The 116,793-nt window shown below is 42.6% G+C and overlaps 8 protein-coding genes across 13 annotated transcripts in view; 3 read left to right on the top strand and 5 right to left on the bottom strand.

Moving 5' to 3' along the window:
* Window positions 1-5,429: 5,429 nt before the first annotated feature.
* LOC306780415 (uncharacterized protein) lies at window positions 5,430-12,580 on the bottom strand. Its single transcript, XM_079272787.1, has 7 exons — window positions 12,509-12,580; window positions 10,524-10,877; window positions 9,987-10,097; window positions 9,741-9,839; window positions 8,199-8,236; window positions 7,947-8,108; window positions 5,430-7,261 (listed from the first exon to the last, which is right to left on the bottom strand). The coding sequence occupies exons 1-7, from the start codon at window positions 12,546-12,548 to the stop codon at window positions 7,097-7,099; spliced, it is 969 nt and encodes a 322-aa protein (XP_079128913.1). The 5' UTR covers window positions 12,549-12,580; the 3' UTR covers window positions 5,430-7,096.
* A 763-nt stretch (window positions 12,581-13,343) lies between these two features.
* hsd17b10 (hydroxysteroid (17-beta) dehydrogenase 10) lies at window positions 13,344-18,050 on the bottom strand. The gene is made up of 6 exons (XM_079272783.1): window positions 17,982-18,050; window positions 16,235-16,399; window positions 15,006-15,170; window positions 14,302-14,430; window positions 14,089-14,197; window positions 13,344-13,792 (listed from the first exon to the last, which is right to left on the bottom strand). Exons 1-6 carry the CDS (start codon window positions 18,003-18,005, stop codon window positions 13,602-13,604), a joined length of 783 nt encoding a protein of 260 aa, XP_079128909.1. The 5' UTR covers window positions 18,006-18,050; the 3' UTR covers window positions 13,344-13,601.
* A 4,338-nt stretch (window positions 18,051-22,388) lies between these two features.
* Window positions 22,389-43,234, bottom strand: fam120c (family with sequence similarity 120 member C). Of its 2 annotated transcripts, none has more exons than XM_079273606.1 (17): window positions 41,695-43,234; window positions 39,762-40,008; window positions 39,504-39,586; window positions 39,013-39,141; window positions 37,136-37,238; window positions 36,947-37,011; window positions 36,324-36,598; window positions 34,807-34,969; window positions 34,627-34,710; window positions 34,322-34,493; window positions 33,269-33,518; window positions 32,092-32,206; window positions 31,486-31,695; window positions 29,960-30,194; window positions 29,560-29,695; window positions 28,792-28,855; window positions 22,389-28,222 (listed from the first exon to the last, which is right to left on the bottom strand). In XM_079273606.1, exons 1-17 carry the CDS (start codon window positions 42,211-42,213, stop codon window positions 27,950-27,952), a joined length of 3,123 nt encoding a protein of 1,040 aa, XP_079129732.1. In that variant the 5' UTR covers window positions 42,214-43,234; the 3' UTR covers window positions 22,389-27,949. The 2 variants fall into 2 exon arrangements, with proteins under 2 accessions (XP_079129732.1, XP_079129733.1); XM_079273607.1 differs by having other exon boundaries at window positions 36,324-36,517.
* A 3,084-nt stretch (window positions 43,235-46,318) lies between these two features.
* Window positions 46,319-48,907, top strand: LOC306780600 (isocitrate dehydrogenase [NAD] subunit gamma, mitochondrial-like). The gene is made up of 8 exons (XM_079273031.1): window positions 46,319-46,400; window positions 46,653-46,713; window positions 46,856-46,988; window positions 47,079-47,212; window positions 47,316-47,418; window positions 47,658-47,804; window positions 48,360-48,515; window positions 48,614-48,907. The coding sequence occupies exons 1-8, from the start codon at window positions 46,334-46,336 to the stop codon at window positions 48,713-48,715; spliced, it is 903 nt and encodes a 300-aa protein (XP_079129157.1). The 5' UTR covers window positions 46,319-46,333; the 3' UTR covers window positions 48,716-48,907.
* A 1,762-nt stretch (window positions 48,908-50,669) lies between these two features.
* Window positions 50,670-55,957, top strand: LOC306780705 (vasopressin V2 receptor-like; the record flags this gene model as incomplete). Its single annotated transcript, XM_079273139.1, has 7 exons — window positions 50,670-50,811; window positions 52,678-52,955; window positions 53,408-53,653; window positions 54,209-54,355; window positions 54,455-54,740; window positions 54,856-55,074; window positions 55,773-55,957. The coding sequence occupies 7 exons, from the start codon at window positions 50,670-50,672 to the stop codon at window positions 55,955-55,957; spliced, it is 1,503 nt and encodes a 500-aa protein (XP_079129265.1).
* Window positions 55,958-56,616: 659 nt separating this feature from the next.
* Window positions 56,617-74,106, bottom strand: LOC306781401 (monocarboxylate transporter 1-like). Of its 3 annotated transcripts, none has more exons than XM_079274244.1 (6): window positions 73,911-74,106; window positions 69,151-69,250; window positions 67,392-67,694; window positions 61,969-62,112; window positions 59,183-60,001; window positions 56,617-58,937 (listed from the first exon to the last, which is right to left on the bottom strand). In XM_079274244.1, the coding sequence occupies exons 3-6, from the start codon at window positions 67,606-67,608 to the stop codon at window positions 58,648-58,650; spliced, it is 1,470 nt and encodes a 489-aa protein (XP_079130370.1). In that variant the 5' UTR covers window positions 67,609-67,694; window positions 69,151-69,250; window positions 73,911-74,106; the 3' UTR covers window positions 56,617-58,647. The 3 variants fall into 3 exon arrangements, with proteins under 3 accessions (XP_079130370.1, XP_079130371.1, XP_079130369.1); XM_079274245.1 differs by lacking the exon at window positions 73,911-74,106 and adding an exon at window positions 69,410-69,500; XM_079274243.1 differs by lacking the exon at window positions 69,151-69,250 and having other exon boundaries at window positions 73,911-74,105.
* A 12,991-nt stretch (window positions 74,107-87,097) lies between these two features.
* On the top strand, window positions 87,098-105,527 carry lima1a (LIM domain and actin binding 1a). 2 transcript variants are annotated; one of them, XM_079273954.1, is made up of 11 exons: window positions 87,098-87,235; window positions 88,892-89,068; window positions 89,995-90,040; window positions 93,504-93,962; window positions 99,500-99,566; window positions 101,510-101,604; window positions 101,954-102,019; window positions 102,177-102,228; window positions 102,611-102,675; window positions 102,767-102,900; window positions 103,746-105,527. In XM_079273954.1, exons 2-11 carry the CDS (start codon window positions 88,944-88,946, stop codon window positions 104,812-104,814), a joined length of 2,178 nt encoding a protein of 725 aa, XP_079130080.1. In that variant the 5' UTR covers window positions 87,098-87,235; window positions 88,892-88,943; the 3' UTR covers window positions 104,815-105,527. The 2 variants fall into 2 exon arrangements, with proteins under 2 accessions (XP_079130080.1, XP_079130079.1); XM_079273953.1 differs by having other exon boundaries at window positions 93,501-93,962.
* Window positions 105,528-107,376: 1,849 nt separating this feature from the next.
* LOC306781333 (SPRY domain-containing protein 3-like) overlaps window positions 107,377-116,793 on the bottom strand; it is a 40,818-nt gene continuing 31,401 nt past the window's right edge. The window contains exons 9-11 of one of the 2 annotated variants that reach the window (XM_079274143.1): window positions 112,655-112,774; window positions 112,119-112,282; window positions 107,377-110,432 (exon numbers count right to left, since the gene is read on the bottom strand). In XM_079274143.1, the coding sequence (XP_079130269.1) occupies window positions 110,298-110,432; window positions 112,119-112,282; window positions 112,655-112,774 (419 nt within the window). In that variant the 3' untranslated portion in view covers window positions 107,377-110,297. Of the gene's footprint in view, window positions 110,433-112,118; window positions 112,283-112,654; window positions 112,775-113,676; window positions 114,001-116,793 lie in introns of those variants that run through there. The other variant, XM_079274144.1, reaches the window with a different exon arrangement.

Genomic DNA, 116,793 nt, shown 5'->3' with positions numbered 1-116,793 from the left:
CTTACAAACTGAGCAGCTGAAAGGTTTCTCTCCTGTGTGTGTTCTCATGTGTCTCTTTAAATTTGAACCCTGGTTAAAAGAGTTCTTACAAACTGAGCAGCTGAAAGGTTTCTCTCCTGTGTGTGTTCTCATGTGGCTCTTTAAATGTGAACTCCGGCTAAAAGAGTGCTCACAAACTGAGCAGCTGAAAGGTTTCTCTCCTGTGTGTGTCATCATGTGTCTCTTCAGAGTTCCCTTTGTTCTAAATGTTTTCTCACACTCAGAGCATCTAAATAATTTCTCACCAGCGCTACGTCTTGAATCACTGACAAGGACTTCATCAGGTTTCACATAGTTTAAACCTGACTGAGGTTCTCCGGTCTCCTTCCAATCATCACTGTCATCAGTGTCAGAAGAGTCTCCAGTCTTCTCATCAGTATCTGGTTCTAGATATCTATCTGGATCCAAGTTCCTGTCTGGTGCTGGTCCTCCACAGTCCTCTCCATCAGCATCTGTTTCCATCTGTTCAGTTTGCCTTTGATGAAGCTGTGAGGACTGAGCTTCCTCCTCATCATCTTCAGTCTTCACAGGAGTGAATGAGAACTTGACATCAGCCTCCTCCAGACCTTGAAGCTGCTCTCCCTCCTGACTGGTCCATAGGTCCTCCTGTTCCTCTTTAATGTGTGGGGGCTCTGGGTCCTCCTGGTCCAGACTGGAGCTCCACTCCTGCTGCTCAGGAGGAACCTCTTCTTTAACCACCAACAGCTGCTGGACGTCTGCAGGAAAACAGTAAACACACACAGAGACGTTACAAAGAAATATTAGTACTGAGCAAATAATCTCCTGAACATACACTTTTTTTTCCTGCCATCATTCCCTCTTACACTCCCTGTGCACAGTTACCAAACAGACATGCCGACACAAAATGTAAAGACACAACGCACCAGCAGCGATGAGGTCATCAATAGTTTACATGGCAAAAAAGTGTGGCACGACCCAACATTGTTAAGAAGTATTCAAAGAACCTGCATCGTCCATAAAGTCCGGCTGAGATGTGATCATGTGGGCAGTTATAGTCGACTAATGTACGTAAACCTGCCACCGTAGAAACAGTGAATAGAACCTTCAGAAGCAGCCACGACGTAACCGTGGATGTGACCATGAACATATTAATCAAGCTGCAACAAGCTACAAAATCCACGTGGTGTTATCAAAGAGACCAACGTGTGAATATCTTCTGTCATAAAGAAGCTGAGAGAATAAACAGTGAACCAACCTGCTCTGTGTAACCGGAGCTGAGGGATGAAAATAGCGCGCGGTTGCCTATGTTGTCGCTCGTTCTCCTCTTTTGATCGACAAAGTTCCTCCTCGTACTCCGCTATGGTTCTTTCAAACAGACCAAAGATCTCCTCGGCAGCCGCAGTTAGTCGCTGGTTGACTAAAGATCTCAGCATTTCGACTTTAGACATGTTCCTGGGTGGACAGAACCAGATATACTCATTTGTAGGCAGGCAACAAAAATATTCAGGTTGAAATAAAAACCTTCTTCTTCAGTGAACTTGTATCAAACTAGTCATTGCCAGAAGCATTTGTAGTGCAAAAAAATGCAGTGTTATATTTCAAAAAGACACTAAAACTATGCATGTAGTGTTCAAGAACAAATGTCACTTCTGCTGAAAATGTTGTAAAAATAGCTAAAGAACCAGCCATCAATAACATTTAACATGAACCACGAGCAGCGCAGACAAGAGAAACAATTAAAAATGTATCAAATCTAGTTAAAACTAGAAAATTTCGCAAGACATTTTGACAGTGTGGCTGCTACTGCCCAAAGACGTCAAAATATATATATATACACGCCAATATTACCGCTTCTCTCTTTTCTGCATTTAAGAACTTTACAAACACACACGCACACACTCTCAATCAATATTAGCAAGATCTTAAACGCTGCCTGTCTCGCAGAGTAAAATAAAATCACATGAAACAAAATTATCTGTCAGCCATTTTATCTTGTCAAAGAAAGAGCTAATGTTATATCAAAATGCTAGGAGCAATATTCTAAGTTTTACACACACACACACACACACAGCTAATAAGCTAATAGCTATCACAGGATTCCAACTTCACACACATTTCTCACAGAAATGATGATAAAGAAACATCAACCGTGAATACTGACTGAACTCTTATTTTGTCAAAGATATAGCTTAAAACATTCTCATCTGAACCGGTGGCTTCAGAGGGATAGCATGTAGTATTAATAGCATAAGATAATACGTTGGCATGCTAGCAGCGATTAGCATTCAAACAGCAGTACATGTAATTAGCTCTCCAGCCTGACACTGGCTCATTCCTTAACTACGTTGCTATAAACATTCCCATAATCCATATATATATATCTAACGTTATATATATATAGATATAGATATAGTTATATATAACTAACTTCAGCTCTCATAGAACCGGACTGTCTTTTAGCATTAGTCAGCAGAATTATTTCAACGAGCTAACGTTAACAATAGAAGCGCGAAAAAACGTATTACAGACTACAATGAAATATCTGCATTTTACAGTTACTAAGGCTTCTCAAGTGAATACAGATGTTATATCAAACATGTTTCTGTTTAAAGTCAGTTTACCTGTATATATAGGACATTCATCAGGTCAGTTGAGAAGCCGCTTTCTCTTTTGACTACACTTAAGCCGTTAGTACTGACGGCTTTCTTCTGCTCTACTTACGTTCGCTACTGATGCTCAGTATACTGCCTAGAGCGCCCTCTGCTGGCGATGTTGGACATAGCAGAAATAAAATAACCACATCCCAGTAAAAGACCAAATGACAGCATGATACAGATACTTTCCGTAATATGTGAGTTTCCCTGTTTGTTTAACTTTATTGAACATTTTTATTATGTTGCTTGCAGTTTGAAGAAAGCTGAGTAGATGAAAGAAGTTATGAGAGTGGATGATAAGGTTGAAATAAGTGTCTATTGTGCTCAGGAAGCCTACTGGACTACACATCTGGCTTGTGTCTTGTGACTGCAGTAGTCTCGGGTATTTATCGGATCCAGCTCCGATCGGCAGTGATGGAAACACCCCACCACGGCACGTTGTAATGACTATTATGACCAATTATTTGTCATCTCAGCCACAAAATCCATCCGTCGTCGTCCAAACTGCACTCCAACATCGTTCCAAATCAGTCGGCACCGAGTTTGAAGAAAGACTGAAGACGTAACAGATATGAAAAACAAGTAAAACCTGTAACATTTTCTACCGTTTACTGATTGTGAAGTCGAAGATAACACACCACAAAAAAACACAGAAAGACATATTCGTCTACTGGCAGTCGGAAAGGGGATTATCACCTCTTTTTAACGTGTTCAACGTGCAAATTTCATGGAAAAATTGTATGCAAATGCAGATGCAAATGCCTGGAAGTGAAGGGGGGGCTTTATGTTTTGTAAATGAACAAGAGGGATTAAATGGCCCCTAATCCATGTGTTGATGAGCACTGTACCCTATTGATCATCAGTCTGGACAGTCACAACAACAGCACGTGACCCTCAATCGGACATGATAGCTGTGCAAGAATTAACCCCAAAACACTGGGACAAACGCCGCACTGCCATGTAGAATTAGGATGAGGTGTGTGTGTGTGTGTGTGTGTGTGTGTGTGTGTGTGTGTGTGTGTGTTCAGGGAGGCTAAACTAAACTACGGTACATTAGCGGGGGGACAACGGCGGCACACAATCTACAAACTCTCCCCACAGCGTTTAGCTGTTCCCTACTGATTCAGACAGAGTTAAAGCAATCGCCACATAATCCCCCATTTCTCCAGACCATCATGCTTGCTTGTAAACAGCCCGAACGGATTCAATTGTCCGAACCTAACCCCGCGCATGACGGGATGCTTCGTAATTAACGAACAATGCATATAGTCCAAATCAATGTAATTAACACAATGATAAGAACAAACTCACAAGAACCAGTCATATATATATACATATATATATTTTGAGGTTCTGATGGTTAACACGGCCTCTCTTCAGTCTTCACTGACAAACCAGGAAGTGCTCACTTCTCTAAATGATAGAGCCCCTCCTCCAAACACATCCTCTACTTTACTCTACATGCATTTTTCCACTGTATTATATTTTTTACACGAATTAAGATTTTTTTGTCTGTATATTCACATAATCCTCAGAGCCTTAAAGTTCTGAAAGATGCTATTTTTCTATCATGCGCATACTAGTTATTATAAAATAATAACCAACATTATATGTAATGTTTTTCTTTGTTGTTTTGACATCAGCAGGGTTTTGTGTTCCGTACACTAGCAAAGCAAAACCAAGCTCCAAGCTAAAATATGTATTACTATCGAGCGTTTCTGAGCATTAGAAATAAACTAACTTTTTAATTCTTGTATTTTCTTAAATGCAATCCAGGAACGTTTGTAGTAAGATACAAAAGTCTTTGTCCATAAGACAGCACTGACAAGCTTATCAACATACAGTCTATATTTATTAATATATTGGCCACAATCTTTTAGAAATACACATAGAATTGATAGGATTGAATTAAAAACTGTTTGTTTATATTATGTGTTAATGTTTAAAAGAAATATCAGCAGATATACAGTAATCTGAATTTTTATAATCCAAAACATTGCCATCAGTCGCCTGTTTGTCACATGAGCATAATTTCAGTAGCCTATGTATGCTGCTTAACGATCTATTTCTTAGTATTGAACCACATATCTGTACTTCTCTCTTGTGGCTTTAAATATATTTCACAAACTTGCCTTGTTCCTATTTCTTAAGAAGGCACCACCTTACTCTGAAACATAAGATGATGTGAAGTTTGTTTAAGACCATATTTTTGAGGACATGTCCACAATCTGTATTTCCTCTGCTGTACAATCAAGTTGTTGGACTTGATTTTAGACTAAACACATCGAGGTATTTGAAACATCAGCAGCTGTCAGTGAACAGTTAATTATCTCAGTGGAAACTCACCTTCTTCAACTCTGATCTCAATATCGCAGTATGATGGTCGGCTAAAACAAAAAAAAGTTCGTTTTTTATTTTGAGGCGATAACTTATACTTGTAAGTAACTCATACCAACTATCAACATTATTCTGTGGTCATGTTTAGATTAGATTAGATGAGACAACTTTATTAATCCCCAGTGGGAAACTCATAACGTTTTCTAATCTAATCTAATCTGACCACAGAAATCAACCATCTGTTGTTGGACTGAAATGAGATGTGACAAAACAGAGCGCATTCATGAGGAACTGTTTACTATCTGATGCAAAGTTTATCTGACATACTGTAAATAAAGAAAAAAGAAATGTTCGAGGATCTGATGGTTTAACGCTGCCTCTCTTTCTTCTTCACAGGCAAACCACCAACTACTCGCTTCTTTACATGAAGGAGCCCCTCGTCCAAACACATCACAGTTCCAATGCCTTTATCTGCAAGTTAATGTATAATTATTTTACATTAAAAGTACACTTGGTTGCAACTTAAAATGGCATCAATGTCATATTTTATTGAAAAAATGGATTACAGTATCTGCGCTGCTCGGAAATCATATAACAATTTTTGTATATTATTCAGTTTTATGTGTCTATTTTTTGTCAAAACATGTACAAATCTGCCAGCTACAAATACTTATCAATAGGTTGAAAAAAAATAAACAGGGTTTGTGCTCCAGTACAATAATAACTAATGACAATGGATTCCAGAACATTCTGTCAACACAATACATTTGTTTTAATTTTGTAAAGAAAACTGATTTCTTTGTGTAATATGATGAATGACAAGAGGGTGAGAGAAATCATGCTGTAAGAAATGGTACAGTATAATCCATGAAGAAATTTCTTCCCATATCTATAACGTTAAGGCCTTAGCGAGGATTCTGCCCAAAAAAGTAAGAACACGTATGTTATTATTAACAGTGAGATGACAAAATCAAAAGCCACTTCTTAAATATCAAAATACGGTAGATATTTTCACAGGACATTGTTCTCATGTCAAATAGATCCCCTAAACAAAAGCAATTATACTTTAAAAAATACAGAACAATACAGTGTCTAACTGCAATATCAATATAAATATATAGATATGTGAACAGCTGGTGAACAAGTGGTGAACAGCTGTTTGTGTGGCGTCTCTTCCATCTCTTCCTGTTTCCTTCAACTACATTCCCCTGGGTCCTAAGTCCCTCCTTGTACTGCTTCTTGTCACCCTCTATGTACCAACGTACATTTATAACAAATACCACACATATTACGGTAATCAGCGTTATTATGTGTCTGACCAATAAAAGCAAAAAAAGCAAAAAATAAAAGATGAATTTAAATTATTTGTTTTGAGTTTTTAAAGTTGTTTTGTTTGGAATATGTATAATAAGCATATCATTTAGTTATCGCTACTGAGAATATAACAAACACTAAAAAACATGACGTAGATAGGTTTGCAGTTTTCAAGAAGTATATTTCAAATTGCATCTATTACACACATGAAAATAAAGTTGTGAACACCGGCTGAATATCTATTATCAGAATCATTATAACTGTATTTTAACTGCTACTGTGTGAAGGGAATACTGCTGTTAAAAAGCACCTTATTTGTTTAAAGTGTTTGCAAACCAAATGTTATTGCACTTTTGTTCATATAGCAGTACTTTTAAAATAAAAGTGCGCAATACACTACTTTTGAATTCATCATTGAATTTTGCATAACAATGAGATTAATCGCGATTAAAAATTGTAATCGTTGCCCAGCGCCAATATATGTACATATATTTTGATATATAACAATATATATACATATATTTTGAGAGATATATACATTTCAGCTTAGAGAAACATCTCATCTTCTCAAACCTAAATATATTAACTTTTTTCCCCAGCAGTGATTGCTGTTAGGTGTCACATGTTCAATCACACTGTAAAACTAACAGTTAACAAATATAACAGTTTAAAAATAACGTCAGTTGTCTGACATGATAGAAACAGATTGTGGTGTGAACGTTACTCATTCAAACCCCTTTGTGTTCCTCTGTTGGCCACTGATGGAGAATGTGGCGTTGACAGCGTCTGTGCTACGGCTGATGTGAAGTAACAATGGAGTACAGGGGAGGTGAAGTGTCTTCTACCCGAGGCACGGAGTAGATAACGTTATCTGTATTACCACAGGGGGCGCTGTGGAGCGAGGCAGCTGCAAAATCTACGTCAGAGTAGATTAGTTTACTCGAAGCATCTTCAATCTGCAAGAAAACAAAGATAGGTCAAAGTTCATCACTTAGGCTCTTAGCGTGTGTGCTTCCTCGTATCATGTAAACCGTTTACAGGGTTTTATCTCCAAATGTATTGAACTCAATGTCTGCATTTCAGTGCAGCTTTCACTCTGAGGACTTGTACCTTGAATCAACGGAAGCTTGTGGCTCGAGGTATGAACAGAAACTGGCCTAGTTCTTGTTTCTAATGGGTTTATTTTCTCTCTTGATGAAAAAAATAGACAGATGGAGTTTCTTTTTCAACTTTCTTGACTGAACTTAATATTTTTACCAAAGTTAAGTTCCCTGGAATTCTTTTAAATTTGAAACAAACTGATGTAAAGTTCATTCAAAACCCCTCTTATGAGGACTTGTTCACAATCTTCTGTCTAATCTGCCGCTGCAAAAATATTTCCTTTGCCGTACATTGAAATAACATTTTCATTTGTCTCAGACCACGTCTCAAAACCTGGATCAAAACAAAAAAGGCAAATGTACTGTACTAAAAAGCTAAAAAAGAAAAAGAAAAAAAGAAGAAGAAGCCGTCTTTGGATGTGGGACAGAGAAATCGCTTTTGTAAAATGTGTGAAAATCGTAACCATGACCAGTATTTTAGTGGATGTAGCCTGCATGTGTTAAGCCTAAAACCTCAAATCCTCCCACAGTTGCAACTTACAGTCTTCTGAGAAGCGGCTGCTGTGGCCAAGCTGTATTCGTTTGAGGTTTCGACATCATTTGCTTTGGTGTACGTTACGTAAGCGTAAAGTGTAGATACTTCTACAGGAGGAGATGTGCTCCGTCTGTCCTCCTCTCTGACCTCCTCGTACACACGGTTGGACTGAAGGAGGAGAAGAGGGGTTCGTATTAATATTAGCAGGTTTCACAAACATGAAGGATGCTGTGATGTCCCAGATTTACTCAAACTCACCTCTGTGTCATTAGCGTACTCAGTTTCCACAGGAGGTTCTGAAAGGCATGCAGTTCAGTAGATCAGGTCAAAGAGACAACTTTTTAAAAAACATTTTACGTCTTCTTTTCAAAAAAGGATCCTAGAAAGGTTTTGGGCAGACGTCCACTCCTCTTGAAGAGAGTCGCCTTTGTGCTCTATTTGTTTGGCAGGATTATCGTTATTTCCTTTCAGGGCTACTGTAGAAACGTGGTGCAATATGGTGAATTCCGTGAAAAGGAAACACTTCCTATGAAACTATAAACGGCTCACTTTAAGGCAGGGGTCACTAATAGGTTGGCCACGGAGACGACGTTGGATCCGGACTCTGGACCTATAACCGATTGATAATTGATAATTATTTTTATTTTGACGGAGCGCTTCAATATTTACTCGCGCAGCTTTTCTAGCCTTTATGGTACTCGTCCAGCGGTCCGGGAAACACTCCGACCAATGCGTTGTAAATATCCTCATGTGATGCTGCTCAGCCAATCAAATGTGTGTATTCTGACAAACTTTCCGACTCAAGTGAGATTCACATACACGGGAGAGACGGGCGAGAGACAGAGTCGATTTTTATTTGCAGTGATACTGTTAGTGAGATATAAGAAGTTCTTTCATTTTGCGTTGGGTTGTTTAAAATCTTTGTTCCATTTATCGTACAACTTTTACAGTAAGTGCTGTTCCTTCAGCATGTTGTATATTCTGCCAATGAAATGTTTCTTTGTTCCTTCTTTGAAGATAACATCCTCCAAAGGTCCTGGCAACAAATCATCGTGTAAATAAACGTTTTAGTTATCCAGTCTTTTAGCTGTAATGATCTAAAAAAAATAAAGCATATTTGTCAATATGAATTTATTCTGAAGTTCTGGAAATGATTGAACACTATTGTGCATAATTATATCTGATAAGTGTTAAACTCCCCTTGTAGTCTAAGTGCTCCAGTTGTGCTCCACATTTTGGATCTTTATTGATGGATCTTTGTGTTCCTCGGGATACTAAATTGCACTCCTAGTATTTTATTCAATTTTGTTCCATGATTTTAATGTGCTTTAGTTCATAAAGAAGTAATATTTTAGATTGGGTTTTATAAACAGAGATTTCAAAAGGTTTTGAGGCTTTAATTGTTTGCATCCATAATCTATCCAGGGTTCTTCAGCTGTGTAAATATGATATATAATATAATAATATGCTATATATAAGACATCTGAGAGGCATAATACATTTGGAAGTTAAGACCTCTTTCTGTTCTTGGATTTTGAAAAAGAGTTCTTCTCACCCAATTAGACCGGACTAAAGGGTGAGTAGGAATAAATACAAATAATGTTTTGGGGGAATTACAGCTATAGTTTTGAAAATAAAGTTCATGGGCAAGTTTGACCATTTGAGCTACTTTGCAGCTCAAAGTGTGTGTGTGTGTGTGTGTGTGTGTGTGTGTGTGTGTGTGTGTGTGTGTGTGTGTGTGTGTGTGTTGTGTGTGTGTGTGTGTGTGTGTGTGTGTGTGTGTGTTTCCTGTTGCCTCACCTTTGGGTTTACTGGCCCTCTTCCTGCAGAATATCACCACAGCTGCTAATAACATGACAATTATGACGGCCAGAGTCAGACCCACATACAGCAGCACGCCTGTGGTAGTTTGAGCAGAGAAACAAGTTTGTTTTACACTTTATTATGCAATATATCTGGGAGCCTGCATAACTGGCAAGCTAATAACAACATCAACTAAATATTTTAGTCATTAAATTAATACTTTATAACAAACAATGTTCCAACCTGCAGCTGGTGTCTGTTCCCTTTGAGACGGCTCGGTACCTTCAGGGGAGGCTGATGAAGGTGTGTAGCTTCCTGTACTGGAGCTCAACTGTGTTGTAGTCTGTGTGGAGGCTGATGGGACCGATGCTGGAAGAGGTTGGAGAGTCACGTTTGGTTTTGAAGAGATTGGAGCTCAGAAACACAAAAAACAATGAACACACAATTACACAATCAGATACTAGTACAAAGAAATCTGTGGTAATATTTCACTTCAATAACACTAATTCTCTGCGAATGTATCAATGAATTTCTAATCATACAGAGAAATGCAGAAGGTACTCAATGTGTTTGATCACTATTCAGATCAGCTGTAGTGTGGGACAGTCTGAATTCATCAGATATTTTACAGTTGAACTGCTGGTTTTAAAGGAGCATTCATCAGTTTTTACAATGATGAAAATATGCAGCTCTAAATATAATCGTTAGACTAAACACATCGAGGTATTTGAAACATCAGCAGCTGTCAGTGAACAGTTAATCCTCTCAGAAGAAACTCACCTTCTTCAACTCTGATCTCAATATCCTGGTATGATGATGTGAATTGGAAAGATCTTTGCAAACCACATCTGTACTCTCCTGCATCAGACTTAGTCAGCTTTGTGATGCTCACATACAGAATTGTATGAAATGCTGGAAAAAATCCTTCTCTATATGCAATGCTGTATCTGCCACTCTCAGCTGTGACATCCTCTGTTTCAATGAGAATGTCTCCTTCTTTACATGGTGGTTTACAGAAGATCTTCTTTTTTCCAGAGAAATTGAATTTGCATGCAACTGTGACGTTTCCTCCTTCAGTTCCTGGTCGGCGGATGATGTCTGCATTGATGAGGCCAGTGTTTCTGCCCCGCAGTGCTGTTGAAAGGATGATCAATCAACAGTTATTATCTGGACTTCCCTTCCTCTACTGAGATAAACTACCCAGTTAAACTAGTCTGTGACTGAGGGGTAATAATTTAATACAACAACAATTTTATTTGGATTCCTTCAACCAACATTTTAAGCATCAGAATTGTCTAACATTCTTACAACGGCGTATTAAGGTCACTGTAGGAAAGAAAGAAAATGTTGGGTAATATTCAGAGAAAAAACTCAGAGAACAAAGGCATACATTCAGGAGGAAAAACATATTTTCTGAGATTAAAGTGGCAGATTTAGGAGAAAAACAAACACAAATATAGAAGAAAAAAACTTGAATAGTCTTTGAGATAAAAAGAAATGAAATTCTGAAAAATGTTTTTTTCAGAAAAAATCGTTTATGTCTAAACGTGGACCACTCAATGAAATTCATCACTTCATTGCCCAGTTTAGAATTGAAAGAATAAAATAAAAGAACATGCTACCAGTGACAAAAGCTGATATGATAAATATTGAGTTCATTGTTTGAGTTGTGGAGAAGAGCTAAGACCATATAAGTATATACGTATTACTCCTCAGAGATGTAATATTTATTCATGTTGATTATTTTAGTTTTTCTGAGAATTGGTTCGAGACAGTTTGCTATAATTACTTTTAATTTTATTTCATTGTTTTTCTGAGAGAGATGGAGTCTCTGCTGAGTTCATTAAGCGGCTGAGCTGAACACACACACACACACACACACACAGTGCGTCTGTTGCTTCCCGTTGGTACATTGACTGTTTGGTGCGAATCAACACAAACAGTCAAACTGATACAGATGATAAAAGTAATAAATGAGCTTTGTCTTCTCTCTGAACACATGTTTACTGTACGGTATTTGTTAGATGCACAAACATTATTGAATGAGAGGTTTATTAATGAAAACAAAGACTTTATGCCGAAAGATTTAATTGATCCCAACTTATCCAATGGATGCAGCTTGTTTTCCAGAATTGATTTTCTACTGAACTATCTGCAGCTGTATTTCAGATTTACTTAAGAGTTTGACCATTTCTTTCTTGATTTGAAGTTTATTTTGTTAAAGTCACCAGTACTTTTGTACTTTTAATGATGGCATGTCAAAGTGACTAGGTAGCTGGTGACTAGTGGAAAGTAACTAAGTACATTTACCAAAGTACTGTACTTACGTGCAATTTTAAGGTATTAATTCCCATTTTCAAAGTACTGTGAGTGCAGTTTTGAGGTACTTCATTTCTATTTTCTGCTACTTTATGCTTCTATGCCACAACAATGATTTCATACCTTTCATTACTCTGCAGACTTAGATTAAGTACTTCAGTAAAGGTTTGAGTGCATGGCTCTTATTTGTAACAGAATATGTCTCGTGTTATTTATAGTATTTCAAGATCTTAGTACTTCTCACACCACTGAGTGAGTCATACAAACCGATCATCCTGTTTAACCACAGAAAGCAACGATGTGTGTTGAACAGATATGAGATGTGATGAAACACACTTCACTCATGAGAAACTGTTTCCCATCCACTGCAAAGCTTAACTGACCGACTGAAAGAAATAACATCGTAAAATAAGAGAATGAAAGAAACAGAAAGTCAGCGTACTCACTGAAAAAGAAGCAGCAGATCAAAGTCTGACGAACGTCCATGTTTGAGGTTCTGATGGTTAACACGGCCTCTCTTCAGTCTTCACTGACAAACTGGGAAGTGCTCACTTCTCTAAATGATAGAGCCCCTCCTCCAAACACATCACATTCTCTACTTCCTTTCTTTTGCATTTTTTCCACTAGAGTCAATTACCTGTAAGTTTATGATTGTACATTAGAACTGTTTGTTTGTAACTTGATGCAGTGATGTCATGTTTTTGTCTAAAACTCTAAAAAAAACAATAGGCGGATGCAAAAAGAATCCCTCTCAATCACTTATGAACCACGAGCATTGTGTGGCGAGAGACCCTGCCCTCTTCCTGTGTTTTCTGCTTTCTTATTAGTCTTGCCGCGTTCGGGACTCTTCTGAGCACTAGAGCCCCATGTGGGGGTGTAACCCCCCCCCCCGCCGCCAATACCCAGGCTGTGCAGCCCGTACTCATTTCCAGGTCAAACACCACCACTTTGTCACGTAAATGGCGTGTTTGTATTTTCAGGACAGAATAAGGCAGACTGCTGCAGTAGAATAAAGCATCACAAGAGCGTGCACCATTCAAGGTTCTTTCAGTCTGTAGAACTCATCTGGTGATAATTGGTACGGGATAATCCCTGAAGCTATTTCTTCCCACATTTTCCCACAAGAGAAAATTCAGAAAAATGTTTTCGCATGAGGTCAAAGTTCCTAATTTCTTCGAAAGATCAAACTTCTGGTTCAAGAAGATTTGAAAGATGCTGTAGTGAAATAAAATTCTACTTTTAAGACAAAAAAAAAAAACTTCTTGGAAAAGATAATCAAACTCATCTGGAGGTTTATTATAATCTGGATTAGTTTACAAAACAACCAAAGTTGAGTGCACAAACTACTGCAATGCTCTGAATGATGGACAGATATTTTACACACTTTCTCTCACACTGTATGCAGCTTTCTACAACATTATTGCATCAGGCAGCCACACACACGAACACTCTGACATAAAAATGTTCTCTTCATTCGACGAAGGTGACGATCAACACCTTTTTGTTAACGTGGACACACACACACACACACCATCCGTCTCAGGGCTGCATGCGAATGGCTCCGTCCAGTCTGATGACCTCTCCATTGATCATGGGGTTCTCAGCCAGTGATGTCACCAGGTGGGCAAACTCAGCGGGGTCTCCCAGGCGAGAGGGGAAGGGCACCTGGCGGGCGAGGAAGGAGCGCACCTTCTCTGGGAGACCAGCCAGGAGGGGAGTGGAGAACAGACCTGGAGGATGAAAGAGACAGAACATTGAGATGTATACACCAAGGAAATATCCTGATGTGGTGTTCAGGTCTTAAGTTAACTCAGATCATGCACTCGAGTAAAAGTACCAACACAACAATGTTAAATACTCCATTAAGAGTAAAAGCTGGAAGAGCCGCCTGCGGGTTCCCGGACACTTGCAACATAGAGAGTTGTGTATAAGACAAGGACGGTGTGTCTGCGTTGCTCCACCACTGTAGAGGATGAGATCTCAACGGGACAAGATGTCTGTGTGCCGTTACACTCCTAACACTGACCCGGTGCTATGGTGATGACTCGGATGCCCATGGGTGCCAGATCTCGTGCAATGGGGAGGGTCATTCCAACGATACCGCCTTTAGAGGCGGAATACGCCGCTTGGCCGACCTGGAGAGGAAATGGAGAGCACGAAACAAATGATTGAGAAATGGAGTGACCACTCAGTTGTTTCTTCAATGCTTTTTTTTTTTTTTTTGTTCATTTCAAATGACCTGTCCATCGAAGGCGGCCACGCTGGCTGTGTTAATGATGCAGCCTCTGTGTCCATCTGCATCAGGCTCGTTCTTCCCCATCGCACCCACAGCAAGACGAATCACATTAAAGGTTCCTGCAATGTTCACCTGCAGAAAACACACAGATGCTATTGTGGTCATTTTAACTCCTTTATATACTGCTGGGTAGTTCAATCTGCAGTAATGCATCAAGTTCAATAAGATCATCACGTGTTTGTGGAGTCGCTGTCCCGTGAGAACCACGCATCTCTAAAAAGTCAACTTTTCATGAGCTCAGAATAACGTTTTCAGCTTTGTGACTGTGTTTTTTTCCGACTGATCCAGGAGGATTTTTAAATGGTTTATTTGGTTAAATAGTCTCTAAGAAGTAAGAGAATTTTCTCAACACATAGTGGAACATTTAATCCTTCAGTTTATCACAAACTATCAACACGTCTGGAGATACATATTACATCGATTAAAAACATAATCTGAGAAGTGATTAAAGCTGTCAAACAAATCGAATGCAGTAAAAACATGTTAAAATGTATAAAGTTGTATAAAAAGCTAATTCTCAAGTAAAGCACAAGTACTTTCAATTTGTTCAGAAGTGCAGAGCTTTAGGTAACGTAGTTACATTCCTCCACTGGAGCTGTCACACAGCTGCGACTGGTATTCATTTTTCTACTGATCTACATCCTTACATTGATTACACGCTGGAAGTCCTCCAGGCTGTGAGGCAGGTCCTTCTTAAAGTTATACGTTTTAACGGCGACAGCGATGCCGGCACAATTAACTGCCAGGTCCAGCTTCCCAAACTTCTCTCTGGCCAGGTTCACCGCCGACTGCACGTCTGCTTCTGATGTCACCTGAGGAATGAGAAGGCTGAGAGATAAATATCACCGAGCAGACACGTGTCAATGCACCAAATATAGAGACCGGTTCTTTGGCTCAATTTGCATCCGGCAAGTAGAGGAAAGTCTGGCATAAATAATGTGGAGGGTCAACATGTATCACATGCACTACTCATTATGTTGGATGATGTGTGAGTGCCATCTGCTGAGCTCAGAGCATCATTGTAGAGCTCAAATTACAGCTGCAGCCTCGATCTGTATTTTGTTTCTCTGACAGTTCCCATAAGAGCAATTCGTACATTTTCACAAGCTTACAGATTTTACATCTTCCCATGAAAGTTATTATCCTTAAAGTTTTTATGGTTTTTCAGCTGACAGAAATCAGGTCGCAGTGGCTCATGATACGATGGAAAAAGGCAGCGTATTGACCGACTTCTGTATAAAAAACAACGTGAGAAAGAATTAAGAGACTTTTTGTGTGAAATTTGTAATCACGTGCCACAAAAGCTTAACTGTCAGATGTCTGCTCGATATGTTTTAATAGTCTTTCATGCTTTCAGGTTGTAAGTCCTCTTGACAAATCGATGTTATTCTGTATGAAGGGTTTGTTTTGTACATGGAGAACAAAAACAGTACAATGGTTCAACCAGACAATTGAAAGGGCAGAAAGAGACGAAGGTACCTCTGAGCAACAGTTCAATGGGAATAGAATTAATCACCAGTTATTAATTAAAGAAACTGGAAGCTTAGCATCAAAATGTCTGCAGATTCAAAAGAGGAACAGCTTCCTGTTTCAATGTGAAAAGAACAGTAATAGTCTGCAGCAAGCTGGAATAAACATGTTGCTTTAGCAAAGCTCTTCTTCAAACTTCACAAGAGAAATAAAAGGTTAGTGTAGGGTTTTTATATAGATGTATAAAATATAAAATTACATTTGGTGTTTGAATTATACTGTTTTTATCTGTTAAGATTTGTGTTTTTTTAAGGAAAGAAGCACAGAATCAATAGAACAGCTTATTAATAACTTTAACTGTAATGTACAGGTTTATTGATTTTGCACGAGTGTGTTTTTGACCCACGTCTGCAGGAGCGAAGGCACAGCGGTCCCCCAGACTGGCTGCCAGAGCCGGTCCATCAGAGGAGGGCAGGTCCAGGATCACAGCAGACGCTCCGTTCTGGATCAGACGCTCCACAGTGGCCCGGCCCAAACCGGACGCACCGCCCGTCACAAGGCCAACCATACCCTACACAACACACACACACACACACACACACAGGTTAGGGTAGTACAGGATATAAAAAACACAGGAAAAACACAACAGAGTAATAAATATCAGTGTATAAGTAGTAATACTGACACCAGTTACAAAGAGACATTTTCACGAAAACCCCTAAAACCTAAATTATAATATGCTGGGTTTTTCTGCCCGCTAGAGAAAACACAGCTGAACGCGCTCACTTTTAGTGTTTTGGACAATGTGTGTTCATCTTAAATGTGTAGAGTTTCAGACCTCTGGTAGCTCTATGGAGCTAGTCAGCGTGTACACACTGATACTGATACTGGGATTAAAGTACTTCTTAAAAATATTTAACTGAAGAGAAAATGTACTTGACACGTCTGTTATACCTCAAGAATACACTATGCATTTTGGTGAGTAGCACTGAATGTAAACAAAACTTGTGCGTGTCGTTGGTCACTTTCCTGTGAGAATCTCTCAAAAGTCAACTTTTCATGAACTCAGAATAAACAGCCCTGTTTTCAGATTCGTGACGATGCATTCTCCAGCTGACTCAAGAGGCGTTTAAAGAGTTTATTTAGCCTAAGAAGTAGGAGAATGTACTCAACACATAAATTACTTCCTTCAGTTTATCACAGACATTCAACAACCACACATGTAGAGAAACATGGTTTTCAATGCACAGGGGATGAAAGATATAATCTGAAAAGTAAACAAACACTGTAACTAGTGCAGTAAAATGTACAATATTTCCCTCCAAGATGTAGTGGAGTATGAGTGTAAAGTAGCTTTAAGAAGAAATACTCAAGTCAAGTACAAGTACCTCGAATTTGTACATACGTAGAGCACTTGAGTAGATGTACTTGGCCAGACAGTACTAATGTCAGGGACCAACGACGTTATGTTTGTGGACTAAACCTTCAAACTCTTGTCTCTCAAAGTCTCCAATGTCAGTGTAACCGAGAAGACAAAGGTTGCCAAACACGCTGCTGAGTGGACTCATTAATTCCCTTCTGTTGTGTTACACAATGAAACTTCGTAGTTACGAGGAAAACAAATGAACAAGGAGAAGACAAAACACACATGAAGCCCAACACAGGCGTCTAATGCTGCGTTCACACCGGTCGCGTTGATTTTTTGACGCACGGCAAAAAAGCGTCCAACGCGCCGCGCCATCGCAAAATCGCGGCGCGCCAGTCTCATCGCGTCTGTGCATAGACTTTGTATGTAATCTCGACGCGCGTCAAAAAATCAACGCGACCGGTGTGAACACGGCATAACAAGTGTAACGCGTCCTTTTTAATGTTAATTTAATTTAATTTAATTTAATGTTGCAAGAGTATCATATTCCGAACAACACAAGACGAGTTTTTTTAAGCGAAAACTTTATGGAACATTTTAATTATGTTGATTATTCTTGGTTTTGTTGATGGCATCGTTTATGGTCGGAACTACGACGGTATCTGATCGTCTTCGAACCTCCGACTTTCGTTCTTGATTAATGAAAACATTCTTGGCAAATGCTTTCGCATGTATTATAAATCATGTAAGTGTGGCAGTGTGGAGATTTTTATTTTTCTTTCCTCACCTTGACACACCGAATGTTCGCCATGTTGGTTTATGAATGGATCACCTTCTTCTTCTTTAGTGTTTAATCGGGGTCGTTAAACCAGTTTAGAGCTGCATTACCGCCACCAGCTGGACTGGAGTGTGTAACAAGAGATTATTCAGGAAGAAACATTATTTTAGGTTATTTAAATAATGTCACTTTATAATCAAGCCTGATACTATTTTCTTAATATAAGATGTATTCACTGGGATGTAGTTCTGCCCCAGCACACCCTGCACGTGTAGTAGGAGCTACCACTTGATATGTTGAAGCACGGATTAATTTAATTTAATTAAAAACATTTTTTTTAAATAAATTAAATAACAATAAAAAACTGAATAAAAATGAGATAAAACAAAAATAATTAATTATAACAGAGATAAAAAAAAGAACAAAACAAAATTGTATACGATTAAATAAAACTATGGAATCAATAGAAGACGAATAACCGTAACAACGGACCTGTTGTCCTGCTGTCCTTGTACTTATAAGGACAGTATAATACTGTAGTACAGCAAGTGTGAGAGTTATGTCATTCATTTCACGACTTTAGCTTTTAAGCCCCGCCTACGTCTGTTTTGACCAATGGGTGAGCGTATGAGGGAACGCCTGCTCTGGGATATGAAGGATGATGTCCAATCACAGACACTCTGCTGCTCAACAAGGTCAACTCAGGCGACTCTTCAGGAAGTTTAATATGTCAAGTTCACCAGGTTTTGTCTTGGTTACTGACTTATCTGCGGTGGAAGAAGTACTGAGATCTTAAAATACAACGGTGAAGAAATACTCTCCTATACAAGTAGAAGTCATGCATTCAAATTGTATTAAAAGTACAAACATTTTAGCAGAGAAATATAAAGTAAAAGTACTTATAATGGAGAACAGCCCATTTCAGAATTATACATATTATATAACTGAATTATATTTGTTGCACTGTCACCTTAATGTTGATGCTGGGAAATGTGGAGCTAATTTGAATTGCTTTATATAACCTACTGCTGGGTAGCTTGTGAATGTCCCCCCAGTGATCAATAACGTTTTATCTTAATCTATATTACATCATGATTTATCTGTTAATTAAAATGTGTTATTAATCAGAGTCTGCAAGGTCATTAAATATAAAATATAAAGGTACAATGCTTCCCTCTAAAATGTAGGAGACATATAAAGTATCAGAAAATGGAAATACTTCAGTGAAGTACATGTATCTCAGAATTGTACAGTATTGTACTTGAGTACAGTACTGTTTTATTATTCTACCTACCTTCCCAGGGAATACAGGTGGAAAATAAGAAATGTTCTAAAACCTGGTACATTACGTTATCTATCTCCTTATTTCAGTATACACATGTATATATTATATATTGTCCAACCTGTTTCATCATTCAGGTAATACTCCTTCAATTGAGTCACTCAGGCTTAAAATAAATGTCCCAGAATGACATTTAGTAAAGCACAAACACATTTAGAGGTACAACTGTTATCTCCTTTATTTTAAAGTGAATACAAAATTACAGCATTTAAAATACCTCAAACTTTCTACAATTAATTTAAGAATCTATGACAATGACAATGAAATAGATCAGAATTTCAGGCACATCTTCACATACTCAGCAGGTGAATGGCGAAGGAAAATATATAATTTATATTCCTGATGAAGCGATGAGTCTTTTAGTCCAACCAACAGTCAAAACCCACAGATACTTAGTTTAAAGCTGCAATGATTAATCAAATGAGAGGAATGTTTCACCTATTTAGACAATCTTTTGATGATTTCAGTCATTTTCAAACAAAGACACTTCTTGGGTTTCAAAATTTCCAATGTCAGGATTTTCTGCTTTTTTATATCACTGTAAACTGAATACTTTGGGGTTTTAAATTGTTGGTGAGACAAAACAAGGAGGTGTCATGCTGGGCTCTGGTTATACGCATTTTATAGACTGAACTAATCAAGAAAATAATCTGCAGATTAATCTGACACACACGCAGCAGCTGGAACACAAGTGAATTATGCTGCCACGCTGTGGAAGGCAGTAAGTTGTATGGTTGTATCTCCAAATTAGGGGTTGCAAATATCCCAACACCCCACAACAACACAACTTACTACCTCACCACAGCACAGCTACAGACACGTCTGCGTTTGGACGTCGTAAAACCGGCTCAGGGAGGTTATTAAATAGCAATAATGTCAAGAATTTTACAAATATCTTAATATCTAATACCTCAGGATTCTCCTTCTACGGCTGAGAAATGTAAGTAATAGAAATACTGAATTCATGATACAGGCGTTGTCTTCTGATCAAACAAGGACAGCAGACTATAACGAGCTAAATTAATCCTATGTTCATGATGTAATTTAGGAGCACTGTTGGTCACCAATGGCAACAGAGGCTTAAGTCACCGTGGCAACTGAACAAGGATATGCTGGAGATCTCCATCGTGAGGGTTTTAGGATGCCGTGAGAAAGACAGTAGGCTGTATAGTTATCTCCCAGATCTGGTGTGATCCTAAAACTATACAAACTACTACCTCATCCCACAGCTCCCCTTTCATCCGTTGAGTCCAAATCATTGAAGGTCTTTCATTTGAGTCCCCTTCCATCTGTTTAAACATGTCGGACAAGGACACGACTGAAGGAATAGGATGTGAGAGGACAGGAGAGGTGACCAATCCTCAAATGATGTAGCCTACTTCTCAAAAGGCTTCCTGTCCTTGAAGAGTGTCTCCAGGGCCAGACGACTGCCTAGGGAACAAGAAAAGTACATGTTATAAAGGGGGCCAGGACGTGACGAACTGGCCTCACACCAACGAATATTAAAACAGCAATCCTTGAGCGACCGCTAACATATTTTCTTAGCTTGTATCCTACATCAGGTGAGGCTAACAGGCTAACCCGGACACCAACTCAGCCATTTAAGCTAGTTACCATTAGCTGCTCAGCAAATAAGCGCTTGTTGACATTACGATGATATCTGCTAGATTAGTAAGAACTAAAACGTGTCACGAGGTATTTCATTTTGGCTTTTAACTGCAGCACCAGCCTTTGAAGTGAGCTAGCTAGCCCAATTGTGTTCGCAAGCTAGCTGACAGCGAGCTGGAATTGGCGGTTCTCGACCTCTCAGTCCTGCTGTCACATCCGTCTGTTGCGCGCGGCTCCCAAGTGGTTCATCTGTACCAGTAATGGTTGGTGATGTTCCGCTTGATGCAGCGGATACTCGTACACTAAGTGTCGACCTTTCCTAGCAGAAGTATCGCAGCGAGATGTTTCGATGCCTCGCTTCACCACGCCAAAAAAATAAATCACGTGACCAACCCCAAACGAGGCCTCGCTACGTCACGCTCGTGTCAGTGGCGAACCTAGACTCTAAGGGGGCCGTGTGGAACTAACTAGCAACCTGAATGTATGGAGGACTAAAGCTGCTATGTTAAGAAGTGGGTGTTAGCGATGAGTAGGAAGCTGGATGGTGACCTTTAAAGAATACAAATAGTAACATAAGTAACGTTACACAGCAATAGCATTTTTTTCATCATGGACGCTGATTTAATTGAGCCATACAAATATACTACCAACAGTTCGGCCAAACGTCAGTGATTCCGGCCAACATTTTCTCACAGAGTACTTTACCCTAACTCTTGCTAGTCGTCTGTTTGGGAGCAGGTCACCCATGGGTTCACCTCAAGCCTTCATGTGAGCCCAGGAGATTCTGTGTATCACCCACCAGCCATCTTTCCCAGTGGAGCGAGATCTTTCAGTGGTTCCTGCTGGCATGCCTAAATATCGCGAGATTTATGGGCTATAAAGGCGCAGGGGAGCGCACAGAACGAGACTTCAAGTGCCAACTGCCCCAAAGACCCACAATGAGCCACACAGACCATATCTCAAGTATATTTGGTGATATTTTTAATGCAGGACTTAATTAGGTAATAGCTGAAACATGAAAAGTTTACTTTTTATACGTGGTTCTCAGGATAGCGACGCTGTAAACATGATTGTCACAGAATATGCATTGATGTAAATTAAAATACCCCCTAGCATGCACGAGTTAAAATTACAACAGTAAAATTCAACAAATATGCAACATTATTAATCTTGAAACATAAGAGCACAGGGAACACTTCACTGCACAACCAATACTTGCTATAATTTAAGTACATTTTGCTGAGAATATACTTACATACTTTTACTTGTATTTTCAGTTATGTAAAGGATATGAATTATCTGCCTCCACTGGTATTAAAATCACAATTTGGTGTTCAGCTCATTTCAAATAATCTTTGTCTTATATAGTCTTTGCTTTTATAATCTTAGTGATCATACTGGTGACTAATCATTCTAAATCAAAGCCAAAGTAAGTTTAAAAAAATCAAGACACCGGACACAAGAAATACTTTTTTTACTAAAAGAATAAATTTTATTTCAGCACTGTAAGTCATTTCCCAACCAGTACAAACATGACTGTCATCTTTGTCTCTTTCTGAACCATTCCTCCCCTCCCTCTGTGAGATCAGACCACCAACAGCCAGACAAATTTAAAAAAAAAGCTTTCATTTTTTGCTTCTCTTGTCTTTCCACAAACTGTCCGGTGCTTCCATAATGCTAACAATGATGACAAATTATACCAACTATAATTATAAAAGCAATAATGATGATACTATTTCTACAACAATAGTATTGTGGATCAATTTGAACCCTTTTTGCTGCACAGGTAGTTTTGGGTGGCCCTGGGTACTGAAGTACATGCATCGGTACACTCGTGGCTGAGGGCACAGTTGACCAACATGACAACAGCCCATACTGATCAACTTGAGCCCCTTACTGGGACTCAGCCATTGGAGGGTTGGGAGGGGGTGGGATTATACTGGAGTTTGGGGGGCTGTTGAGGTTGGCGGGTGGCAGTGTAGAGAGAGACTTGACAGATCAGGGACTTTTACTCAAACTGAACAAAATGCTGTGAGAATCCTGCAAATATATCAGAACAGATACAACACAACGGCTGACTCCTTTCCACATTCTGTATGACAGACAATAATACTGTTTGACTTCCACAATACAACATAGTACATTTCTATTCTGGGACTTTTGGTTCTCTTTAACATTGTCGAGCTCTTCAGAGGCGCTCCCATTTGATAGGAAGCGAGGCAGGATGCTTCTATCATAACTCGTATCATTTCATCATCAGTCAGAGAAGGTGGATTTTCCTCAAGACACATCAGCTGAGATTCAGACAAGAAACTGGAAATACATTTTTTTTATGGATCATAAAAGAAAGCTCAAAGCGATGGATTGTAATCTGTTGAGTGTTTTAAGGCTGCAACGATTATTTTCCCAATTAACAAACTCAGTATAGTCTAGAAAATGTCACAATTTCCATAAGCCATGTTTTTGATTTTCTCAGTTTGTTTTTGGTCAATCGACTAATTGGTTAATTGATGAATCGTTTCAGATCTTAAAGAAAAGCTGGAAGTTAAGTTAAGTTGTAATCTATTCGTAGACTAGTTGCTTCATCCTCATACAGGTGAATTATTTCTTGCTTGCACTATGACATCTATCAGGACACCAAGTCATCTCAGATTTGTGTTTTGAGGAGAATTCATCCACTTTCAGCAGCCTCCGTGCCCACGTATGAAGAAGCTTAGTACAGCAATGAGTTGCTCTGTCGATCCGAGTCTGGGGCATTAGAAGGCAAGTTTGAGAGAGCACAACAATTACATGTTAAAAAAAAAAAAACGCAAAAGAGGGCGCCAAAACCCCAGCGTGACAGAAAGCATATTTGTCGAGTGTTGTTCCTTCCTGTGTATTAGTGTCGATCTGAGCGTGTGCAGTAGTTCACGCAGCCTGAATTCAGTCAATGGAAGAAGATGCGACCGAGTGTGAGCAGGAGCCGGGGAATTTACCAACAATGCCTCAACACTTGGTCACATGTCCAAATCTGCCGACTCGCTCACTCACAGTCAACACATACACACTTCCTTCTTTCCCTGTCTGTCTGTCTCCCCACTTAAAAAAACAGCTACCTCAATGTCAGATAAATCATACGTGCTGCAATGTCATTTGATATATATAATCATACTCATCAGAAAACTTGTTACTCTGGGGGCAAACCGGCGATGTCGGAGTGGGGGAGGGGGCTTTATCGGGGGATGCTAGGTGTACTTTGGTTCTCAGGTGTTTACAAGAGATATTTTGCTGCTTTGTGCAAGGGTGCAGAGTTCAGCTGAGATTGATTAGTCGACCATGAAATTGTTATCAGGGATATTATGAAAATCATAACATAGTGCAGACGACAATTTTCATTTCGAAAAAATGGGCAATATTTACTTACGTACGTAATAAATGGTGGTCTAAAGATGCCATATAAAATACAGGTAAGGAAAATCGCAATCATTACAGTTCAAATCTCTAGGTTGGCTAAGCGTATTTCAGTACTAACTGAAGCAATGGTAGAAGGATTAGATTAGAAGATGTAATAACATTAAAAATAGTAAGAAAAACACATTTGCACAATTGAATAAAACCGTTTTGATTTTTTTTTCAGATTTTTTTTTTCCACTCTGGCTAGATACATACAGAAACTGATTATCAACGTTAATATAACCTTTACTGTTAGTTGGGTTGATTAAGGGGCGGGGCAGCCCAAAGAGAAAAACGGCCAATAGAAACCTTCCTAAAAGGGCTAAAAGGAGAGGCAGAGAGGGAGGTGATAAGAGTGAAAGAGAAGAACTGAAATACAGGAAGTGACGGGGGGGTTAACCTGTGTGTCAAATATACGTGTATGTGACTGCTTTTAATGGAAATCAGTGGGTGTGGTGAGTGTGTGTGTGTAAGTGGATGCATGTACTCGATGAGGAAGATTAGGGAGCTGAGAGAAGTGAATGAACATTTGGGGGGGAGGAAGGGCAGAGAAAAAGTGTCATAGCAGGGGGGTAGGATAACAAGCATAAAATCACTGATTAAATATCTATCAAACTAAAACAGACAAGGACAAGAGAGGGACACTACATCATGTATTGTGTTGACTTTTTTCCCCCATACTGTAACTCAGGGTTTAACATCTATGTATCCGTGTGTGTTAATGTCTTGTGTGAGTGCTGTGTGTAGATGGTTGTTGCTGTGCCTACCTGGCAACATGTATTTTAAATCCATGCAAACTTGAAAATGTGGGATTTGTCGTCTTTGGGGGATCAGTAGAATGTGTTACCAAAAACGATCTCCGATGAACTGACGATCACTCCACTGGGAACTGAAACTGCACAAAATCACTTCAGCACAAAAGCAGAGAGAATGCTGGTGGTAACAAATGCAACTGAATACCTGTTTGTCGTGTGTGTGTGTGTGTGTGTGTGTTTTTGTAAAAGTTATCTGGCGAGCGAATCGAGAGAGGGTATCGTATACCAGATCACACTCTGGCTCGCCACAGAAAAGACATCTTCTAACAATGTACTGTTGCAATACACATATTTGTACTAATGTCAAAAGTTGAAAGCAGTTAAGTATATGACTCCTAGTAATTCTAGACTTAGTATTTCGGCCAGTGGAGCTATATTCTCGAGCCTAGTCTTCGTGTCTGTGTATTACGGTCCTGTGTTAAGCCCGGCGCTGTTACCTACTCTTAACCTACAAACACCTACAGCACTTGTGTGCTTAATCCCTACCAAGAACGGCTATAAAGTCAGTCCAGACCTCTGGTTTCATTTGGTGTAAGAGACAGCGGCGCGGCCCTGTGATGATGAGCGTAGGCCTACGCTCAAGGCTGGGTCAACGGTCATGGTTGAGTTCAGAATTGAGGGGATGTCTGACGCGACTACACCAACACTTACATATATATATTTATATAGTCAGGGTTTCTTCCTTCAAAACAGCATTTCATAAGAGCTTTTCTTTTTGCCATGTCAATTTTTGTTGCACACGATCGAGCACAAGTCATCAACATAGTAAGAAAATAAGGTGCTTCTTTGTTGACTTGCCTTTGTTTCTGTTTAACACGGTGAGCTCATTTCTCTCTCAGGAAGTTTAGAGATTACAATGTTCGTGGCCAGCATCTCTCGGGCAGTATCTGTCGGTCGACTGCTTTTACATCTGCAGTCGTGCTACCGGCTATTGGTAAGTTGTATTTCCGTAGTCAGATGAAACCTACTATTGGGGGACATGTCTCATTCTCTGCAAACATAAGTGCTCTAATAAAACAATTCATTATCTTAGAAGTCTCAGATTGTGTGCGGCACACTTAAGTCCGCCGTGAGGCCTCCCTCTCTCCCGTCATGTGACATGTGATCCGACCTGTAAAGCCTCCGCCCTCGTTCGGCGGAGGTACTTCAGGGCAGGGAAGTGCTTCCTGCTGGTCTAAAGTGACACACCAGAGCTCTGCGGGGCAACAGCTCGTGGTGTTGGGCTATCAACATGACAACCGTTACTCAACCACCACCAGAGGGTGGGGTGGGGGGGGGATCTTTGAGGCGTAGTCGCCAAACCCCCTTTTATATCACCGGCTGCCTCAATGGGCTAGCCTTTTTTTAAATACACTTTGGAAATAACTTTAGAAATCTGAAAAGATTTCCAGGAATCCTTGATGTGGAGAATCAGGGGTCCTTTCATCTCCATTGCAAAAGGTCATGAATGAACGCGTGAGGTCAGTCTGAGGGAACTCTGACTGGCAGTAGTTACCCAAACCCTCACGCATTAATTTCCATCTTTTTCTGGGCAGTATCACTATTTTCTTTTTTTGGCCTTAACTCCAGAAGGTGATTCAGGAGTTTTTTCGTTTTCATTTCTTTATCGCCTGGTAGAAGACGGTCCAGTGTGGTTTAACATTTTTTAAAACAAAGTGCTTCTTTGTCTGAAACCACTCCGTTCACATTCTGACGTCTCTCAAATAGATCTCTACCTTTTAAATGTAGTTCTACATGTCATAATGATTTACTTAGACTGTCAATTCATCTGTATATAGGGGCCTGTTCAAATTCATTATATGTAAATACAACATTAAGTGCTTCTGTTGGGGTCATACAATCAAAGCGTTGGAAGAAAGGAACAAAGGGGGGGGGGGGGGGGTGGGTGGGAAGAAAATATAAGAATGCACTTTCTTTTGGAGGAGCGGGGTTATATCTTACATACTTTCGGGCTTAAGGTGCATAAAGTCATGGGGTCTCTGAGTGCTAAGCACTAGGCTATGCTACAGGGGTTAAAATAAGATAGCACGCTAATACCATGTGCAGAAGTGCTCCTGTGATAAATAACCAATCAATCAATACAGGGGTATGTTGCTCGTAAATACACCAACATTGTGTGATTAGCAGTGCTGCTAGAGTATGGGGGGGGGGGGGGGGGGTAACTGCACAGAAGAATGGTACTCACTTTGTTAAAATCTTACTCACATTGTCCAGAGTCAAACTCTGAACACCTCTCTGTATCCATGTAAGAGAAACTCACACGAGACGGCAACAAACCGCATCAACACAGATCTACCAACCGTGGCAACCAGGCCGACAATGGAAAAGACATCTGTCATCGTAGACGCACGCTTAACATCTGTGTGCAGAGATTCAAACAATGGGACCATTAAAAACACAAAATAAGACATTTTACCTTTACAGATACCCATACTTAAGATGGGAAGGGGGGGCTCGTGGCGGGTTGTAATGGGGGGGGGGGGGGGGGAGTTCAAGTTTATCTTACTCTGAGTGCAGGAGGGAAGCTTTTAGGATATTTCGAGGGGTGGGGCGCTTACAGTCATGGAGAAAACCTCTCTTCATAAAACAATGTAAAACCACATGAGAAAACTAAGAAGGAAGTAACGGCTAACTGCTTCATCACAGGGAGCAGGAGGCGGAGCTTCACCTCCTGCTCCCTGTGATCACGTGCACAGCTAGCAGGCAGGGCTACAGAAACAGGGAAAGGCAGTCAAACACAGAGGACTCTCTCAGAGCAGTGCATCCCGTGAAGGATCCCATTACTCCTCCTTTTGTAGCGCTCCGTCTGACGGGCAGTCGTCAAGGCAACAGGGGGCCTCCACCTCCACCCCGTCTGATTGGTTGTCTCTGCTGGCTAAGGCACACGGGATTGGCTGGACCAGGGGGGCCAGATCATCCAAGGGCTGGCCGATGGCGGAGGCCGCTGAGCTGCCGTTCAGCTGCTGGGTCGCAAACTCTGGCGTGGAGGCCGCCTCCTCCTCCTCCTCCTCTGAGGGCTTTGGGGGACTGCTGGATGGGGGGGGTGGCGACGTCTGGTGGACGACAGTCGGACAGAATTTTAACAGAACAGCAGGAGGCAAGAATTTACAATACCAGTTCATGCATATCCTCAACAACCTTTCCTTATTTCCATCTGTGTAACATGATAAGTCTTGAATTATGGGAAGTACACGTTAAGATACATGTGTCGGGGTCTGCTGCTCCTCCCTCTGAGTTTGAATTGAGGCCAATGTGAAAATGAAGCACATGGACGGGCATGACCTCGACCCCTTGTGCATCTGTATCTGTTTTACCCTTTCCCTGGAAATCTGTGTGGACTGACTCTTACCCCCTCATCACTATTGACACATGGACATGTTCACAAACAGATACAAGTTGATGTATTAGTTGAGCGCCCCTTGATGCTTTGCCATCTTATAACCAATGTATGCGAGACGATAAACCCTTAGACCTAAGTAATAAAACAAGACACAAAAGAATAACACCCGAAGGGAAGATGGCAAGTGTGAACGTGATAGACAAAGAGGGAATTTATAGCTGTGACCACTATTCATGTTGAAAAATTTACAAGATTTAAGAGCTTTGTATAAAGGTCTGCTACCTGTGTTCTGTTGGTAGGTGGCTTTTTCACCGCCCTTACTTTAGCTGGAATCTCTTTACCCCTCCTGTGATGAAGAAACAGAAAGATATCAGTAGTCTGCTCCAGGGCTCCATCCCACCGGCGGTTCAGACTTCACACAGAATTGGTAGCAAAGTAAATCCATGCGGTCAGTTCACTTCTATTCAACTCTGGAGAACTTTGTAAAAAGCACATTCACGCTCTGAAAGAAACTGCGTCCAGTAATTGTAAACGCAGCAAAACTGTAGTTAATAAGCTTCACAGAGGAGTAAATGTGAGTAAATGTGGACAGTGTCTCTGGACTGCAGCTCTGCTCGGCTTACATTTTCGTGAATGTAATTAATGTTGCATGTACTTTATATAGATGTATTATTTCAATCATCCGCAACCCATCCGCTGTTAATCATAATGATAATTTGTATGACACTAAACGCCCGATGCTGCAGATATAACTGCAATCCGTGCATCTAATGTGCACTCACTATCTCTGGTTTTATCTTAAAAAGGGGACGGCGTTTGGCAACATTATGGAGTTAATAACTTGATTATTAGCTTTGCAAGTATTTTGGCTGACCAACACAAACTTCTACCAACTCTGAACGGTCAAAGGAAATAACTTGGTCCTGAGACCAAGACCAGAGCCTTACAGTTATGGATAACAATGGCTTTCCAGGGTACCAACTTAGCACCACGTTCAAGCATTTATGCTCAAACATTTATGCTCAAGCATTAACACACATTCTTACTCACCCTCTCCCTGCTCCCACTGACACCACCTGCATGTTGAACCCTCCTCTTCCACGGATTGGTTTGTTCCCAGCCCACTGGCCAACCACCATGCCAGCTATCTCCAGTTTCCCTCCCTGAGGGGGGATGGACTGAAGGCCTGAACAAAAAAAACAAAAAAAACAAGTGACGATACTGAGCCTTCCTTTATGCATTGCAATGTACAACAATAGAGTACATCAACAGCATACGTTTTGTTGAGCGTTCATACTGATTAATTTGAGTAAACTTGCTTTTCCAGTGTGAACACAATACATACTCAAAAGCTGTTCGAACGTGTGTAGTATGAAATTTGGGCAAAGTAAGAATGTCTACATTGATTAATAGTATGCTTAGAGTGTAGAGAAACAAACCATCTCTGTACCTGGGAAGGCTCTGGGTCTGTGCTGGGCCGGGTGATGTGGATGATGCAGGTGATGATGATGAGGCATGCCCATGGGGCGAGGTGGGTAGAGGGGAGGCATGGGGTAGAAAGGGGGCACCATAGTAGGGGGAAGGAAGGCAGGAGGTGGGAGAGGAGGGGGAGGAGGAGGGCGGGACAGGTTGATGCCCTCGAGGATTGCCTGACGCATCTTCTCCACCTTGGACACCAGCTCTTCCTGCAGAGCAGAGAGACAACTGTGACCGAGCCTTTGAGCTACAGAGTGATTCGTGTGAATCCATCTCACAGCCTGGGAACATCTGAGCGGGGACACTGAATGGCAGAATTGTCCTGAGCCACATCATGGCCGATCAAACGCCACTCCTTTCTTTACTCGACTCTCCAGCGATTTATCCACACCGGCATATTTGCAGCGCTGTTAACTTTAATTCATTTCACTTCATAGTTTGAATCATTTGGAAAAAGTTAGGCTGTTTTATAAGGCTATAGTTGTTATTTCAGTGTGTGATATTGTGTCTTATCTGAATGCAAGCGTCTGACTATCGGACGCTCTCGCTCCACACTGAATCTGTTAAATGTTCACTTCTATTACGTCATGTAAACAAACCACATATATATCAGCTGTGTGCTCAAGATCAGACTGGAGATATAACCACTTAAAAGATGGGCGATACTTCCTATCTTCCTACGTTTGTACTTTTTAGAAAACACAAGTTTGATATTGTGATATTTACTAGAAATTACATGACACAGCCAATAGCAAGTAGGCTGTTATTAGTGATGGACATTTACCTTAATAAGGCTGATCCAACCAGCTGCCTCCTTATTTAGGTTTTTGTAGTGAAGTGGAGGTTGGGACCCCTCAAGGGGCTTGCCATAAATCTGCATTCATATTGATATTTTGATTGATTATAAGTTTTGCTTCGATGCGAGTTTTGGGATTATTTTACCTCATTGAGTATCAAACATTTATTCAAATCAGACAATATGAGAAGTTTAGAGATCAAAACGGAAAGACTTTTGTCACCTTTAACAAGGGGAAGCAAAGGAACTTTATGGGGTCACATGGCAAAAAAGTTGAGAACCACTGATATTTTCGACTTCACGAATCAGCCGTTCCTCGTTCACTTTCAAAGCGAGAGACAGGAATGAACACAAACTAACAAAAGTTCAGCTCAAAGCGGCATGCAGCCAGTTAAGACATTCCAATACACAGTGCCGTAGTGCCATCAATCACATTTTGTCGCTGACACGTGCTCGCATTGCATTCAGTTAGGACACGGTGTATGATACATAGCTAGACAGGCAAGTATACGTTTTGAATCCAATTGGGAACTGGCAGATACCCAAACTAAAAGGACCCGGATCGGGGCCAAACTGACTTGATTTGGACATTACTGCCCTCAAACAGGGAAGGCACTGAGATATTTTATGAACTAAATTTCATTCACATCTAACTTCGTTATAAAGACACGCATCCATCACACAGGATAACATACTGTACATACCTGACCCTCGCACATGTCTAGCAGGGCGGACCGGTCGCGAGAGGCCCGGGACAGTTTGCTCTGAAACAGTTTGCCATCAAAGAAGCCCCAGGGGCAGCAGTGTTCCCATGGCAGCGGCTGACCGCACACGTCGTTGACGAACAGCGCCGTGTCCACGCCGGCCATGAAAAGAGACGCCAGCTGCACGCCGCGGGAATCCACCTTCTCCACCTAACGGCAAATATACAAATGAAAAATGTGAACATTTTTAAACTGGAGGCAGTTCACAGATACGAGTCGTAGAAAAGATGGAATAAGTGTTCATGTGAATCATGAGGTATTGAACACAGGAGATGTAGCTTGTAACACCAATATCACTTAAATTCATCTTTAGCGGTGCAGGAAGATTCGTATCTTTCAGCAGCTGTGCTGGCACCGGGTTTGAGGATGCATTAGTCTTGTGCAACTAAAGTCTGTGCAACTCAAAGTGCCCGACACAAAAGGGACCCGATCAAGAGCCCCGAAAAATAAGAAAACTAGTAATAAAAATGAATTGTGCAATACTTGTGTGCAGAAACCCAAACACTGATTGTCCCAACAATGAGGAAGTGAGGAGTGGGGTCTCACCTTGAGCTCCTGTAGCTGGTCGGGTTCATAGAGTTGGCTGGAAACAGCCTGAGCCAGAAAGGCATCGAGCTCATGTCTCTGGAGGATCCTTCCTCCAGGCCACTGCATCATATACCTGAAAGAGAAGGAAAGCAACACTAACTTTAGAGCAGGAGCACAGAGCTACAGTGTACCTGTCTACAGTTACATTGATAGGATTAGCACTCTGTATGCAGCAATAACCTTACATGGCTTTCATTTAGAATTGTGCCCAATGACATAACACAACAGTCCATATTCCAATGGTAAGACTGATCAGCGCAATATTAAATATGTCCACATCACTCATGACAAGCAAGCAGAACAGTTTAGATGAAGATCTCTGCAGTGAAGATGCACAATGTACTCTAAGAAGCGTAGTATGTATGAAGTATTGCTGAGTTTGCATCAAAATCACACAGAGGTCGCGTTGAGTTCTGTGACTATGGGTCACAGCGCCGTGCAGCTGCCGCAGACTGAGCGCATGCTGCGGGATTTCCTCCCGGTGAAGCAGTGCTTGCAGGATCGGGTAATCCCACATTCAGAGTCTAGTAAATCTAGTCTCCCGTGTGGCAGCAAACCGCTGCCACAACCAAAACTCAAATTACATTACAAGATAGATATAATCATTTCCAAAATTCAAAACTCTTCTCCTAAAAATATTAAAGTGAAGGGTAATAATAGATTGACGGAATTCTTACAACCCTGTCCGTCAAAATTATGGACAACGAGAACGTTCACCACTGATATCACTCATATTGTCATTTACTGTCAATCCACTAATGGGGAACGTTCACATGTTGCGTCAAAAATGTGTGGAAAACACAAGCCGTGTAGCTTTAAGTTTCTTTTTTACCAAGTGGAAGATCAGAAATTCCCAATATATACAACTTATATACAAATATATATATACAACTTTGAATTAAAAATGGGCCGTTAGTCGATCAAAAATAGGTAGTTCAAATTACTGCAGACAGATTAATTGACTGATAACTTCAGCTGTAGTGCACGGTGAAAAGAACTGAGCACAAATGTTCAAAAAGTATACAAAGCCAGTGTTTTATTCTCACTCAGGTGTTCCTGCAAAGCTCATACCGTATTAAGGACAACACACAGTTTAGGTGACTACAACCAGCAGCGGTGTAGAGCACCATCATACCTGAGCACACAGCACATGAGCAGCAGATGCTGTGGGACCTGTGCTGGGTTGAGGAGGGCTGGGCAGTCGGAGCGTAGGCAGGCCAGGAAAGCCCTGGTTCTCCTGGAGCGATCCTCACTGGCACGACCCAACCACAGCCGCCGCAGGTTGGGGCAGGTCCACTCCCGGAAACACAGGGCCGGGACCAGCTCCGGAGTCAGGGCCGACTTGGCTTTACCGCTGCTCCACTCTTTGACTATTACTGGAGGAACTGTAACGCAGAAGCAAGACAAGTGTGTTAAAAATGTACGGGGTTTACTTTTAAAAAACTGATGCAACCAATGTAATGACACAATCAATTAGATACAGTGATACAGGTGTTTCAGTGCCGGGCTTTGGAGCAGACTGATATGTTAAGAGTTGCGATATTATTATAATCATGTCGCATAGAACTCCTCCAAAGCTGCTAACGGGGAGAGAGCAGGAAAGGGTTCAGTGTGTCTCTCTAATATTGGCGATCGATGTCCTGAAGTCGGGGTTTAATTCCCATGGAAAAGAACTGACCTTTCTTTCAGCAGATATTTTCGACTGCTTTGGTTTTTTGGTCAGACATTGTACGATTCTTGGAAGTGCGCCTTACCACAACGTTACATGTAACAACTGAAGCGAATAATGAGCTGCCTTTTAAAGCTAAACAACCATAAACAATCTGACCTCTTTTTTCCCCCCATTTTATGAAGCCAAAAATTGGAGCCTCAAATGGCCCGTTGAGGCTGGATAATGTCTTCACTAAACTGCATTAAGAATAGTGCTTTCCCTGACTGGCCACAGAAAGTGAAAAAGTATTGTTTAGTGTGGCTTTGTAGCCTAACTTAAGAGAGAACTTACATCCAGCGACCAGCTGCAGACAGATCAACTCTAAGCACATTCATTTTAAATCAATCAGTGATTGAGCCAATGCACTTGGGATACTTTCCACCACTCAATAAATGTGAATATATACAGAAAAAACAACAACCACAATCTGTCCTCCTTGTTGCTCTCCTCTATCTACCGGTACTCTTAAGGACCTACCTTCCAGGGGAGCCCTCTTGCGGAGAGCGAGCCTCTCCAGGCGGCGGTGAGTTTCAGCCAGACTGAAGAGGACGCCGTAGGCATACTGTCTGCCAGCACGGAAGAGCAGAGAGGCAGGAGGCAGCTCAGCGTTACACTCGTCCTCTATGCACACTGGCATCTTCATCTCTCCCTGCCGGGTGCAGCGGGCGAAGGAAGGACATAGAGATTACAGGGTAGCTCTGACTACGTTGGTACATTATCTCCATCTCTATTTGATGATGACTTAGGGGCCTTGTAAAAGATAAGTGAGAAAAGCAGTTTACCTTGGTCAAAATGTGGTAAATCTGGGGGTACATTAGTCCTCTTCGGTGTCTGTGCTCAGCTACTCGAAGAACCTCAGCACTGACCTGATATCAGGGGGGAAAAACAGGAAACATGGTGACTTTTTAACACAAACATTTAGTTTGAAAATGTGTTTTTTTCAATCTCTCATGGACACACACCTGAGGCAGAGGGGGCGTGGTTATGTCCATGTGACTGCGTGTCGCCATAGACAGCAGTGACGGAATGTGTGATCCGCTCCCGTTGCCTTGTGAACCGTCTCCAGGGACTGAGCCCACCCTTCCAGCAGGATCCTCCCACCGAGAGGGCTTGTCCGTCAAATGGCTGACAGAAAGGGTTTATGAGTGTTTCATCAAAGTGGCCTGGCATTCAATCGTGTGTGTGTGTTTATGCAATATCACCATTTCTGCTGAGGAAGCAGTTCCTCAAAAACATTTTGAGCTGATGAAACACATTTGTGTTCATTGCTCACTTTGTTTCAATATTTGCTATTGCAGCAAAAGGAAATTGGCAGCAGCATAAGGCTCTCAGAAATTGAACACTGAAAACTTAAAAATCATGGGACGCCCTGCTCCCCCATTGTCCTCTCAGTAGCTGTAATAAGGGTGCTTTCACAGCTGTAGTTTGGTTAATTTTATTTAATCCAAGGGGGAACATTTTTTATCTTGTTGCATTTCAGTTCTGGTCTGGTTCCTGTTCAAGAGGAGTTAACATTAAGCTATACAGACTGACAGCTAACTCGTTGATTTGACAGTTTTGGCGATCGTCATTCTGCATCATCAGGACCCACGAGAGGAAATCAAATTCCAGCGAGTGGCAGAAGTATATAAAGCACTTTAATGGTTCTGATGTGTATGTTTATGTTCTTTGGAGACACAGGGCGCACGACGAAGGGATGTTTTTTTTAACGTCATTCTTCCCTTCGCATTGAACTCCTATAGACTCATCTGACATTAGAAGAAGCTCAGCAGAAACATATATGGTACCCATTCAGTGTTTCCTGGTTTAAGAAACTGAAGAAATTAGAAGATATATACTTATTATAGTGCTCTCAATTAGGCAACACTAAGGCTGCAACTAAAGATTATTTTCTATATTGATTTATGTGATTATCTTCTCAATAATCCATGAATCGAAAACAAATGGTATGAAAATGGTGAAAAATGTCTGTCCTGAAGTCAAGGGTGACTTGTTTGGTCCAAAACATTCAGTTTACACATATGGAGGACAAAAGAAACCAGAATTACTGAAATAGTTGCAGATCAATTTTCCGATGATTGATTAATCGATGAAATAAATTGTTCACACGAGTCGTAAACAATCCTACGCAGCCACCACTGGAGTCTTATTCTATAGATAGTATAATACTTATAATATGTGTGAAGCCTAATCTGTATCTGCAGCTGTGCAGAAATACAGAGTTTAAAAAAGGCCTTCTGGACGTAAATAAATAACTTGCCTAATGAGCCACAAATCTTTAATTACGAGCCTGTCAGTGAGCACTTTCTCTACTTTTTTCCACATAACATGAAAGCTAAACTCTCCTTGTGATTAGTCAAAACATGTGTTCTGTAAAATGCTTTGCTCCACCTAAAATCCCACAATCCCCCTTTTCACTCGAACACAGTTAGGGAGATAAAACCCAAACAGTGTTAACTTTGCCGTCTCTGTATCTTACTTTGTGTTGCTGTCGTTGGGCTCATCTCCATCCGATGACGATGAGGGAGACGGAGAGGGAACAGACTGAGTGGTGGTGTGATGATTGGGTAATCGATTTCCCCCCTGAGTGGAATCATATGGAGCCGACCAATCGGAGAAGCCCATCTTGCCCGCCATTGAATCGTTGCAGTCTTGGGATGGTGGCGGCGGGTTCTGGAACAGAGGGGCGGAGCAAGGTCCATATGGAGCATTTTGATAGGGTGGCTTTAACCCCGGCATCGGGGGAGGAGGGAACTGTGATTGGACGGAGAGGAACAGAAAAAAGGAAAATGGATTTTAAAAAAAGAGAGAAAAGACAGAGCAAAGGGGGGAAGGGAGGGGGAGATGTCGTTTACTGTCCCATTTTATTTCAGATCTAACCCGAAGTTTCTAATCGAGGCTGGTGGGAGAATTTGGGACGGGAAGGGCTGCACCCTCCGTCTCTCTCAGCCAGTTTTTCCCCCTAAATGAGCACATGCCACAGAGGGATTTCAAAGAGGGAAAAAAGCGTAATCCATTCTGTTACATGTAGATTCATGTAGAGACCAGACAACCAATGACACATCAAAGAGGAACAAAGGATCACCAGGCTGAGGAATCTACCTGATTCTTTCCAGGCTGCATAGGTCCCATGTGGCCAGGTGGTCCCCCAAATCCAAACCCAGGTACTAAGCAGAAAAAAAAACATGGATGCGAATGAATATTTTCTTCTCATAAATACATATTTAGTGAGCCGAAAATGATTACATAACGTTTATTAGTTCTGTTCTCTAGACTTTTTTTACTACTCACAGATGAAAGAGGAAGGCCCCATGTTGGGCGAGCGAGGTTTGGAGGCAGCTGAGAAATACTCCACAGCTTTCTTGAATCGCTCCACTTTGTCCTCCATACGAGACTAGAAAAAGAAAGAAAGCATTATGTTGATTGCTTAGTTGTTGTTAAAGGATAAGGACGGCAATATTTCCTTCTTATAGTCAACAGATCCTATGAACAACAATGGAGCTCTATGGAGCAGAGGAAGAAGATATATCAGGCTTCGGATGCTCAGATAACACTTGTTAGTAGTTCGTAGAGTAACACCAGACTTATCCATTTTTGGTCCAAGTCCAACAAATCGGTCAACAGATGGCTTCTGAGACTGATAATGTTATGGAAGGACATACTGCTGTAACTCAGCGAATCAGCTGTTTACTGAACTCACTGTACATCCTGGCAGTGCACCTCAAATGTGCACACTACACTTTGAATATTTTGCTTAAACATTTAACCACAGAATATCAAGTCGCTGTAGATTTGTAGTTTTGATCACATGGCTGCCTTCTGGGGCCGAAAATAAGAGGATCGGGGAGGATGAAAGTAAATGTGACGACATTTGAAAGAAAAACACCCTTTATATCAGGGGTCCCAAACTCATTTTCACTCCGGGCCACATCAGCATCATGGTCGCCCGCAAAGGGCCGGTTGTAAATGTAACTACTCGTAACATATTGATAACTCTCTGCATTCACAGTTTAAAGTAGTCTTCAATGTGGTCACAATACATTTCCATGTTAAATGTACAGTAAGCCAAAGAGCTGCTTCTATGACTGTGTTTAAGTATCTCATAATTTTGACTGTCAATCTCATAATTTTGAATTTCTATCTCAGAATTATGACTTTCTATCATAGTTATGACTTTCTATCGAATAACTTCGACTTTCTATCTCATAATTTCGACAATAGGGATATTTTTATTATTATTAGTCTAACTTTAAAAAAAGGAAAAAAAAGAAAGAAAATGTAACCTTTTTTTTGCTGGCGGATTCGCGGGCCATTACTTTCATAAATAAAAACATTGTTTTGAATAAATCAGAAATTCATTAACAAAAAATTTAAAAAAACTTTTGCGGTTTTCTTTTTGTTAAAAGGTCCCTTTGAATGATTTAAACTAACAATACATTTAGACTGAACGGTCCATATTCATTTAGGGGCGGCTTTAGTTTTTTTAGTACAACCAGTTTTAAGGTATGTGCAACACGGTAGATTCATTTAGCTGACGTTGGCTAAAAGATAAAGTGGAATTAATATTCTGACGTCGTCTTTAAATTGCTTGTTTTTTCAAACCAGCAGTCCAAAACCCAGAAGGATTTTCAGGTTCCTGTCGTATGTGACAAAGAAAAGCATCAGATATTCACTTTAGAGATGCTGGAACCACTACATTTTTTGATTTGACGATTCAATTCAATTATCTAAATTGTTTATTCATTTTCTGTTGATAGATGAATCAACTAATTGCTACATCAAGTAAAGTTTTAGCCAGATTCAACCGGGATGAGGATTGGATAAACTGCTACTGAACCCTACTTGCTCAATCATAAACATACTGGAGAGCAACAATACAGCTCTGGTGAACTGAAACTACATAATCCTGTGAAGCACATGGATGTATATGAAGTGTAATGAAGTGTAGCACAATGCTATGGTTAACACTGATGTGGGAGGAAGTGCAGATGCTGACTCAGGGTCTTGTGTCAACAGTGATGACCTATTTAACCATCAGCAGCAGTCCGGAATGTACGCTCAGAAATGAAAAGATGTAAATCTATTTCAATCAATTCAAATTAAGACCAATAAAGAGGTTAGCAGAAACTAATCAGTAATTATCACAGACAAAGGGGCACACCGCCTACCTGTGACTGTTTGAAGACATCTCTGGCGATGGCGTCCAGGTTTCCCAGGTCTTTGATGGAGGAGACGTACTCTGAGACGGCCTTGATCACCACCTCGCAGGGCGGCAGCACCAACTGGTGAGCTCGCACCTAAGACAGGAACAGCGCAAAGGTTTTAATCCACATATACCTGGTTGGCATATGATGGTCAAAAAAATATCAATATCTCTTTTATTCTGGTGTGAAATTATTGGGACATTATTTCTCCTGATAAATGAACTACATTTTATTCCAATAACTTAATCATGTATTCAAAATATTTCTATCAATTTCATGATTTGAGGATGCACGTTTCACAATAAAAGCCTTCTATTGATGGAAAAGCATTATGTTCCCAAACCTCATGCCACTATTTTACTAAATATACAGTACTGCATGATTCTTGGAGCCAATATTCGCACAGCTTAAGCTGAGGTTAGCAGAGGTCTTTGGACTTGATAACAATACGATACCTTGAGAGACGCTAGTGGGTGTTCTGGTCCCAGCAGACTCCAGTGGAAGGCAGCCAGGTCCTCATCAGGCAGAATATGATTTCCTGGGAGACAGAAACTCTTTCAAATGTTTGCTGTGTAAATGAACATGGACAACGATGGGCGCCAAAAAAACAGCTTACAAGTAGGTGTGTGTGTTTCAGTGAGAGAAATGTGGGATACGTGTTTGATTTGGTGTATTCGTGTGTGTGTGTGTGTGTGTGTGTGTACGCTCCTTACCCAGCAGAGCAGCGAAGCAGGGCAGGTGCTGTGTCTTCAGCCCGAGCTGCCTGGCGGCCTCAGACAGCAGGTATTGGTGTGTGGTCAGGTTCTTGCCGTTCCAGCTCAGTTTGAGCGCGTGCGATGAGAAGTAGGCGGGTACGTTGCACAGGGCAAACTCAGAATCCTGAGCAATCAGGCCGGCGAATCCAAAGTCCCTGTAGAGAGACAGCACTTCCTGGTGGTGGTCCTCCAAAGTCTGTACAACCTGTGGATGCAGAGGGGACAAACTGAGTATCTGCTGAGTCATAGAAAAACTAACTCTCAACGGAGTTTGAAACAGTTTATACCTTTCCGGGAATCTATCTATGAAGATAGAGGTCACAGACAGTTGAGCTGACACTTTGTATACAATCACAATACTAAACCTCCACAGCCCTCGCAAAAACACATCTGTGGAAAATCTGTGCTGCATCAATCAGTTCCAAATCACTGGTGATGATGCCGATACCTGGACCTCAGGCGACATCATGGCTTAAGAGCACACTCGTGCAGAACCCAATGGGTGGGTGAGGTGCATGGTTACGCCAGACAGAGCAAGCAGGAGAACTTCTGTGTTAATCAGTGTGAAAACAAAATAATTACACTCAAGTTACTCAGTTAAAAATCTATTTCATGAGCTGATAATCAAATCTCTGTCTTCAAAGGAATGCAATATGGGGCAGTGGTGGCACGGTTGATTATGAGGAAACTGTTTCACGACTTGTTCAAATGTATTCATATTTATTGTGTCACTCACCAATAACTAAAACTAACAACCAGTGTTAACAACCAGATGTGCAATAATTCCAAATAGACAGACTAGACATTCATGCAGTACATGTAAAGCTGAGGACAAGAAAGCTGCACAGAGAGGAACAGCAGTGACTAGAGTAAATGTTTAATTCAGGCAGAGGTGAGATACTCAAAAGTTGCAGAAATAGGACCATTTCTCAGGACACAGGCAGGAAAAAAAACAATAAGTACACATGGGAACTGTGAGTAATGATGCTGTAGTCACACAAGGATCATCAGAATGTATTCTACTGTAATGTGGGTGGGATTTTCTACTCCATCTTCTCTTGATACACTAGGGCAGCGTTTCTTAATGCTACCATATAAGCAGATGGGAAGGTAGCTCACAAGCAAGGAGACAGCTAGGTAAAGATAAAGGTAGGGAACCATGAAAGGCAATCAGGGGTTCTGATGAGTTTATGGCAGGACTTGAACATAACTTTATCAGTCACTTTTACTTTTTCAAAAACATGTTAAGATATTATTTTCCCTATATTAGTTGAGTAAGGAGAATATAGCACACCCACCTACTATAATTGTACACCTAAGCAAATACTATTGTGCAAATAGGTTTAATGTGTAAAAAATATTTCCGTAATATTCTCAATCACCATCTATCTGAAATGCACAAAATAAATCATTACAAATGTACTGCTGACAGGCAATGGGGACCTACAGTCTATCACCACTCAGCAGTTCTCCAACAACGTATGAAAGGTTCAATGAGTTCATGTTATGTAACATGGGCTAGCCAGACTAGGTCATGTTGCACCAATGTACATACTGGTTTAGCCAATAGCTGCTGCTTCATATATGCACTGGACACTTTCCTCCACCCAGTAGACCAAGCCATAGACACACGAGAGCAAAGCAGGCCAACTACAGGCACAGCAGTCCGTTTGATTTGCATGTATAATATTAAACACAATTACAGATCGACTCATTTCAGTGGTGAGGGCCAGTAGTTGCACTTGCTCCCCAACTGGAAGGAGTTAAAAAGGGCGCTGGGTGATGTAAGCTGCTAAATGGGCGTGCAACAAGAAAAGGGCAAGTGTTAAATGAACAGAACGCCATACGACCACAATACTCAAAACAGTCATAATTCACACATATTGCTCACCCGCACTCGGAAGCGGAACATCGCGAGGCGGACGCAGTGGCTGAGGCAGGCCGGGGGCAGGAACCATGCCCGGGGAGGCGGGGTGGCCTTGCTGCCGACGTGGTTCACTATCAGCTGCGCCGTCTGTCGCTGGCCCTGAGCTCGCCGCGCCCACTCGGGCCAGCGCTCCTTTCCCAGTGTGCCGTTGAAAACCACGACCAGCTCCAGGCCACCCTGGTACAGGCAGGCCTGCGACAGGGCGGCCAGGTAGCCCAGCATGGCGTTCCACTCGCCCCCGCACACCCAGTCCGTCTGGTAGCCGCCGTAGAGGCGTTGCAGGCCGGAGTCAGCGTCGATTAGGATCCTGGCAGGCGGGGGCGGGGGAGGCATGGGCCCGGGGTGATGTGGGTGGTGGTGGTGTAGATGGTGGTGGTGAGGGGGCTGGCGAGCCGCGGTACGGGCAAGCTTCAGGAGGTCCACTGGGACCGCGGCCCCGGGACACCGCTTCTCTAAATACTCTTGAAAACCCTGCACTCCCATGACTGTGTTGTTGAGCCTGTGTGTCTGGCTGGGAGCGGGCTCTGAATACGTTCTGTACGCCGTGTTTGTAATGTGATGTGGGGCGAGACCGGAGCTAGCTCTGCACTTTAGGCGAGCTAACTGGTCTCCGATGTAGTGACTAACTGTACTTTAGTTAACCCTACAAAACTGTCACCCAGACTAGTGAAATGAGCCACCGTGCACGTGTGTACACGTGTGACAGCAATCGGTATTCTACTTATCCCGTGATATATATAAATGACAGTTTCTCAGTTTTGTGCGTGGGTGCTCCGTTTAGTGTCCATCCCGGTGGATTTTTGGTGAGATGCCAGCAAGGCCAGTGTAGCTACCTACAGCCAGAAAAAGTTGAACACATTTCCTGCTCCCATAATTTGGCTTTAACATAACCAGCTTCAAACAGGTAGTTGGCAGCAAATAACGGAAATGTAGCAAGGTGGTTGGATTTGAATGAAAAATGCCAATAAAATAATTATCCTGCTGATTTGTGCACATGAAACAGATGCAGTACTGCGCATTAGTTAACGTTAGCAATCCACAGGCTGGATGGCCAGTTCGCGGACATGATGTTGAACCGCGCAGCTTGCAAAATTGTTATTTTTTACTGTGACAGCTAAGATATTTGACATTTATTCTGCACTATCTCAGGCAAATTTCCGCACATTTGTACTGGTAGCACGCTGGCTCGCGGGTTTTCCGAATATCAATTAAAACAAACTAACAAGCTACGTCCTCGGCTGACTGGCTAGCTGTACTAACATTTGCTAACTGTGTAGTTAGCCGTTAGCTGCTGGCAGGGTCCCCGGCGTGATTTGACTCGTCAACTCCCGAAGACAAGTCCGGGGCGGACACGACGCGGAATGAGATGGATGTTTGACGAAATAAAAGAAAAGTAACTAAAATAAAATAAAAATAAAAGCCCGATGGTGCCTCCCTCGCTTTCTTCCACACTCACGGCTTCATGTTGCAGAGGGGAACATTACTTCCAAGCGACATCAGCCATCTTGCGACTTCCTCGCGGCCCAGTGGAGTGGGAGGGAAGGCGGAGAGAGTGGAGGGAGGAGGCGCGACCGCAGGGTATGCTGGGAACTATAGTCTAACAAGTGTATCACGTCCAACTAGAACAGATGTGATGGGAAACAGAAAAAACTCCAACTACCAGGATGAGGATACCGATGGTTGAACGAAGATAAAAAGCCGGAGAGTAGAATTTTTCCAAGTGGCCCACAACTGATTCAAGTACTAACGGCGTTATTTTATCCATTACCCATCTGATTCTGATCATATCGCTTCTTGCATATCAACATGTAACGCGATATAATCGTAATATAACGCTATCGAACTGCTGTTACGGTATGCCACCACTGATGCTACTGAATACAGCAGTGGAATATAAGAAATGAAGATCAGCAAATGTAATAATCAAACATTAAAAAGCTATTAGAAGAGACATTACTGAGTGGTGTAACAGGTAGAATGGCGACAGTTCATGTTAAATCTTGTGTGTTTTTGTCGCCTCCCGGTGGTTCAACAGTGCTCTCGTACGGAAAAAGTGCCACGAAAGAAAATGGGGGAACAAAACCTGAAACTAAGTGGGCCATCGTGCCCTCGAGGCTGTCTATTCGATCTACCATGGCGACACGAAGCTAGCTAGAATAACTTCAACTTCTCGAGCATCCTCTCTGAGAAATAGTTTCTTCTCTGTGTGTGTGTGTGTGCGCGTGTGTGTATGTGTGTACGTGTGCGTATGTGTGTGCGAGAGAGAGAGAGAGAGAGAGCGCGAGAGATTAACGGTGAGCGCGCAGCACGCCCCCGTGTCCTTCATCCATCCCCGGGGGAGAGTGAAACATGATGGCCCGGTCAGTGTGCTCCCTTTCCGGAACACTGAAGCTCGTGTTCAGCAACCGGTTAACCAGGGTAGGAGCGGTCTCTGAGTTCACCAGCATGTAGTTAATTAACTGGTTTAACAGACTCTTTTATTGATTTATTTAAAACATTTGTAGTGGTTTAACGCTACTAGTTAGTTTGGTGAGCGACGCTAAACTGATTAACGGTTGGTTGGCTAACTGAACCAGCTCGGTTAATGTCGCTGTCCTTTCAGCACCACTCTGTCAATTTAATATGAACGGAAACTCCCTGCAGACTGAGAGAAAATGTACTTTTTGCAGCATTCCTCTTTTTCTGCCAAGCGAGTTAAAACCGCAAATGCATACTTAATCTGCTCCCTGCAGGGTCATACATTATTCAAACACTATTTCAACAGGTACGCCGTCGACCAGTGGTGGATGAAGTATTCAGGGATTTTACTTAAGTAAAATGAGCAATACCAAAGTGTAAAAAAAGACTGTTACAACTCAAAACCCTGCATTCATAACCTTATGGAGTAAAGGTATTAGCATCATGATCGACCTTGAGTACAAAAAGTAAAAGTAGCCTATTCAATCTGCAGAACGGTCTATTTCAGGATAATTTATACTATATCACTGGATTATAATGAAGGATGGATTCATGTGTTCAGCACTCATTTGTACAGATAGTACAGAAGGAGAAATACTTTACATACTGCTGGATGTCTTAATTTGTGATAATAATACATAATAATTCATCCGTTGATGATACCATGCAATAATAATCTATTCTGAATATGCAAAGTCACTTTTTTTGTCAAATAAATGTAGTGGAGTAAAAAGTACAACAGCGGCTTCCAAAATCCAGTAGAGTAGAAGTATAAAGTAGCATAAAACAGTATTACTCATGTAAAGTACAAGAGCCTCAAAAGTGCAGTATTTGAGTACATGTACTCATGTACATGTACTAACTTCACTGATAGTTACCGGTTAACAACTTCTACCCACTGGAAAGAGCTGAAGACAAAACTGACTCAAATTCTACAACAACACTTTAATATACATAGTAGGTAAAATGTTTAATTTAGCCAATTACAGGAACAGATAAACAGCATATTTACAGGATAGATTTATGCCATTTTTCAGACATACCAGCATTAACAACAACCTAAGTAAATTTGCAATGATTGTTGGAAATAAATTCCTATAATTAGATTCAACTTTATTAGATTACATTTAACTTTATTGTCATTGCACAGAGTACAAGTACATCCAACCAGAAGTGCACAAAGCAGTAAAGCGCAAAGTAATGTACATATGTACGTATGGTGAAAGAATAAAATAAAAATACATATATTTAGAATAAACAGTAAAGGGTAGATATGATAGATAAGACCACAGATCTGTCGTCTTCTCTGCAAATAACCACCTTTTCTCTGTATTCTCAGGTTTATGGTGCAGCTACATGTAATCAGAGACACAAGTCCACTTACACTGTGAGTTGTTCAGGATTCATTCGAAAAGGAGCTCAAGCAACACACACCTTGTTTACCTTATGACCTTCCCAACCTGATAGCCCCACCGCCTCAAGGGATTCAACATGTCTTTACTGCACGTCCACAGGAGTACCAACATTGTTTTGTCCCGTCAATGTGCTTGTAATGCCACCAGGAATCTGCTGGTCAGCATATGTCTTCCCCCTCCTCTTTGTCCTACTAACCTTCCTGTTTTCTCTCCTCCATTCTGAATCCCTCCTTCCTCAATCCACCCACAGCAGACCATAGTGAGTATGGCTGCTTACGACACACAAGACAGACGAGTAGCATATGTCTTATTAGAAGTTATCAGAATTGCTAAAGGATTTCAATAGTGTGTCTTTGTAGTAGCGTATAGTCTTCACAGTAGTTTTGTAGGGGATGCATCTCCTGGGTTGTATAAAGAGGAGTTAGAATTTCTGTGTTTTGTGTATGTTCGTGCGCTACAGCCTCCACCAGCGCGGTATGGAGGCAGGCACACTGTGACTCTGATTCCCGGTGATGGCATCGGACCAGAGCTGGCCAACCACGTGTGTGAACTATTTCGGTGAGAATTCGCATGCAGGCATACAGTGTTTGAAATAAGTCAGTAACAAGACTCGTACTGTTCGGTCACCGCATGACTCAGCGCCGTCATATTGAAGTGATCTCCATCTGTTCTCTGTTATCAGGTTCTGCTGTGTGCCAGTGGACTTTGAGGTTGTCAATGTGGACTCGTCCATGGACTCAGAGGATGACATCGATAACGCCATAATGGCTATCAGACGCAATGGAGTTGCACTAAAAGGTTAGTGTTGTATATGAAACATGTCCGTACAAGAACTTGTCTGTCAATGTTCATGTATGTCAGAAAAAGATCATTCTGACAATGTATATCATATACACTCAGTTGCCAATTCATTAGCTCTGTTGGATTTTCCGCATTTGTAAAGCGAAGAGTGTACTTCAAAAGAAAGTCCAGACATTCTGCTATATGGAGTTCGTTTATGTCTCTATTTTAGTTCTCATTCTTTCGATGTAACTTTGTTTGTTTATCCAGGTAACATTGAGACCAACCACAACTTGCCACCGTCCTACAAGTCCAGGAACAACCTGCTCCGGTATGTTTTTCTTTACTTTCGCCACACTTTGGCTCTTTGTGCTTGTTCTCATATTCCATCTATCTAGCACCATCTTTCTGCCTCTCCATCCATCTAATCTATCCTTCTCTTTTGTTGTCTTTGCCTCATCCTCTCTCTGCAGCACCACTCTGGATCTGTATGCCAACGTGATGCACTGCCAGTCTCTACCAGGAGTGACCACACGGCACAGAAACATCGACATCATGATCATCAGGGAGAACACAGAGGGAGAGTACAGCAGCCTGGAGCACGAGGTGTGTGTGTGTGTGTGTGTGTTCATAATCGCTTCACAAATCACCACAAATCCGGCCTCCATGCATCTCGTTCTCTCTGTCTCTCTGCAGAGTGTACCAGGCGTTGTTGAATGTCTGAAGATCATCACCAAGACCAAATCTTTGCGCATCGCAGATTACGCTTTCAGAACAGCTCGGGCCAAAGGACGCCGACTAGTCACTGCTGTGCACAAAGCTAATATCATGTCAGTTTCTCATGGCTCAAAGGCCCCGACCCTGCCTGCTTTTATTCATCTTTCTCTGTTAAACACATGATACATCTTAATGTGTGTGTGTTTGTTGGAGCAGGAAGTTGGGTGACGGCCTCTTCCTGGAGTGCTGCAAAGAGGTTGCGAGCGGTTACCCTGAAATCACCTTCGACAGCATGATTGTGGACAACACCACCATGCAGGTATAGCTACGCCATGTCTACCCACTGTTATACAGCTCATCACATTATGCAGTGTTTATATCCTCACCGTCATCATGGTCAGTCCCTCACATTTCTGTTGCTATATTAAATCTGAAGGCTTACATTGAATCATACTTTTGAGCCAAGTCTCATGCTGGCCGCCTTATTCATAGTCGAAGAACTTCTTTTGGCAAAAATGTAACAATATTCTGAGATTATGTTTGATTTGTGTCTGTTAGCTGGTTTCCCGGCCCCAGCAGTTCGATGTGATGGTCATGCCCAATCTGTATGGCAACATCGTGAGCAATGTGTGTGCTGGGCTCGTTGGTGGACCCGGCCTGGTGCCTGGAGCCAACTATGGAGAGGACTATGCCGTGTTTGAGACGGTGAGAGGATTCACATCAAACTCGAAATCGAAAGGCCAAGAAATAAATCACAGAGACGATACAATATTCACTCTCCTTTAAGTTCTGATCTCCACCAAACAACTCATGAGGGAAATATCTGGCTCTTAAGCTGCTAAATGCTCCACTATGTCCAGCAGCTAGTCTCTTACTGTGTCTGTCTGTAATTAGGTGCTGGGCCGGTAGTGTACAATGGGTTTATCAGTTTTGCTGCAGCAGGAAATGACTTGACAGGTGGAGAGAGGGAACCAAAACAGGCATGTCGTTGCCCAGGTAAACCAAAACTATGAGCTTAAAGACACTAAAATGAAGATGACATTCTACATTTGATCCATTGTTAAAATAAAAAAATACATATGATAAGAAAATCTATTACTCTTACTTCTACAAACATCTACAAACTTAAATTAGTGCAAAGTATTTTCAAAAAATAAGTATTTCAGCACTGCAGTGACATTGTAAATAATCGGATGTTAAAGTTGCCACATCCTTACATGTTCTTCCATCTATATACGCAACATGTTCCTCTATGTGCAGGGCACCAGGAACACCGGGAAGAGCATTGCTAACAGCAACACAGCCAACCCCACGGCCATGCTGCTGGCCTCTTGCCTGCTGCTGGACCACCTGAAGCTCCATGCCTACGCCAGCATGATCCGCAGAGCCATCATCTCCACCGTCACTGAGACTCAGGTACGATCACATCACACGCTTCAACATCTCACTGATGGCAAGTTACCCAAAAAATGAATCGAGAATATTCTGCTCACATTGCTCTCTTTGTCCTCCAGCTGCACACCGCTGACCTGGGAGGCCAGGGCTCCACCTCAGAAGTGGTCCAGTCCGTCATGAATGCTGTTCAGAGCACCGGGCCCCTGACTCTGAGCATCTAGAACAAACACACATTAATGTGTAAACTCTCTCACACTTCAGAGTGTGTATAATAGTGTGCCTCTCTTTAGTCTTCTATGCAATTTCCTATGAACAAAAGCAAGTGTTTGGACAGTAATTCTGACATGGAATGCAATGGTTGTTGTCTTAGTAGAGTTTCCTCATCTCCCGATGGTTTTTTGAAGTTGTTTGAGCACTTTGTTTGCATCTATACTTTACCTGAACCGACCATCATACTGTTTACTGTATGAAACCGTACACAATGCTACAGCTGTTTTCTGTTACACCCAATCCTTTCCATGTTTAGAAGTTGGTTTCATGTATTAATTATGACATGAAATCGGTTATTCTTCATGCATTTAACCTATTTTCCAACCAAACACTGTCTACTGAAACACCGACGTCTTACTTCTGAATGTATTGGGCATTCATAAAGTTAGTCCAGCTAATAAAACCCACGTCCCCGTAGTTTGTTTTCTGAATTGTCTGTGCAGATACAAACATCTATGAATGCGTGCAGCATTGGCTTGTCTCTGCCACAGGGAGGCCATATTGTCTCGTGTAATCCCTACATTCAGTTTGTTGTGACTGAGTGAAATGTTTTAAGAGTAGTAGTTGTGCTAGTTGTGCTCCACACAAGTTCCAGAATGTGACGGCTGAAAACTGATGTTTACTGTTAAAATATTTACCCGCCTTTCAAAATCAGTTTGAGTGTATTAGCTGAAAGAACACTTGAACATTACCTGTTACGGTTAGGTTGTTTCAAGTATGATATTAACCTGAACAGACTTCTAAGAACAAAAAACTCCACATTTGGTCGCAGCCAAGCTGTCGACTTTTTTTCTCTGATAAGTGCTTCACATGGATACACAATTTGAAGGCAGAAGCTGTTGTGTTGAGCTAAACAAAGAGGACTAACCCAACACTTCCACCAGAACCAAGTTCACACTTTGTTTAAGGTTATGTTTAAGGTTCATTGTCCTAATTCAGGGATTTTTAACTCAAACCTTGCTATGACTCGAAATAGATGAGAAACCAAATGGATTAACACTCACTTCTAAGTCATGCTACTCTTCCCTACAATGTGTCTGTCTTCTCTCTCAAGGTGTCAGCAATTGTCTCCCTCTCTTCTGCTGTGCAACATCCACTCCCGTACAGGTGTCAGCGATCTGCTGTGCTGTAAAGGAGCAGTCTGCTCTTTCATTGGCTGGCTGCTACAACTTTTACCTGAGTTTGTATTTTGAGTGCAAACTGTTTGTCTCACTCCTGTTTCTACCAGCTGAGGAACATTGCAACATTCATGTGACTCTCATTTAGTTTTCTTTACACTGACTTCCCGTTCAATTTAGAATTCAGTTCTTGATACTTGTGATCCCGTTTAGAGCCGTGCATGGTCAGACACCCGCCTATACATTAAAGAGCTACTGCAGCTCTACATCAGCAGCAGGTCTCTGAGGTCCTCGGATCAGGCTTTGTTGGTTGTTCTTGGCGCCAAGATCAAGAAGAAAGGAGACTGTGCTTTTGAGGTGGTAGCTCCTAAACTGTATCTCATTGGAATTAAGATCTATGGACACTGTGTACACTTTTAAAAAGCAGTTTAAGACCCATTTATTTAGAATTGCTTTTGTTTAGTTTCTTCCATGCTTTCAGCTTGATATCTATGAAGCACTTTGTGACATCTGCTCTTCAAAGGTTCGATATAAATAAACCAATTGTTATTATTATTATTAGTAGTAGTTAAAATCACACGTATCAGTTCAATGTTTGTATGATCAAGGTCTTTGATCATTCTGGGAGGCTAATAACAGAAATCTCATTTGATCTGATGGTACACGGACCTTGTGTGCACTTCTGTCCGGCACTGAATGTGGATCAAAGCAGGGCCAACAGCAACATGGTTTATATCTAAACAATCAGCAGGAAATTACATTAATTCACCGCTGCAGCCTGGGCATCATGTGCTTTGATCAACCCACTCGAGGACCCCCCTCCTCATTTGACTCCTGCTTTAAATCCAAGAGAGGCGAGGAGCGGGAGAGATGTGTTAAAAAGAGGAGGGAGGAAGAAGGGAGGAGATGGGGAGACAGGAGTCAGCAGCGTGAGTTGGCAGAGGTCATCCTCGGAGTAATAAGCAAGAGGGAAACACAGCATGGCTGCGCTTAGTGTGTGCAACAGCAGATCAGGTTGTCCTGGATCCTACAGATGCTTCACAGGACGCTGAGGGCGAGGACGAGATGAGTGAGTCGTCTATGTTTGCTTGTGCTTCCTCCTCTCTCTCTGTTTTCTGCTGAAATGGGTAATTAAAATTGGCACAAAAAAAGTGGCAACGAGGCTGTAGAGGTGAGAGAAGGATGTTTATTTTCGTGTTTAGAGTGAGAATGAATCTGTTAAAGTTGACAGAAGATCATTTTTGAGAGGAATAATCTAGACAAGACCGGTAAAAATAAATACTCAGAGGATTGATTTGAGCTTTTTGTTTTGTGAAAAGAAAAATAAGTATTAAGCAGCAGGTGTCCAGTGCTCTAATCGGATTAACATTAGCCAAAAGATGTCAACAGACTCTGCAAACCAGTGAATCAGGTGAAATGAGGATCAGCTTTATGGGCTGAAGTAGATTCTTTATAAACACCTGCGTACCGTTTTTAAGTGGTATCCCGGCTGCATGCTATGAAAGTAATACGTTTCATACCTTCAAACTGAAATATCTACACTCTAAAGGTGCCACTAAAAGCTTTCACTCCAATTGTTTTAAAGGAAATATACGTATGATTACACATTTAGAGGTTTGCCACAGTGTTTAAAGATGTTTTACTACCGTGTGTATAATGTGTACTAACAGTTTCCAGTCTTGTATTTAGCGGCAGTATATTTAACATAGTAAAAGTACTCGCCCTGCAGTAAAATGTAAAAAAAATGTATTCTAATTTATATTCATATATAAGTGCTTGTCCCTGAGAGTTTATTTGTCTTTGCACTTGCTCTTTCTTCGGGTGTTGTAGAAAGTGCAGTATTTTGGAAACCCCTTACTGTCAGTTGGTAAAGTTGATCACTGGAGATTAGAGGAGCAGCTGTGATCTTATTAGAGCCTGCACCTTTGCACTCAGTAAATAGTCCGAGAGAAGGGGCCCTCTCTGCATGCCTCTGCGATTGTGTGTGTGTTGAACTGTAGTGTATGAAGGCGCTGCTGTAAACATGTTTCACCTCTCATTGTTTTACAATTAATGTGCTCACGCATTCTAGACCCTGCACGTACATCCCTCTTAACTTCAGCTGTGTGTGTGTGTGTGTGTGTGTGTGGGATGTATACAGGCAGCAAGAGGTCATATAAAGTGGACGTGGTACCAGATCTGACCACAAACAAGCAGCTATACACATACAGAGTGGACTGGTTATAAACAAACGGTGAACCGAATAACGCTCATGTCCGTTTCATAATCACTGACATCACAATACAACCTGTGATCATTTCTGGCAATATATTCATTTTTAATTGCCATTCACTAATTGGGTGAACTATCACACAATAAATAAATAGGCAGTGGTGGAAAGTAACAAAGTACATTTACTCAAGTCTGTACTTCAGTGCAATTCGGAGGTACATATTGAACTTTTTACTCGACTACATTCATCCGATAGATAATAATCACTGGTTGCTTTGAAGATAAAGATTATATAGAAAAAACAACAACATATGATATGCTTATAACATGTAATACTAAACCAATGTTTCCCAAACTTTTGGGCTTGTGACCCAGTTGGGGCTCCTTGCCATGTTTCTGCTGTTTTTCTTGTAATTGAGTGTTTTCACATTGTTGCATTCTTACTTCCTCTTGGATGCGTGCTTACCATCTGGCACCTGCACACTACAATCCCATGTCCTTGAGGATCATAATGAACTTCTGTCTTTAGTGAGGACAGTCCTATGACTCTCCTTTTCTGACGTGCATCTCTCCTCCTCTCCCAGCCAACACGTCAGTCTCACCGGTAACAGACTCACACCCGTCCACCGGCTGGTCAGCGGCCTCTGTGACCCCCGCGGTTACGAACGGCACAGACTGGGAGCGCGATGCTCTTCTGGCTGTGGCCGAGGTCGTGGTGCTGACGGCCATCTTGGTGATGGCGCTGCTCGGTAACGGGCTGGTGCTGGTAGTGTTGCTGAGGCGGAGACGACACCACAACAACCCGCTGCACCAGTTCATGCTCAACCTCTGTGTGGCCGACCTGGTGGTGGCACTGTTCCAGGTATTAGAGTCGCAATATACCGGCAGTGATGTTTAAAAATGAAATACTGATATCATGTTAATAATAAACATATGAAAATATTGTTAAACAATATCCAGCACCTCTGAAATACTTTTTTATATACAGTTATGGTTACAGACACTCTCCAACCTTCCTATAATGGTATTTTGTTAGTAATTCATTTGCCAATAAGCAGACAAAATGCATAATAAACAAACTTATGGATGAATTTGACAAATTATTATCATAATTTTAAAATGTTCAATAGATATCGCGATAATATCGTTATTGTGAATTGTTTTGGCCACAATAATCGTGAAGTCTAATAAAAAAATGAAAAAACTGATAACGTGACTGCCCTAATTGCAGGTCACACACACACACACACACACACACACACGCGGTGCATCCCCTCCCTGCATCTCACTCCCCCCTCCCTCCCCCTCTCTGAGGTGTTGCCCCAGCTGGTGTGGGACGCTAAAGGCCGCTTTCCTGGCCCGGACATCCTGTGTCGCCTGGTGAAATACCTGCAGGTCCTCGGGATGTTCGGCTCCTCCTACATGATTGTAGCCATGACGGTAGACCGACATTACGCCATCTGCTGGCCCCTGCTGGCGCACCGCAGCGGGGCCACCCAACGCTGGAACAGCTTCATACTACTGGCCTGGGGTCTGTCGCTGCTGCTCAGCCTGCCACAGGTAGGGAGACACAAGAAGGGAGACACAGGTAGGGAGACACAGGTAGGGAGACACAAGAAGGGAGACACAGGTAGGGAGACACAGGTAGGGAGACACAAGAAGGGAGACACAGGTAGGGAGACACAGAAAATCTGTGTTAAGGTTTTTAAGGCTAACAGAGGGTTCGATTGTTGCTATAGTTTAATATTGTGATTGTCCTTGAATATTACTCCAAATATAAAGCAAGGAATCTCTGTCTGTACCTGTGTGTGTGTGTGTGTGTGTGTGTGTGTGTGTGTGTGTGTGTGTGTGTGTGTGTGTGTGTGTGTGTGTGTCTGAAGACCGTTCATACCATGCTGGGGCCTCAAGTACATGCAGTGTCGAAGTCGGTGCAATTTGGACAGCAGGGCTGTCAAAAAAATCGAATAGAAATTTTGTTTCAAATAAATAAATAATTCTGCACCATAGTTTCCTTCTTGGTGTTCCGTTTTCTTCTCTGTATACTTTTGTAAAAACACTTTAGATTTAGTTCCCTCAAAGTAAGATGACAGCCCACACACCTCTTTACCCCTCCAGGTTTTCATCTTCTCCCAGTCAGAAGTGGCTCCAGGTGTCTACGAGTGTTGGGGCAACTTTGCTGAGTCCTGGGGCCTCAAAGCATACGTGACCTGGATGACCCTGGCTGTCTTCATCCTCCCGGTCCTCATCATCACCGTTTGCCAGGTAGAGGTGGACGGACCGGACCAGGACAGAATTTATTTATAGACACTAATGATGATTTTAATACAGCTCAACATCACTAAACGTCTCATTTTCCCTCAGGTGCGAATCTTCATGGAGATCCACAACAATCTGTACCTGAAGTCAGAGCGCCGCCTGTCCCCCGCCTCCTTCCCTCCATCCAGACGGGACAGCCTGAGAGGAGGAGGAGGAGGAGGAGGGAGGTCCAGTCTCTCCCTGTATGTTTCTCCACTCATGTTCAACAACACCGGGAGTGACACCAGCTTTGACCCCGGATCCATCTATCAGCACCCGCCCATGGGTCCACTCAGGTCCAACAGCATGGTGTCACATTGTGATATTCACACCTGCACTGCTGTTCACCCAGGTGAGATCCACACAGACTGCCGAAGTTATTCTGTTCTATTGCGGCAGACGTTTTAACCCTTTTCGGTTCATGCATCCGCATCTTGTGTTGTGCCCGTTTCCTGTTTCCCTGTCAGCTGAGCTGCACCCCGATGTGCTGCCGGGCCCTGTAGCGCCCTCTGCTGTCTGCTGCCCCCCACCCAAAGCCCCCCCGGCCCGTGGTGGAGAGGTATCAGCGGCCATGTCCAAGACAGTGAGGATGACGCTGGTCATAGTGCTCGTGTACTCGCTCTGCTGGGCCCCTTTCTTCAGCGTCCAGCTGTGGGCCGCCTGGGACCCCAACCCACCTCAGAATGGTAGCACTTCTCCCACCAAACATGTTACAGTATTTACGATTGCGTTGGCTAAGGTTTCATACTAGTTTGGAACTTTTCCTTTTAACACACATTTCTGTCCTCACAAAGTGTCTGTTGTATGCAGGTGTGGAACTGAGACATGAAAAGTAATGCAGTTTTGTGTTAGTTAGTACTTTGAAACTCGTTATGCTATGATTGATTAAACGTTCCTCTTGAATAGAAAATATGCCGGTAATTTAAAAAGAACAATTTCATATTGAGTCGGGTTTGCTGTATTTTGATAGTGTTTGTATAGAAAGAGTTCGGAAAAAGTAGCGCAAGTATACCTGTAGGTCAACGCTAGTCAGCAATTGTAAAAAAAAAAGAAGAAACTAACGGTGTAGGAATGTAGGAGTTACTAAGTCAGATTCTAAACTACATTATTTTTATTTGCACAGCATCTTCATGAAAGTCTTACTCTTCATAATTTCAAACACTGACTTCTGCATACATTGTACTCACAGGGGCCATCTCTCTGCATTGAGTACTTTAACTTTTGCACTTTATTTCAATTTTGCTGATAATACTTTTGTACTTTTAAGTAGTAATCTAGTATTTAGCAGTTTGGAAATGGTACTTTTTAAAGCGTTAAGACTACTTCCTCTATCACAGAATTTGATCAGGCATGTCCAAACCTCTTCCTGTGTGCGTGTGCGCAGGTGTGGTGATCACCTTGCTGATGCTGCTGGCCAGTCTGAACTCCTGCACCAACCCCTGGATCTACTCCGCCTTCTCCAGCAGCATCTCTCCGGAGCTCCGCCTGCTGCTGCTCTGTCACACTCACTCACAGCGCCGGGGCTCGTTACCAAACGACTCCACCACCACACACACCTCCAACAACTGAACAATACACACCATCAACACAGTCTGCCCGGAAGGAACTATAGTCAATGAACAGCAGCTCCCTTTCTTGTCCAGGCGAGATAGCGTGGAGGAAACAATCCACCTCCCAGCACCTCTAAAGTTCACAAGTTGTATCTCATGTGTCACGCTATATGAATCCAAGATAAAATCAAAGTGTGGAAAGACATTTCTCCATTTGGAAGGTTGTGTACCTGACAAGCAACCAGCAGAGACTCTAGTCTAGTTTCTGCTTTTATCTAAAAATAGTTTAGCACAAACCCACGTAAAATCACAACTTCTCATTTTTAAACTTAGTTTTGTTTTATAGAAATTAAAGAAACAAGTCATGTGTCCATTAGAGGTGCTACACACCAGCTCCTTTTGGACAGGGCCAGCTGTTTCCAGTTTCCTAAACTAAGCTAACCGGCTGCTCACTGGGCAAGAAGGCACATGTGTCAAACACTGCTAATCATATTGTATTCCCCACAGCGTTAAACTATATTCCTGTAAACCAGTAGTTTAGATGAAAACTGCGGCAATGTGTTTTATAAAGTGTAATTATTGTAAAAGCAAGTGTTTGGGTGATTTCTCCACACTTGACTGAGAGAACTAAAATCAATTTTCTTCATTTTTTCGACAGAAAATAAATAAAAGCAAATGTTTAAAAAAAAAAAAAAGTTTATTCACTCTCAACAGTCATTAAAACAATTCATACATACACATGAAATAAAACTGCCACAAAAAAAACCTGTGGAAGACATGTGGAAAACGCATTCACATATTTCAATGAAATGATAGTTTCAGTCTTTGAAAGTGTTACCTTCCTTTTCAAATACTTGGACCAAATGCAAAATAACTAAAGGTTCACATCAATTTTGAACCAGTGTAAATCCAACTTGCCTGATGAACAGTATATTTTACACCCAACAGCTTAGAATTTGTAATGAATTGGTTTGAAAAGGAATGCTCACATTTAGTCAGTGAAATGACCAAAACCTTGTTCACACAGGTTAAACAGGAAGCACTCAGTGTAAACGTGCACCCTGTAACACATTTGTATTCCCACTTAAGTGTAAAAGTTAATACAAAATAAAGTAGTGTTCCATTACAGAAACATAACTGTTGTATCTTTCATTTGAACAATTTACATTTGTTTCAGATCATCAAAGATAAAGCTGGTTATATTCTATATTTTTGTTATTGTTAACAAATCCTATGTTAGTCCATCTCTCTTCCTGGTTTCCTCTTCCTGTCTGTGGTTCTGTAAATTCATTAAAACAGCTTACAAATAAACACATATCTCCCTAAACAGCTGGGCAGTTTTAAGTGATATAGTGCATTTGTTGCACTATATTACAACAGCTTCGCTGACAAATGTTTGCAGTAAACTCACTCACTGAGCAATGCAGAGCTTTCACTGAGCCTCTGTGATTGATTTCAAGCTAAAAACATTAAAGGTCTGATATGACACATTCGGTTCAGTCCAGAGACAAACTGTGAGACCTGTTTGATCATTTAAAAACAATTGTTTTAAACTGTCTGCTTTTTAAGATCACAAAGGTTTGTTGATATAACCGTAAACTACAATGTGTTATTCGCAATAATAATAATAATAAAAAAACACTATCAGGAACGCAACTCCTATAATCCAATATTATGAAAATTTAGGATTGCGAGTGATTTAGTTTCCCCCCCCCCCAAATTTGGCACCACATACACACCTCGTCAACCTGGTTCAATAACAGCCTTTTACCCGTCCCCTCTGGAAAGAAGAAGACCAGCACGTGGTGTAATTTAATAACGTGACTGCTGGTTACACAGCAGGGAGGTCTGTGGGGCGTCACCGTGTGACCACGTCTCCTTCAAACGTGTCTTTATCAGCACGACGACGCACGAGCCGCTCTGGTTGGAGGGCGCAGAACACAGAATTACACACAAAGTACACAAATATTGATGTACACGCAAACGTCAACTGAGTCTGCACTGTGACCCACTCGACTTTTCAAAAGATTCCTACATTAGTTCTTAACTTCCTTACTTTCCTATATCTTTGCATTGTTAAGCATTTTGTGATGAACTTCCTCACAAATTGTTCTTCATTTTTGAGCATAAATCTACATTAAAAACTGGGCATTTTGCCCTCTGATCCAACGTGTGAACAGATTTACTGTATCTACATTAATATGAATGTGTCCTTTGAATTCATGTCCAGCCCTTGAGAAGGGAAGCAATGCAAGTATGTAGTATGTAGTATGTAGTATGTGAGGGTAAATGTACAGTACTTTTGTACCGTTTGAGCCTCAGCTAGACTCGGAGTCGAGGTCGAGTGTGTCTGAGTGTGAGAGGTTCTGAACCCTTACAACCAGGCTGACCCTGAGACTAAAGTCCTTATTAGTTTACTGGATTATTATCTTACAGTCATTCTGTCTGTTGTGCGTCTATCTGGTGTTTATATAATATATATAAATCGTGTACTCCTGGAGGACTTTAGTTCACAAAAGGCACGTCAAAGAGGTGCCAACGCGGTGAAAAGCAAGTCTCAGCTTACATTAAAAATAAAAGTAAGTTTCTATGGCTTCAGGGTTGTGTACACGGATCGTATCTCTCTATTAAGACGACGTGTGGCTGCTGCAACTCTCGTGTGTGTTTCTGTGAAGCGTGTGCGTCGTCCTTCAGTCTTTTTTTTGTTTTCTACACCGTGTCCTCGTCCATATTGGCAACTTCATCCAGCATGACAGCAGCTGACCCCGTGTTCTCCTCCGCCGGCTCGGCCGATTTTGACGGAGAGGGAGGCGCCAACATGGCGGTTTGCTCCTCCTTGGCCTCCTCCCTCTCTTTTCTCTCCTCGTTTTTCTTCTCTCGCGCCAGTAGGTGGTAGTTGATGCTCATCCCCACAAAGAGGACCACACTTGCGACAATGAGGATGATGCCGGAGGAGATGTAGGTGTAGTCATAGTGCTGGTAGTAGTTATAGAAACTACCTGTAGGGGGACAGAAGAGAGAAGAGTCAGATTTAACACTCATTTTGACCATGTTTTTTTATCACTGACCATGATATCCCAGCTGCATATGCTGTGTAATGTATTCTTAGAAAAAAAAAAGGGAGCGAGAGAAAGAAAAAGGAGAGAGCGAGAGAGAGAGAGAGAGAGAGACAGGTTGACGCCGTCTAAATAAATACAACCTTCCACCCGTCCCCTTTTCCTGTCATACATGTTGGATGTTTTACCTGTTAGCGGTGGGCCCAGCAGCACCGGTCCACACTCCACTATGGTGACCAGACCCACGGCTGAGGAGAACCTCTGAGCTCCCACCAGGTCCATCAGTGTCTCAAACAACACCGAGCTCAGCCAGCCAAAGGCAAAACCGAAGAAGATGGCGTACACGACAAATCCCGTGTAGTCCACAGACAGCGGCGCCAGCACGTGGCACACTCCGTTGTAGAGGACGGCAGCGGCGAAGAAGTACTGTATTCTGGGCCGGACCCACTTGGTGTTGGCCAGCATGCCCATGGAGGGCCGGGCGAACATGTCGACGAATGCCAACACCGACAGCAGGAAGGCCGCTTTCTCTTTGCTGATGTCCTTGCTCTTGGCGTAGTTAGAGAGGAAGACGAGCGGAGCGAAGAGGCCGAAGAACATGATGACGTTGCCGAACAGGTAGAGCAGGAAGCCGCGGTGTTTGAACAGCGTCAGGTCGATGAAGGAGTTGATGGTCTGCAGGACCGTCTTCTTAGGCTGTGGCTGTACCGAATCCACCACAGCCTTGACCTCGTCCGCCTCCGAGTCGGGTGTGGGCGGCTGCGGTGTGGGTGCGAGGGGGCGCATCAGGGCGCCGGCCACGCAGCAGTTGAGCAGAAGTCCTCCCAGGATGAGGAAGCTGCCTCTCCAGCCAAAGGCATCGTACAGCCACGAGTTGAGAGGAGCCAGGGTGGACAGGAACACGGGGCTGCCTGCCATCGCGATGCCGTTGGCGATGGGACGACGGTTGTAGAAGTATTTACCGATCATGGTGAGGGCTGGATTCAAGTTGAACGCCAGTCCCAAACCTGCAGTGAGACAGAGAGAGAGAAGGGTGGGAGGGGAAACAGAGGAGGCATGAGCAGAAGATGACGGCAAACAAAACAGCCATCCACATACAGGTGAAGTGAGAAGATGGATGTCTTTTTTACCAAAAAGGGTGCCATTTATATGCAACATGTGGATATGGATATATGGGGAATATCATTAAGAGAACTAAAGCAAAGAATAGCAGAAGAACGCATAAAAGTACAATATATGGTTGTTGCATCACATTTCACGAAAATGATCCTGTCTCTAAATATATGAGAATTGAGAAGTCACAATACTGATCAATGGACTATAAAGCTAGAAGACATCACCATGAAAACACTTGAATAAAGAGTGTGAAGATATGTTTCAGTTTAAATGGACAAACTTAAAACAAACACCAACTCAGTGCTGCATTCGACACGGTCGACCATGCCATACTCCTAGAAAGACTAAACATCTGGGTGGGACTCTCTGGCACAGCACTTAACTGGTTTGAATCCTACTTGAAGGACCGAGAATACTTTGTGTCTGTAGCTGATTACACATCAGAGCTGACTAAAATGACATGTGGTGTTCCCCAAGGTTCAATACTGGGGCCTCTTCTGTTCAACATCTACATGCTTCCACTCGCTCAGATTATGGAAAACAACAAAGTGTGTTATCATAATTATGCAGACGACACACAAATCTACATAACTATGTCACCAGGGGACTATAATCCCATACAAGGGCTGGGTAACTGCATTGAACAAACCAACAACTGGATGTGCCAGAATTTTCTTCAATTAAACAAAGATAAAACAGAAGTAATTGTTTTTGGTACCAATGACGAACAATTGAAAATCACCGCTCAACTTCATTAAAACCCACAAACCAAGCCAGAAATCTAGGTGTAGTTATGGGTTCAGACCTCAACCTGAACAGCCATATCAAGACAATTACAAAATCAGCCTACTATCACCTGAAGAATATATCAAGGATTAGAGGACTTATGTCTCAACAGGATTTGGAAAAACTTGTCCACGCATTTATCTTCAGCAGACTGGACTACTGTAACGGTGTGTTTACAGGTCTCTGTAAAAAGTCTGTCAGAAAGCTGCAGCTGATTCAGAACGCTGCATGTCTTTGCACTGGCTTCCTGTCCAACAAAGAATTGACTTTAAAATCCTGGTGTTGGTTTACAAGGCACTGAATGGTTTAGGGCCAAAATACATCTCTGATCTGCTGCGACCTTATGAACCATCCCGACCCCTCAGGTCATCTGGGACCGGTCTACTTTCTGTTCCCAGAGTCAGAACTAAACATGGAGAAGCAGCGTTCAGTTTTTCTGCTCCACATATCTGGAACAAAGTCCCAGAAAGCTGCAGGTCTGCTGAGACCCTCAGCTCATTTAAATCAAGATTGAAGACTTTTCTGTTTGCTGCTGCCTTTAATTGAACCACATTCAATTAATATATTAATCAATTTCCTGCATTTCTGCATTTTACTACTGTATTTTATTTCTTACACTGTTCTTAATTGCTGTTAAATCGCCTTTTCTTTTGCCTTATGTTTTGATGCTTTTAATGGTTTTAAAAGGACTGCACAATATATCGCCATTTCCTCCGGGACCGAGTTCGTGCAAGGCGTACACTATAAAACGCAGATCGGCAGAGATCTTTTCCAGACGTGGTTTGTGTGCGAGTAATTGCAGAATTGCGGCAGTGTATGGTTGATTGCGTGCAGCGTAATGTCTCAGGGAGACATCAATTATTGTTTCAATGTATGTTTTAAATCTCCTTTACTTTTGCCTTTATGCTTTTAATGGATTCATGTGAAGCACTTTGAATTACCTTGTTGTTGAAATGTGCTATACAAATAAACTTGCCTTGCCTTGTAAGTAAAGAGTGATTTGAACAACTACACTCCACTCTGGTTCAACTTCAGAGGGTCCGTTCATGTTTGAAGCGAGTAAAACACTGACCTCCCACTACTCCTATGAAGAAGTAGAGCTGCTGCACAGTGTTGCAGAAGGAGGCCGCGATGAGTCCCGACGAGGCCAGAACCCCTCCGACGAAGATGATTGGTCGACTGCCAAATTTGTTCACAAGGATGCTGCTGATTGGACCTGGAGAGACGCATGAGAAAGAGAAGTGATGTCATACAAAGCATTGATACATTATAGTGAATGAGACAAAAACAGGAGGATTTTCTACGTGTCCTGAACAAATTTAACATCTTTTGAACTTGACAAAAAGACTTTTGAAGATGGCCTAAGCAGAGTGTAACAATTCATCAATTAATCTGCATATTAATCAATAAAGAAAATAAGTGTTCCTTGCAGCCCTATGCACACGTACATGATCTATGCAGGTAGTGACAAAGACGTACTGGAGCAGTTACAATGTGATTGCATCAGCTCACCATTTAAACCTTTCACCAACAGGTGGTGCTATGGTGGTAGAAATCAAAGAGGGACAATGACTTGATTATGTAACAGCAGCGGGTTGCATGGATGTTACATGGAGGAAGAGGGGAGGAAAGGAGGGAAGGGTGAAAGGGTGAAGAGGAGGGAGCCAGGCAGTGCAAGGTATGGCACATGTCAGAGTGGGAGGTAACATATAGAGGAGCTAAAAAAGGAAGTAGAGAAGGAAGAAAGGAGAAGAAGAAGAGTGAACAGAAGGGGAAAGGAGAGAAAATACAATGAGAGAAGATGAAGAGATGAGGAAGAGGAGGAGAGAAGAAGAATCAATCCATCGTTATTTATAAAGCACCTTCTGAACAAATTAAATGCACTTCAAAGTGCTTTATAAGCGATTGATAAAACTCAGGTCATGTTAAAAGTAGTAAAATGTTTATACGATCAAATAATATTAATCCCCAATAAAATGTGATCAACCAAAAACAAGTCAGAAAGTTATAAAATGATGATAGAATAACGACTGAAAGCAGCTTCACAAAAGACTTGTTCTGCAACATCTAAGAGAAGAAGTGGAGGCTCCAAGGAGCCTTCCTGGTTCATAGATAGTCCCGCGGCCATGCAGTGCCTTAAAGACTAAGAGGGAACCAGTGTAAGGACAAGAGAAGAAGAGAAGAAGAGGAAAGGAGAGAAGAAAAGAGGAGAAGAGAAAAGGATAGAAGGAGAAGAGAAGGAGAAAAGAGACATGAACTGAAAAGGACAAGAGGAAATAAAATAAGAAAAGAGGATAGAAGGAGAGAAGAAGGACAGAAGAGGAAGGGAGAGTGGAGGCAGTCCACGTGCTCCGCTTGCATGCCAGCCTCACTATGAATGGTCCTCACATGAACTCAGACTGAATCTATTCAGCAGCTCTGTGCGCAACTGTACTGCTTCACATTCCTCTGGCATCAATACTGAATATCATGTGCAGAGCCGAGATCGCTATTGACTGACTATTTTGATTATCAACTGTTTTATTGAAATAAATGCCAAACATTTTATTTTTTCCAGCCACTCGAATGAGAGAATTTGCTGCGTTCGTCTGTTTTACACATTACTGTGAAGAGAATAATCAGGAAGATTACATCAAAACAAATCTTACTGGAGCTTAAGAAACATAACCGTAGTGAAAATCAACGAGCGCTTACAGACCTCAGCTCGCTTTACGACAAAACATGAATGGCATTGTTGGTTCAGAAGTTGTTTTCCAATCCAGACAAGCTGACCGACTCTCGATCATTGTTGAACCACAACGGTGCAATTAGGCTCTAAATATCGAGTTAGTCTGTTTGTCTTCGGGCCTTCTGCGGTCTACTCAGTGGTCAGATTCAACAGGTTTGAACTGTGATTTGTCATTCCATAGTATGTGCAGCTGATCATCTCACAATGACAACAATAGTTAGCTGCAGTACTAATTATGTGTGACAGAAGATGGGAAAACTAAGATAGCGGACACTGAGACGAATACCAAAGGAAAAAATATGAATGATGTCTGAATCAAACATCGCCACCCTTCTGCTCTGGGCTGGCATCCATTACCTCACAACCAGCAGGGGGGGGGGCCTTCACACAGACAGTCGCCCTTGAAACTTGGCAGCTGGCCACGGTGGCGGCTCTGGAAGCACGATCGTTCCCTCACGCACTCGCTAAACACCGCTCTAGTTTCTGGTGCCGTGTCCGTCAACGAGGGTCTGACGAGCTGGCACAGAGCCCACCAGAGCCTGCCTTGTTCGGGGGTGGTGGGTTTCCATGTTCCAGGCATGCAGTAGATAAAAGAGGTTCTACCAGAACACACATCGGACACAAGTGAACCTGTACAAGGACAGGAATGACTCTGCGTCCACTCCAACGCTCACATAGACAAATGAGTAGCGACAATCTTTGCTGCTGTATGGCGTCATACAAAGAGGGCAGTGAGTAGTGTCCTCCGTGATATTATATAAACGATCCCCCTCCCTCCATATCTCTGGGAGAGAACAGAACACTGAGGAGGAAGAGAAGAGGTCCGTCCTCATCTTCACTCTGACACAGCGTCCACACATGATTAAAGAAAACACACCATGTGTCGAGAGCAAACCCAACTGTGACGAGCTATTCCTCCATCTAACTTTAGCTTTTGCTTCCTCTGACTGTGCAAAGTGCGTAGATTTGATTTTGTATTACAATCTGGTCTTTGTTCATTCAATTCAGCCAGTCGTTACAGAGCAGATGCTCAGATTTAGTGTCAAACTGAAGAGGAAGAGGCAGAGCATCAGATGGTGTTGAGTCAGTCCTTCCAACAACAACAACAACAACAGGAGAGGGACAGGAGAAGCAAACCCACCAGTTAAATGCAACACATTACTATCAAGAAACTGTTATGGAGCTTTATTATTTATTATAACACCTCTATGGCATCATAAAGTAGACTTTATGGCAGCACAGTTGTACTAGATAGCATTAGATTGTACAGCTGTACTGAGTGGTTTATTAATTCATTATTACCTTTGACAATAATTTCACTTCATAGTGTTTTTTCATTCTTTTGCTAAATCGGCTTAAATCTCAACTCTCCGTCTCATGCTGAATCATATCAATATCCTGTAATCCCGAGCACTACTTCTTGCATTAAAACAAGCTGATGTGCACTCATGCACAAATTCACACACTCGCAAACACACTCTTTCTTCAGGCACCGGCTCTTTTCCCTCCATACAAGAAGAGAGAAATCCCACAGATCATAAGAGAAGTCACACACACACTGAGGCTGTGACCAGTAACGTAAAGTGACAATAATCGAAGACAAAATACTGAGGAATTAAGAAAATTAAAACGATGTTTTTGTTTGTAATTCCAACACACCCGTAAAGCCATGAGGCCTGTATTTTTTGCAGCGTGTTTCATGCCTTGAAACTAATAAACAAAAGAGGTGAAACAATCACACTCTTCCTTCATGCAGAGCATGCTGTGCATCTTTAACTGGTTCACACTATTGTGTGTGTGTGTTGCCTCATGAGTAACTGAGTATTGTGGTTATGGTAATTCACGCCCTACGACTTCACTTCTATAGTACAAGCCAGCATCATGACATCAGTAACTGGTGATCCGCGCTGATTTTTGGAACAGGGGAGAAGAAAATTGAAAAAAATGGGACAAAAACAAACTACTTCAACATCTGGCTCCTGTTATGCAACTTGACTCCTCCCCTCGGTTTCCCCCTCAGCAGTTTCCTCTCCTAAACCTACTGTGAGCTAGCACGCAGCTCTGACGAGGAAGAAGGAGTAAGTGGAGGGAACAGAGACCATTTTTAGATATAAACTGAGACGGAGAGAGCAAACCAGATGACGGCATCTTGCTTTAAGGGTGTGCTGGTTATCAGATACACTGCGGGAGAAGGAGCGAGAGTGGGTTTGAATTAGGACGGAACTCGCTTTGTGTCAAGAGACAGAACGAGAGAAACCTGATCTGAAACTAGAGCAGAGTTTTGCTTTCCTAAATCCTCCCTAAACATGCAAATGGGAAGGCTGTTGTTCCAGCAGTGCAAATAAAAGAGCCAGTAAAGAGGTACTGCACACTTAGACATGTTTTTTGAGCTGTAACGCATTCTTAGATTGGTATTTCTTGGGTTGAAAATGACTCGACCCGCCATCTACTGTTTAAATGAGCCCTAAACCGTGCAAGGTCAATGCTCGGATAAAGTCGACTGGTTGTAAAACTATGTAAAAAACTATACAGAAAATGAAATTGAATGCAACTTAACACCGCCTTCCGTAACTTTCCGGTGGGACTTGTCTGAAGGAGTTGCGCAATGATCTACCTCTTCCAGTTCACCTTTAATGACTTCATGAACGTCACTATTTTTGTGGACTTTATTAAACATATTCCGTCTGTTCTCTCCGGCCCACATGTCAAGCATACATTCAGATTTCTGCAGAAGTCAGTCCTCTCCCACTCATGTCAACCTGTGTCCATTTGAACAAGTGCAACCTGCGCATGCAGCCTGTAATCTACTGTGTTTTGGTTTGGGTCAGATTATGTTCTCACTGCAAGCGAAACATAAGAGGGTTCGTTTGGAAACCTGTCACAACAGGTGTTGAACCGCACCAGAGTGTGATTAAAACAGACCGAGTGTTGGCTTGTAAAAGAAAACACAACCGCTAGCGACACCATGAAGTTCACATTTGGGTTTTTCAATTAAACTCCTTTGATTGCAATCCCTATTTTTGTATTTTGTAGATGTTAGTATAGTTTTAATGCCTTCTCCTACAGCATACTGTAAACCCTGTGACAGAAAGGAATTTGGTCATTAATTCAATGTCTTGTTTATCTCCAGCAGCTTTAGTAGGAAAACAAAGTGCGCCTTGTTTTCATATCTTGTTTGCAATCACTCCAGAGTATCCATTTCTCACATAGTCCCCTGCTCTCCACTCAGCAGTAAGTGTTATTCAAGCTGTGACTGAATGAGAGAGACAGCATACGCAGATGGAAAGTCGAACGCAACCTCTGGGCGTGTTTGTTTTTATGTTGCTTCAGTGAAGAGTGAACGATAAAGTGTCACGCTCAAGTCCCGAGAAGAGCAACAGGCTTAAGAAACACGACCAGCGAGGCCACGACCAGCGAGGAGAAAAAAATAAAAAATAATAATAATAAAAGGGACTCGAGTTTTGTTCACAAAAAATGCACTTAAATAAAGACCAAACATTTGCATAGGGGTGGAGAGTTATTCATTCCTTAAGAGGCAACATACTGTCAATCCACACTGGAAACTCTTTAGAGCTTCTAATGTTGCTAACAATGTTCACCTAGAGAAATTGAATAATCGGAATGAAAAGAGTTTTCTTTATTATGGAACAACCCTTACACACACACACACACACACACACACACACACACACACACACACACACACACACACACACACACACACACACACACACACACACACACACACACACACACACATCACTCACCTCCAGCATACATGACAGCCAGCATGATGGAGGAGATCCAGGACACCTGACTGGGTGTGGCATCAAAGATGACCTCGATCTCTTTGAAGAACACAGTGATGGACTTGGGGAAGGCGTAGGAGAAGCCGATGGAGATGAAGGCCCCCAGCACCACCGCCCAGCCCCAGCCACCTTCAGGAGGGGTGTACACCACAGGCCCAGCCGGCGCTGGAGGCATGTCTGCTCACGAGGAAGACGAAGAAGAAGAAGAAGAAGAGGGGACGAAAAGGCCGGACCAGGTGCACAGAGATCAGGACTCACAACCTGTTGGAGGAACAGAGCAGAGAGCTGGTAAATATCAACATAGACAGTGAAGGAGACGAGCACACATTTCATCCTTTGCTTCTTAGCATTTTTATCTAATTTGCTGCGAGATGAAATATGTAGGGTTGAGGAAGGAGAGAGGGAGGACGGGAGTGAAGAGTTTGATGGAAAAATGAGGAGGGAAACTAAATATTTATGTTTGTGATCATATTTTCAAGTGCTGTCATGGTGAGAAAGAGCATCTCTGCCAGGCCACATGCCAACATACCATCAGAGGATAAGCAGATGGCATACTTATCTTATTAAGCAGTACAGAAAGATTAGCCCTCGACAACTTAGGTGTAAAATGCTGATTTTCCCCGATGTAGTTTGGAGAAAACATTTTAGAAACATTTACAGTACAACACACCCACAGTTACCAGAACAGCTAGAGAACCATGAGCTTCCTCAATGAATGCGTCCATCTATAGATGTCCTCGTTTCCCCATTTAGGCCACACAGAAACCAGCTATTTATGGTCGGCTCTCAAATCAACTCTGCTACTGTTTGGGCCATTTACCTTAAATGGTCTCCGGATTACAAATCTGCAATGTACAGAGAAGGGACTTGACACGCAATCTGTATGGTGAGACTAGATTCAGACAAAAGCTGAGTGATGCCGCCATAAGTGGAGATATAGAGAAAAACAACATTTGTCACATAAGCTTATGTCCTAAAATACTGCGAGAGGACTGACTAACCTCGTTAGAACTAACGAACAGCCAGGCGGCTTGTTTTCCTACATGCAGCGTTTAGCCTGGATCGTGCTGTAAACAACCGTTACACCGCCAGCCTGTAGCAGTACATAAACTGGTTAACTCAGCTCTGTGGTTCACAATGCAGACAGATGATGCTCGTCACGGGAAGCTAAACCTTGTGGCTTTCACTTCTTCCTGCTTGTTTTTTTATGTTCATGTCTCCTCACCACAAAGAACAACGCTGAGAAACCAATCACAAGGACTGACACATATGCTAACGCTACATAAACAAACACATGCATGAAGAAACGCATAACAACTTAAACTAGTTGTGCTAGTTGTCCTCCTTTAACAGTTCAGTACATGTGTCTCCAGTTAGAGAACCGCTGGTCAAACATAGTGAGACAAATCAGATGTCTTTTTTAAAGCCACACATGTTTTGCACATTTTATATTTATTCTCTGTTAATGCTGCGCTTTCGGTTATTTCCTTCCTTCCAGGCAGTTTCGGTTGATGCCAGTACACTCAGTGACGTCTTTGCTATCAAAATTCAATCGCTGGTCTGTTTACATGACAGGGTTTTTCAGCACTGAGAATGATAACCCACCTCTCAACCACTACGCACACTTTAGCGCATCGTTTTGTTATCTTTTGTTGGTGGAAAACGGCGTCTCAGAACGGTGCCTCAGTGTTGATGAGATAATTGTACGCAGCCAAACCTTTGCTCGAGGCAGGAAATCCATCCGTGAAGAGCGCGTCCGCTTTATTTCTGTCACAGTTATGATTCTGTCAAGCAGCAACGCAGCAGCAGGCTGTGGGCTGTGAAGACAACTCTTCATGATTCAGGTTGGGCATTGAGACTGGAACAAATATATTTTGGGAAATTCATTGACTGACAAGCTTTTTGATCACACACACACACACACACACACACACACACACACACACACACACACAAAACAATCATCTGAAACTCACGATGAAATACAGAGTCGTGGTGAACTGCATCGGGTCGTATCTCCACGGATCTTGCAAATACTTTATCGATACATCAGTGAAACAAGAACGAACGACACAGTCTGAGCCAAAGCAGCCGAGGACACCTGAAGGCCACCGTAGTTCTCTAACACGCTTGGAAGGGGAGGGGTTGGTTTTAGTTGGTTCTGATCCGCAATACACCACTAGATGCCAGTAAATCTTACAGACTGGGCCGTTAAGTGAGGAGCCGGAAGTATTAAAAAGGTCCAAACGAATACAAGAGACATCTGCACACTTAGATCTGTGCAGGTGACTATTCCTGTATTTTTTCATATCGCAGAAAAAAGAATATCGCAATTAATGTTATTTTTTCCAATTTCGTGCAGCCCTACTTAGGACCAACAGACTGTCAAACGGATTATGTCAAAGAATCTAAGCAGTCAGCAGATCCGATAATGTGCACACGCGGTTTCACTTCCTCGTTAGTAGTCTCTTCCGTCAGTGACTGTTGACACACGGACCTCAACAGTAACAGTCATGAAACAACTTCTACCTTCAGTCGGCCCGTCTTGAGTGTGTGTCAGTACATGAGAGCTCAAATCAAACTACAGCGCCACCATGGAGAAAGCAGCCCGTCCGTGTGAGTGTGAGCAGGATTTTGTGTATTCAGTCAACAGTAAATGTTACCGTTCATGTTTAGCGACATAGCAAAGAATTTTAAATTCCTTTAAAGTCCTTCTCAAATACAAACAAAAGCAAACGAGCACCCACAAACACGTGGAGGGTGGCGATTGGATCCAACTAAATGTCATACTCAAACACTACGGGCGTTACTTTGTTACAACCTTAATTACGTGTAATGAAACGTCATCCAAGGGCCCTGGACTTACCGGCCCTCAAATGTTGCTCACAGAGTTGTTTGCAGCAGAGCCCTTCCTCCAATGACCTCACTGACAATCATACCATCACATGTTTGTGCAAAAAACAATATATATAATTCATCTCTGCAGTCATCACTGGATTTGTTCCACTGGATCTACAATTTAAGAGGGAAAAAACAAGTATTATAGTGCTACTGATCAAAACTCTGTTCAGAGTACATCTTGGAAGATATTTTACCGAAGCTGGTGCTCTCCTTTTGTTTCTCGTCGACAGTCGTCATTTATATCATAAAAGTAATTGTTCTCAACATAACCTGCGACTGAGCCAGAGAGGAACAGGAAACGTGGTCAAACATAAAATACAAAAATCTTTTTCTTACAGTGATCTGAAAATAGCATTCAAAACAAATACTCTTTAAAAATGAGACTAAATATATGGCCTAAAGCTGGTCTATGCATTTTCCATGCCGTTATGTAGGCGACATTGCGCTTTATTGAACGGAGAAACAAACACAGGACGCTAAAGGATGCAGAAATATTGAAGTTCCTCTCTTCCTCGCGGCCCACAAGCAATGTGCTCGCTGTGCCTAAAAATGCAACGTCACTGCTGGTCTCAGCTGTCTGATCACGCACAGTCATGTGACCTCGTTTTAGGTCACGCAAGGCAACAGGCCCAAAACACACAAACACACCGGCATTTATTTCACTTTCATATCTACATGCCCGAGTTGCAGAATGTGTGCCAGGACATCAACTGCCATGTAATCGAATTGGTGTCGTAAAAAGTACTTTGTCATAAAACCACTTCCACTGTCAACACTTCCGTGCAACCAAATAATCCATTATAAAGGACACATCTACAATAAGTCCAACTTAAAACCTGTATAAATATAATCACTATTGGCCCTCTCACCACAGAAAGTGGATCCAGAGTCCCCCTATGGTTTCCCCTGGCTTTCTATGCGTGTTTCTGTTATTTTAACACCCGAATTACATCGAGAAGTCATAAAACCGTAAAGCAGTAACAGTGACTTCAGTCTCCCTGAGTCATCACCCATTGCTGTGTCTTTATGTTCATGTTGTCTCCTGCGCATGGATAGCCATGCAGCTCCAGCCTCAGTCTTTTAAGCATGACTGTTTATGTGGCCATGAAGCGCATGTTTAGGATCCCTTTTACAGGGTTATTGTTTTATAACAAGTTAACTGGAAACTTCAAAAAGTCATACGAAGACGAGAGACTTCAACTAACTTATGAAGCCAACGTTTGCTTAATTAGCTAGCTAGCCAACGGCTGATATAATAAACAAAACGGTCGCCCCCTAGAAATGAGAAGTCTGCGTCTGTTGACCTCTCAATTTAAGGTCACATTTACTGTGAGTTATAAGTATGCCGCTGTCTCCGTTAGTAAACTAAATACATTCAGTGTGAGGAAAGAAAGCTTGACAGGGCAAGCAACACCAAGAGGCTTTGTAGGAGTTTTGTATGTCAGACACAGACTGCACCCAAATCTATTGAACCAGTTGTTCCAGTGTTAAGAAAGACAGATAATCGGTTCAGGGCCTGGACTTAAAGGGAAGCAGGCGTCACCAATGGGACTCTCCATCTCACGTGAGGTCCCAGTGAGCTTTTAGGTGGGTGTGTGTGTGTGTGTGTGTGAGCAAAGCAGGACAACTCTTGAAGGAGTTCTCAAAGGCAAGGCAAGTTTATTTGTATAGCACATTTCAACAACAAGGTAATTCAAAGTGCTATTACCGAGCATTATACATATCATCTCTTCAGTTAAATGGTTATTAAATACTTGTTAACTTAGTAATGACCACTCTAACCTCCCAGGTATGAACTAACGTCAATGTGGCCCCATCCTTGTCTCAAACACTTCCGTAACCTGAGTGCACGCCCAATGCGTACACAGACACACACCCTTGCTTGCTCAAATGTGCAGTTTGCCCGGCCTAAACCAGTTGTGCCTGGCCCATATGCATACTTGCACATGAAGAAACCCGCTCAAGGGCACTGTGTTGCACAGATTCAAATATTAGTTTTTCCTTGTGCAGAGCTTGTGGAACTTCCCAACACTATAACTTACACTTCATTTCCCAGATTTTGGGAAGCATGTGAACAATGCCCTCCCAACAACATATGTTTTAGGTCTATTATGCAACCAGTCTGTCAAGTACAAACTATGATCGGAGGGTTTTTCCTTTTCCCAAAACAAAAAATGGTGAAATGTGGCCGGTTAACTTTGGGGATTTAAAGGCCAACAAATAAATAAATGAGGCCCGGCAGAGACAAACAACTTCAGGCCAAAGCTTGCCACACATCTGGTTCTACTTGTTTTTTTGTTATTAATCTTTACCACACTTCCTTTCTCTCAGACACACACACACCACTGGTGTGTCGCCACTCATTTGCTCTCCCTTTCTCTCGGCTTCAGGTTCAACCAACATGCCTCATCCGTTCGCTGGATTTTATGCAGAATCTCTTATATTTACTCCAAAAAACGACAAACAAACTCTCTACTCAGTAACTGATGCACCTCCAACGTTTAAATACTACCCATGTAATCCACTACTTCCTGCATTTAGGCAGTAGATACCTTCCAACAGTAGAAAGCTATGAATGCAGCAGGTCAGCCTGGGTGAAGGTATGCTTATAAGTCAAGAAGCATTTGAGCTTTTCCTGACAATTCACAGCAATAAACATTATGCATGACAATAAAGATTGCACAAAGGAGGAACACTATCTGCAGAGTCACGCTCAGGCCCCAGGACAATACAAAAATACAACTGGATAAGTTTGTTTGGGAGGAGCAGCAGTAACCCGATGAGATGCTTCCTGAGAACAGAAACTATTAAAATCCCAAGTCCATCTCAAAATGCACGAATTAGATCAGAGTAACATAAAACAAGTTTGCAAACACCAAGAGGGAGATATTCAACTGGAAGCCCGACCCTTCTGAAAGCAGGGTGGATGTTATGAATCCTGCTCCTGTGCCACCACACACATGGAAAATGACAGAGCAATCACTCACTTTTTTGTAAATATCCCCATGTAACAAAATGACAATGACAAAAAACAATGAGGACTGCACGAGAAGCAGCGCGTGTGGCTCTCGTGTGATCTCTCCATTGAGCGCCGACCAGCATGTGAAACTCATTCAGCTCTGTGCAGAATATTTAACACGTTAGGCCGCAGTCAGACGGATTTCTCTCCGGTGCTGGCTCTGTGCCGAGACCCCACTGAGAGACCCGGAGCGACGGGCTGCAGCTCAGCAGCAGGCGGGTCAGATGCCGGGACAGTCCAGCCTCACTTTCTTCACTTGTGCATGTAGAAATAGAGCCAGGACCACGACACGGTGAATGAAACCACTGTCGGTTTAACGCTGCCCGATAAAGCTGGTTGTAAATGATGTAACGTAAGATGAAATAATAACGACAGCGGGAGCAGAGAAAGATGATGAAACTGGTGACGCTAATGGAGGAGCGGAGCTCGCTAATTTACAACTTCACACGGCACAAGTTGAGCTCGAGATGTGAGCAGGAGCCAAAAAAAAGCGCCGTTTAATTCAGCAGCAGCGTCTTTGTCTCGACGGTTAGTCCACCGCACGCTCGTTCACTCACCGACAGTGTGTGTTGAGGGGGTTCGGCTTTCTCCGGCGGAGGCTCGGTTCGGCTGAGAGTCGGTGTCTCCCGGACACGGGGTGTCCTTGCTCCTGACAATGACCACACGTTGATCCTCCAGCTGCAGCTCGGGGGTACCACCGCCACGAACACACACACGCTGGACAACTTCTGGGATGGTGATGATGACACCGCCACCAGCACGCATGCGTACGAGAGCGTGAGCGGCAGCCGAGGAATCTGTAAAAACCGCACGTGCAGTAGCGCGTGGAACTGTAGAGGCAGGCGCGGTTTAAATAGTGGTGGAGGAAGTACTCACATTGTAGAAATGCTCTGTTGCGAGTAAAAAAACCTGCAAAAGTACTCATTATGCAGAACGGCCTTCTTTTAGAATATATTACAGCCTATTCCTGGATCGTGAATGCATTAACGTGTACATTTCCTAAATGTTGCAGCTGATCATGGTGAAGCTCAATTTAAATACTCGATACACTGATGGGTAGTAATGTCCAGTTATAACTCATTCATACCAATACAACTGTGCTTTTTATACTATGACATATCAAAATGTCTCCCGAGAGTTTCTCATAATTTTCATGAGACACCAAGTCAAAAGCACGAGTTACTTTCTCATAATTAAGTCATGAGATAATTAGAATTACAAATAAGAACAAAGTGCTGCCTCCCTGCTGGTCTTTTTGGTCATAGTCAACCAAAATGTCTTCAGTCGATTTGTCGTTTTTTTGCTTTTATTTTGCTGAATGACTTATTTCCAAGAACCTTGTGAACACATCACCGATAATCACAAGATTTAAAGTGGTGCTTTTGTTTGATTCTTTGTTAAGAAACTCAGTTTTACATGTCTGTCAATCAAATCAACTAATCTAGTCGACAAAATTAGAGAGAGGAATGGACAGGATGTCATTCGTACAGTATAATGCAATCCAATACAACAGCCCTGCAATACCTTTGTGAAGCTGTTAAACTCTGCTGACAATGTGAGCGCTGCTACATCAACTCATTTTTGAGTACATAATTTGGTTTTGCATTAACTGCACAGTTTTTCTGTTATATGGCGGTATTGATAATATTAATAGTAACCGATTCACGTGGCACTTTTTCAAAAAGTAGAAACAAAAGTTAGTTTACAAAACTAATATCACAGATCCAAGTATAAGCTAAAAAAATTAAATGTGACCCAGATCTGTGTTTCTTCTTTTCTTCTTAACCACACTATTCCTGTTAACCTTTGTCATTACTTCCCCCACCCCTTCTTTGGTTTTCTTGTGAAGGACCAATATGCTGAAATAAACAAACAATGCATGCTGCCCTGATATCAAGTCATTCCAAAGTCTATGGACCCTAAGAGGCGCTATCACCACTGTATTTAAATTCCAGAACTGCAACAATAAGAAGAGAAGGTCTCAGAGAGTGGGGAGGAACATAACTTGTCTTTGAAAACAAAGTGACTAGATTAAAAATTGTGAGGATTTGTGTCTAACTCTGCTGTATTTCCCTCAGTAGTGTCCTCCTAGGAGTCCTGCCCACTGCCGCGCCTCTCTCCGTAGGCACAGCTGTGCCTCATCTCCGGTGATCGCTTCCAGCTGACATAAATACTCCTGTCACTCTCATCCCAGTTGTCAGTCCGTCCGTTTACCTACCTGGTATTCCGACCCGTGAGTAGTCCCACTGTTCACTCTCTGAAGACCCGTTACTAACGTTGTCTCTCGTTTCTTCAACCTGCCTGCCGTACAGTGTCGAGCCTCGGGTTTTCACCTGTACGTAGAAGATAGACTGGGCAGGAGACAGAATCATCGGGTGGAGCCCTAGATGTCTTTCGAGGTGCCTCAAGTCCGCCATTCCCCGGCAGACCTCTTCTCTCCACACCCCTACAACTGGAACTGATCTCACCTCGGTCCCCGTGGAGTATGCAGATCTCGGCGAGGCATTAAACAACGAACTAGCCCTTTCCCTGCCACCCCACCGACCCTACGATTGCGCCATTGAACTATTCCCCGGCGCCACCCTGCCCTCCAGCCGACTATACAACCTTTCCCGACCGGAACGCGAGGCAATGGAGACCTACATCACAGACTCCCTCGCTGCTGGAATTATCCGCCCATCATCCTCCCCGGTGGGAGCAGGGTTTTTCTTCGTGGCCAAGAAGGACAAGAGTCTCCGTCCTTGCATCGACTACCGAGGGTTAAACCAGATCACCACCTGGAACAAGTATCCGCTACCCCTACTCGACTCTGCTTTTGAGTCCCTACCTGGAGCCACGATTTTCACCAAGCTAGACCTCCGCAATGCCTACCACTTGGTTCGGATACGGGAGGGGGGCGAGTGGAAGACCGCTTTCAACACTCCCCTGGGACATTTCGAGTACCTGGTCATGCCATTCGGACTTACAAATGCACCAGCCGTTTTCCAGGCTTTGGTGAATGGCGTGCTCAGGGATTTTCTCAACCGGTTTGTGTTTGTCTACATCGACGACATTCTGATTTACTCCTCGAACCTACAAGAACATTGCCAGCATGTCCGTCAGGTTCTTCAGCGCTTACTGGAAAACCAGCTCTTCATCAAGGCCGAGAAGTGTGAATTCCATGTCACCTCCGTACAGTTTCTGGGTTTCATCATTGAGGAGGGTCAGATTCGCAAGGACCCGGAGAAGGTGAGGGCGGTCACTGAGTGGCCGGTCCCCTCTAACCGGAAGAAGCTCCAACAGTTCCTTGGGTTTGCAAACTTCTACCGCCGGTTCATTCGGAACTACAGTCAGACGGCGGCACCCCTAACCAGACTCACCTCCTCTAAGGTGGATTTTTCCTGGTCCCCCGAGGCCAACCGAGCATTTAACATCCTCAAGGAACGATTCACCTCAGCCCCCATCCTAGTGCAGCCAGATGAGAGCCGCCAGTTCGTGGTCGAGGTGGACGCCTCCGACACCGGAGTATAAGCGGTATTGTCTCAGCGCTCAACCACTGACTCTAAGCTCCGCCCGTGTGCTTTTTTCTCTCGCCGCCTGTCCCCGGCCGAGCGGAACTATGATGTGGGCAACCGGGAGTTACTGGCCGTCAAGCTGGCTCTGGAGGAATGGAGACATTGGTTGGAGGGGTCAGTCCACCCGTTCATTGTATGGACCATTGTATGCACCGAAATCTGGAATACATCCATTCTGCCCGGCGACTGAACTCCCGCCAAGCCCGCTGGGCTCTGTTCTTTGCCCGTTTTCACTTCACCATCACCTACCGCCCAGGGAGTAAGAACATCAAGCCCGACGCCCTCTCTCGTCAGTTTTCCCCAGACGAGGCTAACCCAGCGCTAGACACGATTGTTCCACCCGCCTGTGTCCTAGGGGTCCTCACCTGGGCGATAGAGTCTGCAGTGCGGGAGGCTCAGCAGACCCAGCCAGACCCAGGAGGTGGTCCTCCAGGGCATCTGTTCGTTCCCCTTTCCGTCCGTTCCCGGGTCCTACAATGGGCTCATGACTCCCGTCTCTCCGGCCACCCTGGGATAAGACGTACGATCAACTGGCTCCGGCGCTCCTTCTGGTGGCCATCTTTGGACAATGACACCCGAGCTTACGTCTTGGCCTGTACCACCTGTGCGCGCAACAAGGCCTCGCACAGACCCCCTGTCGGACTATTACGACCTCTGCCGGTTCCCCACAGGCCTTGGTCGCATATGGCATTGGACTTTGTCACCGGATTTCCCCCCTCCGAGAGCAACACGGTCATCCTGACCATCGTGGACCGGTTTTCCAAGGCGGCTCACTTTATTCCCCTTCCCAAGCTCCCGTTGGCCCGCGAGACCGCAGACTTGTTAGTTCAACATGTCTTTAGACTCCACGGCATCCCTATGGATATTGTTTCTGATCGGGGTCCTCAGTTCTCCTCCCAAGTTTGGAAGGCGTTCTGTCGCAGCCTCGGTGCCACTGCTAGCCTCTCCTCCAGCTTTCACCCCCAGACCAATGGGCAGACCGAGAGGCTTAACCAGGAGCTAGAAGCCATGCTCCGATGTGTAGCGACGGCAAATCCATCGTCCTGGAGTCGTCACTTGGCCTGGATAGAGTACGCACACAACAGCCATACCTCCACGGCAACAGGTCTCTCCCCCTTCGAGGCCTCCATTGGCTACCAACCTCCCCTTCTACCCAGCCAAGAGGTCAAGATCTCCGTCCCGTCTGTCCAGATCAACCAGCGCCGATGCAGAAGAGTCTGGAGAGAGACTCGTGCCGCCCTACTTCGTTCTTCTGAACAGAACAAGCGTCTGGCTGATCGCCGCCGCACACCCGCCCCCACCTATCTTCCCGGCCAACAGGTCTGGCTTTCCACCAAGGACATACCCCTACGCACTGAATCCAGGAGCTCTCTCCCAGATTCATTGGCCCGTTCCCCATTGTCTCCGTTATCAACCCGGTCATGGTCAAGCTCAAGCTCCCGCAATCCATGAGGATCCACCCTGTTTTCCATGTGTCTCTGCTCAAACCCGTTCACTCCAGTCCTCTGAACCCTCCGGCCGAACCCCCTCCACCCCCCCCCCCCCCCGACTCATCGAAGGCGGTCCGGTTTACACAGTCAACCGTCTCCTGGATGTCCGCCGACGGGGTAGGGGTTACCAATACCTCGTGGATTGGGTGGGGTATGGTGTGGAGGAATGATACTGGGTTCCTCACTCCCGGATTATGGATCCAGAGCTAATCCGCACATACCATCGTCTGTTTCGTCTTGTTTCTTCATTTTCATAAGAATATACATCTAAAAGATGATTTTCTATCATGTGAATATTTGTCTTAGATTTAGTTTTTTCTAATGTTGTTGCCGCTGCTCTACACTCCCACAGCATACAACAAGCCACTTCCATGCTCAAGCACAGTTCATTGAATTAACATTCTTCATCCTCCACTTACTAAAGAAACCACATGCTCTTGAACCCGTACCAGTAAATATAATCTGATCTGCCCCTGCAAGACCGCAGATACTCTGAGAAAAAGATGAACTCTTTGCTCTGAACTTGGGAAGTCTGGAACGGCGCCACCTCTTTTGTTTGACTACCGCAACCATCACCAATCTTCTGTGAAATGTTTCCAGCTGACAGCATGCGAGGATGCTTTTGGCACAGTCCCTTATTAGAATATTCATTATCTTTCTGCTAATGAGGAGAAAGATGAAAGAGGCGGACACCGGCAGAGTTTGAACAAATGACAGAGATAAGACACTTTTGTCTGTCTGTGAGGAGTTTGAAATGTCCTGACATCCCATATCAGGACCAAACCACTGAGATGTCCGTGATTTAGCTCCAGTGGTGAAGGAAGCATTCAGATCTTTCACTTAAATAAAAGTACGCCACACTGTAAAAATACTCCATTGCAAGTAAAAGGCATGCATTGAAAATGTTAGTTCAGTAAAAGTACATGAGAATAATCAGGAAAATGTATTTAAAATATTAAAAGTAAATGCTTTCATGTAAAAACTGTATCTTTCTGTTGTCGTTGGTTGAGGTAGAGCTCATTTTGTAATATTCACGAAGGATTGTTTTCATTCGGGATTAATCGGCGTATTATTTTCTCCATTAAAAGTTTGGTTTCTAAAAAGGGTGAAAATAGTGAGAAATACTGTCACAATGACCCAAATGCCCAAACCTCAACATTATTAAATAATTAAAAGGACAATTAAAAGGACAAGCAGCAAATCTTCACATTTAAAAAGTTGGAACCATCAAATGTTTTTGCCTTAAAAATCATTTCAAAATAGTTGACAATGGATTTTCTGTCAATCGTCTAATTGTTTCAGCTGTACTTGTATATTCAGTTGGGCAGTTTAATTTATAACAACGCATCATATTCTATAAGCTCTTCTTAAATTGTGTGTGCTAAAATCTTATCAGATAAATGCAGAGCAGCAAAAAGTTCCTTTAGAAATTCTCTAAAGAATTAAAGAAGACTAAAGAAACCCACATGGTTACATCCCTCCACTGTTTAGCTCTGAGACGCTCCTGTTGGACTCTCTCTCTCTCACCGGGTGTCCGATTTGTCCCCAATATTTATCTGACCTCTTGTCCTGCAACAAGCAGGACGTCCAACGCTGTTTGCCGAATGGTTGTTGCTGTCTTTTTCCAGGGCTCACTACGACAATAAACAGTTCAAGGGGGATGGAGTCACACGCTGCTGACTTGTTGTTTCATCCCAGAGGGTGAGGAGAAAAGCAGACAATAGAGAGAGGTCTTAAAGAGAACAAAAAGTACGGGGTGGGGGGATGTGAGAAGTTACAGGAAAAGCTGATAATGAGAAACAGATTGTGTTTTGGGAAAGGTTCAGCTGGAGATTTGGGTAGGGGTGAGTGGGGGGTGCTGTGAGCGAAAACATCTCAGTAATTTTAGCACCGCGACAACAACAACAACAACAACAACAACTCCAGAGTTTTTATCAAAGCCAGACAAACTTTGAGACCATAAAAAAAAGAGTCCACTGTGTCACGGCACACATGCTCCTGTCAAAGTAACAGGCGCATACATATAAGATCCCTCTTCTACTGAACATGCATGTCTTTCTGTTGATGTTTGTCTGCTGTCTTTTCAGGATCTTGTCTGTCTGTGTCTGTGTGTACGTTTGTGTGTCCTGACCCATAACAAGTGCAGTTTATTTGCTAATTTACTGAAGTCTATCTGAGACTTCTCTTCTGACACATATTCACAGACACACACGTACACTCATACTGAGCAATGTGTGCATTCAAATATAGCAACACAAAATGTAAATTCCCTTCCTTGTAACAAACCGCTGTAGCATCATGTTTATTTGCTGCACTGTGTCCCCCTGGAGATTGCATGGACAAAAGAACAAGAGTCTGCACTCTTGCAGTTCTGTGAGTCTGCACACACATATGCACGGCAGTGGTTAAAGCTCAATAATAATGATTAATAAGAAGAAGAATTGTATTTGTATAGCACTTTTCAAGCTTGCGGCACAAAGTGCTTTTAGCATAAGAAAATCTCAAGAACAGCAAAATACAAACACACAGAACGTGGAACAAGTAAAACTATTAAAACAAACTTAAAATAAGGTGTTTGCACAATAGAGCTGGATTATTTTAACAATTAAGAGTGTCAGCAGATTAAATACGAGTTGGAAGACGAGTTGTTTTTGAAAGCTGAGGTGCCAGTACAGCAAATGCTTAATCAGCCTTTGACTTTAATCTGGACTCTGGAACAGCTAACAGGCCTAACCCAGCAGATCTGAGAGGCCGTTTTGGACGGTTAGGACGTGAAAGTCCACTGACTAGTCATGTTGGTAAATGTTAGCTTGATAACATGTTGACCTGATGATGGCGGTAGATGAAAAAATGCTTCGAGCTGTATGCTGGTATTCGGTTAGTATGCTCACATTCTCAATCAATGACAATGCTAACATGTTGATGTCAATGTCAACCATGTTCGCTATCCTACTTTAGTGTGTCAACATGCTGCCATTGGAGCTTAATGGGACTATATTCATTTAGTTGGCGTTCCTATAGAATTGGACAAATTTGATTGAACTATTTTTTTTTTTTACAAAAGTAAATGATAGATAAAAAAATACACAAATAGCAACACAAAACTAGATGCACTCTTCGTACAAATTGAGTCGTGGCGTCCACAGTGTGACAGATTGAGTAACTCCGAGTTTTTTAGATGTGTGCTGGAGACTGGTTAAACTCCCAGTATTGATCTGTGTGTCACCATGCTGATGAACCCTTTGGCTTCCCTCACTTGTGTCCTATAGATAGTCTCCTACCTTTGTCCCACTCAGTCTCAGTACTCTAGTGCTTTCCTTTTCACATGACAACTGTGGCGACTGCGGCTCGGTGGGAGAATCGTCCTTCAATCAGACGCCCCGGCTCCGCTAGTGTTGATGTGTCCTTGGGCAAGACACTTAACCCCATATTGATCCTGCAGGCATTCACGCCCATTCGTGCCTGAATTGGCCTGCAGTGTATGATTGGGTGTGAATGATGAATGCGAAAGGTTAGGTAGAGTGGCACCTTGCATGGTAGCCCCCTGCCATCATATGAATGGGTGAATGATGACATGTCGTGTTAAAGTGATTTGATTGGTCGGAAGACGAGAAAAGTGCTCTACAAGTACAAGTCCATTTAAATAGGATTATTGAAATGGTTTCCACAGAATGAGGAAATATATGACCAACTGGACTTTCCAACTTGCATAAAATGGAAATACTCAAGTTAAGTTTAGTACAGCACTTGAGTACATTTACTTTTATATTCCACCACAGCTTAAAATAAACATGTTTTACATAGAGAAAGGGAAAAAAGAGAGAAGGGGTCAGATAAATTTGTTCTAAAAAACTCTTCACTCAGGCATAAAACCACGCGGTCATCATTGCGCCAAACAAAGGCGTGTACTAAACAAAACCACACGATTCCTACTGTGTTCCTGTTTTGTGTTTTTTGGGGGTTCATATGCTTTGTATCTGCCCGCTCATGAGAAAGAGTACAAACAAATCCACCGCTTGCTCGACACACAGTCAAAGAATCGGGCCTTTATTTAACCAGCAAAGAATCGGGCCTTTATTTAACCAGCAAAGAATCTGGCCTTTATTTAACCAGCAAAGACACGTCTGCAGAAAAAAAAGGAAGAGTGAGAAAGAATGCTGAATGTTAAAAAAGGGTAGAGATGGGGGAGATAGAGAGAGTCTCTGCTGGGCCTCAACTCTGCCAGACTTGGACGTGATGCTCAATGATTAATGTGGCAATAAAGTGTTGTGAAAAATGAACCCCTAACCCTCACCCTACTTCTTCAAAAACGCATTTGGCCTTTTGGATTAGCTGTAAAATGCATTGTCACAAAGCTGAAAACAGAGCTGTGATTTTTTTACTCAAATCCAGGTCTTTTACTTGTAAGAGTAGTTTCACAGTCTGGTATTGCTACTTTTACTTAAGTTAGTGCAAACATCTATCAAGCACAATGTGGATGTACAGTACACAGTCACATGACAAGCACGGTATGTGGTCGTCTCAGCACAAGCACAATAATTGTGTGAAAAACATTTACAGGTTTACCCAAAGACACTGTGTGCACATCGGGTTACAACTATTCACACGATCAGACTCAGACCGCTCTGGATCAAACCATGGGACACCCTGTCTATCCGTTTCGTTTGGCTCGCAACTTAACTGACATTTGCTGAGATGTTTCCTGCACCCTGGAAAGAAAAAGATCCCAAAAACTCCAAATTAAAGCCATGTACAAATTCCACCCATGTTTGTTCTTCCAATCACAGCAGAGGTGGAGTAGTAACGTCCTTCCCCTTCAAACTAGGTCGTCGTGTGAAAAACAACCCTGCATTTTTCTTTTTCCACATGGGAGTATGTGTGCATGTGGGTTGGTTGGCGGCCCTCCATGTCTTCATGTGGACACAACCATTTGCTCTTTGATGTCAATGTCCTTAACTGCACATGCACTGTGAAATGTGCACAAACACGTGCATGCACATACGGTAACAGACTTACTCATGCGCTTTCTGTCACACACAGAATACATGTATCAATTTGTTTTGTTAGAGAATATCAACATAATTTAATACAACTACAGAACTTTTGAGCAGAGCCCCTTTGAGAATACATTTTTCGAGGCTGACACAATCTGATAACAATGTATATATTTGCTTTTTTAACATAAACCCATAAAATCATCAACCACTCTTGATGAAGGAGTGAGTGTGACGTTTCACAGCTGTAATAAAAATGTATCAGTGCTCTCTGGTGGACAAAATATGTAATAAAGACTGTTTCTAAATGACTGCAAACATATCTTGACTGCAACTTTTCGTTAGTTATGGACATATATATATAGATGTCTGTGCTAAGCTAATATTTGGTTGATAATATTGGCTGATTTATCTGTCGGTCGAATTGTTCCTTCATGATATACCTCTGTAGAGTCGATATTAACACTGGTCTAATGTAATGTGGTCTCAGTGTGTTCGCCTCCACACATGTATGAAACTCCTTTGCTGCAGAGAGACATCTGAGGAGGACACTTTATGGTGTTTTTATCTCCAAATGCCCCCGACTCTTCTTTCCACTCGGCTCGTAAATTTCCTAAATGATAAACATGAAGACTTTCGTGTCTCGATGTTCATAGCAAGAGATAATGCAGTATTTAGTTACATGTGAAACAACCTGTATTATATGTGTATATAGTACATGTGGTACTGTATATATCTACTGTACATTTCATACATCCAGCTGTATATTCTGGATATAATATTTTGCAATTTCATGAAGGGCTGGGAAATATATCGATAATATATCGATATTGTGATATGACACTTGATTTTGGATATCGTAGTACAACAAAGTGTTGTCTTTTACTGGTTTTAAAGGTTACAGTGAAATGATCTTGTGAACTTATCGAACTGTTCTATTATTGCCTTTACCCACTTAGTCATTATATCTACAATACCCAAATGACCAAACAGACTAAATACAGGCTACGTGGGAAGAGTGGAGGTGCAGGACCCATACTGATGTAAGTATGTACGTTTCCAATTGGACAGAGTACAAGTCATTCATTGTCTGAACAGACACAGACAGACAGACAGACAGACAGACAGACAGACAGACAGACAGACAGACAGACTTCATCACAGATGTCTGGCAAACAGTTGTTCTTGCCTGCCTTCTAGTGGCTTAACAGGAACATTACATAATTACCTGCATATCAACTTTAGTTGTATTGCTACAACGCCACCTGCTGGACTAATGTATAATTTTAAACAAACCATGATTGTCCAAAGAATTACTGTCAACTGAAAACTGAACATATAAAGGGAATAATATGAGATGTTGTAGTACTAAAGTATAAACAGGCCATTATACATTTCTGTAAGATCCCAAGTTGATGAGGTAGAGACTCTTATTTTGTTAAAGTACTACACAAACCGTGTAGTACCAAGTACATTTAATCCAAGTACAGCACAAGTACAATTTGGAGGTACTTGTGCTTTATTCAAGTGTTTTTATTTTTCTTCATTTTTCTACTCCACTACATTTCAGAGGTAAATACTTCCACTAAATGTATTGACAGCTTTAGTTACGATTACATAGCAAAACACTTTAATGCATACTTTGATGAACTTTAACAGTAAAATGCTGCGTATTGATGAATCAGTATTAATACCTAATGATAACACTCACAGGGGGCAGTTTCCTGCAGAAGCAATAGGCTACTTTTGATGCTTTAGTTCACTTTGCTTGACAACACTTCAGCACGATTAGTTATGAAGGATTCTAAAAGCAGGACTTTTACTTGTAAAAAAGCTGTGAAATCCAGCCAATGAATGCCCACATTTTAGTTCAGGTATTAATCCTGTACACAAATGGATCATTTTGTGTTGACTGCTGTATCGCAGCCTCTCCTGTCAGACGGATGATAACTGTCTGAAGTGTGAAAGTCCCCAACAAACTACCTGACAGCACCAGGTGAGTATGAGCCATGATGAAATACAACTTGGGCAGAAATGAAGTAATTGTAAAGAGGACAAAACATGCGTAAACAAGACTTACCTTAGTTCAGAGCGGTCGTGTCGAGACAAAATGGTGAGTCAGTGTTCACCTGAGCTGTACTGTCTCAGGACAGGACAACTTGTCTGATGTTTGTTCTTAAGTACTTACGGTAAGTACAATTTTAGGTACTACGTTATATTTCTACTACTACTCCTATTGTACTTTCAACCTCATTTATTTGATCAAATCAGTCACTTTGCAAATTGAGATTATTAATAAAAATGTACCAAACTATTCACATTTGTGTGGGACGATGTCAGCAGTCTGTATCTTTTAATGTATTAGTACACCTGTCAGCAAGTTATGAAACATTGAGCACTGCAACTGGTTTCTGTGATGAAACAGATGACTGGATGGACAGTAAGAGAGGACTCATCCTTCCTCTTTCCGTATGACACTGTGAGTCACGACACAGACGATGATCTGCAGATGATTTCACATCTGATGAGCGAGTCCCTGCATGAACTGTGGCTTCGTGTATTCATCTGTTTAGCTCATTGTGTCGTCTACATTAAACCTGGTCTGGCTATGAAAACAAATATCCCGCTGGGCCAAAAAATCTAAATCTGTGATCAGTGGTTTTAGGGATTTTTTTTCTTTTCATAATTTCAATATAAAATATCGTTCTATATTCAATATCGTGACTTTTAACAGTCCATTCTTTTGGGGTAAAATACACACAAAAAACAATACTAGGTCTGATGGCATGTTTTGATTCAAAGTATTCCCATAATTGAACTATATTCATGCACTGCAGTCATGTAACTCTTGTTTGTATCTACACCTCCCAGCCATAAATACTGTACTGAAAATAAAACAAACTTTCGCTTTTTAAAAGTTGCAATTGATGTGATTTTCTAAAGTGAGATGAGGCCGGCCCCTCTCTGCGGCATCATGTGTTTGGGATTAAAAAAAATCTTTAAAATGAATCAATCAAATATGTAAAGATATTTGTAAATACTAATGGAAATTGAAGAACATTTTATAAAAGATTAGAAGGGAAAAACAGGTGAAGAGAAGTTCAAACAGAGGATGAGAGGCAGAGTGGACCAGTCCAAGTCTCAAATCAAAACTGGAAATGTCTTCATCAGTAACCTCTCCTTAACGTATTTACCACAGAGGTTGCTTTCTTTGTTGTTGCAATAATACACATTTTGTCAGTAAGATAATCTTCACAAATGATTTATGGAGCATGAACGCTATTGCCAGAAGTTAAAAGCTAACGTTACCGCGTAGTTAAAGCCTTGAAAAGACAACAAACAAAAAAAAACCTTAGCTTTTAAATCCCCACTCCCCCTTCTTTGAGAGTCGTCATGCAGTATTGTGAATGAGTCACATCCTCTGAAGTCTTGACCTTGTGAGAAAGTAGCCAGTCAGTCTCTGTAATTCACTCAACTTCCAGGAATCCAGTGTGGGATCCCCCCTCCCTCCCTCCCTCCCTCCCTCCCAGTCCTCCTCCCCCCTCCTCCCTGCTGCTTATCTGCCATGTTGGCTGCTCGTCTCACATACCTCCAGGCTGCTGAACGCTGCTGATTGGACGAGGAGGGAGAGAGCTCGTACCTGCCAGGTGGAGGTTAGTGCTGCTTCATTATTGAATAGGCTGGTGGGAGTTAAATGGGAGTGTTGGGAACGCCTCCTTCTTCACTGTCTACTCAAAAGCACTGGTGGCAGCAGCTGAGGAGTAAAAAAAAGAGAAGCAGAGCGACAAGTAGCTGACATCTGAAACCCACGTCAGGGAGTAAAACAGCTGTGATAGTCACACAGGTAGGTGCTTTTAAAATGTTGCTTTGATGAAGAGGAAACCAGTCAAGTTAAGCTATTTTTTATTTCACCGTGTGTTTCTCTGAAGCTTGAAATGAAACATCCGTGACTTCTTTTCACTTTCATTAATATTAAAATGAGGTTGGGGGTTAAATGGGGTGAACAGCTGCTGATACTGTGGACCTTTTGTTGCCTTTGACACATGACTTTAAAGGTTTGCATGCGTCTGTTTTACGTGCTGCTTTGTTTGTAATCTAAACCTTGTGACAGAGTCACTGTCCTCGTTCATTTTGTATTTGACCTGGTAGCCGATCATCTGTGATCCTGGGCGTGTCTGATGTGAGTTTGAAAGGACTCTAGTACATGGAAAGTTTGCTCGAGCTGAAACGGTCAGTTATATAATAGTCGATCAACAGTTGGGAATCGATTTTGTTTCAGTCATTTATGAAGCTAAATGGACAATCACTGTTTCATCAGATAAAAGCCTTGATTGGAGTAAATGAAGCAACAAGTCCTAATTGGGCAACATCCCAGTGTGTGTGATATTTGATTAATTATTGAAGCCATTTTTAAAGCAAGAATGCCAAACATTTTTGGTTCATCTGCTTCTTTTGTCAGTTCAAAATAATTTCACATTTGTTTATGGTTTTGATGGGTTGTTAAAAATGTTCTGGTTCCAGTTCTGACTTTGAAAGCAATATTGCAATCTCACTAATTCAACAAAACAAATGTTAAAATGGATGTATTTTGGGGTGCATGTCTTCTGTCCCTATTTTCGAACATTCTGCCATCACTGGCACTCACTTTTTAGGTTGCCAATTTCTCAAAATGGCAAGCAACCCTTACTGAGGAGCTCTGATGGCGGTGGAGTATTTAACATTAAGCAGACAGCGTTCTAGGAATTAACGAGCCACAACATCCCACAATAGTCCACCTGCTGGGTGACGTATAGAGACCCTGGAGGCTCTGCCATCGCCAACCCCTCTCATTGTTTAATTCATCCGGAGCGTGTATAGCTCAGTTATTTATTGTAAGCTGACAGTGCTGCTGCGTGTGTCTGCTTGCCCTCAGCCTTGAGGCTGTGAAGTTGCAGAAGCACGTAGAGGCGCGCCTGTAAGTGTGTATACAAGTGTATACAAGTGTGTTTGTGTGATATGCAGGCGTATCTGTTGTCTTGTCTGCTGGTAGTCGCCCTCAAGGCTCAGTCAAAGCACAGTCACGGGAACACAGGGTCGCTGGCTGTGTTCTAGTGGCTCTATTGACTTTCTGACTCAAACACTGGAGCCGGTCCATGCTGCAGTGATGGCGACAAACAGTCAAATGTGGAGTCTGGCAACATGATATTGATCTCTTGGTGATGTTTTGTAATGATGTAAAAGCCAGGCCCGTCTGAGCTGAGCTGTGTTTAACTACGCACATGTGTGAAGATAAGGGGCAAGTTTTACATTTATCTAGCAGCATGAGAAGGGACGTGTCATCAGAATTTAAATGTACAGGAAGGTGTTCCTTTCAACTTTAACGCTCCAGTTTTAGAGCTGCAAAACTGCAGAGAATGAACTGCGATCAAGAGTTTAACAGCAGTACTGAATAATGTGATTATTTGCCTTGTTTTCATCCGGCTCAGTAAGCTCTTTTTTTTTTTGTTGTGTGTCCTTTCAGAGTTTGTGTTCCTGGAAAGCTGACGAGACAAATTGATTACTCAGACGCAAAGATGGCCTCCGCCGCTCCATTCAGCCGCGGCCAGTGGGCGTCCCAGTCTCTCAGGGTCACCGCCAAGGAGATGTCCATCGTCTCTGCCCGGGGGAAAAACAACGCCATTGCAGAACGCTTCTCTAAGTAAGTCTACCCTTCGCTCACGCTTCCCCTCTGGCTTCCACCGCGGATATAATTAATAATTCACCAGCAGTCACTCTGCAGATAAGACTTTTTATTGTCCCTCGCTTCAGAAATGAGGTAAAGGTTCTTCCTCACAACACTTTCTTGCCACTCAGCTGTTTTCAGTTTCCTCTTTTCTGTGAAGTAATCACGCCATCGGCTTTAACCAGTTACTCCAGTTGTGTCATTTTTGGGTATCGCAGACTTTTAGATGACTGTAAGTGCACCAACATTCAGGGCTCTCCTCTTTTACCTGTTACATGTCTCAAGTTCCTCATTTGTGGATTGAGAAGGTGGTTGCATGGTAGGATGTTTACTCTCTCCATCTGACCACTAGGGGATAGTACTGCTCTGTTTGAGGGCAAAGAAAATTAAGTTTACAATATTTCTTTGTTCCATCAACTGTGTAAGACATGGTCCAATTTGTTTTTTGTCACTAATCCACATTTTAAGAATAGATAAACCTGCAACATACTGACATATTCCTAAAATACACTTATATTTAACAGAGTCACACAATGACGAAAAATAAAAATCTTTACTCTTGTCTTGTGACATACTTTTCTTTTCCCCTCTTCAGATCTCTTGACTAAACAATTTTACAAGACTGTTTTAAGACAACAAAGTCTAGATTATCTGTCTTTAAATCAGAAGCAGAGGTGAAACAAAACATGAAATCTACTTGTAACGTCCTCTGCAACCTCACAGGAAGTGACCAAGTGACTTCCTGTGAGGTGGGCCGGCTATTTTCCATGCATGAAATCATCTAATGTTTTTTGAGAGGAGCAGAGATATTTCATATTAGTTTCCTGGGTGTTTGGACCAGCAGTCTGTGATGATGGGATCTCCATAAATGTTCTCCCATTCACTCCCAACGTCCTCCTCAGGTACCAGATGGCAGCAGAGGAGGGAAATGCAGAGAAGAAGAAAGCGGTGGGTAACTTATTCAATGTGAAATATGTCAGGATTCACTCCTTCACAGTAGTGGAAGAAGTGTTCAGATACTTCACTCAAGTAAAAGTTGCATTGAGTTTCATTATATGTTCAATCTTTTATTCAGTTAAAATGAGTACTGCGCGGAAGTAAATTATAATGTTGATGTGTTCAAATTTAGTTTTTAGGCGAATGAAGGCAGTTGTTTAAGGAGATGTTTTCATAGCAATACAAAGAGGGAAGTAATGACTCGTTTAACTTCTTAAAACTAGCTCAGTGTTATTGTTTTGTTTTGGAATTTCACTGGTGTCGGTACGACTTCAGATTTTCTGGCATTGTGTATTTTTGTTTTTTGGATGGAGCTTGTTAAAGCCCTAAATCCAGAGTCCATGCAGGTTTTGGAGGAAATTAGGATTTTCTTTTTTTAACAAAGAGGGCACGGGGTGAAAATGATGTCATTGTAAACAAATGTGAAATTAGTTCTGTTGAATTCAGGCTTTTCAAGAAGTAATGTCAGGAAGCCAGAATTAATAGTGGCATCGCTGTACACTGGCAGAAGTAGAACAGATGTGGTTATGGCCTCTTACACTTCCTCGAACGGTGAGTGGGCAATTTTTGTTCGGTTTTATTTAGCCTGGACAATCAAATTTTGAATCCTCATTTACACAAAAGGCAGCGCAAGATGTTCATACAAGCGCCTGCATAACACAACTACACAAAGGGAACCGTAGTGTTTTTAAAAGGTAAATCTGACTGTAACAGCGATTCCCATGCTGGACTTAATTTGAGCTACTTCATGAGCCATTAGTTCAAAGACCTTGCACACCGATGGGTTCATGCACCCGCACTGTTGTTTTCATTTTTCACCAGTTATTTTTCGCCTTCTCGGTGGGCATGCACAGACAAGGCTTGATTTAACATCTCACTCTCCTGTTGGTGTTTTTCAAGACAAGCTGCAACTTAATCCTTTTTATTAGTGCATGGAGATTTGTGATCTGTGTCCAACCTTAGAACAGCTAACCAGCCATAACACACTTGTGTGGGCATGCAGAGCCTGTCATTTAATAATAATGCAGCATGTTTGCTGTAAAAGCAGGGTCAGAGTGCTTCTCTACACTCTCAGCTGTGCATTTTGCGTTTCCCTCTCTGAAACATCGGTTGTTGCAGCTCTTTGCGGGTTTTTTTTTTTTATTGCCTTATTTCTGTTAAAGGGCATTTAAAACTCCACTGATCCTCTGCGGTTTCCTTCAGTGCCACCAGGAGGTTCAAAATGGTAGTTTTGAGTCAAATCTCCCAACAACTACTGAATTTATTGTCATGAAGTTTGGTTCTGACATTCATCTTCCCCCTCAAGATGAATCCTAAGGATTTGATCCCATGACTTTTCCTCTGGTGCCATCATCTTGTCAAAATCTCAATTTTGGTGCCTCAGCTGTACTTTATCTTACTACTAGCAAATATTTACACGCTAACATGCAAATTTACTGTCTTGTGTTGCTGGTTACCTCCCAGTCATTTTTAATGCAGAACTTTTGTGCTTGCAGTTTTGTCATGTTTATTTTAGTTCCTGAAATAAGTGTTCTGTAGCATTCCTCACCATAGAAAAAGTAAAGGGAGTAGAAATGGGAAAGGTAGTCAAAGGTGTTTCTGTCGACGCCAATCCCTAAAATAAACATCAGATAGAGACTCAAAGGTTTATCGGAACGTTATTTATCCAGGTTTCTGCTCTCTGCAGTTCTTTGTGGAAGATTTCATTTTTTTTGAGCATGCTCTCCTTTTACCTTCTCATTTCCTGGACTTATTTTCCCTCGCTGACTGTCTCTGTTTCTGATTTTTCTCTCCCTCCCCGCCCCTAACTCCCTCACTCAGTCCACTCCCTCTGTTTCCTTCCCTCCTTCCTTCCTTCCCTCTGTAGGAGGGGGGTAGGCTAGTTACTTCATGCGGCTCTGATCACTTCTCAAGGCATTCACATCTGGGACAGCTTGTAGCCGGCAGACACACTCAACACACGCATACATTTCAAACACACAACGCCGACTGGACAGCCGGGTCTTCAGCGTCTCTCTCAGGTTTTTAACTCGCTACTTTACTTTGGTGGGTTCTTCCAGCTTTTTGTTCTGTGTCCTGCAGTTTCAGGTTTAGAGACTTGCATGCTGAGCAGCTCTTTGTCTGTCTCCTTCCTTCTGTCTTTCATAGCTGAAAGTGTTTGCTTGCATGAATGCTAACATGTAGTTTAACGTGTGGGTGTGTGTTGTAGTTGGTGGTTTTAGCTTCATTCAGCAGTCTTGAGGACCAGGTGGTGTCACTCCAACATTGATGGAATTCAATGAACAAACAAAGTGTTCTCTGCCAAAGCTTTCATAGAAATAGTGAGTCATCCTGTTGGTTTGTGTTGCTGGCAGTTTATCTTCTTCCTTCCCACTACTCTGTTTAAATACTCATGCAGCCACAGTCTTTGTTAAATTCTGCACATCTGCACGAGAGGACATCGGACTGTCTATTAAGCAAACGCTTCTACTAAATGTGAAAGTTAACGGAGTCTATCTTGGGGTTTTTGATTGTTTGAAGACCTCTCCTTGAGCTTTTGGGATGTTGTAAGTGGATATTTTTCACTTTTCGGATACATTTCGGATACATTACAGACTATTAACTTTAATGCTTAAGTTAATCTGAATATATTGTCACCAACACAACATCAGTTAAAGGCCTTTTTTAGATCTACAACCTGTTGCATTGGAGCTGAAATTATTAGTTGATTAACTTTGACATTTTTAGGAAAAATGGCTCCAGCTTCTCAAATGTAAAAGTTGTATGCTTTTGCTTCTGTGTGATAGTTTGTAAGTAAGCTCAAAGATTTTAATTTAAAGAGAAGTCGGTATGTATCGCCGAAATAAGGTTACACAATGGTGATTGAGGCAATGGCCCACTGATGAAAGCGCTTGCATTTCCATTATTGTGAACTAGGTGTCTGTGGGGACATTTCCAGTGGCAAAACGTAAGCGGTGTACAGTTGGGGAAATGAGATTTTTTTTTTAAAACAAACTGCAATTACCACTTATCCCCCATAAATGCCTTCAAAGACAAAAGAGATCTTTGAAATTGTAACTAAATACCTTTGGACCGATTGCTTGCGTTTCCAGTATATTATGGGCGATGTTTTTCTGACATTTCAACGACAAACCCTGAGCAGATTAATTGATAATGAATATAATTGTTAGTTCCAGTCGTACATACACCGTCCTGCCGCCTGACATACTCGCTCCTGCTTAAAATAGTCCTCAACAAACCCAATATTTTCTTCTGTTTGCTTAAAATTGCAGTGACCAAGTGTTTTGAAAAATGAAAGTAACATTATTTGAGAGACATTTAGGTCGGCAGTAGGAACCAATGTGTTTGCAGCTGATCGCCACAGACTGGGGATGTCAAAATGTTAATCGTGAAGTGCTTTTATTTTTCTCAGCAGGTTGCAGAACCTCGTCCCTCCACACTGCGCAGTGGGAATCTGAGTGTTTTAAAGAAACGTTGGGAGCAGCAGCAGCAGCAGCAGCTATCCAGCCACAGACCCCAACCTCAAGCCTGCATCCCAGCTGACCCTCAGAGCCACATCAGCCAACCAACAGGCCCCAAACCTACACCCACATCACAGATTGAGAACCAGCCCGACGCCTCTAAAACCATCACACGGTCACAAGACCAGGATACTGAGCCGAAGACGCTGCTTCACTCCGAGACCAGTGAGATGAGCACCAGCCAGCTGCGTTCTGCTCAACACGAGGATCTGACCGACATGGAGAAGCCCGGCAGAGATTCAGAGGGGCAGGAGGGAGCAACAGCAGCTGAAGTATCCGACTCTGAGATGCCCAGTGTCCCCCTCAACAGCCTCAAGTTGATGTTTGAGAAGGGAGAGAACCTGACCGACAAGGTGAGTCTTCTATTTTCTACTATTGTGCAGCGCCTAGAGAGGTATAAGTTTACGAGTGTGACATTTCCTTTAGTGTCATCTCAAACAGAAAACATCGTGATTGGTTTCAGTTTAAGTAAAACAATATGCTTGTTCTCAAAGAGGTCAGATCCCTCTAGTATCTTCATGCTGCTAGTCACATGGTGCAGCTTCACTTCACCAACCCTTATCTCAAAACACACACACTCACTCAGCTGGCTTGCACATCCTGTCGGCAAGCATCGGTGACCGGAGCTTCATGCACCCCGGGGCAGCTAATACTTGTAGTGACAAACTCACAAAAATCACTCAAATACGCAGTTCCCTTCAGCTCCACAAAGCATTTTGTGGCTATTAGCTAATTGTTTTGGTTTTGGCTCACTTTGGCTGCTCTTATAGTGTTTTTAGTGAACAACTTTGCACTTTATGCAACCTTCACAGCCTGACTGGATGCTGAGAAGTTGAGTGAGGCGACGGCACCTCCTGTGACTCAGAGCCAACTCCCTCAGGCAAACGGCCACTCCTCCTCTAAAGAATTTCTGCTCGTCCATTCCTGTAAATGTGTTTTTTTTTCCAGATAAGTCTGCCCTACAAAGTGGCTCAAACACTACCCATCACCACTCGCGTGTGGATCTTTTTTATTAAAGGATAGGGATGGTGTTACTGTTTTGTCAACAAATCCCACAAAAGGACAAATTTCCCTGACTTGGACGAGTTGACAAGTTTAAAAGTAAGAAAACAGTCAAAATTGGTTGACCGTCAGATATTATAAGAATAAATAGTCTTTTAAATGCTGCTGAAATCAATGTGTCCACTGCGGTCACCCGGTTAGGAATGAGCCTCCCGACGCGTTACGAGGTGTAATACTTGCTGAAACGGCAGTGGACTGTGGTCTAATAGAGTCATGGTTTCGCAATGCTTATCGCATGAGTATCTTAGCGTGCAAGTTTGATTCATTGAGCTAGAGGGTGTTTGTGCTCACTGTCTGTGGCTCAAATGGTGCATTTGTTAGGGACTACGTTCAGCTGTGGATTAATCCCCATTAGGCGCTCCAGTGAGGACTTGCAGCAAGAGGACGGTGTATGTGGGATTGAGAAGAAAATGACATAAACAGACTTTAAACCTAAAATGGTTAGTTGAGGTTTCGTGGGATCCGTGACCAACAAATAAGTGGTTCTTGCCAAAAATGTCGTCGGAAAACAAAAAAAAAAGTGCTTTCATCGCAAGACTGACCACCTACATGTGGCCGTTTAAAAAAGTGAGATTGAGGAGTGCTTTGGGGAATCTTTTTACTGCATGTTGCATAGTTGTCTTACCAAATAAGGGATTGTTTAGGGAGATCATAAAGCAGTAAAACAAGATCTAGTTCTTACAATAGTGTCCACTGTATAGCTGAGGCCAGGCCTTCGGCTTCTTTGTTGAGCTCCTCTTCTCAGGGCAGATGATGTAATGGTGCAGGCTGGCAGGCTCATGACTGCAGACAGCTGATCTGCACTCTGAGCCTCCCCCCCGACGGCCATCAAAGCTCTCCTCTTCCCCTCCCCACCTCATCAATCATCCTTGTCCACTTCTCTGCTCCTCGGCCCTCCGTCCAGCTCCTCCATATTTTCTCTCTCAACCCTCCCTCCTCAACCTCGACCTCCTGTATCTTGTTTTTTTAGACAGCATGGCTGTAGGGGTAGCAATGTTAGTCTGTCCTCAACTTTGGTCCAGTCGAAAATTATTGAACTATTTGTGGAAAATTGCATGGTAATTAATCCACCAGAGATTCATGTTCCCAGAGGATAAATCTTACTTAATTTGGTGATCCCCTGACTTCTTTTAGCGCCAGAGCAAGGTAAATTCATCCTGTGAAATATCTTAACCTCTACTGGATGTAATGCACAACATTTTCCAAAGACATTGATGACATTCCCTTCAGCTTTAAGTTGAGTGTAGTGCTAATTAGCATGCTAACATGGTTAACTAAAATGGCTAACCTGCTCCACGTCACAATATTAGCATGTCAGCATTGTGAGAATGCTATCATGTTGATGAGTTGCGTTGCTGTAGAGTATTTGACTCCCCCCACCCAGCCCGTATCTCCCTAACCCCCCCCCCCCCCCCCCCCCTTCAGGCCGGGGAAGCATGCAGTCATGAGGCGCTCCGAAATTAATTGACCCTCACCCTGCTTGCCTAGCGAACCAGCCCCTCCCTCTCACACACGGCTCAGCCACCTAACCTCCCCCTTTCTTCTTCACTCCCTCTGTCGACCCCCCCCCCCCCCCCTGCACCAGCTCCTTCCCCACCTCCTGTCCCAAAGGACCTCAACCGCCAGCCGCTTTATTCTGAGGCTGGGGGACCGGGACACACTGTGGATCTAATACCATGGCACACTTTTCCCCCCCTCGTCATCATCCCCACCTTCATCCGGCCACACCCCCCTTGAGCAGCCCCCCTTGTAGCACCTGCTCCCTGTCGCCTTTCCTATTCCCACCCAGTCGATGTTCCCTCCTCCCCATCTCCGTCTGGCCCGTCATAAGCCAGATCGGGGCTGCTCTGCTCAGTCTGTGCCTCCTCGCTGCTGGTGTAAAGGTCTGCTGGATTCAGTCGTACTCTCCCTCCGAACTGGCTTCACCTCCCGGCTCTCTGCTGACGTTTATCCCTTCTGGTCCTCTTTTCTTCCCCCGGTCACCTTCACGAGCGGTAGCTATGGTGTTTCCATTCAAATCGTTCAATACGGGGTTTCTGGCTTTCTTTGTTTGGCCTCTGAACAGGCACCCGGCTTCATTACCCTGAGACACGCCGGCTACGTTTACTTTTTCTGCCTGTTTTTGTTGACTTCTCTGTTGGATTAGGATGTTGTCTCTGCAGCTGAATGAGGCCTTTCAGTCGACACGGCTGCAGAAGTGCTTGTAATGAAAACGGCCTCTCAAAGGCCTCTTAGTGGGCTAACTTTATCAGTGGCTCCTTTGAACGGTGTCGTTTCACTTTGAATAATATTATGGAGTGGCTTGGGTATATTCCCTTGTTTAAAAGATATTAAGTCATGATGTGGTTCCCTTCCTCGTCTGTCTTTGTTTTGCATAATGTAAGAACATCTTATTGTTTTAGGTGAACTGTGTGTTTGTGTGTGTGAGGCGGGTTCAGGGACAGGGTGGGGTTATTACGGCAAGTCCGTCTGTAAGAGAGCTTTGATGGTATCAGGATTAGCGGCAGATTCTTTGTCTAGCCCACTGATCAGCCTCCTGAGGCCCAGCCTGGTCACGCATGGCCCGGCTGCTTGTTTACATCCCCACCCCCCCAACACACCCACACTCATGCAAACCAGTCAGACAGCCCCTGTCCTACAAAGCTTCACCTCCAGTTTCTGGAAGATAATCCACCCTCGGGGATGAATCCATTATTATGAAGACGGCCGTTTCTTTTGTTGTGGTCTCATTCTGTTCTACAGGGCCAGACGCACTCTGAATCATAATTGGACGCTCTGAGTCGCCGTGTGTTATCATACATATGAATTATTTAAGACTGTGCTTGTATGTTTAACTCACTCCTGACTCAGACGCTCAGATTTGGCAAAGACTCTCTCAGATGACATCGTCTGCGATGGCCTCATGCTCGTACTACTCACCTGTGTCGGGCTCTTAAGATTATAATATCATAAAGCTTAGAGGTGCTATTTAAAAAAAAATAAATAAAATGGATTCATGTAACAATGCATCAAATGACTACATGTTTGTGTCATAGACTAATCCACAGAGCATAATGACTCAGCAGTTCCCCTCGGAGTGTTTTTCAATTGTTTTAGTATTTGTTACCGTTTTAGTTAACTGTCATGACTCTCCATATGTCTGTTGGCTAAAATGCCCTGCACACTACGAGTTAGGCACCAAATCGCAGACGGACACAACTAGCTGGTGGACGTAGTAGAGCTTTTAGCAGCCTAGAGCCAGATATGGTTGATTTGAGCTTTCGCACTGCAAATAAAGAAATCAACCAATCGCATTGTGTGGCACGGGATATATTCAAAATGCACACTTAAGTGTACGAAAACATTAAGCCTTCGAGTTTACCATTACAATATTAATGTGTTTACAGCTTGTGTGAAATGACATTTGTCATTTCACATATATACGCCACATTGTGCAGATGTTGTGAAAGGATAAGGCTATTCATGTTTCATGTTGTCGACAAATCCAATGAAATGACGCAAACTAAAAAAATGTTTTTTGGGGTGTAATTTAAAACTCTGAGCAACAGTGATTCAGATAACGTCTGTGAACTGATGAGCATTGACTTGTCTGAAACATGTTGTTTTTCGGTGTTCACCTCAACCTCTGCTTTGTTTATTCTTGGGAATTCTTTCCCAACTTTTACTTGCTGCAGCCTGCAGACACTCTGAGTCTGTCAGGACTCTGTGTTCATCGGGTGTTTGAGGCCAGAAAACAAGCAGCGATCAGTGGTGGAAATTGACTTTATGTATTTCAGATGAGTCAATCTCGTCTTAATAAGAGCAACTTTATCCAGGACTGAAAAACGGTGCTCATTAACAGATGGGCCTTGATAATCCACATCAATACTGGACATAACCACTGGGCTATTATAAAAAGAAGCTGCAGAGAGGTGGTTCAAGATGCAAGAGCTATCTCGTGACGCTGAGGTAAAATCTACAAGAATCTATGTCTAAACCAAGAGTACAAGCATGGTGCAGAGTCAGACCACATACTCTGCGTAACTGGTATTTTTACGTGAGTAAAAGCTACTACCACCGCTGGGCCTGACTCTGTAGTAAATGCAGAAGAGGAAAACTACATCTTAGTGGACATTTTCGGGGTGAATCTCTAGAACAGGTTTCTGGACCTTCGATGTTTCTCACACACTGAAGCCTAACTGTGTAGAAGCCCAATCTGACCTGTTGTGTAATCTGTACGTGTCCTTGTGTTGGTGGGAGTGGTTTGGCTGCTGCTGGAGAGTTGAGACTAGAGTGTGACATCACCAGATCAAAGCTCCTTTTTATTTATTTTTGGAGGGGGTGGTGTGTGACTACAATATATGTAAGGCATGTACTCTTTAATTGAATTATCAGTTTCTTTAGAGACTGACCAGACACACAACCATGAGCCAAATCAAGTTGAAGAAGCTGATCCTGGTTAAATTCTTATATATTTTTATTTTCAGGTTTATTAATGGCAAAAAATGTATTGTACAACCACGACCGACAAATGATCAGTTTAATTAGTTTTCTGGCCGGCGGTTGTTGACCGACTGTCTGAGGCTCCGTCTCTTTGAGCTCATAAGGGCATTAAAGTGGTTTGGACTGAACAAACACACGCGTTACCTCTGAGTCTCTCGTCCTTGCGTCTACACTTTGATCTTCCTGATGGACAGTGTTGCTTCCAGCCCGTTTGGTTGGCTGGCTGAAACATGGGAGCGTCAGCAGGCTGTGTGTTTGCAGAGATCATGCAGTACACTCTGAAGTGTGTTTTTTCTTTCTTTTGCTGCTTTGTGTCTGACTATATGAGTTTTTGTGTTTTTTGCAGGAGCTGAAAGAGCAAACTAGCAGAAGAGACGGTGGGAATACTGCCAACATGGACCAGTTACTAGGAGGTACCTTTGTTCTTTTGGTTTTGTAATTTTGGGGATTTTATTTGTGATGAAAATGAATTATATGAATTATGAGATTCATGTACTCGTTCAGTACAGGCAATGTCCAATACAAGTAAATACTTTCCTTATTTATTATACTATTTTTATATAAATACACAATACTCTAAGCATCTTTACTTAATCACATTATTCTGGTGTACGCTGTTACAACATGCGCATCTGCTGCCATTAATCTGCCATCTTTACAATTTTTCTAATTTAATTGTATTTATTTCTGTCCTTATGCTGCAATTACAACCGAAGTTCCCCTCCGGGGCTCAATTGGGTCTTATCTTATTAAATCTTTGGCCACCGGGGTGCTCATTAGTTCTGTACATTTTAAATGAGATCATTTTAACGAAATTGTGGAAAACACTCAAACGGCACTTGTTTATACATGTATCTCCTATCCTCTATTTTGATATGAAGTATGTATAATATGACAGGAGTGTGACTGGTGAGCACAGTGGAGCATTTAGCAGCTTAAGAGACGGATATTCTTCTCAGGAGTTGGTAGAGACGAGAAACCGAGCTAATGGGAGAGTATTATACTTACTGTACATTCATCACGTGAACACAAACGCTTCTCCAAATGGATGACAATGTTGCTCAGTGTCTGATGTTTAAATAGGCAACATTCTGCTAATATGTTTGCTGTGTAAACTTTATAAGGTGATAATATATAATTGAATGATATCTAACTCTAGTTTATCTTTTAAATTCTGCAATACACTAGTGTCTACACTTGTATTTTTGTAATTTCGTGGAGTTGTAATTTCCCTCATCTGTACGAGAATCTTTTAGGTCATGTAGGTTAACTAACCAAAAGTATTGAAATTGTGTCATAAGTGTAAAAAATACTGAAATGTCTTTCATCAAATTTGACTAAATAAGAACACAAAACGTTTTGATCCAAAATATTTCTAAATGTAGAAACATGAACCAAATATTTCTTAACACTATTTTTGAACTCTGCTCATAAAAATGAGAATATCTCAAAATGTACAGAGTAAGACGGCGTTTTGATAGTTTTATCTGAAATATAAATATTTCCCCAGAACCCACATGGTATTTTTGTGCTAGTACGTTTCACATGTAACTTAGAGTATTGACGTCATCACAAGCGGATTAAATAGTCTAACTGCACAGTTGTTCTTGAGGCTTTTTTGCTGAAAGCAGCTGCATGTAAACAAGATGAATACTTAACAGTAAAGTTAGCGGCCAGAAAATCAAAAGCCCACTGATCACCCTCTGGTGATCCATTGTTTGCATATAAATATTCATAACTGCTGCTTGAAAAACAGATGTTAACGCAAATAGATATGTATTTTCTTTAAAAAGCAAAACCGGCCACTGCCCTAATATTCTCGCGTTTGCAAATCCTCCATCTGCATGTCATCCAGCATTGTTGGACTAGTCGGTCACAAAAACAATGTTCTCTACGCTACGTGTTGTCCTGCCGTCTTCTGGATGGATTACATCCTTCCCAGAAGTCACCGCTGTAGAAGCACTAATCAGCAGACTGCTTCAGAGAGCGCAGGAAGTCAGACGGAGCCCCCCCGTTTCCCTCCACGACTCCTGACCTCATGTTCCCATCCACGGCCTGCATGATTAACCAGCAGAGTCTGCACTCGGTCTGAACTGGGATTGGTGGAAAAAATTATATCTGAATAGGAAAATAATTTGTCTTGTGATGCAGAATATTTCAAACAATCAAAATGCCGTCAAACTTATTTTTTAGCTTCTAAAACCCCAAATGCAGCACAAAGTATTTCTAGTTTGCTCTAAAATCTCATTTGTTTTCTAAACTAGTACAAGCTGCTCTGTGTTTGAAGTTTAATCGTTACCATCAATCTTTTGCATCAGTTTTACATTCTCAGGATTGTGTGTTTTTGTTGTACCAGATGGAAGTCTCGCAGAATCGACTCCTCTCCGGGACAGGATGGCCCTCTACCAAGCTGCAATCTCCAAACAGGAAGTCCCTCCCACCTCAGTAACTGTGAGCACTCGTGTCAATCATCCCCCAAAACGATGCATTTCATTTCTCTAGTTCTAAAAGTCCTGCGTTCAAAACACGAAAGGCTCATAGCATATCTAGTGCCTCCACCCTGCTCTCAACAGCTGAGCTAACGGTGCTAGGAGCGCTAACTGTGTGAAAACAATTGCAACAGTACAGACGGCGCTCACGGGGGTGGGGGGGGTGGGTGACTAGCCTTCAAGGTGACTAGCCTTCAAGGTGACTGTTTTATTCTGTTAAAATTCAATCACCCAAACTCTGGAGTCGAGGATGAGCGCTGTGGGTTTAATGTTTTATATTTTGTTACTGAACTTCCTCTCGTTTCTGTCAGAATGATCAGCTGGACAGTTTCTGTGGGAAGCAGAAGGAAAACGTTCCTCCGTGCACTCTGGACCTGGTGAGGAGTCTGAACTTTTATTTTTGTGATTTCAAATGAATATAAATGACTTCATATTTCAGACGGGGTAGATGTTTCGCTGCGTCGTTCGTCTGTTAAGCGTTCGACTTTGGAACGTGTGTTTGCTCTCGTCGCATCATTTATTTTCTTTTTCCAGAATCCAGAGTTTGAACCAAGCAGCAGGAAAGGTTTTACCCCAGAGAGCAACGGTAATTTACTTTCCATGTCTTCATATCATGACTCCAGGTGATAGGAATTCTCTCCCCTAATTACAACTTGGCAATCGGCCCATCATGAGAGGGCATGTTTGGGTGTAGACAAAGGATGGAAAACATTTTAAGCGCTTAAAGTAAATAGTTCCAATGGATTATTCAGAGATTCATTATTTGTAACAACTGTATCCACTACATACCATTGAGTACTAAATTACTATACTCAATGCTTTATTTGGGATTCCTGAGCATCGAACATATCAGTCTGTGTAAAAGTCAAGAACTCTGCTTGTCTTAAACATGTAAACGGCTCCATCTAGTGTTCAGAGCACGTCCCTACCTTTTTGGTTCCCTCATTCTGGTCTTGCGCTCCCAACAGGCTCTGCTACTGGTACACCTGTATCCTCCAATCAGAGAGACTCCTCCCAGACCAAGACTCCCAAAGTGAGTCCTCGCAGGAAACGACCTAAGACACAGAAAGACGCACATTAATGTTTTGCTGCTGTGAATGAATTGATGTTCTTTGTGTGCGTAGAGCTTCTGCCTGCCTGTGAGGGAGACCTGTGTGGCGTGTCTGAAGACCGTCTATCCTCTGGAGAGGCTGGTGGCCAATCAGCACGTTTACCACAGCTCCTGCTTCCGCTGCTCTCACTGCAACACCAAACTGAGGTGAGGACGACACCGACGTAACGATAGTGTCTGAAAGAGACGGAGGGAGTAGACTTCAGAGGGTATTTACTGACTGTTTGCAGACATTTTTTTAGGCACTTTTTTTTTTAAACTCTTCACACAGTTCTCTTTACTGACATGAAGCCGAGCACAACGGTTGATCCAAAGTAGAAGCGAAAGCAAAACATTTCGCTCTGATAGAATACATCAACACAATTATCATAAGGAGCCGCAGGCTGCTAAAAAGTGCTCTGTCTGATCAATGGGTACAGATAAATAGAGATAATGAAATGTAGTTCAAACTAAAAAAAATATAATAAAAAGAAGAGATACGAGAGCGTTTGGAGACCGTGGCGTTATTTAAAATGCATTAATGCAACAAGAACATGTTGTGCCTCTAACCATTAACGCAACACTAACAACCAGTTGCATTACAACACCTCATTATTTTCTCTAAAGCAGCTTATATTTAGATTTTTATTAATAAACCAGCAAGATGCCATTACAATAAAAGAGTGATTTCTGTCTTGACTGCATGGATTGTTATACCTCACAATGTCGTTACAGATATGCTGCTTTATGCTCTTAAAGTCATGAGTCAAACACTGAACAGCTACAGATAGACATGAGACGGTGTTGGCAAATTATTGATTTATATATTTACGGGGTTTTTTTGTGTAGTGCTGCAAAGGTGGTTCCTATAAATCTAGAAGTCAGTCAGCATTTTTCTACTTCCAGTTCGCTCATCTCGAAGTCAAAGGGTTTCTGGTTAGATGCCTGAAATGACGTCTGTGATAAAACTAGCTTGTTTATATTTTCTGCTTGGTTTCATTTTTATTATTTAGTTTGGCGAACTACGCCTCCCTGCACAACAACGTCTACTGCAAGGCGCACTTCTGCCAGCTCTTCAAGGCCAAAGGCAACTACGACGAGGGCTTCGGCCACCGGCCCCACAAAGAGCTGTGGGAGAGCAAAGGGGAGAGCTGTGAGACCTCCCCACAGTCCACCACTCAGACCAAGCCAAAGATCCAGAGCCCCGCCTTGGACCTGGACAGCCCCAGTGTGGAGGACTCCCCGCTGGCTAAAGTCAACGTGCTGATGGCCACTATGGAGGCTCTGGGGCAGGGATCATCGGAGAAGTCCGACAGACCCAGTGAGGCCCGCAGGCTGAAAATCTCCTGGCCGCCACGAACGGAGCTGCAGGACACGACCGGCCCCAGTGGAGCCACAACAACCGTAGAGGAGGGGACCCCCGGTAAGCCCGTCCGGGCCAAGTGGCCCCCAGAGGAGGACTCTCTGTCCTCAACCCCAGAGCAGTCCAGAGAGACGCCCTGCCTGCGCCAGACCTCCTCCTTGAAGGAGCGCAGCATGCCCTTCACACTGGCAGGACAAGCTCCTTCTCCTGATCCCAGGAAACTGAGTCCGCCGCCTCCTGTGGACGACGGGCAGCTCAGTCCTGAACCCTCCAACATGGAGCTGCAGCACGGCGGCCAGTCCACAGACAGCCAGACACCCACTGAGGATGGCTGCGTGGACGTCCACACCAGCTCTGGAGAGGAGCAGGAGGGGGAGATGAACACTGACAACATGCCAGAACATAATCTCACCAAAGAGGAAGACGACACCCCGGATGAACAACCGGAGGAGGAGGAGGAGGAGGAGGACGACGACGAGGTGAGGATGGAGGAAGATGGAGCTGTCTTGGAGGAAGAGATGCCGCCTCTGAAACGGGAGGAGACACCGACAGACATCTCATCTCCTGAAGGTGAGGCGGTGGCCAGCCGGTCGTCTCAGGATGTGGGGTTCTGGGACAGCGAGGAAGTGCAGCAGCAGCAGCAGGAGGAGGTGACTGTGGAGGATTTGATCAAACGCAACAGATACTATGAGGATGAAGAGGAGGAAGAGGATGCATAGAATGCTTGATCAACAAGATGACAACCATGGACACTTGGAGGACTTCTTGCCATTCCTTTTTTTAAATCTCTTTCTTCTTCTCTTCATGATAGAGTTGCTGCAGTGTCTAGTGTGAACTCTACTGAACTCTGTAATTGTGCCTCTTTTGAACACTTTTTGAAATAGTTTTTACAAGACTGTCACCCTGACATGATTTTGTTTTTAAATGTACAAAGTACAATTTAAAATTACATTCCATGTAATGAATATCTTCAGCACAGAAATGTCTTGTTATGATACAGAATTATTTTTGTGTAATTTTCATTGACTGCCTCATACAGCAAAACAATAACATAATCCTTTTATTATTCCAAGATGTGGGATTATTACAGGCAATGTAAATTCTTAATAGTCACCTTTAATAGGAAAGATTAAAGAAGAAATGTTAAAGACGTGCCACTCTGCATAAGAAGAGTAAGCCCAGCACTTTGGTCTGTTACCCTTTTGTCAAAATAAGTGTTAGTTTGAGTATACATCTGTAATCTTTCTCTTCTTTCCAGATGCCATTCTGTATGTATATGTTAAACTCAAAAAACATGTTTTCCTTTTTTTTGGTTTCCGATGACAAGTTATAACTGGATCTGATGAATGTTGTACTTTTGTTTGTTTTTTTAAACCAGGGGACCAAATATCCTCGATTACTACTGTCTGAATAAATTGTTTATAAAAAAGCAGCATTATCTGAGTAGCTAATCCTGTATTTCATCAAGTGAGACTCCAGTATTTGGTTCCTTATTTTATAACGTGCCAAGTTGGCGTTATTTGAGTTTTCAGTCACAGACTGCGGTGCTTTGAGCTAACGTAGCATGCTAACCTCTGGTCCCAGGGGCAGTTGCCCACATTGCTACAAACATCAGATGAGGACATGTTCAACATATTCACCCTGCATACACACAGCGGATAGAAGCTCTGCTAAAGGCATAGAACTTTTTCTTTTACCTAAATTAAGCAAGATTTAAACATTCAGCATGCTAAAACTGTGTGCATAGTACTGCTAACATTAGCAATTCTGCTTCATGCTAGTATGAAAAGTGAGACTACAGATGCAAACAGTAATCTTTTCACTTACTCAACCAGCAGAAGAGAAAAAAATGTAACTATAAAGCCATGCCTACAAATTATGACTTACCTTAGTGGTTTTGGGATTTAAAATCATATAAATTGTGCTAATTGCTACTCAAATGTCACTGGATTCGTTTTTGGTATTCGTGCATGGAGGAGCATTTTACTCGGCCTTCCTCAGCCTTATATCACACACGTGGTTATAAATAGTTTACTTGCCGAAAACAGACCCGTGGACAGACGGCAGGGCTGTGCGTGTGTCCTCGCCATCCTGATTGCTCTTTAAAAGTGACGCCTTGTGTAACTGAAAGTTATTGAAACTTTGTTGCAGTGTTTCAGGGCGTTTTCACACCTTCAGTTTGTTTGCTTTGTTCTGATTCAGGGATTAATATGACACAATGTTGCAGTTGCCCCTTTGTTCGGTTTGTCTTCACACCAACATTTAACAGCGGACTAAATATTGGAAACAAACGCCACGCGGGAGCAAACTGTTCTCTCATTGGTCCGATTTCTGAGAGACTATAAATAGGCTCTGTTGCTTTTTTTTTTTTTTTAAGGTGTGTGAGATTGGGGGTGAGTCAACCCGGTCGGGATGTAGAAGGGGGTGCGCGACCTAAAAAGTTTGGGAACCACTGGTCTATGGTGTCGTTTCTATGAATAACATTTTAATTGTTAATTTGAAGAAAAAGTGACAAATTAAAGTCAGTGAGTCTTTAAATTGAACAATTCTAATCAGTTGAATTGCAATTTTACACCTTTTACACCAAAGTTATCAGGACACATTGTCATGAATGTTTGTACAAAACCTCACGACTGTCCAGCCAATAGTTTATGAGATGTTGGATTAAAGTGGTGGACCGACCAGATGTCAGCAAACACTGACATCTGTAGTGGTGCAGCTAAAAAGTCAGGGTACCATCTAATAAGTCATTATACTGGTAATTATAAAATGGGTTGTAAATTGCTATTAATTGATTAATTCATGCTAATAGTGCATTTACGAATGCGTTAGAAATAAATAATATAAGCCATTAATAAGAACAACTTTTGGGGTTGCCAGATTGAGAGAGAAATTCCTCTGGCAGGTTTTTGTCTTTGTAGGCTCATTAGATCCTCTTATGAGACACTTCATTTATGAAAAAACAAGCATAACATCTACCACATTTATTAATCATGTATTCATATCTAATCACAGATCAAATTCTAACAGAAAAATTGGGTATTTATTAATAGATTACCAACAGTATTACCTACTGAGAATATAACTAGTCAGAGGGATTTTTCACAATCTGTCAACAAAACAGCACAACTTATAAAACTTTTATACTGGCTGACTTATCAGAAGGTGGTACCGAAGTCAGACCGCTACTCGCTTTAAAAGAACATGTCACAGAAAACAATCCAGCACTTTGTTACATCACTGAAACCTTTATTGATGATCTTACATGTACTGAACAAGGTCGTTATAGTGCAAGTCAACAAAGAGAGGAGTTATTACAGAAGTCCTCGGTGAGTAAAGTCAGAGATGCAATGGAAAATTAAAACCAGATATTTAGCTCTAATTTGGTTGAACAATATTTATTATTTTTGTAAACTGAGATTTTGAGTAAACTTTAATACAAGTGACTTTAATACCCTGAACTTAGACGTGGCCTGAAACGTCCACGCCCGTGTCTCATTAATATCTTTGCACCGTCTAGCATAATAAGTTGAACAGTTCCGGCTGTAACAACCTTAACTTCAGTCTCTATCCAGCCCTGCAGGAGAAGAAAAACATGAGATTTACAGATTGTTTTACATTAATAGCTCTAAAACAAGATGCATGACAACAGCTAAAAACAAACAATCTCCAGCAGATGTGTGAGTTAATAGGTAACCCTGTGTACGATATACTTCTAGCATCACTGTCTGCCGTATGAATGATGAAACACTACAGACACCTGGGGTACGCACCGCATATGAATGTACAGAAGAATGTGCATTATAGTTTATGTTGCAGGGCTGCTGATGTTGTACTACACAAATACAGATGTGGGAAGATGCAGAGGAACGTGATGATTTTAGCTGATACAATATAATGATAATATATGTTCACATTATTCTGAATAATCTGAGTGGAAACCAGCTCCCACTGACACGATACAATGAACTCGACAGTATTTCTCATTCACATGAAGAGATTGCTTTAGCTCTGAGGTCTGTGTCATAAAGTTTAATGGAGCAGAACATCGGTGATCCAGGGGAACCGGTGTTTACAAGGAATGAGTCCTTAAACCCAGAAACGAGTCTGTATTTTAGCACTTCCGGTCCCCAGCTCTCTAAATGAAAGGGTTAATCCCCCCCCGCGTTTGGTTTCTATTGTTCTTTTTGTATTTAGCAGCGTTGCTAACATGTAAACAACACATGATCTGCTCTCAATCCTTTGGATCATTGTAACTGATAATCATCATCATCGTCATAATGATATGTAATGAGAACCAGAAAATATTTGGCTTTCTTTTCACTATTTTTCGATGAAAATTGCTGAAACGATTAATTATCGATCAACTAATTGACTCATCGATTAATCATCAAATTATCAATGTTAGGCCTTTCTAAATATGGTTGGTATTCTCAACATGTGATTTTATAGACTAAACGATTAATACAAATAATGGAAATAATCAGCCGATTGCCTCAGGGCCTGACCTGGTTGAAGGTGAGCCAGCATTCAGATACCAGAGAGCCAGAGTGAAGCCCAAAGTTAAACCACTTATGTGGCTTTGTGAAACAGACCCGTGGTGCTGCCGTGCAGGCACACAAGCAGCAACCAAACATCACCGTCTTTACCTCAAAAACAAACATCCAGCAGTTCGTTCTACATCACATCCATCAACACGGAGAGTAAGTTATCGACTGACTACTAAAGCAACAAGTCAACGTGAGTGTCTCCTTATTCTCTTCTTTTAAAAATATCACATCGTTGTAACGTAATGGTTAGAAATTGGGAGGAATAAAGAAAAGATGTGAAATAATCCTCTGTATCGAGGGCAAACCTGCAGAGTCAGCAAAAGAAGATATTGAAACAGTACACAGCATTACAGTCTGATGCAATCCAATACTGTAACGGATACTTCTGTGTGAGTTACACTTTACTGACTGTTTATGGCTGATGATGGTGCTGTTGCATCGGACTGCATTATACCGGAACCCACCCACTGTATTCATGTCTGCCCTAAATGTCTCCTCAGCCCCCAAAGTGCAAAAACAAAACACATTCCCTGAACTTTCAATGTAGAAGATAACGTTAAACGTGTACTTTGCAGATCCCCTTGAAGAAAGTGTACCTGACATGTTTTCATTTGGAGTCTGGCTCCAACAGAAAACTACAAAAACACTCAGACATCTGTTCACTCTGGTCTGACGCTGCTCAGTAACAGCATCTTATGTGAGGTTATGATTGCCAAACCTGCAATAATCCTCATAGAAAATGAGCGTTTCTGAAATATTGCAACAGATCCACAGCGAGGTGAGGCAATAGCAGGTCCCTGATCGCTCACAGGAGGGCAGCCTCACCCAGAGAGCGAGAGAGCGAGAGAGAGCGAGAGAGCGAGCGAGCGCGAGAGAGTGAGAGAGAGAGCGAGAGAGAGAGAGAGAGCGAGAGAGAGAGCGAGCGAGAGAGAGCGAGAGAGAGAGAGAGAGAGAGCGAGCGAACGAGAGAGAGAGAGAGCGAGAGAGTGAGAGAGAGAGAGAGAGCGAGCGAGAGAGAGAGCGAGAGAGAGAAAGAGAGAGAGCGAGAGAGAGAGAGAGCGAGAGAGTGAGAGAGAGAGAGAGAGAGAGAGCGAGCGAGAGAGAGAGCGAGAGAGAGAGAGAGAGAGAGAGAGAGCGAGAGAGAGAGAGAGCGAGAGAGAGAGAGATGAAACATACACCACCAACGAGCTCTGGCTGTTGGCCTCGCTCTGCTTTGCTTGGGGTCGTGACAAATGAAATAAACAAAGTGTGCCAGAGCTCATGAGGGGGATTTAACAGCTCAGTGTTTCAGACACACACTGCATGCAGAGGGAGGTTAGATGGGAGGATGATAGCAGTACAGATTGCATAGAGTTAACAGTTAAATATCTTTTGTTTCTTTCGTAGCTACGAGGTGCAGCTGTCTATTCCTGCATGCCGTGACTTACACAGCTCCTGTACGACCAGGAGGACAATCCGTTTGTGAACATGTGAAAATGTACAGGTCTTATAAATAAAAGCAGAGGCGGGCGTCGAGGATGTGGACAGCGAGACGTGCATGCGAGCGGCTGTTCTGGCTGAGTGTTAGCGGCACGCCGGGCCGTCGCGGGGTGAGCTCCGCAGTGCAGCCAGCTGTTTGCAGGGCATCACGAGTTCCAGTTACCCGGCTCAACTCATCCACTGAGGGGATGCAAATCCACTTTGACCTTCTCCCCGCTGCTCAGCATCCCCACCGTGGGGTAGAGGCCACCGGGTGGGACCCCCATCTCCCTGCGGCCCATCAGCTTCCCGTTCCTCGTGAAGAACACCTGGAGGACCACAGGGCGGCGACAGAGAGTTAAAACACACACACACACACACACACACACACACATACCTTTCACGGATGGTAATCCACCGACGGAGCATTGAAACAATTACTCATGAAAGAAACGTCTTTTTCACAATGACTGATGGTTCTACAAACTTAATCTGAGCGCACACCATGTGCCAGTTGTAAACAGGAATTATGTGCAGTTAGGAAATATCGTTAAACAAATAGGTGACAGTGTAATGTCTGTGTTCTTGGAGGGGAAAAAAAAGTCAATGTTTATATTACAAGTCTCCACTAAATCAGCCAGTGATCAAACATTATCCAGCTGTTCCCAAAAGAACATCAACACGCTTTTCAATGCTAATACCAAGGGCCTCTTTCCAAGTCTGAGAGCAAATACCGACACACTAAAACAACAAATGAAGTGCTGTGCAGTGTGTGTGTTCGATTAATCAGGCTGAGTCACTTATCAAACATTTACTGTGCCACCCACTCGGGGGAAAAGAAAGAAGTAGTTTGGATCTTTTGAAGTGTGGTTGTATGAGGTACTTTGCCATCCACTGCAGGTAATACTCTGTCTATAGATGTCAGCACGCCCTGACTAGAGTCAGCACACCAGCTGTGTCACACAATGTGTTATTGTGTGACACAGTAGAGCGCGGTGTATCGCGGTGTAATTTTATCTTACTGCGTTTGAGGTTTCCTGTAAAATGTCACAACATTTGAGTAGGAATTGATTCTTGACCTCTTTTTGCTACAGATGTATTGAGCTGTGGCCTCACCGTTATCGGATATTTCTCCAGCCAGACTTTCTGAGCCGAGGTGCGGTTAGCATGAAACATTCATGACGGATATAAAGTCATGTTTTGGTAGGAGGAAGGCTTGATGAAGCCTTCATTTAAAGCATCCATCTTCAATATAGTTTATAACTATAATGCATCAAATGGCGTAATGTGAAAGGGCTAATCATCACCTCACATCAAAACCTTACCGAAGCCAGTTCCATCGAGGAAAGCCTTCAGGGCCGTTCTTTGCTCTTCTTCCAAAGCAGAACTACTCTCCACTTCTGATATAACTGATGCCAATTGGAGCATCAACGCTAATGCCTTTAGGAACAATTGCCTCTCTGTGTCGCGTCACACCTAAACCACACCCAGAGCTGCCAGTAGCTTCTTTAGAGGACGTGATATCCAGAGGTAAGCTTCACGGAGCTGCTTTGCTTCGCTCTCACTGTTCTCATATTGTTGTTTTCAGGCTTAAAACCGTCCGTACGCCACCAAACATCTGGCAGACGCAGTTAGAGGACAGTGAACACAATGGAGCAGCTAAAGAGCTCAGAGTTAGTGGAGCTAAAGTGAGAGTAAATAGTGTCACATTCATCAGGTGGACATAAACATGACTGCTAATGAAAGTTAATGGTGCTGCTAGATGCGGGAATAAGTAACTGTTTGTGTTCACCAGAATACATTTAAAAGGCGATGACGTCTCAGTAATTACAGCTTGTTACGCTGCCCTCTAGTGGCTTCAAGAAACTATTTATTGCAGGTTGATGTTATTTCCTGTTTACCTCATAAAATGCTCATGAATCTTACGTGTGTGTGTGTGTGTGTGTGTGGGGGGGGGGGGGGGGGGGGGGTGTGTGTAGCAAATGGTTAACCCAGCTGTGTTGTGTTTTCCTCACCGTGACGTTCCTGCCCTCCTGTCCCTGCTCTACCTCTTCCCCATCATCTTCTTCCTCCTCCTCCTCCTCCTCCTCCTCTTCGTCATCGTTGAGGTACAGGACGTTCTGGACGCCCGCGTGACCCGGACGGACCTCCATGCGATCCCAGTCGTCCACGTCACCACCTGAGGACGCGACAGAGTTAACAGTGTTAATAAAGGCTTTTATGTGCACAGCACATCTGCAGAACAAGTTAATAATTGCCACAATCTGAAATGTTTTGTTTCGTTCCAAGGACACTATTTATCTTTCTCTCATTGAAAGCGGTGGGGGAAGAGAATTTCCCCTTTTCAGTGTCTGTTCGGCTTTGGGTGCGGGGGATCTTGGTTTGCATCCAGTTTCTTTCCCAACGTGCAACACAATGAACTCCGCTAAGACCGAACGTCGCCTCGCGCTAAACCACGATAAGCAGGTTTAAGAGCGAAACCTCCCACGGACACACCAACCCCTTTAATGAGTGACGGTGTGATTGCAGCAGCCGAACCCTTCGCCCTCACCTTCTCCGTCCAGGATGTAGTCTCGTGGGAACATGATGCCGCAGCCCATGATGTCCCCCTTCAAGCAGCGAGGACCAAACGCGTCTCCAACGCCGCTGCCGTGAAAGATCTTGCCGTCATCTGTCAGAAGAGGAGGAAACTTAGATTTTTTTATTTATGTTTTACTCTTTTACTTCAGGATCAGAATTTGTATTTGTTAACCTGCGAGCGGGGTTAGGGTTCCAATGATGTAATTGATTAAATGAATACGACCGGGACCAGACAAGCAGGCGATAATAGATGGGTGGATTATAAAATGAAAAAGGTTCAATTCTTTTAACTTTTGCTAAAGTCGACACTTCTTCAGGCTCAGCGATGAAGCTAGCAGTAGTGACGGTGTTTGCCTCAAGCCTGATGTCACCGACTGAAACTCAGACTGCTGCAGAACAATCCAACTTTCAGTTCATTGATGTTTGATGTCTCCTGACAGCCAACAAACAGATGGAAAACATTTTAAAACTAAAATAACTGCAAGAGAAAATATTTGAGACTTTTGTAGAACAAATTTCAGAATTTTGATACCTTCTAAAACCTTTGATAAGGAAACCGCACAACTTAAATTCTTTAAAGGCCTCAACTATAGATACCCTGTGTGAGGACATCTTTGTCTCATGTGTCCCGTTACTGAACTTGACTGGACTTGGTGGACTTCACTGCGTCTTTTAATGTGTTTACCACAGCGTGCACCATGTGTACTCTAAATACAATGTGTTGCTATTATACAGGACATCCTGACATTCCTTTCGGATGATGATGCGTAAAAAAGGTGAAAGCGGCGATCGTAAAAACACTTCTCTTCCAAAAAAAAAATAAAAAAAACCTCATCGACAACATCCAAAAGGAAATCATCAAAACAACACATACAACAGTTGTGCGAGACAACAAAGGAAGAAAAAAAAAAAGGGGGCAAAAGAAAAACATTGCAGAGGTAGCCTGCAGACGAGCTCTCCTCAAGCGAAGCACCGTGGCTGCTGCTGGTAAATATTTATGGAGTTGTCATGGGACCCGTCCAAGGCTCAGGATACTGTTTAAACAATCTCTATCTGAGCACCGGGAGGGAGACGGAGACACTGTATCATTACGGCTCCCATGCGGGCCCTTGTCACAACACCGCACACTAGGCAAACAGCGGAGCCACGCAGCTCCGCTAAATATAGCGGCGCAAAGGCGGCCTTGGAGAGTGACATGGGCTGGTGCTGGAGGTGAGCCGGGCGGAGGTAAGTCCAGGTTTCGGTCTAAGGATGGAGCCGGTTCACTGGGACTGGAAAGGTAGGAGAAGCCTGGCAGAGACACCAGAGCACCGATATCTGGGAACATATAAAAGGCATTTCTCACTGTTCCAGGAATCTAGTATTGCACCTCCAAGTTGGTGGACTCACAAGAGGCAGATTTAAAAAACAAGAAAACTAAATCCAAGCAGTAAAGACTTCGTCATTTGTACGGGTCAAGCTCCATAAATGCTGGATTCCACAATGCAACTCGGTAGTGTTCTCCTGCCGAGTAAACTGAAGTTTTTAAGTTTGATGAATGATTTGGAATAAATAATTGATGACAGCACTGAATAAACCTCATGTAACAAACTATAAGATACAGTAAAATGAGTTCTGGCTGACACTTACATACAATTAAATGTTCTGTTGCTTTTTTTAAGTGTGCTTTGGAAATCGAGAAAGCCGGCTCAACGTGGAAATCAGCTGTGGTGGAAAAAATGTCAAAATTTGTGTTGGAGACCCCGAGAGTTTAAAATTAGCAGAGAGGTGTTGACCAAAGTTTGGCTCTGAGGCTGGTGAGAGTGCAAGGAGCAGAATATACTGGGGATGGTGTGAACGCAAAAGTCAAGATCATAAACCGCGGAAGTTGTTTGTAAAGCTAACAATGTTAGCGACTGTGACCGCCACCAGGTGCTGGATGTAAGGGAGATCCAGAGGGTGAACGCTGGAGTTTCAGGGTTTGGAGCCGGGCCTAGCGGAGGAGAGGCCCGGCTCTGACGGAGGACCGACACCAGCTGGGGAAAAGAAAACAGACATTCTCGTAACATGACAGTTTGTCTGGAAAAGGCTTCCCTGCCCAGGGAACAATGACTTCACAGACTCCTAAAATATGAAAATATAAAACGAAATATTGATATTCTTCATGTGAGTTGTCACATGTTTATAAGGATTGACTGCACATTACATTTCTATGGGCCCGTTTGGCAGTGAGGCCCAATTAAAAGAAAAAGAGTATTTGTGAACTATAAATTAAAATCTCCGGTCAGACTTTCGCCAGAATGAAGTAGCGCAGCGAGAGGGGCAGGTTTGCTGAGCGATGAGGCTGCAAAGGTTGCCCTCGTCTGTAGTTTGAGGATTTGCTGCTTTTCTTTGACTTTTGTGACAATAAATACGGAAATTATTTGACATCATCCGGTGGGCTTTTGGGAAATTGCAAACGACACGTTTTACAATTTCTTCCCCCTTTTTAACTGTCGTTACTCTGACATGTTACAGACAATAAAATATAGCCCCCTAGTTGGTTTGTTGACAACCAAGCTTACCACCAAACATGTCGATGTAGATACACCACACGTTCAAACATACTGGCAGGGAGAGTGAAGGATTCATTCCCTTTAGAGAGATGTCAAACAATGCCACATAGTCTCTGGTTCCAGCTTCTCTATTGTCAATCGTTGCGGCTCTTCTTTGTTTTCCATGATAGTCAATGGAATAACTTTTGGAAATTGTAATGTACTGTCATGTAATTGTGCAAGTAATGTACCCACATGGCCTACATGCTCCTCTTAGATGTGTGTTTTCACCGGACGCTGTTTGTGCCTGCAAGTGTCATAGAGACGTTGTCATCCAAATCCATTTCTGTCCCATTAGGTAACAAGGTAACACAATCCCCCCTACACAACATGTTGGTGTTGAATAATTGTTTTTGCAGAACCTGAGCTGGAATCAGATTAGACCCCGTCAAGGAAGTTAGACTGAACCCTATTATGTGAGGTTGGCTTGGTGGTGAGGGATGGAGGGCGGCGGCGGTGGTAAGGCACAACCTTGGGCTGCGGGTGTTGAGTCATAGCACGTGTGACTCACTGATGGTGGGGGGGTTTAGAGGGGGTGACAGGGTTAATGAGGCTTGCTGAGGAGCACTCGCTGGTTGGATGGCTGGTTGCTCCCGATAGGGCCCGCAGGGGCCCACAGCGCCCCACGGCCCATTAACTTGCGGAGGCAAGCCGAGCCAACACACAGGATGGAGGTCCGCACTGGGCCGGCTCCCAACACAAACACTCGTGGTAACACCAGCACAGGCCAGGGAACTCTCAAACTATACAAGCTATACAAAGGAGCAGCGATATGGTTGGCAGCCATTTGTGTATATAACTGGAATATATCTGGAGTAAAACTCACAACCTTTACAGTCAATAATATACATCACATGTGATCCAGGTCAACACTGGTCACGTGCCCATTACAGCAGACCATATATCAGCATAACAGAAATAGTAGTCAGTGGTCAAGCTGTATGTGCAAAGTATAAATAAGAAAAAGGAGGAATGTTGAATTGAATCATTATGGAATTTATGTATCTGCCTCCAGGCTGCATAATATAAGTCTATCTACAGCCGCTGTTTTCTTCAAAGCTAGCAGTAAAAACATTACAAACACTCACGGTGCACTGAGGACCAGCCTGAGGTCTTTCACAATAACAGTGAGTCCATGCAAAGCTCAGGCCTGCCAAGAATGTCCTGGAAGATATTTGCCCCTTTAAAGATACAGAGGTCAAATACAAAAAAACGAGCCATAAAAGTTAATAAACTTCACACCATTCTTGGCTCGCACTGAGCGGGAAAACAAAGGTAACAAAGTCATTCCGTCTGTAAGCAATTTCTGCTGCGGTCGTGTGACCTAGTGCATACAATACTGTGTATACATTAAGTTTCTGTCACGCTGCCAAAAGAGCGTCTGCGTGCAATTCGTGAGGTTCCTGAGCTGTTCGGCGGAAAAATCTCGAGGAGCGCGGGGAGACGTGAAGAAGAAGAAGAAGAAGAGGAGGAGGCCCCCGGCTGTTGATTTTAAGTAGCTGGATCAGAGCCTGCACCTTAACCCAAGCATGGGGAA

This window comes from Melanostigma gelatinosum (genome assembly GCF_949748355.1).
Source record: "Melanostigma gelatinosum genome assembly, chromosome: 8".
Lineage (NCBI taxonomy): Eukaryota > Metazoa > Chordata > Actinopteri > Perciformes > Zoarcidae > Melanostigma > Melanostigma gelatinosum.
The sequence above is the reverse complement of the archived record's forward strand: the minus strand, read 5'-3'. Positions and strand labels throughout refer to the sequence as shown.

Excerpts from the sequence above, each read along its gene's own strand:
- LOC306780415 (XM_079272787.1), bottom strand. The coding sequence starts at position 12,548 with ATGGACGTTCGTCAGACTTTGATCTGCTGCTTCTTTTTCA. Across the intron at positions 10,878-12,508 it reads GATCTGCTGCTTCTTTTTCA|CACTGCGGGGCAGAAACACT; the intron begins GTGAGTACGCTG and ends TCCTTTCAACAG. Across the intron at positions 10,098-10,523 it reads TGAGATCAGAGTTGAAGAAG|CCTCCACACAGACTACAACA; the intron begins GTGAGTTTCTTC and ends CGGTCCCATCAG.
- hsd17b10 (XM_079272783.1), bottom strand. The coding sequence starts at position 18,005 with ATGGCGAACATTCGGTGTGTCAAG. Across the intron at positions 16,400-17,981 it reads CGAACATTCGGTGTGTCAAG|GGTATGGTTGGCCTTGTGAC; the intron begins GTGAGGAAAGAA and ends TGTGTTGTGTAG. Across the intron at positions 13,793-14,088 it reads AGTCATCACCATAGCACCGG|GTCTGTTCTCCACTCCCCTC; the intron begins GTCAGTGTTAGG and ends TTCATCCTCCAG.
- fam120c (XM_079273606.1), bottom strand. The coding sequence starts at position 42,213 with ATGGGAGTGCAGGGTTTTCAAGAGTATTTAGAGAAGCGGTGTCCCGGG. Across the intron at positions 34,970-36,323 it reads CCCAACGACAGCAACACAAA|CCATTTGACGGACAAGCCCT; the intron begins GTAAGATACAGA and ends CCTTTCTGTCAG. Across the intron at positions 32,207-33,268 it reads CTCATGTGCTGTGTGCTCAG|GTATATGATGCAGTGGCCTG; the intron begins GTATGATGGTGC and ends CTTCTCTTTCAG.
- LOC306780600 (XM_079273031.1), top strand. The coding sequence starts at position 46,334 with ATGGACTCAGAGGATGACATCGATAACGCCATAATGGCTATCAGACGC. Across the intron at positions 46,401-46,652 it reads CAATGGAGTTGCACTAAAAG|GTAACATTGAGACCAACCAC; the intron begins GTTAGTGTTGTA and ends TTGTTTATCCAG. Across the intron at positions 46,714-46,855 it reads TCCAGGAACAACCTGCTCCG|CACCACTCTGGATCTGTATG; the intron begins GTATGTTTTTCT and ends CTCTCTCTGCAG.
- LOC306781401 (XM_079274244.1), bottom strand. The coding sequence starts at position 67,608 with ATGCCTCCAGCGCCGGCTGGGCCTGTGGTGTACACCCCTCCTGAAGGT. Across the intron at positions 60,002-61,968 it reads CTTCATAGGAGTAGTGGGAG|GTTTGGGACTGGCGTTCAAC; the intron begins GTCAGTGTTTTA and ends GTCTCACTGCAG. Across the intron at positions 58,938-59,182 it reads GCTGGGCCCACCGCTAACAG|GTAGTTTCTATAACTACTAC; the intron begins GTAAAACATCCA and ends GTCCCCCTACAG.
- lima1a (XM_079273953.1), top strand. The coding sequence starts at position 88,944 with ATGGCCTCCGCCGCTCCATTCAGCCGCGGCCAGTGGGCGTCCCAGTCT. Across the intron at positions 93,963-99,499 it reads GAGAGAACCTGACCGACAAG|GAGCTGAAAGAGCAAACTAG; the intron begins GTGAGTCTTCTA and ends TGTTTTTTGCAG. Across the intron at positions 102,020-102,176 it reads CTCCGTGCACTCTGGACCTG|AATCCAGAGTTTGAACCAAG; the intron begins GTGAGGAGTCTG and ends TTCTTTTTCCAG.